The following is a 144,179-nucleotide window of genomic DNA, read 5'->3' on the forward strand; positions in this document are numbered from 1 at the left end:
GTTTTCGGAAATCATGCACATCGTGTCCTCTGGGTCAAAAAGGAAAAGGACTGTCCGGATTGTTATCAGTGCAAAGTTCAAAAGCCAGCATCTCTGATGGTGTGGGGCTGTGTTAGTGCCCATGGCATGGGTAACTTACACATCTGTGAAGGCACCATTAATGCTGAAAGGTACATACAGGTTTTGGTTCAACATATGCTGCCATCCAAGCAACGTCTTTTTCAGGGACGTCCTGCTTATTTCTGCAAGACAATGCCAAGTCACATTCTGCACGTGTTACGAAAGTGTGGCTTCGTAGTGCAGGTACTAGACTTCTTTGGAATGTGTTGCAGGCATCAAATTCAAAATTAGTGAATATTTGCAAAAAACAATAAAGTTTATCCGTTTGAACATTAAATATCTTGTCTTTGTACTTTGTAGTGTATTCAATTGAATATAAGTTGAAAAGGATTCGGAAATCATCGCATTCTGTTTTTATTTATGTTTTACACAACGTCCCAACTTCATAGGGATTGGGGTTGTGTATATATATATATATATATATATATATATATATATATATATATATAATATGTATGTATGTACTGTATGTATGTATGTATAGAGAGAGAGAGAGAAAGAGAGAGGTTGTCTGCATGTTTACCCACAAAATTACAACATTCAAGACATCAAAGAGAAAAATAGAAAAAAATATTCCTTACTGAGTCATTTTCCCCTTTACGTAATGATTTGTTGATAAGACTGTAATTTTGGGCTTGTTCCATTTTTTTGCACAGGAATATGTGTGTATATCATTGTGTGTGTAACACTAGTGCCATATTGACATATATATTTAAATATGACATGCATATTTAGTTATGTTGCATCATTTAAAATTTAGATGCTAAGACATGACATATATTGATATATATCATTAAGTTCAGTGACTTTAAACATGGCACTGCCATAGGTTGCCACCTTTGCCACATGTCACTGCTAGATCTGCCCCTGTCAACTGTAAGTGCTATTAACAGCTTAGCCATTGAAGTGGTAGACCACACAAACTCACATATAGTGGGGCTGCCAAGTGTTAAAGCCTGTCCTCTGTTCAATCACTCATTAAAGACTTCCAAATTGCCTCTGGAAGCAACATCAGCATAGAAACTGCCTTAGCAGCTTCACAAAATGGTTTTACATGACCAAACAGCTACACACAAACAAACCTAAGATCAAAACGTCAAAATGCCAAAAGTAAGTTGGAGTGGTGTAAAGCACACCACCACTGGAATCTGGAGCAGTAGAAACATATTTTGAGGAGCAATGAATCACGCTTCTGGAAGTCTGATGGATGAGTCTGCATTTGGTAAATGCAGGAAGAACGTTATCTGCCTGACTGCATTGTGCCAACTGAATAGTTTGGTGGATGGATATTGCTATGGGGTTGTTTTCCAGGGGTTGGCCTAGGCCCCTTAGTTCCAGTGAGGGGAAATCTTGATGTTTTAACATAGCAAGACATTTGGTATAATTGTATGTGTACAACCTTGTTCATCCCTTTAGGATGAACTAGAACAGAGATTGCAAGCCAGGTCCTCTTGTCTAACATCAGACATCACAAATGCTCTTCTGGATGAATGGGCAAAAATTCCCACAGACACTCTGCAAAATCTTGTAGAAAGCCTTCCAGAAGAGTCGAAGCTGTTATAGCTGTTAAAAAAGGGGACTGTGACTCCATATTAATGCAGATGGATTTATGATGCCATAAAAGCTCTTGTAGGTGTAATATGTAGGTGTCCCAAAACATTTGTCCATGTAATGTGTGCATGTGTAGGTTTCAGGTCAAGGATTCCAAAGGGCTTTGTTCCTGCAAGAGCTTGTAGACTAGCAAGGCTTCCTCCAGTAACTCCATTATATTAGAAGTCTTTTTGAGGAACTTTGAGTACCTTGTTGGTTATTTGAGGCACCTTTCATTTTTGCAGTGTAGGGCACAAATGTCCAATAGTTTTACCTTAGTAGGTAAAAAAAAGCGTTATGGGAATTTCTTGAAAGCCTGAACTAAGCATACCATCCGTGTGTTTGCAGAGACGCTCTAATTGCGCAGGGAAGGAAGAGGTGGATTACTCTTCCTGAGAGCCAACTGCTGAATATTTATCTTATGCCAAAGGCCATATGGCTCTGAGCCTCCTGTTTCAGGGCGGGATAGTAGCACCCCGTGTCCAAACTGTTATTCTTATCAGGTTTTAATGAAATATGAAGTGGGCACTAGACATTCATGAAAGCTATAGCGAATTGTCTATGCCTGCTGTTCTGGCTGCGCAGAACTGTGACTGAGGATTTGAGTTGCCTTCTGTGGAATATTCTTAAAAATAAAGATTCTTAAAAGGTTCTTGAAAAGCTTATATTGAACCTTTACATTATGAGGAGGTTCTTTAAATGGGAATCACATAGAGTTGAGCATAATTTAATTATAAATATGTGAACAAATGTATTTAGAGTGATTTGATGTGAAATGCAGTGTTCACGCTGGTGGTGATAGGAACTAGACGTCTAAAGCTACATCATGTTAAGTTATCATGTGAAAAGGTTTTGATTACATTGCCAGATGCCTGAGACATTGTTTTACAATAGTTTTGTGATAATGTTTTGGCCTAAAATGTATTTTGTGGTACATGCAGGGTGTTGCAAAGAAAAACAGTTTACAAAGAAACTATTTCCTTTATTTCTAAGGCTATTCTATTTATTTTATCAACAGTACATATAAACAAACCTCCTGTAGGTTCAATGGTTGTTTTTGATAGTAAATAATATGGCTATATTTGTGTTGTAGACATTGCGTCCCTTGGTTTTTATCACCACCACTGTAAAAAATCTGATATGGCAAGGTTTCTCTACCATGAGCCATTTCACATCAAACCATTGTGAATGACTGTTTACTTTTCAAGGACTGAATTATCCCGTTTTGAAAAATCCCGAGAATTCTTTTTAAACTTTAAAAATGTCACACTTGCTTATCTCTATTATAGAAGTTCAGGTTTGGGTAGGTGTAACTAATCTGAGATCAGGAGACAAAAGCAACTTTGACCCGAAGCCTTGATCATGAACTTAAGGTCAGTGCCTCAGATTTAATGGCCCAAGCTGGAGATACAGATGGCCTCACTGACCTTTTCCCTTTCTTCCTTTTCCATCTGGAACAGCTCCACTTAGAAGAAGTGTGCATTGTTCGTGCACTCTTTTGCCTGCCCCCGCAGCTCAGTGGAGTGTGTTGGAGCTAGCACCGCTTCCCTCGCTCTGAGGACACAACCCAGGAACTTCACTCAGACCCTGAACTCTCTTAGCAGCTGCGGCTGTTGATTCATGCATCTGCAAAACAAACCAGAGGAGAACCAGGATCCCACTCGTGTTTAACAAATGACGTACAGTAAATGCTTGGTGACTCTGTGGTCTTGTACTTTTATTACCGTGCTCTCGCCATTGAGTTACAATCAGCCATACTGTGTATTGACTTGGGATAAGTGGGAATTCCACAGATTTATATATATATATATATATATATATATATATATATATATATATATATATATATATACACACACACACACACACACACACACACACACACACACACACACACATACACACCCATATATACATCGCTGTTGTCAGAACACAACCTCCTATCTCCAAAATGATAACTTTACAGGAGAAAGAAGAAAAACATGCATTACTTTCAATGTAAGTTAATGCAACTAGCAATGTGTGTGTGTGTGTGTGTGTGTGTGTGTGTGTGTGTGTGTGTGTGTGTGTGTGTGTACATAATTCAATTGTAAGCAAAGTAATTCATCAAGTCAGTTAAGTCAAGGTTTATTTATATAGTGCTTTTTACAACAGCTGTTGTCAAAAAGCAGCTTCACAGGAAAAATCAGGGTCTAAGCCCCCACGAGCATCGCCAATGGCAACAGTGGCAAGGACAATCCCCTAAGGGCATGAGGAAGAAACCTTCAGAGGAACCAATAACAATATCATAACAATAACTTTTTGCAATAACAAAAGAGCCATATGAACAGAGAATAAGGTTTTAACATTAGTATATTAAAATAGACAAAAGGGGAAAAGTAGAGTGGTTTGATGAGAAATGGTTCATTGTAGAGAAACTTGCCTGCTCATTTCTTTGTGGGGTGGTGGTAGAAATCAGGGGTCAGAAGTTCTAAACATTTCTAGCTATTTTATTTACTATCCAAAACAACCAGAGAAATAAAGGTAGATCCGAAATAAAAATCCCGTTTTGCCTGCATGAACCTCTCTGACACGAATGAATTTTTTTTATTTATTTGAGGACTACTGTACTTTTCAAGACCCTACATGTATCTCTGTAGCATGAATAGACTTTTAATAAATGCTTTTAAAGCCAAAACCTTCTCTTAAACAGGCTTTTTGTGAGGTAGCTTTTAGACGCATTATTCTCATTGGACGTCTGGTTCTTACCTCCATCACTGTGAACAATGCTGACCCTGTAGGTTTCTCTAGAATGCAGAATTTCACATCAAACCACTCTGAATGACTTTGTTAACATCTTTACAATTGAATTACACAAAAATTTGGAAAAAGCGACATAATTTTTTACTGTTTTCCACCCAAAATGTCAATCAGCAGAGGCATTTTTACCTTACAAGCTTTGCCCTTTTAGTGTCACTCTGGAGCTGTGAGGCTAATGTAACTAGTAATGTCTGCGGAATCACCTACAGATCAATGCGGGGAAGACCAAAGAACTGGTGGTGGATTTCCGCAGGCGCACACATCCCCCTCCAGCAGTGAACATCCAGGGAACGGACATTGAAAGAGTGGACTCTTATAAGTACCTGGGTGTGCACCTTATCTGTAAACTGGACTGGTCAGACAACACAGCTGCATTTTACAGGAAGGGACAGAGCAGACTCTACCTGCTGAGGAGACTGAGGTCATTTGGAGTGCAGGGGCCACTCCTGAGGACCTTTTTCGACACAGAGGTGGTATCAGCCATCCTCTATGGAGTGGTCTGCTGGGGCGGCAGCATCTCTACTGCAGACAGGAAGAAACTGGACAAACTGATCCGGAGGGCCGGCTCGGTCCTAGGGACTCCTCTAGACCCAGTGCAGGTGGTGGGAGAAAGGAGGATGCTGAACAAGCTAGCATCCATACTGGAGAACGACTCCCACCCCATGCATGAGACTCTGGCAGCACTGGGCAGTTCCTTTAGTGACCGGCTCCTTCACCCCAAGTGTGTGAAGGAGCGCTATCGCAGGTCCTTCCTTCCTGCTGCTGTGAGACTGTACAACCAGCACTGCTCCCAGTAGACCACATACAATATACACTTACATTCAGAATGCAAACATTTTTCATTGTGCAATATGTTCCTATGTTCCTAAGTGCAATACAGATTTCTATGCAACTCTTATTTTATTTTATTATTATCCTTATTTTCGTGTAAATAGTCTATAGATTTAGCTTTAATTTTTATTATTTATAATGATGATAATGTTTATACTGTTTCCCATTTCTATTACTGTGTGCCTTACTCCTGTTACTCTGCTGCTGCTGTAATACTGTGAATTTCCCCGCTGTGGGACTAATAAAGGATTATCTTATCTTATCTTAGTAATGGGAGCTACTCCATCAGTTAGCAACAACTAGTATGCCTAGCATCAAACACCCAGAACCATGTTGAGCTTTTAAGAGTTTATAAGAATATTGCTTTTTAAGTTCCTAACACTGTGTGACATGCTAGATAAAAGTGAGGTAAATGCTTTTGTCCTCACAGCCCCTGTGCAAAGCTAATGAAGCAAACTTAGGACACCAAAGCTGTCTTGACAGAGGGACTACATTTGGGGTAAAATTGTGTGAATTAGATTTTTTTGCCACACTATTCCTTGACACAGTGGCTTCAAACACAAGCTAATGATTCTTCACTTTACAGCTTACATGTCAAATTTTCTCTTCATGTTTCTTATGGGCGAAAGATGAACAGTGTAGCAATTTGTGCCCTTGAAATTTCAGTAGATCACCTCTTGTCCAGGGACTTTACCTGTCTAGACCAGCCAGACAGTTGTGAAAATGTTCCATAGCCTGAGAAAGGCGCCAGCGACACCTAAGAATCCATGGCTGTGGAAGCTGCCAAGTGCTGTGGTGTCCCTACAGCTGCTGGCTGTCTGAGAGGATGGCTGACACCAACAGATTTGCTTACCTTCCCATCTGCAGCACATTAGCAGACTGATGAGCTGCCACTCACTTAAAGATATCATTATCAACTGGTTAATGGATTGAATTATTCCTGAATCACTTTGGCTTCATGAGCCGCCGTTATTAGATTAGCACCTCTGGAAAGACATTTTTGGTAGATTTCTGTGCCTTTCTGTAACAAACTCAGCGTAGGACAGTATATATCATTCTGTACTTGGCAGCATTGATAGAGTATGAGAAATATACAATTTACTGTAGGGCACTGTTCATAGGGCTACATAACAACTGCGTAAGCTTGTCAAACAATTGACTTAAACCTACAAAAACGTATAAAATCTCATTCCAATAGGAGTCATCCGTCATAAAGGCTTCCTTTTGATGTCATGCTGACAAAACATTAAAATGACATCACCAAAAATAGAAAGGCGTTAATGTAGGTCTGAAGTGTGGGAGTATCAGTCTGTATCAGAACAATAGAGGAGCAGCTAAAGTAGATCAGTTGCAGGTGTTACTCAGATGAGTGGGAGTACAGTGGAGGAGGAAGGTGATGATGATGGTGATAGTACTCAGGCTTTCACCATCTCCGGCACCAACAGGATGTGGTTTCTCAGGGTTCCACCACACCCCGCTCCAGGAACACTGCTGACTAATTGGGAAAAGTGGAGCCAGGGGGAAGAAAGCTGGGCTTGAGCAGCGAGAGCCGCACTATTTGTGTTTGGCTAAGCTAAATCAAGCCCATGTGGATGTAATCTCACCACACTGCATCAGCAATTTGAACAGAAGCGAGCGCTCTCTCATATCTCCGGCTATAGCGTGCGATTATTGTTATTATATCACAGCCAGTTCTCAGCAGAGCCGGTTGCTGAACTGGTCATTACTGATCTCATGCTGATTCAACAGCAAAGGCAGCAGAATGCTTGAATAAGTGACTGGGGCAAACCAAAGAGATTCGGCCTTGTATAGTCCAGTGAAACAGATATACATGATTATATCTACTCATGTCAAAACACCACAGTTAATAAAAACACTGCTGTTATTGTGCCTTTTAGAAATTTACAATACCAATATTTGTGTTTGATGGGAATGATTGGACAGTGTGCATTCTTAGTGTATTATCTTTGGAATATTATTTGTGAATTGGAAGATATTATGGTCATTACTTTTTACTAAGCCTTCACAAACATGGTCTTCTTTATAAACCTGCCTCATCCATTCGTAATGCATGCAGGGTCTGGCCTGCATTCAGATTTGCACTCTGAAAAAATGTTTTAACGTAAAAAATAAGTACCTGTAGTAACTGCATCAAATTTTCATGTTTATTGACCTTCAAATAGTAAGTTAACAGAACGTAAGACACAGATTCTTGCTTGTTAACTTACTACTTAAGGCAGCGTGCCTCTTTCTGCAGGCTCCCTAGAGAGTTGCCCTATAAAACCTGAAATAATAATCTCAAAGTCGGAGGCCAGGATTTCGTGGGAGTTTTTTTAACCTTGTTATACATCTTTATACATTAACATCACATACAGCCTCAAAAAGAAGGTCCAACTTGCTGTTTAGGTCTCAAATGCAAAGTCAACATTATATTCATGAGGATGACAATAGTAGATCATTCACTTACATCCTCAGAAGACACATCCTTTGCCTCTTGACTGAGTTACTCGACATGCTCACAGACTCATCCACTTTAGGAAAGGGCTCAAAGCACAACCAGCGTTAAAAATGTTCTTGTGCATGTTGCATTGAATTACACATCTCCATCAGAGAGGACTCAATCCCCAAATGTGATACTTAAATGAAACTGCTACATATGTAATGTACTGAAAAAAGTAGCTCTGGTTACTTTCCTTTTTCTTTAACGTTCTGGAGAACACAGGCAAGAGCCTGTGAAAACTCTAAACCACTGTAACTAATTTGTTGCGCAACTCCTCAGCCACCCTCTACCCCATTTATCATTGCTCGGTTTCTGACCACAAGACCACTGTTGACCAGATATTATGTGGTTGATGAGCATTGATAAAAGGGTATAGGATGAGAAACACCAACTTTGTATCAACAGATGGTCTTTTACTATGCATGAGTAAGCACTAAGAGGCAGGAGTGGTTGGGCAGTGTATATGTGTTGTACAAAAGCACATGTTTCAATGTTTATTGACTGAATGAGCAGCTGCCTGTTGGCTTCCTTTATAAATGTGGCATTAATCAGCAGATTTCGTTTTTTTTCTTTATTGAGAAACACATTGGAATTATTGTCTATGGTAATTGACCATACACTCAGAGACTGGTTTAAAAACATTGGAGTATTGCTTTAAAGTAAAAACAGCCCTTTGGATTTTGACCCAAGCCTTTCAAAATGAGCCATACAGGTTTGGACTCTGAGAAGAGCCAGCTTGGAAATGTGGTGTGGTATTTGAAAAACTCTGAGAGAGCCATTCATGAGTGCTTCTCTGTATGTGTGCTGTGGCCATGGGTGTCCACCAAAATAAAAACACTGCAGCATGACTTTAAAGGTTAGGAGCTGTGCTACAGGCAGGAGTGCATCACTTTGCAAATATCTCCTGGAAATAACATTACTACTGCACACTGGTGAGACTGGTGAGAATGTACAGTGTTTTTGTTTGTAAAATAAAAATGAAAGAATTAAGGAAGTTAATTGAAACCCTAGATGTAGCTCTGAATAATATGTTGCCTCATTGGTCTGTAAGTATATGCATGGAGCCATGCAGCTAATTGGGTTTGCCATGACTTTTTAAAGTGTGGTGTTTTTCCTATCATCAGTAGATTGCGGGTTTAATCCCAGGTGATGTCACAGCCATCTGCTGCCAAGACTCCATGAAAGCATAGTTGGCCTGGGTGGGTAGGATGGCCCTCCTTCTCCTCCCATCACTCAGTGAGACAGGGTTATCATTCTCCTCCAAGAGCATGGACCTTTGTAATGATGCATTAGCAGCAGTTCAAAAAGATGTGGTGGCACGATATGTGCTTGAGACTTTCTAGCATTAGCCAGAAAACAGTTGCTGTTTTCAGTATTCAAACATTAGGTCAGATACAATGGAACATTGTTTTTCTGTACAGATCAAAAGAGTTATCAAAGCCCTATAAGCATTATTAATGTAGGTTCATGAAAACTAGGATCATGAAAATATGACCTTTGTCTTAGCTGTTTTAGCTTTAGCTTTGGCTTTCATATTTATTTACTGGCTGCTATTTAGTGGTATCCATTATTCATTCTGCCATGCAATGTTTGCTGTGCTACTGGCTGCAGCACAGCCAGAAAGCATAATAAATCCATCTCCAAGTGTAACAGTTGGCAAGGTGTTCTTTTCATCAAATGCTGCTCCTTTTATTTGCCAAACATACTGTGGGTGACTGTAGCCAAAGAGTTTAATTTTGGTTCACCAGCCAACCTCGCTTGTTTCCATAATGTCTTTGGCTTATCTAGATCTTGCTTTGCAATGTTGTTTCACAGGTAAGGCTTCTTCCATGCAAATCATGTTTGTGGAAGCAAAGATAAACAGTAGAACAGGGTACAGCATTCAACAGCCGCCCACCTGCTGTTGCCCAATGCATCACGCAATAGCCTTTTCTCTTTAATGGAGTTGATTGAGCAACAGGTGTAGTGACATTCATCTCCAGTGAGATCTGTGCAAAACGTCACTCTTCACTCTGTAATGGAAAGCGGTGAGGTCTTTGTTACTGCGTGCCAGCTTTCGCAAACAATAGCCCCGTCCCTGCAATCCAGAAATAGTGTTGGCTGTTTTCTTTACCCAAGGTGATTATTAGACATGTGATGATGTGAAGTCTGCATGTACGTGCAATGTGTTGGCGCTGGCATGTTGCACAAATGAACATCAACACCAGAGCTGAATTACCGAGGACTGTTGTTGTGATTGACAGTGGAGGTTGGACAGGAAGCAAGCATTCAGGTTTGAGGTCAAATACTGGCAAACAAGGGCATATTATATTCAGCTTTGGTTGAACTATGATAACCTCTACGTACCCTGTAATGTTTATAGACAAGCTTCAGCTGATGATTTGGTGAAAAACATCAAAGTTATGTTAAATATTTCTTCCTTAGCCCAAGAATAATCAGCTGAGACATGTTCAGCATTGGAGTTATGAGGCCAACGTTGCTAACAAGTACAGGTGGCTAATAATCAACAATTAACAATGTGTAAACAAAACTGCATCAAGTTGTTTAGTGACCTCACATAGATGTGCTTATGTGGCTTCTGTGACAGTATGGTATACGAAGAACCTTGCATAGTTAAAACAGTAATAGCAGCCACCTTGGAGCATTCATTTCATTTTTTGTCTAATGTCTATAAATAAGTGCTAAAGTGAAGAAGTAAACTTCAAACACTAAACCTGTCTTGGCTGATCAGTTACATTTGGGCTAAGAGGGGAAAAGTGTACACTAAGTCTTTACCAAACTATACCACTTTGAAAAAACAGATACACATCAGTTTTACGTTCTACATGTAGACTTCCTATACTCACTATTGAACACAATGCTAGGCTACAGGGCTCCATATGTTTAGGTGTTTATGAGAAGTGAACATGTGTTAGGGTCCTATGAGCCTGCACTCACCACTTCAAATTCTGACTGGTCAAGTGGTTCGGTCTGATAGCCACACTTCTATAGCTCCACTTGGTGCCGCCCCCCTACCAACCTAGGGGGAGGCTTACGAGTGCACCCAGTGGGCCATAAAATGGGTTGGCGCCAGAGCCCTGGGCCTGCATTTTCCTGTTAACCCATCTGTCAGCGGGAAACCCAGGGCTGGATTAAGAGCACAGGAGGCCATGTCTTGCTTGTTTCCCTGTCATTACCCTCCCCACACACATACACACACACACACACACACACACACTCAGACAGTCAGCTGTTACTGTTTTCAAAAAGCCAAATCGCCAATCTAAGACACCACTAAGGACTTCTGCAGTGCCAGCTTTTCGGGCCAAGCCCCTCATGGTTAGAGCGACTTGATATTCCATACAAATATCCTTTTATATATACTTTATTTTAACTTTTTTTAAACTCCATTTCATTTATTAATACCAAATAAACGAATGTCTACATTCAGGAGGACAGTGAACAGTAGAAGATGTAAAGAAAGGTGATGATCAGCTCATAAAAGCTATTCAACAGGCAGGTGTCCCCCTCCGAAACAAAGAAGAATATGACTAGAATAGGACTATTCCTTGCCAGGCATAGCCTTTAAACTCCGTCTTATTTATAATTCAGTTCATGTCTGGTTGATGGTGCAGTTAAATGTATACTCAGAAAGTTACGATCAGCTGAACTTACAACTGTGCATAAGTTGTGTTGTCGGAACCAGCCCGTGGTTGAATCTTGACTGCAACAGCAGGCAACTGCCCTTACATATATTATATATCTACACATTACACCTACAGGAGCTTTTATAATGTCCTATTCTAAATCCATAGGCATTAATATTCTTCTGGGAAGTTTTCTACAATATTTAAAAGTGTGTCTGTGGGTTTGCTGAAGCATTAAGATTTCCCTTCACTGGAGGCCAACCCTCGAAAAACAACCTCATAGCATTATCCCTCCTCCACCAAACTTTACAGTTGGCACAATGCAGCCAGGCAGGTAAAGTTCTCTTGGCATTCACCAAACCCATATTTGTCCATCAGACTACCAGATAGAGAAGCGTGAGTCCTCACATCATACATTTCCACTGCTCCAGCGTCCAGTGTTGGTGTGCTTTACACCACTCCATCTGACACTTGGCATAGTGCTTGGTGATGTAAGGCTTGCGTGCCGCTGATCGGCCATGGAAACCCATGCCATGAAGCAACTGGCGCACAGTTTTCATGCTGCTGTTAATGCCAGAGGAGGTTTGGAACTCGCTTTAGAGCTTTGGCGACTACATGCCTGAGCACTTGGCGACCCCGCTCTGTAGCATTATTACTGTCCCATGCTCAAATCTTTAGAAAAAGAAAAAAAAATCTTTGTGAACATCCTTATTAAATGAACATAAACACCTTTAACACCAGGATATGACTTCCTTCTCCACTGCTAAATAAAAGCTAATCTAGCAAAGCTAATTTGGCTTTGCTTTGATTCCTGATAGGACATATGATTGACTAGATTTTGTCTTGCCAGTTATCTACAAAAACCTTTATTACAAAGAGTTGATCTGATAGGTGATTACATGCTCATGTGGCATTGTGTGCAGCAGTGTGCAACATTATCAGCAATGAATAAAAGCATTTTCATCAAAAAAATGGGACAGAAAAAATATTTTTGAAAGTCAGGGCACCTTAAAGAAAGCTGAAATACAGTACTGTCCTGGGAAGTACAGGACGTCCCAATATTCATCATGGCTTGTGGTTTTTGTGTGTGTGGGGGGGGAATTTTCTGTGGGAGGCTTTTCACAGACTTGTTGATGCAGTGTAGAGCACAGTATCTGCTATAGTTCAACTTTATAGTTCAAGGTAAATCAAACTGTGCCCTATACAACAATCAAGACAGTTGCTCATCTATTGCTGCACAGTTTGTGTTGCTCATCTAGTCCTTCATCAGTGGTCACAGGACACTGCGCATAAGTGCTGTTGGCTGGATGTTTTTGTGGTTGGTGGACTATTCTCAGTCCAGCAGTGACAATGAGGTGTATAAAAACTCCAGCAGCACTGCTGTGTCTGATCCACTCATATCAGTGCAACACACTAACATGCCACCACTATGTCAGAGTGACTGAACTGCTGAAAATGATGCACCATCCAAATAATACCTGCACTGTGGTGGTCCTGTGGAGGTTCTGACTATTGAAGAACAGGGTAAAAAGGGGTTAACAAAGTATGCAGAACTACAAAGTGAGCCTACAGTATATGGCGAGAAGACCTGATAAAATTTACAATGGGTGTAGAGGCTCTCTCTCTCTCTCTCTCTCTCTCTCTCTCTCTCTGTGTATATATATATATATATATATATATATATATATATATATATATATATATATATATATATATATATATATATAGGATGTATATATCCAAAGACATATATATGATATATATATATATATATATATATATATATCATATATATGTCTTTGGATATATACATCCTATATATATATATATATATATATATATATATCCTATTGTTAGGGAACAACATGGTAGATGTGTTTAATAGAGTGGACAGTGAGTGGACACAGTGTTTAAAGACTTCAATGGCACTGCTGTGTCTGATCCACTCAATAACACATGACCACGACATCAGTGCCAGTGCAGTGCTAATAATGATACACTGCCCAAATACATATCCAAACCTGCTCAAACCATATCCACACACACACACAGCTTCTCCCTCAGGGTCGCAGGGGGTGCTGGAGCCTATCCCAGCTGTCATTGGGTGGAAGGCAGGATACACCCTCGACAGGTAGTCAGTCCATTGCAGGACAGACAGACAGACATACACATTCACACCTAGGGGCAATGTAGCATGTCCAATTGGCCTGACTGAATGTCTTTGGATTATTGGAGGAACCTGGAGAACCCGTAGGAAACCCACGCAGACACAGTGAGAACATGCAAACTCCACAAAGAAAGGACCCTGATTGCCCAGCTGGGGAATCGAACCCAGGCCCTTCTTGCTGTGAGGCGACAGCACTTCCCACCGTGCCACTCTGCCGCCCAAACCATATCCAGGCCTTCATTAATTTTATAGGGGGCCAAGACACCAAAACAGAATGTATTGTAAGCCTACTGTTTTTGTTCTCTTTATATTCAGGAAGGCTGGCTCTTGTCTTCTGATACAAGCTCTGAGTTTCAGTCCATTGTGTAATATCATAATATGACTGGGGGTCCCCAGCAGATCCCATCAGAAATCCATCCTGTGGTGTGAGGGGAGTTTTGATTGCCCCTATCTTTGCCTGAGAGATAAGCTTGGATTCTAAAGCCAGCTTATGTGATTGTTGTCTCTCGCCAGGGGAAGTGAGATCTGGTGGTAGTCAGATGGAATGATTTGATAGAGGGACACACAAACAGACAGACAGACAGACAGACAGACACACACACACACACACACACACACACACACACACACTTTGCTGAGTAAGCTAAAGCAGACACAGCTAACCACAGCACGGCATTCCAGGAGACACATGGGTATTCTCAGCAATCTGTCTGGCCAGCTGGCTAATACAACCAAGAGACCTGTTATGGGGAGACAGAGAATGTGTTTGTGCATCTCACCAGATTCGCATATTTAATCAGACGTTTAGTTTAGACTGTTTGGAGGGGAAAATGACCCTGCGCAGGAGGGTGTTCCTTTAGCCGTATGATATTACAAGGAAACTGAAGAACCATGTTAGCTGAGTGGTTGTTAGTTTTTTTTAATCAATCTTAATTTGAGTGCACTCTGTTTTCATTGAAATTCATTGAAATTATAAAGTACAAACATATCCAATTTTTTAATAGAACTTGATATGGTCCTGTATTTGTTTGGTTTTACACTCAACTTAATCAAATTAAAGACATTTCTGGGAATTTTGGATGCAAAATTATACGTACTGATCTCCTTCATTAAGTTCCTCCTCTGAAAATAAACCAATTGTGTCAATAAGCATAACAAATAATGTCTACAGCTATTCATTTCATTTTGATATTGTTAGTAATTTTCCAATTAACTCCTTGAAATGTCAAGGACCTGTAAATGGACATTTCAATTCCTCATAACTCAAAAGTGTCTACCGTCTTTTAAAGCTTCTATTCTTTTCAGGAGTTGCTTTCAGTGTTTGAAAGAAATCTGCAACAATATTTTCCCTCCAAAATTCTGTCTGCTTCTCATGATCAAAGTAATCCCAAACACATTCACTGAGGTCTGCACTTTGGGCTGGTCAGTTCATTGTTCTGAGAACACAACAGCTTCTTTGTTTCATTTGTAAATTGTCCTTTTTTGTCTGTTTTCTTAGTGATGATTTTAAGTACTGTGCATCTGATGATGACAGGTTTTGTGCTGTAGCAGGTCTTGCACAGTTATTCTCTAATCATTTTTAGAACTGTGGTTCTCTGCCAAGGGTTTCAACGGCATTGCTAAGGCTCTCAGACTCCAGTGAACCACAGTGAGAGCCATTATGGAGAAAATGAAAAAACACATGGAGAAAACTTAGAACTGTGGTGAGCCTTCCCAGGAGTGGCTGGCCTACCAAAGCGCAAGAGCGCATTGACGACACAATCAGGAGGTTAAACATCTAAAGACCTGTAGACCTCACTTGCCTCAGTTAAGGTCAATGTACATGATTCCATAATAAAAACAAAAACACTGGGCAAAAATGGCATCAATGGGAGAGCTGCAAGAACGCAAAGGCTTGTCTCACATTTGCGAAAAAACATCTAGATGAGCCCTAACGCTTTTGGGATAATGCTCTGTGGGCTGATGAGTCAAAGATGGAACTTTTTGGAAGATATGGGTTCCATTAAATCTGGTGTAAAGCGAACACTGCATTCCACTTTAAGAACGTAACACCAACAGTCAAACATGGTGGTGGTAGTGTGATTGTCTGGTGCTGCTTTTCTGTACGACCTGGATGATTTGTCATATTTGAAGGAACCATGAATTTTGCTCTCTATCAGAAAATCCTGAAGGGGAATATCTGCCCCGTAGTTGGGTTATACAGCAGGAAAGTGATCTGAAGCACAAAAGTCCAGCTCTGAATGGCTCAAAAATGTAGTGGCCTGACTTGAATCATATTGAGATACTATGGCAAGATCTTAAACAGGCAGTTCATGCTCAAAAAACCTCCAATGTAGCCACATCAACGCAATTCTTCAAAAGGACTGGGCCATAATTCCAACACTGTAGTTTAAAAGACTCATCAAAAGTTATTGTTTGATTAAAATTACTGCGAAAAGTGTCACAGCCAGTTATTAGGTTTTGGGGGCAATTACTTTTTCACATGGATAATATAGACTTTGAATAAATCTTTATCTTCAGTAAATGGCATGATCACTTAAAAGCTGCATTTGTGTTTATTTGTGTTGTGTTTATCTTATATTAAAATTTGTTGATGATCTGATTAGCTAAAATACAAGAAATCAGATGAGGGGCAAAAAAACTTTTTCATAGAACTGTAGATTGAAGATAATCTAATCTCCTCAGAAATGTCTAATGAAAAATAAATAACTCTTACTTAATGGCTTTTGTTTTTCACTGTGAATTAAATAAATGAGGGTGTTTAAAATAAATGTGACTTTTGCACAGTAAATTAAATAAATTAAATAAATGTGACTTTTGCAGAGTACTGCAAATTTTTATGTACAAGTTATGTTAATTTTAATTTGCAGTAACAACTGTGCCAACTACTAAGTCAACTGACCAAATCGAAGCAGAAAATAAATTACTGAGTTGAAAATCAATTAGACATTTAAAAAATAGACACAGCATATTGACATAATAGAAATGCCGGTACATAGTCTCTTATCATTGTTACTGTTATTAGGGTTAACAATATTGATAATTGATGCTAATAATTAATACTAATAATCATGCTATAGGCCAGTATCTGAATTTTTCTCACTTCTTTAAATAAAAGAGATTCATGTAGTATGTTGTTATGTTTTAAATTCAAAACATGCCATTGACCTCCCAAACTACACAGTCCATATTTATATGGGAATTATGCTGCAAATCATTTACATATACACATACACATCAAGCTCATTTACATATACATATCTTAAAGGCACAGTGATAAAAACCAACCTGTTTAATTGTAACAGGTAAAGAAAGGTTGAATTATAAATGTTTTGAGCCCTTTTTATGCTTATTGAAAGTTCTTCATTCTGATGCATTTGAGTTTTGGTAAATGTATACTTGAAATGTTGTCCTATAGGATAGTATTAGCATCTCTCCTCTGACCATTAGATCTTCCTGCACTAAAGGCCTTCAGTCCATGGCCATGTTAGCTAGTTGCTTTTGCAACCCTAGTGGCTAGGGGGTGGGGGCTTGGGGGGAACACATGTGTCGCCTGCTGCCTGCTGACCTCATCCAGGCACAGGACAAGAGGAGCCCTTTGGAAGCGCTCCAGGTTTGAGAAATCTGAACCAGCCGAAAAACCCTTATTCACAGATTATATTTTCTTCTACGTCCAGTTCTGTGTCTCAACAAAAGCAATAGCTGCCAGAGGAGAAGCTTTGGCAGGCCTGCGAGGGGGACTAGACGTGCTCAAAAGCGTTTGGAAGGTGTAAGAGAGGGACGTGATTTTGCGTTTCTTGGCACGGCCCATAAGCCGGTCCTCTCAGCATGTGCAGTTGTCACTAAAAATGGAGTTCCCTGCTCGATCCTCTCTCTTCATACCACATGTTGCCAGACAGCTGCTGGACCGAAAAAAAATCCAATTCTAAGACATATTTATCAGAAGGGAGGACGCGGGAGTCCAAGGTCACTGCCGAAGTTCCATACTTCACTGCTTTTAACACTCTGCTTGAATTCTTCTGCCATTACGTCAATGCTTTAGACATCCGTCAATTGCTAAATCACATGGCAGGGATCTGAATGTATGCTGAATGTGCTGGAGAATGTACGTATGATTTCAGTTAACTTGGCTTTGCAAACATCTTGAATTATTGTTAATGTTGTTGACTACAGTTGTTCAACTCTGGAAATGTATGCAGTAATTGAAATAAAACTTTCATTGTTGTTTAGCAGTGGAGAGTAACAGTATTTTAATGCTAAATAATAAATAATGTCGGAAGTTTACTTCTTTAGTTTTGCACTAGAGCTACAAGGCTAATGTAGCTAAGAAATAATGAAAGCTAGGAGCACTCCATCAATCAAACTGCAAACCTGTATTAGCAAATACATTAACTCGGATGAAGTTTATCTTACCTTAGAGCCAGCCTAATTCTGTCTGGAATGAAATTAAAACAACATCCTTCAGACCATCAGTATATTGTGTATTTTAATGACGTGTTTCTCAGTAACACCCTTTTTTAGCCTAATAATTCTGACTAATTACTGCCACCGCCGTTCTCACTGCAGGTTTGTTCACCTCCGAGTTTTGTTGGAGGAAGTAGCATTCTAATTGGCTAAAAGGAATGTCAATCATTGTTTTGCAAATGATCAACTTATCACAGTTTTAATCCCTGTTGGCTTCATCAGCCTTCCTGTTGGCTTCAAGTAGCTCCAGCGCTAAAAACTAAAGTAGCAAACTTGGGGCTTCAAAGCTGTCTGGGCTGATGGACTACATTGGGGGAATAACGTGTAAATTTGATTTTTTTGCCAAACTATTTCTTTAAAGTAACAAAGTAGACCAGCATTACTCAAGAGCTCGAGAGAAAAGGCCAGAGAGCGGGTTCTTTTCTTGGCAGTCAGCCTGCATGGTGTTTTAATCCTCTCTTTGACAACACTTTACCAGACGCCCCCAGCGTGCGCGCACACACACACACACACACACGCTGCCGCCTCCCTCGCAAGCTCTTTCAGCCCAGCAAGAGAGGAGCATAGGCTTCCACTATTGTATAGCAAGCCACATAGTGAGTGTGTATGTATGAGAGGGCTTAAGTGTGTGTGTGTTGTCAGAAATAGGATTAAGTCACTCTGAGGGTCACATGGCATTCAGAGTAAAGCAGTGTTTTACAAGACAGGGATTATGCTTGGCCTTGGAAGCTCAGATAGAGGCCAGGCTGCCATGCCTTGTGAGCCTGCCACAAAGAGGTTGACTTCATCGCAATTTTGTGCTCACTCTGCACCATAGGTGTTACTATTCACTTGGCAGGCAAATGTTTGGGGCTATTAGGGCTTGACACGGACCACCATCACTGGTGTATCATTCAACCTTCTTTGCCTTTCTTTCATGATCAATGTTTTTGGAACCATGTCTAGAGTAGGGGTCAGTGTAGTAGCTTGACCAATGTGTTTCACTAATATGTTAGAAATGGAGAACAGCAGGAGCACTTTGCCAGTTCTTGTTACTGAAAGAGTCACTGTTACACTACTGCAAGCATGGTAGAATATATTGTCACTGTCGGAACAAAATCTTGTGTGTCCAAAATAGTAACTACACCAGAGAAGGGAAAAACATTCTTAACTTTGAATGGAAGTTAATGTAAGAAGATTTTTCCCAAATAGTTTTAGGGCATTTCTATAGCTCCATTCATCATGACATTTCAACATAGTGTAAACAGCTTTCTGTAAAAAGAAAAAAAATATATAATAAGGAATGGAAAAAAAATGGTGATAACATACTGTTTACATAATACGCATTCTCTCAAGCAGCTTCATTAGGATCCACCTGGGATGCTTCTTCAGCAGGACTGAAGAAGGTACACATATACTGAGAGCAGTGGCATAACTAGGATCTTAAGGGCCACAGTGCATTAAAGTATCCCCACATTTGAAAATTGCTTTCAAGGAATACAAAAGGACAATGATGCTCTCAAGGCACGCCACTCAACCTACTAGCATCTAATGTTCACCTAATTGTTTACATTAGACTACCTATGTAAGACGATGAGATGAGGATCAATAATAAATCATGTTGCAAATTAAGGATCTGTTTGAAAAGAGTTATCATGGATGTAATGTATCATGAATCAGAGGAGTTAGGTCTGGCTGGATATTTTAGGTGGAAGCTAACTGGTGATGTATGTTGCTAAGAAATTGGATCTTTCTGTGAGTCACTAGTGTAAAATTGTATCAGTGTCTGTAAGAGGCCCAATAAAAATTTTAGGGGCCCTGGTCGCCATAGGACCTTCCGTGCCATAGCTCCCAGTGCAATTGCCTCCCTGTCCCCCAGTAGTTACGCCAGTGGCTAAGAATTTGTTGCTTGCTGTGGTAGTATTTCATGAGAAATATTCTTTTCCATTTAAAATATTTGTGTTGGAAAAAATCTTACATACATTCAGTTGCCAGGTACATTTTGTCTGTTTTTTGGGCCACTTCGTCATGTACACCTACCATATAGGTGCATCTTGAAGGTTGCAGCCTATCTTTTACTGTATGAAATATAAGTCCCACCATCAATGGAAAGTGACCACCGTAGGACCCCTGCTGACCAGACGGTAATATCATCCAATGCTTCTTTTCAAATCAAGGATATTAACCGGGAGTAATATGGAGCAATAGGGAGTTCTGGGAAGGCTTTACAGTAGATGTTGGAACATTGCAAAAAATCAAAATTTGATTGCATTCAGCCACAGGATCACTAATTCAGGTACTAGTTTAGGTCAGGTGCTGATCTTGGATGATTAGTTCTGGATCACAAACACCTTCTCCAACTCATCCCAAAAGCAGTGGATGGAGCTTCATTTTTCCAGAGAACACACTTTCACTGCTCCACAGCCCCGCGCTGGTGGGCTTCATAGCCCTCTACAGTCATGGCCAAAAGTTTTGAGAATGATACAAATATTAATTTTTACAAAGTCTACTGCTTCAGTTTTTATAATGGCAATTTGCATATACTCCAGAATGTTATAAATAGTGATCAGCTTAACAGCAATTAATTGCAAAGTCAATATTTGCCTAGAAAATTAACTTTATCCCCCAAAACACATTTCAACTTCATTGCAGCCCTGCCTTAAAAGGACCAGGTAACATCGTTTCAGTGATTGCTCCATTAACACAGGTGTGGGTGTTGATGAGGACAGGGCTGGAGATCAATCTGTCATGATTAAGTAAGAATGACACCACTGGACACTTTAAAATGAGGCTGGTGCTTGGCATCATTGTTTCTCTTCTGTTAACCATGGTTATCTCTAAAGAAACACGTGCAGTCATCATTGCACTGCACAAAAATGGCCTAACAGGGAAGAGTATCGCAGCTAGAAAGATTGCACCTCAGTCAACAATCTATCGCATCATCAAGAACTTCAAGGAGAGAGGTTCCATTGTTGCCAAAAAGGCTCCAGGGCGCCCAAGAAAGACCAGCAAGCACCAGGACGGTCTCTTAAAAGTGTTTCAGCTACAGGATCGGGCTACCAGCAGTGCAGAGCTTGCTCAGGAATGGCAGCAGGCAGGTGTGAGTGCATCTGCATGCACTGTGAGGCGGAGACTCTTGGAGCAAGGCCTGGTCTCAAGGAGGGCAGCAAAGAAGCCACTTCTCTCCAGAAAAAACATCAGGGACAGACTGATATTCTGCAAAAGGTACAGGGAGTGGACTGCTGAGGACTGGGGTAAAGTCATTTTCTCTGATGAATCCCCTTTCCGATTGTTTGGGACATCTGGAAAACAGCTTGTTTGGAGAAGACGAGGTGAGCGCTACCACCAGTCTTGTCTCATGCCAACTGTAAAGCATCCTGAAACCATTCATGTGTGGGGTTGCTTCTCAGCCAAGGGAATCGGCTCTCTCGCAGTCTTGCCTAAAAACACAGCCATGACTAAAGAATGGTACCAGAATGTCCTCCGAGAGCAACTTCTCCCAACCGTCCAAGAGCAGTTTGGTGATCAACAATGCCTTTTCCAGCATGATGGAGCACCTTGCCATAAAGCAAAGGTGATAACTAAATGGCTCAAGGAACAAAACATAGAGATTTTGGGTCCATGGCCTGGAAACTCCCCAGATCCCAAGTTCTCAAGTCCCATTGAGAACTTGTGGTCAATCATCAAGAGACGGGTGGACAAACAAAAACCTACAAATTCTGACAAAATGCAAGCATTGATTGTGCAAGAATGGACTGCTATCAGTCAGGATTTGGTCCAGAAGTTGACTGAGAGCATGCCAGGGAGATTTGCAGAGGTCTTGAATAAGAAGGGTCAACACTGCAAATATTGACTTGCTGCATTAACTCATTCTAACTGTCAATAAAAGCTTTTGTTACTCATAATATGATTGCAATTATATTTCTGTATGTGATAAAACATCTGACAAACACACATAAAAACCAGACGGCAGCAGATCATGTGAAAATATAATATTTGTGTCATTCTCAAAACTTTTGGCCATGACTGTAGGTGTTGCTGGGCCTTGGACATGATGCTGACCATAGGCTTATGTGCAGCTGTTCCAAAGTCTCCCATTCTTTTGAGAGTGCTTTTCAACAGAGATTATGCAAGCCGTGTGTACATCTGTGTCAGCAATAGGTGCACCTTAAAGTAGTGGAATACATTATTTAGAAAGGGTGTCTGGATACTTTTGTCCTTTAAGTGTAAGCCTTGAGTTCAGAATTGTCTTTGTAATAATACAAACACACATTAAATAAGGATTGGCACTTTTTGTTAAATATTCACACACCGGAGACATGAAATTTGCAGTGCTGTGCTTAAGACCATGGATGAAAATGTGGTTCGATAGAACACAGTCTCTATTAGACGCACCTGATTACAGAGCTGTTAAGGCCAAAAACATTGTACTGACGCATTTGAACCCAACCTGAACCAGACTTAGCGTTAATCTAAACTATGTGGCCCAAGGCGGAGATTTGATCCACTTGTTTACCTTGCTGAACGGATCTCCGAGACCGAGCCGACGATGCTTATTTGCAAAAGCTGATTTGTCGAAGCAGGAATGCGTGCTGTGCAGACATCAATATTTGCTTTTTGATTATCCTTGTTTTTATTCAGGCCATGGGTTAAGGCAGCCTCCAAAGACAAGTGTGAAACGAACACTCCTCTGCAGCAGCAGAGGAAGCAACTGTAGGTGATGGAGCTCTGTGCTTTACAGGTAGGGTCTAGAAACCTATTCACAAGATGAACAAGGAATATTATGATAATAACTCACCAAACCTGTCATGGGTGTTTGACTGCCTCTGGGAGGAGTGGAAAATTGTGTAATTATTATTTTTCATTCCATTAAACACATAATAATTCTTCTCTATATTAAGCTAATAACACATTTATATATAATAACTCATTTCATATTCTGTGCATGTACTCTTTGAAAATGTATGGTGGAAAAAAACCCTAATTTATACAACTTAACTTACCCCAGATTTAGACGAGATAAAGTTTGGTGTCAAAATTTTGGCCTCGTTACTTTAGTGCTGGAGCTAAAATGTGAAGGTTGCTAACAAGCCCTAGAAGTCAATAGTCACCCAAATATTTTCTTTAAATACATCCCCAAAACTCCTCCTCTCAAGGTTGTGCAGACTTGGTGTGGATTAGAGCACAACATAACTTACTGTGTGCTATAAAAATGAACAAAACCTCACCATGTATCTGAAAGCTGTGGGCAGCCATTTAGACAACATGTTATGAAGGAGAGTCGGCTCAGAATCTGACTCCCCTTTATGTTCACGCACGTCACAGGAACTTATGGATGCTAGATTTCAGATGTGATCTTTAAAAAAGTATGGTGGGACAAAAAGGGTGCGTGATTGGTGGAATATCTCAGATGAAGTTGTGGGGACTGTGGGGACAAGGCAGCTGCTGTTGAGCTCACAGGGTCAATATCCAAGGCCTTGACCTTTCCTGCTTGGAAAACAAAGCACAGGTGGCCCTGCCTCATGAGAGGTCAGGCAAGTTATTTTCAGGTGGGCTTTTTCCCCACTGGACACACCATGGTTAAGTTCCGATTGTTACATTTATTGCGTTGCTGTCTAAAGCTTTTTGTTGCCTGTGCTGAGTAGGCCTGTCTATCCAGATTGCTTGCATAAAATCAACTTTTAAAACATAAAATGCTGAAATCTTTTAAATAAGATTGACACCTGCTGGTTATTATAAAGCTAATTGGAAACTCAATGCATAATAACAGAATGCAGACTTCTGATGTGGAATGACTATAGCACATAGTAATTGCACACAAATAGTTTTTTTTAGGAATTTTCTAAATATGCACTATTTAGAAGTCTTTAAGAGGTTTTTGGTCACAATTTACTGTACTGTGGAATGACAGGTTATAACAACTGACTTTGTAGCTTTGTAAATGTCACAGTGACATTATGCTAATGATGTGATATAGCTTAACTATTACAATGAAACTCATTCTGCACAAAAGACCACAGAAAATGATTAACATAATTACAGGCCTATGAATAAAAATGAATGAATGAATTAACATGCTTTTTGGTGCCTTTTTTCTTAAAAAAAAAACATGTCAATATCTTTCCCCAAAATATACATATCTTCTTATTATGAATCTACAGAGACATAAGTTTACTGTGAAATGTCTTTGTCTTGTCGTGTGGTCCCTAGAGAAGTGATCCGGAGTGTCTAGTTCAAATAGAACACAACGCTCTTCCACAGCTGTGAGATCTACTACCCCCTGCACAGCTGTTGCTGACCCCCCCAGACACTCTCCTTTTCTCTCTCTCACCACCCTAAACATACCAACACACACCAGTCAGCCACTAACACTGCCCGTGTAGGCCGAAAGTGACTGGAGGCGTCTATACAGTACAATTTTATAAAAGTATTCATTAAAAACTGATGTAGACTTTTGATTTTATTGAGTTTTATAGCTTTTTGGTCACTGAAGTACAATGGTGCTAGTTCTGAATTAGTGATTAGGTCCTAATCAAGCCAGACTAGTTTTATTAGGGATGTAGGTCATTAGTGGCATGGACAAGAGTTGGATATTGAAATTCAATACCTTCATGGTACTGACGGTATTAGTCCTACCTGGCTGTCTGAATGCAACTGACTAAATAATTCCACTTTCAGAATTTCCTTATGTGTGTCAATCAGAGTGTTTTGACGTGAAAGGCTTCATTACTGTCATTAAATATAATGACTGCAACTCACACTAATTTCTTACCAATTTTTCAATTCCCCATATTGTGCTTGCTGAAGGAAAGTGTTGGGACAACAACATGGATGGCACAGCAACATCTGGACTATCTTCCACCTAGCAGTGCGCCTGTACAGTCAAAGATTGCATGGTGAAATGATTCTTCAGGTGGAGAATGATGGATGGAGAATGTGCTGTACGGTTCTATTTGAAACCTTTTTGAAGATGGTTCTATATGGCGCCAAAAACGCGGCCAAGCTTTTAACAATAGAAGAGCCGTTTTTGATGTTAAATAGAACCATTTTCACAAAGGTTCTGTGTAGAACCATCTACACCACGTTCTCCATCAATCTGAGGAACCGTTTCACCACGCCAAGAAGCATGTAAATGGCGTGTCCATGGTTCTGCATAGAGCTAGATACTATCTTTACCTAAGAACCCTCTGTTTTCCTGATTGTATCCCGCCGCCAGGCTGCAGCCCGCGTGCGCGATGACGCTGTCGTTTAAAATTCAAAATTTAACGGAAAGTCAACGAATCAGCGCGAGCCGAACTAGCCGGTCTACAGAGTCACTAACAGTAACAGGTGAGCGAAATAGTCGAGTTTTTATATTGTTATTCTTAGAATTCATATTCTGGGGAATATTATTGTTATTAACAGACTTATAATGACATATTCCAATTGCTAACTAACGCTGCCCATCATGTTAATTATCGCGTTTTACTTCGCGTTACTTCAAATGGACCTTTCAGTCAGGTCAGTCAGGATAGCTAAGGCTAACCCGCTGTCTTGGCATTAATCTGTAGTGCAGTGAAATTGACGGTAAAAGCTATTGCTTTTTTAGGAGTTTGAGACGAGGCAGAGTTGAGAAAGCGCTCGGACATCAAATACTGCCTGGTAAGTTAGTTAATTAGCTAACTAGCTCAGTTCTTTATCTTTACTGGGTAACAGCTAATTTAACCTAGCTAAGTCAACTTAGCGTTAAGTTTGTATCCACAGTGCTGTAGCTAGGTTAGTTAAGTGCGATAGCAGCATGTAGCTACTAGGCTGGGTCACTTCTAGAAGATCTGGGACAGCTACAGTGATATCTTTTAATGTTTTACTGTGTAGTCGTTGCTGTCATTAGCTACAAAAAATATGAATATATGAATGCACTTTGTTAGTGTCTGGTTAATTTAAGCATGATTCATGTTATTCAAATGACAAGATTCTTATTTTCTGTAATCATAATGTAATGACCTTAACTATATTTTTGTTAAAACATCTCAATTTTATTGGTATTCATTTATTTATGGTATTAACCCTAAAAAGTAATGCACCAGAAAAATAATTAACCAATAATATCATTCTTTACCTACCCCTCTTGCCACCCTCACCTGTCATCAAGTGAAAATGCACATTGTGCACAGAGACCCTCCCTAATACTGATAATCAGACAGAACAGAGGACAGACAATTTTATTCTTTGCAGATATACTGATTATAAGTTTTGTCTTTCGATAGTTCTCAGGAAAATATTAATCTACCCACCTGTAATTTAAATGGAGATAAAGCAACAAATTACTCTCAGTTGAGAAGTGGACCCGATCTAATAAACACACTGGCACTCGACCTCTGCAACACTAGCCAGAGAAGTATCATTCTAGAACATTCCACCATTTCACAGACTTCAGAGCGAGGCGATCTGCAAGCCTGCAAAGCATTTTCACGTTCAAGGGCAAAAGTTCATGTCCTTTCTCTTACTCAAATCCTCTGGCAGAGCACTGCATGGCTGGCTGGATCAGTGTCATGCCATAACTGGCATTCTGTTGAGTGACCAGTGGAAATGGGAGCCTGGAGGTCAGCCAGCGAAGGCTCTCTAATGAAGATGCCTGATATGAGTGACAGGCCGGGACAGAAAGGGAGTGAGAGAAAGGAAGGTCGCATGCTGCTTGCACAGGTGGGTAACAACTAGTTTTATTTACTCAGTCACTTGCAATTCAATAAAATTTTGAAATACTTTTCTAAGAATTTCAGATGAGTTTTTTTTGCATAAATTCTTAGTTACACTTCGTTTCTTTTGTGAGGGGGGGTTAAATAAATTCTGTTCTGTTGGTGACTGCACTCGCTTTGAGTAACTGCTTTGCTGTTACTCAGACATCGCTCTTTGGTGCTGTAGCGCTTTATTTTAAAAGAAAAGGGAAGAATATTGCCTGAAACACTACCGTTCCTATGCTGATCGGTTGTGGGCGTTTGTATATGTTTTTCTGCAGTTCTATCGGGAACCCAGGACTTGAGTTTTTGACCTCATAGTTTTCATTATAGGTCCATCATTGAAATAAAATGTGCTTCTTGGCTTTTAATGAAATTTTAGGGTGTAAATGGAGAGCATAGCATTCTTCAGGCCCTAATCAAACCTAGATCTATTCTGGCTTTATTTAAGATGTGGTAGACCAGACAGAATGTTGGATTTGTTTAAGGAATTGTTAACCATACTTTACACATTTAGAATTATTTATTATTATATTAACCTTTATTTTCATTATTATTATCACATGAACTGAACTTAGAAATCACATGAATCCATGGGTGCCCTTGAACACAAGAGAGAGTCTCCAGTGAGCAACAGTGGCTGCATACGTCAATCAGTGAGTATACAATGCCTCTGTGGTTGTAGCCCCCTGGCTCTTGTTCTGGTACGTACGGCTTGTGGATTCTTGGTTCACTGGAACCCTATGAGGAGCCCTGGAGCTTTCCACTTTGCTATTGGTTTTGTTAGTTTGCTGCTTATTGATTTATCTATAGATACCACCATGGGGGTAGCTGAAAACCGCTTTTGTGAAAAGGGTGGTTCTATGGAACTTATTTATACAAATTATTTTGATTACACTAATAAAAATATGTGTGAAATTATTACATGGCCCTGTATGAATAGCAAACTGCTTTAATCACTGTATTAACTGTCCTGTCAATCAGTTACAATTGAATGTATTGAAAATGAATTTATAGAAAGTGTAAAACTTGTATTCACTATAATAAAAAAAAAATTCTGGACCTACTCAACAAACACAGGCTTTGAAGTGTCTATACCTTGCCTGAAAAATATATTGGGCAACACTGATATGTATTTTTAATGTGACCCTTCTTTAGTTGATAAAATAAATGCTGTAAGCAGAAGAAGATAATGGTGCATCAACCAGTGTTTTAGTGTAGAAGAGGTGCATATTCAATTTCTGAATGGTTAGTACAGTAATTAAAAATAAAATGTAAGCAGATAGTGTTGTGTGGGGCGTACGTCAGAACAGAGGGATAGTGAGACAGGTTTGCTAAGGCAGGTGTTAGATGGCAGAGTCTGTGTAGAAGGGTTATAAACTGCCTATCATCAGAATGCTGTTAGTCTTGTACAGGAGAGAACTGGCTTCTAATGTTTCATTATGTGTTACTGAACACCAGTGACACTTTAGCAAGCAAAGTTGATCTAGGATGTCATCTTGATATCCTTTTAATTAATTTGATACATGGCAGCACTAAACAGGGCACAAACAATGATGTGTATGGTACAGTAGATTTAGGGTCAGGTTCAGATTTATAATGTATAATATCTATATGGTTTCGTAACATTGAAAAAAGGCCTTAACCTCTCTGTCATCATTTAAAGGTACTGGATGCAACTGCCTGTTAAAAGACAATTTGTGGTATTATATTGCCAATGTAGTGTTGTTGGTAGAGGAGGCTTTCACATGTTCGTATCTGATTGCACATGGCTACTGGAAAATCTTGGGGAAAGTGAAAGTTATCCGAGTTGCTTTTTTAGTGTTTGAAAATGGGGCACATGTTTATAAGAACAGCTTTAATGATGCATTCTCTTATGTCTGTCTTATCATAAGACATGCATTGTCAAAGTCTCATGAGTGTTATTAAATCTGTTTTCATAGTCCCTTATTTGAAATGTTTATTCACAGAAGTTATTTGATTATAAGTGAATTTCAAGTTAACAGGTTTTCAGTCTATTTCTAAGCGCAAAGCAGTCCACTGAATTGCTGTCCGTGGTAATCAATAGCATGTGCCAGGAGTGTATTTAAAAAAGCAGGGAAATAAGAGAGCACTTTGTAGGGGAATGTATCAGTCATATAGTTTCTCTGCTGTGCTTCGTCTTAGTCTTACATAAGTCTCAGAAGATGCGTGGCTTTGCTTAAAAAGATTTCCTGTGAGATTACAGGTAGTGAGCAAAAGCCATCATGTTTGAACTCTTTGAATATCTTAAGAATGAGAAGTGATGTATTTTCCTTCCTAAACTGAGTATACATAACAACTTTTAAAATTTTTACAGATTTCACAGTCTTTTATAGAAAATACTTTTATTGTTCTTTTTTGTTAGTGCGCACACTAGATGATAAAGCAAAAAAGATGTTATCCCACACATAAGGAACTTCTGTTAAGGAAGGAATCTCAGATATTTCTGTTGTCACATGATACAAACAGAGCTGTTTCTGCTATGCACACACTAGTAGCACATCAAAAATGCAAACCGCAGAGTGAATGGGGGCACATCCAATCTAAAAAATTGTTTGAAGGAAGAAGGGCAAATTAGAGTTAAAATCACACGGTGTATGCCCATCTTTAACTGATGCTCATAGAATCTTTGATGCTTAAGGATGAGGATTTAGTCCAATTTACGTTCAGTGAAGAGTGGTATTATTCTTCTGCGTTTGCCAGCATAGTATGAAAATAATTTAATAGCCATATGTCAGTGTCATATGCTTAGGTAACCCAGGATGGCATACTTATGATTTTAGGGCAAACAGCGCTCTCTGCTGCCCATTGCACAATTTACAACTGATGCCTTGTTTCTGTATGTGTGTCTGTATCTTTTTTTAATTTTTTTATTTTTGTCTCTGCAAGTTATCAGACCAAATAAAACATACATACATTTCTCAGGCTGCCTTTATATTGTGAAACTGTAATGCAGCTAGTTGTATGTTGCGTGCTATAAGTTGCCCACAACCAAATTTCTGTGCAATTTGACAACTACATGGATTGGTTCATAAACTTACATGCAACATATTCAGTTACTCTGCTAGTTTACCAAATAAAACAACTTGTATTGTTTAATCTAATATTGTTCATTGTTAATAAAGGTCACTGCGAGTGACTGAGAGCGCGTCACTGTGAGCGACTGAGAGCGTGTCACTGCGAACGACTGAGAGCGCATCGTGGCAACGTTTTGTGCTATAAGCTCCTAAATCAACCAAAAGCGTTAAGTACCTGAAATATCATGGCTTCTGCTGGTTGTTTTGTCTGCTCAGAGTGTGGCATGTTTAGTTTAACCCCCTTTTCCACCTCTAGCGATAATGATAGTGGCTGTGTTTGTGCTAAGTACCAGCTAGTTAGCTCTCTGGTGGAGAAGGTGGACCAGCTAGAGGTGCGCATCCGGGGGTTATTAAGGACAGACAGCAAGATTCAGTGTTAGCAGCTGTGGGTGCCCTAGGGAGAGTTAGCACCCCCACGACTCCGGCGTTAGAGCCCTCACAGCAGGGTGAATAGGTGAAGACTCGGCAGTCTAGCCGGAAAGCTAAGGCTAATGCTAATGCTGAGGCCAAAGCTAGCCCACCAGAACACCACGGTCCTCTGATTCGCGTGTCAAACAGGTTTGCCCCGCTCAGTGAGGCACCCACTGTGGAGCCTGTTAAAAGTGCCCTGGTTATAGGAGGCTCGATTGTCCGACACGTGAAATTAGCTACTCCTTTAGGGGCGCCAGCAGTAACAGTTAGATGTTTATAGGGAGCAAGAGCACCGGACATTAGAGGCAACCTTAGACTGTTAGCTAATAAGAGATATTCGAGGATAGTCATTCATGTAGGGACCAATGATATCCATCTGGGATAACTAAGGGTAATATTAGAGAGGTGATTAAACAGGCCCAGACAATGTCCGATGCTGTAATTTGCTCTGGCCCCATTCAAGTGCGGTGCGGCGCTGAAACCTACAGCAGGCTTTCGGTGTTAAACTGCTGGTCCAAGTGGTGTTCCAAAAATCAAGTGGGCTTTATAGACAATTGGTTGCGTTTCGAGGGCAAACCTGGTCTTATAGGCAGGGATGGTGTCCACCCCACGCGGGAGGGTGCTGCATTACTTTCTCGCAGCATAGCTCAGTCTTTTAGTTAGTCGGCAGAGTAGTGTAAATAGCTGCTGACAGTGCAGAGCCGGGACCAGCCGCAGACAGACAGGCTAAACCGACCGTCTGCGAACCGCCTTGAGGCGTCACCCAGGTTCAACTTTATTGAGAGTATGTCTTTGCCCTGAATTAAAACTAAATTTAATCATAGAAAAACTCAATCAGCCTGTTTAAACAACCTAATCAATATATATCCTTATTCAGATGATAGCACTAACACCTTAGATCTAATAAAGTAGTAATTGTAGGAGATTTTAATATTCACTTTGAGAAGGTAGATGACCCACTAAAAAAGACATTTACTTAAATTCTAGACTCTGTTGGTATTACCCAAAATGTAACAGGGTCTACACACTACTGTAGTCACATGTTAGATTTCGTTTTGACACTAGGTCTTAACATAGACACGTTTAATATCCTACTGCAAAACTCAGCGATCTCCAAACATTACCTAATTTGTATGAGCTACGACTTAACCATAATATATGTATGTCCCCTCGCTATTCTACAAAGCACTCAATAAAACCTTTTACCGCCCTATAATTTATAGAAAATCTCCCAGAACTATCAACCCCAGTTTTCACTCCATCAGAAAATACCTACATTAGAAAATACCTTCCGATCTACTTTAGAAAATGTGGCGGCACTTAAAATAAAAAGAATAAGGCAGATAAAGCTCGCCCCATGGTACAATGATAAAACCCGTACATTAAAACAAAAAGTTCGGAAACTAGAGAGGAACTGGTGATAAACCAAGCTGGAAGTGTTCCACTCTGCCTGGAAGGACAGCCTTATAGAGTATAGAAATGCTCTCACTAAAGCTCACTCAGCATATCTGGCCTCCCTGATCGAAAATAATAAACATAATCCTAGAGTACTGTTTAGTTTGATTTCCCAAATCACAAAAAATCAGGCAGGTACTGAACCACAAATTCCGGCAACTCTCACCAGTGAAGTTTTTATGGACTTCTTTAATAATAAAATTGAAAATATTAGACAACAAATTCAACCCACAGTATTTAATCCAACTTGGCTGTCATCTGACTTGGCTGATATTAAACAAAACACAGTTGTAGGAAAAAGACTGGAAACTCTTTACCCACTTCCACAGCTAGAGCTAGAGAAGATTATCTCCTCTACAAATTGCACAACCTGCACACTCGATGCAATTCCCTCAAAATTACTCAAAGAAGTACTACCAGTTATTATAAACCCTCCTTTAACTATAGTAAACTCGTCCCTTAGTCTGGGCCATGTTCCCAAAGCTTTTAAACTAGCAGTTATCAAACCTCTGATCAAGAAACCAAATCTTGATGTTAGCGTATTGTCAAATTATAGGCCTATTTCTAACTTGCCATTTATATCTAAGATCTTAGAAAAGATAACTTAGTCCATATCTACATAAGAACCATATATATGAAAAATTCCAATCTGGATTCAGGCCACATCACAGCACTGACACAGCTCTAGTTAAGATAACTAATGATCTTCTTGCCTCTAATCAAGGCTACGTATCCCTGTTAGTGCTACTTGACCTTTCGCAGCTTTCAATACGATAGACCACAATATTCTCCTAGAAAGGTTAGAAAACATGGTTGGAATCACTGTGACAGCCCTATCATGGTTCAGATCTTACCTAACAGAACGTTATCAGTCAGTGTAAACAATTTATCTTCCAGTTATTCAAAAGTAAGATTTGGAATTCCACAAGGCTCTGTTTTAGGACCGTTATTATTTAAACTATACATGTTACCGTTAGGCACAGTTATAAGTAACCATGGCATTAACTTTCATTGTTATGCAGACGATACGCAACTGTACATATCAGCCAAGCCTGATGACAAATACAGATTAAAGAAAATAGAGGACTGTGTAAAAGACGTGAAGTGCTGGATGTTACGGAACTTCCTCCTACTAAACAGTAACAAAACAGAGGTTCTCCTTCTGGGTCCAAAATTGGCAAGAAATTAATTACCAGATTTAATTTTAAATCTTGCTGACTTTCCAGTTACACCTAGTTCAGCAGCAAAAAATCTCGGCGTCATATTTGATTCAGATTTATCATTCGATCAACACATAGGCAGCATCACTTGGACAGCTTTTTACATCTTCGCAACATTGCCAAGATAAGAAATACCCTTTCCCTGCGTGATGCAGAAACACTAGTACATGCCTTTATTACTTCTAGGCTAGACTACTGTAACGCACTACTGTCAGGATGTACGAGCAGGAGTCTAAGCAAACTTTAACTAGTCCAAAATGCTGCAGCCAGGGTCCTCACTAAAACTAGAAAATTTGATCATATCACTCCAGGGCTATCATCACTTCATTGGCTGCCTGTTAAATTCCATATTGATTATAAAATTATTCTATTGACGTATAAAGCCCTACACGGGCTCGCTCCTGAGTACCTGCAAGACCTTATTTCCTATTATGAGCCATCACGACTACTCAGATCGCAGAGTGCTGGCTTATTAATAGTTCCTAGAATTCATAAGGCTGCAGCTGGGGGAAGAGCTTTTTCTTATAAAGCCCCCAAACTCTGGAATGATCTTCCAGAAAATGTTCGGGACCCAGACACAGTCTCAGTCTTTAAAACTAGGCTGAAACCTCACTTGTTCAGTTTAGCTTTTGGTAGTTTTTGTCCACGGACACAGGGAATTATAGTAAACTAAGACGCTGGTGCTGTCATCCCGCAGCTCGCATGCGGTCACTCAGGTTTGTGGACGGTGGAGCGGAGGGATGCCAAACTTTCAGAGTGCTGCCGGGTCTGTGTGTCCTTCTGGTTCTCTCCTTTTAGTTAAGCTGTCATAGTCGGATCTGCCGGAGTCGTTAGCCACACTCTGTATATGTTTACATTCCCTGTTTAACGTACAAACAGACAGAATGAAACTAATTCCCTCTCCCTGCCTTTTTTCCGAGTATACAACCGCCCACACGTCCAGCCGGACACTGAAGGATGACTGATTGTTGAGCCCTCCTGCTACCCACTTGAGATCAGCTGCCCACCCTACACTGATGTTTTCATAGACTCCTAGCTATTATTACTACTACTACTACTGCTATTAAAATTAGTAGTATAAACACTTGTAGGTAGTTTGACCAGAGGAGGATGGGTCCCCCCCTGTTGAGCCTGGGTCCTCCCAAGTTGGTGGTTGGTATAGTGCAGGGAGTAACACCCCTCTTCACTCTAGACTGGTGTTTCATCACAAGCTGATCTTTTTTGGCCCAATGCAGAATCTTTTATGTATATCTGCAACTAGATTGTATTATATAACTAAAAACATTGTTCCAGGAGTTGTTTTTGCCAAAAATGTCTTAGGTTAGTCATCACCCACTTTTACTGGCCACTCCTATAGACAGTGTGTCTCTTCAGAGACATGTTCAGCTTGTGCAGTGTTGTAGTTCAGCTGTGCATGCTTGGAGGAAAGTACTCAACGCTTAGCTAAAGTATCAGTCAGTTAGAAAATGTATCAGTCTATTAAATGATTGATTTATTTCCATCATTCAAATCACAAATCACAATATTCTGGGCTTGATTCTTGGAACTGATTGACTTAAAAGGAATTTACATTTCACTCATGAATAAATCCCTGTTTACCAAAATAAGACAAATGTATACCACAGTGATTTCCTGCAGTTATCAATAACTAGATGATACTTATTTTCATTGTGCAAGGAAAGAGCAGACACAAACAAAATACAGCAACAAAAAATAACAAGTAGCAAAAAATGATTAAAAATTACCCTTAGATTTGATGGTCATATTTGGCAGAAATACAATCATGTTAGTAAGGGTAAGAATTAGCAGTTAAGGCAAAACATAAACTAACAAAAGAGAAATAGATTAATCTAAATCTGGCTGCTGCAGTTTTCAAACAAGCTTACAAAAAAGGCATTTGGCATTGGTGACTAATGTTAAATGGAAAATGAGTAGGTAATGCCTAAACAGCATTCTATATAATAGAATATTTCACTAACTTATTATGCTCAAGTGAAGGAGAAAAAGAGTGACTGGCCAAATCGAAGGGGGAAGTGTGGCTGTGTTCAGCTTTTAGCTAATGTTACCTGGGTATGTTTTTTTTAGTAATATATCACATCCATTGCTGAGCACTTGTCATATTTTCAGAATTTTATGGTGAAATGTTTTGTTTAAAACCATAATAAATAAACCACTAACTTGAAAATTGTCTAGAATCCACAAAAGTGTTGTGCCATTGAAAGGGTATTCAGATTTAGGCCAGCTGGTGCTCAACAGTGACAGCTCTGAGATCAGACTTCATCTCATCACATGTTATTGTTGATGCCATTTTTAATGCATAATTTAAATTAAAAAAATCATAGCTAACAGAGAAGTATAGGCCAGTAGACTTTTTTGATGTAACTGAGGCAGTAGATAATTAAAATTGTACAATGAAGTGAGACCCCAAAGCAACTATAAGAAAAAGACACTCTAAATAGTGAGATGTAGACATACAAAGCAGGACAATATCTGCTGACTGATAACATACTGAATTGAGCGCTAGTGGAGTTTCACAAAACCTTCTTTTTTGTAGACAGTTAATCACAGATCTGAGTGGATAACTTCTTCAGTTCTTCTGTCTCTTTGGAGACATCTGCAACATAAAAAATACATATTTCAAGTATAATTTAATAAGCAAATTCTAAAAATAGTAAGATGTATTATGCTGATTTTATGGTAAGAAATAAACCTGCACTTGAATATAATTTACCCATAAAGGACAAGGTGTTGGTATTAAGAAGCGAATACTCCATTGACGCCTTTAGTCCAGTTTTTATTTCCTCCACGGTGGAATGCTTTTAAAAGAAACATGTTAGAATGATGATGATAATTATCAATACATTTGCTTGTAAATTTAATTGTATATACAATTGCCCCATGAGGTATTTGGACATTTTGTTCCACACTTAAAAAGTTAATTGGGTTAGGAAACAAAGCCCAGTCAACCCAGAAGCATTTGTTTTGAGCAGACTATTCCAAGATTTTCTTTTCATTTTCTTTTTGTTAACACATCTTTTGTGTGCTTCTGTGCTTTACAGAATTCTTAGTGCAGTCTCCCCACAAAAAGTGTGTATCTTCATGTTTTTCTCTGAAATAAATATAATTTTTTCAGACATTGTATAAAGTAACCTAAATACAGTCATTGATGTTTACCAATGGTTAAATGATCAAAGTGTCCAAATACTGTTTGTGGCTACTGTAGGTACCAGTGGCAGGGGTGTGAAATCTTGAATCAAAAATTTAAAACTAGCATAAACTTTAAGATTTTAAAATAGGTAGTATAGATTAAGTACAAAATGGATGTGCAATAGGCTAGATTTCTGTGGGAAACACATTGTTTAATATTATTTACAGTGTGGATATGATTGCGTTTGTAGACAACGGCAGTAATTCTTCTTCTAGGAAATCAAAAATCAGGCCACGTTGTGACAGTGAAAGACAAATTGATTAATTCATTAGATTTCTAAATGATTATTTCTTTTCATCACGCAAATACAAACCATTGTCCTGTCCATCATTTCAATCATTTCTCTCTTTGCCTTCTGGAACATGTAACTCTTTGATGATTCTATGTATTCCAACAGCTCAGTCTGCTTCTTCTTCATAGAGCCGATTCCAGTAATAGCAGCAGCACCTAATATAATACAGTGTTGTTAATTTTTCTATGTTGGAATTAAATTTAAATTAATAAAATTAAGAAACATCATAAGGAGCAACTTACTCCTATAGCCTTGCAGCAATGTGCTTTTAATGGATTCAGGAAGAGATGCATAAAATGTTTTTTTTTGCTCGACAATTTTTTGTTTAAGCATTTTCTTCAGCTTCATTTCCTGTTTAAATTAGAGAAAGTTCATTAAAATACAATTCAAGTAGGACAGGTGACAAATAACATTACAAAATCTCCTTGGTAACTTTAGAACAAAAATGCTGTACTAGGAAATTAGATTATTTATGAGTTATATGCAATAAATAGGAAAATACCATCACAAAACAAGGGCTGTATATTACGATTCTGAGCAAGTAGCTTGGGTTCTAGAAAGTGTTGTTACAGAAATGGATATACTATAGTGCTGATATACAGTGACATAATATTTGTAAAAAGTATTAATCTCAATATGGTTAAAAGGAATGTTATAGGAGAATCTCACCGATTTTCAGAATGTCTGCATAATTTAATGAGCAAGATGTAAACAAAGTCATTTAGAGTGATTTCATGTGAAATGCTCCATTTTAGAGAAGCTTCCTATGTCAGAAATGTTCACAACAGTGGTAATGGGAACCAGATGGTTGAAGAGTATAATGCTTTCGAAATCTCCCTCACAGAAACGTATTTTATGAAATGGCTACAGATACACTGCCAAATGCCTGAGACATTGTTTTACGATAGGTTTGGCCTAAGATCTATATTAAAAAATGTATTCATGGCAGAGAGGTACGTAAAGGTAAATGGACGTTTTTCAGATTTGCTTCTATTTTACCATAAGCATTTGATACAAAAGCTTAGAAGATAAATGTAGATTCACTGGTAAATGTAGACTCAATGGCTATATCTGGCTAAATCATCACACCTCGTGGTTCCTATCACCACCATTGTAAAGAAATCAAAGTTGTTACGTTTTTTTTCAGCATGCTTCCATATCAATATCAACACTCTGAATGCTTTTGTTTATATCTCAATGACTGAATTATACAGAAATAAAAGGGAATCCCCTTTAATGTTCATTTTACAATTGTATAGATAATGCATTTTCTCTAGAACAATTCTAGTTTCCCACAAGAGTACATTATAATAACTCTTGTTGTTCTTGTTGTACCACTGAGAGGAAGGAAACCACACCAACAGGATGTCACAAACGCATGTATGTACTACAGTGTCAAATTTCAAAATGTGAAAATAAAATCAATTGTTGCCAGAAGGCAAGTCTCAGTATTACTTAAAATGTGATTTTTAGTTTAATCAGTTAATTCTAAAAAAGAATATAGGCTAAAGATAGCAAATGCAGTAGGCACAGAAGGGGGTAACCCCTCTGAATTCTGAATTCTTTGCATATGACTGTACAACCCTAAACTAAACAATCTTTGGCCATTTTGTACTTTTTCAAGACTCTGTGTTTACAAGTGCTTCTGTAGTGTTAGTTGTAGTCCATCAGGTACTTCCATCTTAAACAATAGAACTTAACCAGTGATGCAGAAATTAATATGTGAAGATGGCTTGGGCATTGAGCAAATGTTATTTGATATTGCACACACTATTAATACACAAGTATTAAGAATTATTCTTAAATAATTGACCATGTAAAATTCACAGTGTGTTTTCACTTATAGATTATTTTCAAATGAAGTGAACTGAGTTCTGTTAAAGTGAAGCTGAAAGGGAACCAACTGCAAATGACCTCAGTTTTTTTGTGTTCACAATATAAGTGAACTATGAAGAGGGCTCAGGTTTCTTTAGTTTTTAGCACTGATGAAATCTCACATCACTTGTTTAGACCACAACTCCATTAAAACTCAGACCCCTTTCACACCACTTACAGTGTGCACAGCACTTGTAAAGTAGGCAGCATTCTGTGATAAATCTAAAGTTTTAGGTGGTGAGAGGAACTACCAGACCAATTGGCTGACATGCATTGCGCAAAATTGGAAAAATGAGCCTGTGTGTCTGCTGCGGTGGGTTTTCCGGCTGTGCTCCTTACTGAGCTCCACCCGGTGAAAGTCCATGTCTGCAATTAAATTGTGTATTTGAAAAAGCAGCGGTGAATTTTTATTTATTCAGTGTTCAGTGTGAAAGCAGCTTAAAACTTGTGTTGCATGTGTGCCCAGCATCAGCCTTCAACACGGTAAAATCTCGCATCTTCTCGCTTTAACATGTCAGCACTGTTGTCTTATTGCAGATCGCCCACAGGCTTTATCCTGGGAAGAACATTTGAAATGATGTTTGGTGGCCTGTTTTTACCTGCTGAAGTGATGGAAGACTGTGGCTGTGTGTATGGCCTCCAGGTCTTCATAAAGCAAAGCAAAAGCGGACTGGGGCCGTTTCGATTTCCCAGTGCACAAATCAATTGAACCACAAAATGATCTACAAATGAATCAAACTTGAGGTGGTCTCAGTTTGGTTTGTTTTTGGGGCCTTGAGGGGTCTGAGTTTATTTGGCGTGTTCACATATGCACAGAAAACCATGACTAAGTGGTCCGAGTCCATTTTAGACACCGAAACGGCCCAAGTGTGAAAATGCCCCATCACTTTGAAGACTACTATGCCAAATAGTATAAAAATAATGCTATGGCTTTCTCTTTACAACACCCTCTGATGTGGCTAATTGGTGAAGTGATAGGAGATACAAACAACTGACCGATAATAAAAGAAGTCATATAGCTTTGATGCAGCACCCCACATTGATAGGCAGCAAGAATAAACCTTAATATGTAAGATGTTATTCACCTCAATTTTAAGGAATTTCATCATGTGACGGAGCACTGGTGAATTTTCATATTTTACCATCACCTCCTCATTGACAATGGTGAACTTAACCATTTTTGCTTGCAGTGATTTCTCAGTTGCTTTCCCCTGGACTCTGAAACAAAATGAAATTGAAAGTTAACTTTGGATAAAATACTTAATTCAGTAAATATGAGAGAAGTCTAACCCAGTACAATTAGTCTGTTTTTTTTTATATAGTCATTTTCATACAAACATCTTAAAAACAGCATTGTGACAAAGTAAATAATACACTGTATAGTGCTTTACAAGTCCTCCCTTTGACAAGATAACCCCACTCAGTGTTATTGGTTATGAGGGGGTGTTACATATACGTTTAATTTCAAAAACGCATGTTATTATACAGAAATTGTAACCAAAAAAATGTAACACATTTTTCAGTCTCTAATAATGGTGGAATATAATGCTCAGTCCCCAACAGCTTATTTCACCAAAAAAACATTGATGCAGTTTGATTCATTTTAAAACCAACCCCCTTCATATATACCTCTGTTTACTTGTGGACTACACTGCATGTCTTTGGATTAAATCCTGTATTTACTGTTTAGCTTCTTTAACTAGTGGTCAGTTGCTCGTACAGTGTGTGTGCATCAACTGGACTCACTTAATATTTTAATCCATAAATGTTTGGACTTGTCAACAGTGTTGGTTTTAATAGACAATTCTTTAACACTGATTTTTCAAAACTCGATTTGCAGAGAAGAAAACAATATAGTTGCAGCACTTTACCTAGTAATTTTTAACTGAGATCTAAGCATGCTTAAGCATGTTTGTACACTAAGGTCTCACCACTTTAGGGGCTTTTCACCAAAGTAGAGGAATGAACTTTGAAAGAACTTCAGTTTGTCTGTTCTGTGCTGCAGCCTGAATACTTACCTTTGTACATGCTCACGGTAACAGTAATTTCTGAATTATTCATTTAAAGGATCAACTTAAAATTGACAGTTCAGTTTCAAATGTTTACATGATGTCTACAAAATATAGGGTGTACAAAATATTATCTCTACAGAGTGTTTTGTATTTATGATGTATTTGAGAGAGGAATAAAGCTTTTTATTTTTGGTTATTATATTTCTGAAAGGTTCTCAAAATATAAAATGTAATTTGATCTTCGTCTAAGTCACATGTGTCAGGTTCCAGTCCTCACAGGCCAAAGCACTACAGATTTCAGCACACTACCTCGTTAAACAAGCCTGATTCAGCTCTTCAGTTAGTTAGCAAGGCCTGCATGAACTGAATTCAGAGCATTAGATGAGAGTAGACGCTAATCTCTGTAGCACTTTGGCCTGGAAGGTCCCCAGTCTGGCATGCTGGATTTAATTCAAAACAATAAAAGTTTTCTTTAATCAACAACTTACACTATCTTTATTAAACAAATGGCTTAAAGAAGTAAGATCATCAACAGTCTCCAGGAATGACAAATTTTTATTACAGTGGAGGGAAAAATTGCTCTCTAGTACAAAAACAAGTTTCCAGAAGTTTCTCAATAGCACTTTTGTAACACTAGTGAAACAACATTCCGTGGACAGATAGTTTTTAACTTTTTAGTAAATGTGCAAAGAATTGTTTTTGGAAAAACACCAAACCAACACCAAAACATATGTGATTTAAGTGATAATGCTGTGACATGATTGAAACTGGACTATTTAAGCAAAGTATACAAAATGTATTCAAGTATACAAAAACATGAACAGACATAGACAAAACAAAATAATACCTCCTGACCATAATACTGGTCAGGTACTACAGAAGCTTGCTTGAAGCTATTCCCAGTAAGTAGCCTCCAGCATTTACTGAAGATACAGGTTCCATATTTCACAAAGCAGGCTCTATTTTGTCTGTTGTGTGTCTGTCTGGAAAGAGAATCCACAAAAAAATTACACAATTTATATTAGTGTTTAATAGTTGTGTTATACAGAAATTGATGCATGGTTTCTACTTGTTGATGTAACTCACCTTTTTCTGAAGGCAGTATAATTGGCACTGAAATGGGCCTGTTGACTTGTGTCTCTGCCAATGTGAGCTGTTTAGACAGAATGTTAAGTTTAGCCTTCTTTAGCAGAACCAGCTCCAGATGATGCCTCTCCTGCTGCTGGAGCTCCTCTCGTTTCAGCTGAATCTGTTCTTTCTTTAGCTGAAGCCTTTCTTTTTCCAATGCTACAAGATGTTGATTGCACCCACAAACATTTGATCTTCTGTTCTTCTCTGTTGGAGCCTTTTGAATGGGCCCTACATGTGAAGGCTCAGGAGATAAAGCAGTACTGGAGAAAGACGCACGGGAAAGGCAGATTGTAGTAAGGTAGATTTTAGTTAAAGCACACATCTACCCTTCCAGGAATTCCTTATGTTAATGTTGGCGCTTTTTTGCCCAACCTCCACTTTTCCAGAGTGGGAGGCACTGCCAGTAATACCTAGTGGACACAAGTGAATCACTTGTGACTTGTTGTGTGCAGACTACAAGAGTGGTAACAGGCAAGACTGACATACTACATGATGTTTAACCTTGAGTGATGTGTGACAAAGCATGAGCAAAATCACACTCTTTCATGGAAATTAACTTCATTAATAAACAGTCTTTACAACGTGCCAAGCTGTAGTTTGAGAATCTTTTAGAAAAAATCTAAAAGAAAAAATCTATTTTTAATGGTGCTCTTTCCATTCCCTGGGGCTATACATCATGGAGGAGAAAACTGCTGTGAATATTCACTTGTAGGTTACTCTAACAGCTTACAGATCTAACAGCTTACAGACTGGGAACATCACATTGCTTCAAATGAAACAAGCGCACGCATGCAGCACTAACACTGAGCTAGGTGGTTTGCAGAGCCCAAAAATGTATCTGTAACTCAAAAATCGGTGCTAGAATCATGTAGCATGCAATCGGCTTAACTGCCCTCTGCCAGTATTGGAACTCTAAACCCCTTCTTCTTGTCAAAGTTGAAAAGTCAGTCCCCTTCTTACTTCTATGCTAGATCCTCTAAAAACTCTGCAAGTGGTACTGGGTGAAATGGGCAAAATTTTCATTTTGATTTGTTTTTCCAGAAATTTAGGCAATACACAATAGTTATAGACAATATACTTGCTCTTTTGTCAAAAAGCAATCATTCATTTTTTTTCAATCTGTGTCTTATAGTCTCCTTGTATTTATAGCTGTCACAATTGGCCCCTCCCAGTCCTGTCCATGTGCTAACGTTGTGTTTCAGTCTTCCATGTGCATCTGTTTACTTGTCCATGTGCTTCTTTCTTTGGGCTCCATCCTAGTCCAGCCCCCTTGTTTTCTGACTCCACCCCTGATCGTTCCCACCTGTTAACCTCCTGTGTCCTGTTATCCCTTGTTAGCCCTCTTGTATTTAAGCCTTGTGTTTTCCCTAGTCTAGTGCTGGTCTTTGTTGGATATGTGTGATGTTAGGTTTGATGTGTTGTATGTTGTTTGATCTGCTGGCCCTGTTGTTTGTTTAACCTGTTTATTTTCATTATGTCCATCCCATCTTATCTTTGTGTTGGCTCTCTGACCATGGACCGTCTAGACCCTGATTTTGGATTTGCCCGTAATAAATCTTGCTTTTCTCTGCACATGTGTCTGTCTCCTCATCGCTCCCCATTACAGTAACCTGTGTTTTTCTTCTGCTCTTTCCAGAAAAGTGGCAGAGTACTATATTTAGGCCTATTTCATGTTTTTGTAAAAGATTCTAGTACATTATCCTAGTTTCTGTGTATTCCTGTTCTTTGTTCTATGTTTTTGTTTATAAATCCTGGCTCTAATTCTAAATCTGTTTTCCTTGTCTGCATTAATTGTTTTGTTTTCCCTAGTCTGGTCTCATGCTGATTCCCTGCATATAGACACTGTCCCCCTCATGCCCAAAGACACCATTCAGCCCACAGGCAAAAAGTCATGCAGTCTGTTGTTCCTTGTATCACACAACCCACAGTGGAGCTAAGCTTCCCAAGCCAGAGTCCTCCTTCAAGCTCCACAAGCTTTAAACCCCCGTCAAGCTTGCCAAACCAGAGGGCTCTATTTAGCTTCCCAAGCAAGAGATCATTGACAAGGTCCCCTTGACACAGCTTCAGATGCTCCAAGTACATATGTGTACGGGGAGAGTAAAGGGGACAAGGAGGCATCTAGATGTTTTTAATTCGGATTTTGTTGGTTGTATTCTGATTGGCTTTCTGCATATCTATGTCTACTTACTTCTGTGTGCCTTTTTTTTCCATCGAGTAGGAAACATTTTTTGTTTATCAAGCTAAATGCTGGCTTGCACAAACAGCAGGCAGTTGCCTTTTCTTCAGGGTGACAATAATTAGCCATTCGAAGAAGTTTCTGAATTAAAAAAAAGTGTTGAATGCACTACATTGTTTTTAAAACCATACCACTTTGTGTTATTGTTTTTTTTATTTTAGCCCCACTTTTGAAAATCTCCTGCACCTGTATCTCACACAAAAAGAACAGCCATGTGCTTCTTTGTTTGGGTTTCTCCCTTGTTTTCTGACTCTGCCCCTGATTGTTCCCACCTGTTTTCCACCTGTGTCCTGTTATCCCTTGTTAGCCCTCTTGTATTTAAGCCAGAGCAAGCAGCAAGCAGTTGCCTTTTCTGATAGATTCTCTGCAAATAGTCAGAAGTCTGGCTTCTGAGAATAAGTTCCCCAGGCCTGAAACCTCTACTTTTGTTACACAGGAAACAGAAACAGAGACAGTTTTAGCTCCTGGTTCCAGCCTGGTCTCATCTCCTGCTCCTGACTTTGGATTTGATCCAGCTCCTTTCACCGACCTAGCTCTATTTATAACCCCTGTGCTACTGTCAGTCTAGCCTCTCAAATTAGTGCCGGTGCAAGCTCCTGTCCTCTTCTGACTACCCCAACCTTGTTTTTGCCCCTCCCCTCATCCCTGTCGTCACTCCACGTTATTTCGTCTCCCAGGTCCAGAGCTCAGTTTCGTTCACATGAGTAAGTCCACTTGCAAAGCACCAGGGTACTGTAGAAGAGTAGTGATTTGCATTATTGATACAACATGAGCAGAAGATTTACCTAAAAGTGGCCCAGGACATTTGTTGTTTTGCTGGTGCGGCCAGTCTCCATGGACATGGGGGTGATTTCATGAAACGTGGCCCACGACAGGCAACCTCAACACCATATAAGGGACCACTGACATTGGGGGCATGATTGTGGGTAGAGCCGTGGCCAGGAATCATTTTATATGCCCCCTCGGCTGATGGGGCATGGGAATACCAGCACCAAATAAAGAGCTTGAGGTCTCTTTTACCATCACAGCCAAAACTCACAACCAACACTCAGTATAAAACCCATCTTCTCCAGCATCAAGTGCCTCACAGTTGGATAATGTTTTAGTTATTGAGGAGTCCTTAGAAATACATGAAACATTTAGTAGTTTTAACTCACAATTTCCACCAGAGAAGTTAAAGATGTCTAAATGTATCAAAGTGCAAAGAGACCAAGCAAGAGAAACTGCTGAAAAGCTATAAGAAGTAGGAGGAAAACAGTGCAGCATGAAATTCAAAAACACAGCACTCATATTTTTAACAAAGCTGTTCGAATGGATTAAATTACAAATGAAAATGTGAACGATCCCATAGGGTTGTTCTCTACCATGGTTCTACTTTTAAATCCTACTCAAAATCATTGGGTCTTTGACGCATCTCCATCCAAAGATGACATTTTTAACTAATATTCAGTGAATTTTAGCACGAGTCAGACCTTCACAATGCATGGTGCTGAGAAATTGACTCATGCTTTTGTCATTCACACTTAGATTACTGCAATACACTGTTTATAGCATTAGCAACCACAGTAGACTGGCTTGTGCAGCGAATGCTGCAGGTAGAGTGCAACATGTAGGACTGAATATATCACACTTGCTTTAGCTTCATTGCACTGGCTGCCCATTTCTTCTAGAACTGGTTTTAATCAGTCACTGATTTTAAAAAATTTCTGATAAGATTAGGCACTGGCCTGCTAAATGTTACAAAAATGAAGTTCCAAAAAAAGCATAAAAACTTTGGTGATGCTTTTTGTCACTATGCACCAAAGCTCTGGAACACCTTACGTTAGACAAATACCATTAACCATTTTAAACAGCAAGTAAAGACATATTTATATTGACATTTTATTTGTAATGGCCACTTTTAGATATAATGACCCTTTTTCACAGAGTTGCATGAAAAAGAATGCAGATTTGACTGCCTTTAAAGATGTACAAATTACCCTGTGCCTGATTCATGAAACTTTTGTACATCATTTGAGCGCAAATGATGAATCAGCTTCAGTGTATGAAATCAAACACCAGGTATCAGTACCTAATTTACACATCAGTTACAAGAAACACACCACAATTCAAGTTCCAAGAGGAAGCCAGTGAAATGTCAGCATTTTTGCTCATTTTGCAACTGTATGCAATTAAAGGGTCGTTTTAGTTATTATAACTTAATGTTTTACTTTTTTTACTATTTCTTTTACTGTTTTAGTTTTAAGCTGTGAAGCACCTTGAGCTGCATTTTAAGGGTGATATCTAAAAAGATATCATGATTATCAGAACGATCAATAATGGCACAACCCAGCGCATTGGCAAAACAGCGCCTTACCATTTTGCTTCATTTTGCACTTCAGTTATAAAGCACTACAAAATTCAAATGGGTCTGAATTGAGTACTTACGGGAAAAATTCACTGAATGCTTCATTAATGTATTGTAACATGTGTGAAGCCAAGCGTGAATTCAGATCTGTTGTTCCCTTCTTAGACCTGTAGAATCCATCATTCTTGCACAGCGCTGTCAGTGTTCTGTGAAATCCTCGACCGTCCTTCTTCTGAGTAATGAATATTTATAGTATAATAATTATTTGAAACTTGTTATAAAGTGTACATTGGATAAAGAAAACTACTCACCGGTGCAATTACTTGATTAGCTGTTTCAACACATTTTTCTTCAGATTCTTTTGCTCCTTTTGACAGAAGTTCTTCCAGAGAGCTGCAGATTTGTCGACAGCATTCGTGCAAGTGTCCAAGTGCATTTTGAAGATTTATCTCCAAGTCTTGGTATAGACTGGACTTCTTTTCTACCTAAAATACAAAGGGTATTACAACAGTTTGAGGTTATCCACTTTGGTTTGATGTTTTTAGTGTATGGCTTTTTGTTAAAATGGGATATTAAGACTGAAATGAGTGAAAATTGAATGCCAAGACATTGTTTTTGTACTGCTGATTAATGTAAGCACCATCAAAAATATCATTAGGTAACTGTCAGAACGGTTCAATGAACCCAATACCATTTTTAAAATGTTTGAGTGTGAAGTCCTCAAATTTTTTTACTAAAATATCTTCATGTTGCATTTCACATCCAAAGTAGGCAACAAAAATAACATTACTTTCCAAATGTGTCTAGATTGCTCTATAAAACATGAAGCTTGGAAATGCCAGATGAGTGACTGATTAAAGGAGAAACCAGTATGAAGTGTAATGAAGAGGGGTTGGGGCCCCCACAAGCTGCCAGAATAACTTTGGTGCACCTTGGCATAGATTCTACAATTCTCAGAAACTACTGGAGAGAAAAGCTAGTGTTTAGAGGATGGCGGTGGAGAGCTCTAACGTTTCAGTGCAAAATTTCACATAGTTGTTAAATTGAGTTGAGATCTGGTGACCATAATATATGATTTTTATGCTCTGTGACCCCCTCGTGCCCTGTGAATGTGAGCATTGTCATCCTGGTAGAGACCACCCCTATCAGGATAGAAATGTTTCATCTTAGAATAAAGATGACCAGTTAAAATGTTAGGTGTAATATTTTGAAGTGACCCCATCCTCTGAAGCAGCAAGTGCACCCAAACCATGTCAGCAAAATGGTCCCCCAGCATAATGGGGGCACCAGATCCCCTGACTGTAGAGGTTTGTACTATTCTCTTGGGCTGCGTCTCATTTAGCATTAAATAGTTAAAAAAGTGTATATAAAATACACGGACAAAACATATTGTTACAGAGTACCAACAAGTGGAGTGAAAGCAGACAGCATGTATCACAATAACGCATTGCTGCCGAGGTCCAAGTTCTGGTGATATTTCGTAGAAAAGTGAGTTAACATTATAACAGTTGGGTGGCGGTAAAAAAAAAAGAAAAGAAAAGAAAAAAAAAAATCAAGGAAACAGGTGTGGACAAATCTTGCTTTTTTTTGTCCGAGTATGAATTTTAACAACATGCACTCATTTAAGCACATCTTAGTGTTTTATTAAAAAAATCTTTCAAACCATAACCACTAATGCTACTACTACTACTACTAAAAGGACTAATCCTACTAATAATACCTCTACAACTACTACTTAATATTAATAATAATAACAATAACTAAATTGAGCTACAAATGAAAATTTAAAAGGAATAAAGGCTAATATTGTAAAGAAGACTGTAAAAGCACTCTGAAACACCTCGAACCTCAGGCTCACAGCAGATCCTGGAGTATATGATGATGCTGTGGCTGCAAGTCCTTGACAGGCTGTATTATTTTCTGCTGGCTGCAGAGGTAGACTCCTCCGCAGACCGTGGCTACCAAGGACATGCTCTATTCAGCAGCAATCCTTTAACACATGCACTTGTCTGCTTGTGGAGAACATGGTGAAGCATGACTCATCTGACTACTGTTTTCATATCTTTGTAGATTAGTGCCCATGTATTTTTTTTACCAAACTGAACACTCAAATGTGCATTTTTCTTTGTAATAAATTGGTTTGTGGCATAACATCCCTCTATGTAGTTGTGGATGGAATGTTTTTGCTGGCACAATCAGATCACATCCTTCATTGACATTCTTGACCTGAGAAACAGTTGCTCTCTGTTGTTAATTGCTTAATTGTGTCATGCAGTACACCTGCCTGGAAGCATCTGCACTCATTCTGTTTATCAACTGACTTATTCAGATTTTTCTTTTCATTTATCACATGACTTCATGAGACTATTTATTCATATAAATATGCATTTGCTTTTATGGCTGTAGCAAATGGACTGTTGGTATCATTACCATTTCAGCATTGATCTCCTTGAACCCTTGAATTAAGGAGAGGATTCCAAGTGCTCCAGCGATGTATTGACTCGCCATTTCATTTGTGTGACTATTGTTGTACGTCCTTAAGAGGTCCTTCAGCTTAGGTATCTCTAGATATAGTCAGATCAGAGAATGTCATGCAGCCCAACTGGTATTACTGCAGGTATTTTATCAGTGTCAATTTATACGGTTAGCTTAGAATTGCTTATGCTTTACCTGTTTCCTCTTTTTTCAGTATTGGATCTTCTTTGGTGAATTCTTCAGAGCTCACCGTGAACACAGAAAAGAAGTCATCATCGCAGTCGAAATTTGTCTAGCGCGGAAATATAAAAAAGAGTTTTGGTATTCTAAAAAGTACGTACGTCTGATGAAGTTGGATATATTTAAACATACCTGCTTATATTGTTTTTTACTGAATAACACGGATAAAGGTAAAGGTTATGTAATCTTTAGTAATCTTTTAATTTAGAAGCAAAAAGTTAAAAATGCAGTTGTCTACTATGGTAAATACACTAGCCTTGTTTCAATATGTTGCTTGCAAATTGTTTCCATATACATGACTGTGATGTTTTTTTCAAGCAGTCAGAGTGATCATCAAACTGCTTGACTCAAAGAATTGACCATCCTTGATTTTTGTGCACTTGATCCTGAGTGAATATATTTCCTAAAATAATTATCACTTGAATATAGGTAGGAGAATATTTTTATAGTAGTGCCCTCAAAAGATTAGTTCTTAAACAGCTAGCGATGTTCCTTAAAAGATAAAGCCAAGTCAATTAGACTGACCCATGTAAAAATTGAACTTTAAGGAGACAAACTGTATTATACTTTTTTTTTCCCTCTCCCAAGGTTACTAGTTCAGGCTGAAAGACTTCTAATATGATGGGGCTACAGTGCTGTAGTTTGAGTAGAGAGATATATTTAAATGCTTAGGGTTTCGTGACATCACTGAAACAAGGGATGCAAAACACTCTAATTTTACTGCCTAGTTTGCCTGTATTTTATTAGTATTGGTGGTGACTGGAAATTGGTTTTGAAAATTTAGTATGTAATTTAAATGTACATACTACATCAAACTCCTTTACTGTAAAAGGTGGGGAAATTTTGTTTTCTGGTATGAGTTCTTTAATTAATTGATTTATTTAGAGTTTGCTTGCTTAAATAAGCAATATAAAGTACCATATTCCTGTACTACCGCTTAGTCATAAGTTCCTTTATAGTTAGAGAACGCATGCCTGCATGGAAATAGGTCCTCTATGAAAATGTGAACTTTTATATTTATACCATTAAATACCTTTATTTGGTCTTGCAGAAGGACATTCTTTTTCACTTTTTCTTTGGCTTTAGCATTCCTGTGCAGAATGCATGCAGTTTTTTTCTTGCTGGCATATTGAGAGTCCTGTAAAGACATGCACTGTTTAAGGACTTAAAGGACTTCTTTAAAAATGTTTTTAAATAATTCAAACTATATCATTATTACCACTGGTGTGATCTGAAAGTCTTCATCCTTGAGCTTTGAGGATCTAAATGTTTGAAAAAAAAAAAACCTTTAATTAGTAAAGAACGTTTACATTTTGTGGAGGTTCTTTAAATGATAAAATACATAAAATTAAAAATCACACTCATGCACAATTACAAAAATCTATTAAGAATCATTGATTTGAAAGGTGGCAGAATGAAACAACTTCTATAAAAGTACAGTTCATATCATTTCAGCAAACACGTCAGGCATGAGTCAGCTGTGAGGCTTAAACTGGAAATTGGTTTGTTACATGACACTATGGCATCATTCCTAGGAATGGCACCTTTTGGCAGTTACATATTTAGGAGTGCCATGTTTATATATTTTATATTTGTTATTTTATACGTTACTGACCTCATGTAATTCTGTGGGTTGATGTCATCAGTCTTGGTGCATATGAAGCAGATGCTGCTGCACTCTCCACCTTGTGCCATGTCTCCTACACTGTTAGAAATAAGTTCCCAGGCCTCCTTGTCAGACCCAGCACGGTTTATTTCACTTACGATCCACACTGTAGAACACTCTCTCAGTTTCTGTAAAACATCAAGACATATTACAGACAACTGAAAATGACGTCTGCCCAAGAACTGTTCATCGGGAGCTTCATGGATTGGGTTACCATGCACAATGCAGAAGATTGTTAGGAGTGGTATACAGCACACTTGCATTGGACTCTAGAGGAAGAAATAATGGTCTGGGGCTGTATTTCATGGTTTAGGCTGGTATGAGGTAGTGAAGGCAAATCAGTTGCATTTGTTATGACCTGGTCATGTTATGTGTCTAAAGCAAAAAACACGTTTTAGCTGATTTTATTCATTTGGGGTGAGAAAGTTGTGCAAATGTAATTTTGGTGATCTTCATGATATCCATCTTCGCAGTATCAAAGGGCTATGAGCCCTTAGATATAATCAAGATTTAACATTAATCTTGACCATTTGGCCTTATTCTATACAGCAGTATTTACCGATTTCCACATCTGATCTCTGCTCTTGTTGTAATCTCCAGTTCCAGGAAGATCCACTAACAAAATGTGTTCCAGAAATTCTTTACAGTAAGGAACATTTATGGTCACACTCTTCACTACTGGCCAGTAACATCCTCCAGGATTTGAGTCATCATGCTGAACGTAACACCCAATCTGGTCAGAGAGCTCTGAGGCCTGATGTTAAACACACAATGCACAGACAAAAACATATAAGAGGTGCCTTATTTATAAATGCAGCATATTGACTTTTATTTAACTACTTGCTGACTGACAGAAATTCCACATTGACTTACTTTCTCACATGTTAGCTTTTTGGTTTGAGATCTGAGAAACTCTGGAATTTCTGAGAAATTATCATCTTTCATGAGGTCATCTATGGTCATAAAAACACCTTCCTCTCCATACATCGCTGTAATCTTCTCATTTGCTGTACTGAAGATTGCATTGTCCTTCTCCTCGCCATCTTCTGATAAAACATTCAGAAGCATCTTCAGTTCATCTTCCCATTCCTGAAGAAAGTAATTTATATAAGTCAAGTCACCTTTTATTTCTATAGCACATTTAAAAGACACCAATGTTGGCCAAAGTGCGCCCACTAATTAAAACTATACAATACATTGATCAAGAAAAGGAATAGAAATAAAAATACATACAAATATAACACAGTCAGAGGCATCTTTTTCTAAGAGGGGTGGTGGTGATGAAAGAATTCTTAAAAAACAAAAAATAGAACTGCACAGAAGAATAGAGTACATTGGTTGAATGTTTGCCCTGAGCTTTAGGGATTATAGCTGCAGAAATCATAGTCTTGTGGGGCCACAAGTGATTGTTTCCTGGGTTCATAAACAACTTTAAGAATAAGAGGGTTGATATTGAATGAGTTTTGTGACTGTCATAAGGGCTTAGGAGTCTAATGTGAGATCAGCCCTCTAACTAAGGACTGATTTGTGAAAACCAGCCCTGGAGACAAGAGGCTTGGGCTAAAAGAGAGTCTAACAATTTGTCCTCAAACATGTGTTCCTGTGAAGAGATCATATTTGGCCCAGAAAGACTAGTAAAAATGCAGATTCAGATTTATTCTGAATAAAGTTATATATCTTGGATTCCCTTCATATACGTACAATGTTGATTCACCACTGTGTCTCACATTCTTTAAAGAAACATCTGTTAAATCTGTCATCATGTTAACACTCGAAGTACAAAATGTATAATCTTTATATTATCAAATACAATAAACTGAACAACCTCCTGTGGTGCGCCAGTAATGGCCTTATTTACAGAACAAAAGACGGTGATTATAGGATGTTAGCTAAAATCCTTCAGGTCACTCAACCCGTCTCTGGGTTCCAGAGGTAGAAATGTTAAATGACCCCTCTCTGGGACTTCTAGTGTTAAACATCACGTTTATCTTGACCACCATCAAGGTGAGGTGCAGGTGGTCTGTATATTTTACAGAATGAATCAAAATTCAATCGTTTTACATGCTGCTTCTGTTTATAAATGAATACTTAACGCATATTCCGTAAACAGACATGTAATGGTGTTCAACAGTTATCATGTAAAAAACTTTAAATATTTTAAAGAACTTTGTCAGTAAATGAATCCAAATTTTGCCTTTTGGTGGAGTGGAAAACTGTTGACATGCATGGACAGTGATGAAACATGTTATAAAAAACGTGTACCTTTTTTGAGATGAATTCAATCTCAGCTGTGTAGTTGAAGTCTGTTAAGTTGGCTCCAACCTGTATGATGACTGAAGTACAGGCACACAGGGTTCCTGAGGGTAACAGATCTGTTTCCCCCAGGATGGCGTTTATCAGAGAGCTCTTCCCAGCCCCTGTCTTCCCAAACACTCCAACAGTACTTTTCTTTTTTATGGTGGTGTCCAATTTTGTGATTATTTCCCTGTGCACAAAATGCATAAATATGAACAGGTACTAATTGGTAACACTTTACATTAAGAATGGAAACGCTTCCTCTTTACCTCGTTCAGTCTTTCCTACATGAAGCTTGTATCAGCATTTTTAATAATATTAATATTCTTAGTTTAGGTATTACAGTAATAATTTACAGCTCCTGCAGTAAAGCATGCATGAGAAATGGTTACCTTAGGTATGTTTATGAGGATTCCTGATGCATTATGTGTATGCGTTAATGATTCCTGGTGCACAAAATAATCCATTCTGTGTATCCGTAATATCAATTTTTACCCCAAAATTCTGTCCCTTCTTTAGTGTAGTGATTAGATGCTTAGAAATGGGCAATATGACAATATTTTATTGTTATTGTGATAAATGATACACTTTTGTGGCTGCATCATGGTTATTGCCAGTACTTAAAGAACACTGACCAATGTTTAATAAAGAATGCATAATATCCTGTTTAATTGGATTAAGTGTGGTATAGTATGTGCAGTGTAGAATAAAAAATCATTGTACCTAGAGTTTTTGTTGGCAGTTTTTAAATGCAGCGTATTACATATTGTGATATTGTCTTAAAGCATGGTAATACACTATATATGCCATATTGCCCACTCCAACATTGCTATTATTGAGGTTACTGTACCTGACATATTGAATGAGCTTGTTTGTGGGGGTGTCTTGAAGTTCGTATTTGCTGAGTTTATGTTTCACATGTCCCATAATCATTTGGCCATTTCTGATTACTAAAAAACACAAACACATGTTTTGAAATGGAAAAGATGACAAGAGCAAGTAGTGCAAGTTGTGCTTTTTCTTTACTAAGAAAACCCTTGAAGAACCATCTTTTTAAGAGTGTAGAGTGAGCATTGCATTATACATGATACACTGCGTCAGTCCAGAATAATCATGTAATGCGTATGTGTGTGTATGTGATTCATAGCACCAGAGAGTTGCTACATATCCGTCTGTTTCTTTTTAACTAACTCTACTTTTAACTAATAGTTTTCTCGACTGTTGCTGGGTTCCCACCATGGCGGGCCATCACTGTCAAAAGAGGCTTCTAGAAGCAACCTTTCTGTTGGAGCCTTGACTAAAAGGACTGTAAAACTGTGTATGTAATTAATCACACAGGAGAGCTTCTTGATATCTAAATTGCTGTTGACTCTTGACACGTGTGGTGATCTGCAAAAGTGAACTGTTTTGCTTTTCTAAAGAAAAGCCAAAAATGGGGCAGAAAACCAAAATACATTTTCTGTAGTTTCTGGGACATATGTTAAAATTGTGAGTTTAGTGTGTGTGTGTGTGTGTGTGTGTGTGTGTGTGTGTGTGTGTGTGTATTTTACTTTTGAAGACGTAGATAAGGCAGATAAAGCAAAGTGCCTTTTTGAAGGTGAGCTTGTGAGCATTTATAACACATATGTATTGTAAATGTATTATTACTGAGGTTACTGTTCATTGACATATTGAAAGAGCTTATTTGAGGGTGACAGACTCTTCTTCTCGCTTCTCTCATCTACCAAGCATGAACATTGAGAATGAACTCGCGTAACTAATGAGAGTGATTACATCAGTTATTGTTGTGAAGTTGATATTTTTTCCTCTGGTATAAGAGTCAAAATGGAAGACTCAACCAAGTTTCAGGAGATAGGGCACTGCCTCTGAAGAGGATGTGGTTTAGTTTGTGGTTGTAGTGAGGATTTTTTTTTTTTTTAAGCCCTGTTTTGATGAACGCTTAGCTGTTAGTGCTTTGAACAGGTGTGTGTAGAGCTGCTTGTTGTAGTGCTGTTAAATATGGTGCGGGTACATGTTGTGCATGTAGTAGTGTTTATTCTTGGTAGTCCTTCAGACATTCAGTCACACTAATTTGTGGGCTGTAGCAATTTTGCTGAAGTAACACTTTCCCTGCTTCAAATGAATTAAATTAAAAATGAAAATTAAAAATTAAAAAATGAATGATTGACATTATTGTTCCTATTTAATGTTGAAATGGTGATAAAATTATTTTAATTGTGCTGATTTATAGCAGTGTCTGGGGCGAGTTAAAACTAAGTTATCTTTATTTCTGTGGTTAAACAAACACACCCATTCATCATATGCACATAATTTCCATCCAAAGAAAAAACCTATGTCTCCAAAATGGTAACTTTACAGAAGAGGGCAAAACAATGTAAGTTAATGTAAATTTTATTTGAAGCAGTACTTGAGCATTTGTAGTTTTATTATGCCATTTTCACATCGTGAAAAGGACTGCTGCTGAACTCAAATTACGCAGAAAATGAAAAATCCCCAAAAATTGAGATTCTTGTTTCTTTTGGACAGTGCTTTCTGGCCTGAGACAATGTAGAATTTTCAAAGTCAGATTTTACAAAGGACTATAGATTCAATCAATGGTGATCTGAAAGCTTTAAGGAAACCCAAAAGAATTCCCTCTTGACTGTTTTTTCCTGGAATAGTTTCAGCATTTAACAGCAGCAAAATGTAAAGCTTACCAGCATCTGTCCTGTCAGGGCTGGAGCACCTTTTTTGTTTTCTAGGCTTCCCATGTGGAATAGAAATGTTGTCAGTTCCAAGTGTCCTTTTATCTCCTGGTAAGGAAATAAAACATGAATACATTTGAAGTGCTAAAATTCAAAGGGTTATTTCTCATTCTAGATCTTTAGAGATTGTTAACAAATACCTCTGTAATTCATTTGGAGAGTATCACCCTAAGAAAGAAAGAAAAACAGAAGAAATATGTATGTAAAAATCCAATATAATAAATATCCAAAATAATACATATTTTGCAAGTGTTTGCAAATTTATATTGATATATTGTCAACTAAATAAGTTTTGAAAATTGCTGGTTTAAGAAAGAAACAGTGGTCCAGTGGCTTGAGATTTTTGGGCTTATGGAGATGCATTTAAAGACATCAGACACACAGCATTTAATTACATTATAAAAAAGCACACTCATTAGTTTTAGTAGACATAATGTAAAATGCAAAACATTCATTCCCAGTATTTATTCCATAGAATATTTCATTAATAGATACCTATGGTACATTTATAGAACACATCTACATATGGCTAAAAATATTCCAGGTTATCAGTTATGGTCTGCACTCAACAATTTACAGTCATTTAACCTCTGACCTGAGCAACTTTTATACATAATTTAAGTAAGGTACTAAATATAAATACAGTGTTATTATAAATATACTGCTTTTTAGATTTTACTATCTTTAAGTCATGGATCTGGTGCAGATAATACACATAGTATAATGCATTAATCTGGATAATTACTTTGATTCCGTTTTACAGCAAAGTGCAAAAATCACAGGCCGCTCTTCATTTCATTTCGTTCCCATTCAAAATGGCCACTGAGTGTGAGTTATGAGTGTCTGGGGGGATTAGAGATGACCCACTTCCATAAGAAAGAGAAAAGTCAAACATTAAAATGACAAGAGTTTCCAAAACTGGAAAAAACTGGGTTACTCTAAGGATAGTTTTCACCCTGTAAAAATGTACATTAAAAAGTGTGTCAGACATAATCGAGAGTCCTTTATCGACACATACTGCCACCGATTATCTCAGGTTCTTCACATTGATCAGATTTCAAAGAACAGTCATGTGAGCTCAAAAACCCAAAGTTAATTTGTCTTGTGAACAGTAGCACACTTAGTTTTTAGTGGACTGTGAATGTAAACACTTTTGAACTTTTTTTTTTTTTTTAACTTTTTTTGGTAACATTTTCAAAAAGTGTGACAGTATGGAGTTGTGCTGTTTTGTAGCATGTATGTAGCATGTGGGCTTTACCACCAGTTTAATTTATTTTGTGTTAGTTAAGCTTAAAATAAAACCACAAGTTGAAGGACCATATTAAAAGCTGACGAAAAGTGTAAATGAACCACTAAACACTACACTGTGTCCCTATGATAATCGGCTTGCACAACCCATAACAAATTAACCAACCTGGACCTCAGTATGGACAATAAAACACGCAAAGAGTTGGTATATTATAAATAGTATACTTACATTTCACCATAAGGATGAAGAGGGTTTCCCGGAAATCATACAAGGCGATAAGATATGATTTGAGATTTAAAAACCTTCAGCCAGGAAGTAGGCAATGACTCAGAGTGTGTGTGTGTGTGTGTGTGTGTGTGTTCTTGTTCTTCTATTCTGGTGGGGACTTTGACCTGAATACACATGGACCTATGGGAACTCGTGTCACGATGGGGACAAAAATTTAGGTCCCCACGGGCAATAGGTTCAAAACAGTATTTGCCACACCCCCTGCAATTTTCTAGGAAGTTTCCAAGACAAAAATCTGTGTGGAGCTGTGCTAGAGGTCACACACCGTATTGCAGTCCCCACAAGGTTTTGTATTCCGGAAGTGTGCGTTGCTTTTTGTACACTCTACCGCCCTCCCTGGACACAAGTAATATTAAAGTTTGGAAATATATTTTAGACTTTGTGTGTTTGTGACCACAGATAGACATGAATTTACTAATAAATGTATGTGAAAAATAACAATCATCATATTTTATTTCATATTTGTAAATTTACACATATAAAGTGTTGCCTTTAAAGTCTTTTTAAACCTTTCATCTCAACCTCTCAAAGTTACCTCAGATTTCTTTTTGTTAAGTATCATTTAGTTAAATAAAACATACATGCAATAAATAGATACAAACAAATTAATTAATAAATAATAATAATATTATTTACCATATGGCAGGCTTGAATCCTATTGGAGAAGTGGCCCTGAACAAACTCCTATTTCTTGAAAACAATTGGTTTTATAACAATTAGAGACCTCTGTGATGAACTTCAACATCTTATCCATAAACTAGCAAATTATGACTCCACCTGCTAAAATCTAAAATGAAAGAATGGTTTTGTGAGACAAGTGACCGTTGGAAGTGTTGCCACTGGCAGAACCTATTTACAGCAGCTCTACACTCTGTCAAGTAGTATTTCACATACGCAAAAATTGTAGTTTAATAAACAAACATTATACTGAATTAAGTGTCAGTTCTTCGGTTTGATTCTGACATCAGCTAACCTAAGCTAGCTAGCTGTAAATCTGGCTGTACAGGTGAATGTAGCTGCTGCACCATTTAAGGTGGAACAGGAAATGTAAGTAGGAAGCCATAGTCTAGTTAGCTATAAAATATATTCTTAGTGTTGTTCTATGCATCTGTGGCAGTCCCCAGAGAAAATGGACATGAACAGTGATGCATCAGACACTGAAGTTGAGGAAGACATGATTGTGAAGGAGCTGTGCCTCCTTCATCTTCACAATCGTCAGGGCAACTATTGAGAGGGAATAATAGTAAAACTAGAAAAAGGCTAGTATTCTGAAGAACATTTTTTGTGTGCTTATTGATTTTTGGGAGTTCCAGGTATTGGTATGTTTCCGGGTGGATATGCTGTGATCACTATGGTGTTGCGGTTGATAACTTGGGAGGTTTTATGTGGTTTCAAAAGTGTTACTAAGCAGTTGCAAGTGATTCCTAGGGTGTTTGTAGGCAGTGGTGGTGTAGGCAGGTGTGGTGTAGAAGGTTGCTAGGGGGTTGGTGGACGGTTGTTATGGTGCTGGTGTTAACATAAGGGCATTATCTTAAAAACACACACCAATGAAAGGCTCACATAAAATTTCATTAAAATGATAACTTTTCCATAAGTACTATAAGAGCCCGTGTGTAAAGCTGCATTTAAAAAAGTAGTAACAGTCCATTTGGCCTTAAAATTGATAATGCAGTAGGAATCAAAGTGTTCTTATGAGTTCTCTTGTTGGCCAGAGGTGCTCTGAAACGAGCTGAAAGGAGTGGTGAAGTGGGAGTGTGGGGTCCTTATTGATGCCTGCCTTTCTTCATTTCATGACTATGAACGTCTGAGTGTTGGGCTTTAGTGGTGCTGTGAATTTAGTTGCGCTCTTGATGATTCTTGTGAGTTTTTCCTTGCTTTTCTCTGTGAAGAAGTTGAACCAGGATACAGTGTTGAATGTGGGACTCGATGAGTCGACCAATATATTGCTATTAAAATGGACCATCTGACAGTAAAAGTTTCAGCCTTCACTGGGGAAATTTTTAGGCTTTTTGTAGACCCGCTTGCACGCTGTGCGAAGGACAGGTAATAATCGATCTCTGTGTCCCGGGGATCTTGACCTGTCCCTCCATTTGCCCCTCCAGCCTGAGTGGTCCAAAAAGAGGGTGTGGGATATCACTGCAACACGACTCTTCTAAGGAGTAGACCTGGAATCAGAGGATGTGGTGTGGACAGGGATGCTTTTGAGCACAGTGTTTTAGCTCTCTGGTGACCCAGGGCTTGTTATTGAATGACACAGGATGGATGGAGTCATTGAGTATGGAGTATGCCCCAGTCATTGAGCTCAAAACATCTCAGCGAGTCATTTTCCAAACCTGCATGGTTGTGTTTTTGACTTTTGTCTGTATTTTATCAGCAGTAATATTACATTATGGTCTGAGAAACCAATAGGTGTGGAGGACTTTGAGACTTAGGTGCTGGGTGAAGCTAGCAAAGTCCTCAGAAGAAGTGTCCAGTGTTTCATATCTGAGCATGTAATTGATCAACTGCACAAACTGATTGCAAGCATAAAGAAAAACAAATAACAAATAGCAATATAATAAAACAGGATGAGCCTCAAGCCACAAGCCACAAGTCGCTCAAACAGAGGACTCCTCCCTTCCTTCAGAAACTATATTAATAATAATATAATAATATATATAATAAGATGATATATGCAAGACAACTGTTTTATGGGTCGCAGACCTTATAGAGGAGCCCAGCTGCTGATGGAAAAATTATTCTTATGGTGTGGTTTTGATCCTGATGGACCGCAACCTCCTGCCGGATGGGAGTGTCTCAAAACCCTTGTAGAAGTGCAGTATCATTGACTTTGGGAGGTTTGACTTCTTGAATGACTTCTTTTGTGTTTACTGGGGAGAAAAAGAAATCCCAAATAAAAATATTTTAACAGGGAGGTCAGTTGTGTGCAGTTGGTTAGAGAGGTCTCTGGTGAATCACACACAACAAAAGGTAAGCTGTTTAAAGTTCTAGTGGCTTAAGTTGGAGGCTTGAGACATGGCAAAAGACGTAGTAGTTGCCAGCAGCTAAGTTGTCTGTAGGAGGGTAAGACAGTTTAAACAAACTTGGACAGTGTAAACAAATAGCCAACTCACTAACAGTAAACTAGAGGAGTGAGTGGGTGAGCGAGTGAGGGAGGGAGGAGGTGGTGGTGTGTCTGCTGTGCATGCGGGCACACATGTACAGCACATGTATAGCTGCAGTCCTGATAGCAGTTAGTTCTGGTAGAGGTTCTGCTGGAAGTTCCGGAAGAAGCCTTTCTAACAGAAATCCAACCCCCTTTTTCTCTCACAAACTGTATCTGGTAGAAAGTCCAGAAGGTGAACCTCTCCCAGAATACGATACGATACACATTTTGTGATAAAAAATAAATTATGCAGTTCTTTGAGCAAATCAGTGTTCCTGAATTTTGGGTAGCCACATTTTGCTGACTATAGTGACATGAATGCATTGCAGTTTATTTCAAAGAGCAGGTAAATTAGTTTTTCCATTCAAGTGCATCTTTAATATTGATACTTGTCTAGATGATTGGGAAACTCTTTTCTCATATTTCATATTTCTGCTACCATTTCTGATTTTACTAACATTGATGCTCCAAATACTTCTGCTAGTGCTACGACAGGCTGCTCTGATAGTACTTTCAGTATTGTGTGCACAGCAGCTATGATCATGATTATAGCCTCATTATGAGCTGGTGATGTCACATAGCGCATAACCTTTTCCCTTTTATTCCTTGTTTTGAAGAATATTACATTACTGTTTCATTGTATTCAGGGTCCTCAAAAACCAAATGAAAGAAGTGGACGGAAGAAGAAGTCCAGGCTGTGGAGAAAACACTCATGGACTACATCAGTGCTAGAAAAGTTCCTGGAAAAGCCTAGTGTCACAAGTCTATTGAGACTTCACCGGTATCACTTAAAGGGAGGAGTTGGGAGGGGTTGAAATTTTATGTAAAAAAAAACGTATTGATGCTTCAAAGTGAGACATTTTTGCTGGGGTTATAAATGTTGTCTCTTCTCTGTAAATTATGTTTGCCATTTATGGTTTGTTTTATAGTTGAATGGGTTTTTTTTGCATAAGAGCAATAGAGATGTTATATTACTTTAGAATATGCAGTCAGGGCTGTAAGTATTCGAACTCCTTAGTGCATTCGAAATGAAGCAGTCAGTGCATGATTGAAGTGTAGACTTTCAGCTTTAGTTCAAGGAGTTTAGTTAAAATATTGCATTAACCATTTAGGAACTATAGCCATTGTTCCCTCTAGTCCATAGAGTCCCTCTTTTTTTATAGGCTCAAAGTAAAAAAAATGATAAAAATGCTGGATTACAAAACAGTTAATGCAATATTTTTGTCAAACCCCTTGAATTAAAGCTGAATGTCTGCACTTCAATCACATCTTCACGCTTCATCTTCATGCTTCATTTTAAATTCATTGAGGTTTTGTACAGACTCAGAATTACAAAAAAGTGTCACAGTCCAAATACTTATGGGACTGACTGTATACACTAACTGGCCACCATATTAGATGCACTGGTATAGTCTGTTGCAGTTCAGGACAGCAGCTCTTAGCCTATGAATTTCTAGTTTTTGCTGACAATTTTACTGTTTACTGTTATCTAGTATATATTTTTTTTCATTTTACTTTATTCACATTATTGATTAGAATAATCATTATTCAAATTATTATCAAGGTCACTTTGTGTGATGGTGTTGAACTGGACCTATTATAATGAAAGTTGTGAGGTCAGACACTGATGTTGGACGAGAAGGCCAGGCTCACAGTCTCCGCTCTAATTCATCCCAAAGGTGTTCTATCGGGTTGAAGTCAGGACTCTGTGCAGGCCAGTCAAGTTCTTCTGCACTAAACTTACTCATCCATGTCTTTGTGGACCTTGCTTTGTGCACTGGTGTGCAGTCAAGTTGGAACAGGAAGGGGGGATCCCCAAATTGTTCCCACACAGTTGGGAGCATGAAATTGTGTAAAATCTCTTGATCTGCTGAAGCATTAAGAGTTCCTTTCACCGGAACTCGGGGGCCGAGCTCAACTCCTGAAAAACAACCCCACACCATAATCCCACCTCCACCAAACTTTACACTTGGCACAATGCAGTCAGAAAAGTACTGTTCCCCTGGCAAGTGTGATTCGTCTGCAACACTTGCACATATAGTAAGCTAATATTAAGCAGATCATAAAACAGCATGTACAGCGAAAGGATCTTTGATCCTGGTTACAGAGGGTGTCATCCCACAGTAAAACTTGTGCTACATTCCTCTTCATTATCAATTCTGTTTATATATATATATATATATATATATATATATATATATTATATATCCCCTGTGGATAAAACTTTAAAAGTGCTTTCTTGATTGTAAGATGAGCATTAAGAACAATATGCTATTTAGGTTTCCTACAAATGCAGTTCAGTAGAAAGTGCAGAATAAGTTGAGGTTGTCTGAGGTTACTTCATGAAGGATGGAAAACTGTTCAGCATTCCAAAACACCACTTTCAGCTCCTCCCTCTCAAATGTTCCACACAAATTGCAAACAGGCCTTGGTGAAACGCATGCTGTGTATGATTCAAAATGAAGAAATCAGCTTTGCCAGTTGAGACCATTTCCACTTTTTTCAATAAAAAAGTGAAGTTTGAGGCATTTTGTTTGGATATAAGCTGCTTTTATTCTTTATACAAAGGATGTAATGTTTCTGACTCTGAATCTCCTGTTTATTGCTCAAAATATCTATTTCTGTATTTGGAGTTTTTTGTGCAAAGTTGATGAATATGTTACCATATATACAGCACAAATCTGTGAACAGCAGCTTTTTTGGATATTTACAGTGAGACAAGGAAATGTTATCCTTAAATTATACTGTAGTCAATAAATCTAAGTGAGTAGTTTACTCAAGATAAACTGGCAACCTAGTTATGCTTGTTCATGTAAATATGACGTTATTGGTTCGTTTGGTCAAACAACAGTAAAGTAAATGTATTAAAAAGATCATGTTACCAATTAAATCAAATTAACTTTATTGTTGTTATGTTATGTTAACTTACCAGACCTTTCTAGTGCATGTTACAACCAGACCCTCAAACTGTTACAATTAACCCCACCTATGAGGTGACATTTCTGTTCACTTTACTTTTTGTTGTAAAGTTCATAAACAGTAGGCCTTCAGAACAAAGTTTGTCTCCTTTTGTAAAACATTCATGAATGAAAATGAAAATGATTTACTGAACAGCAAAGTGTGTTCAGTTGTGACCTGCTGTCCACTACAAAACAACACAATTCTGACAAAATTGTGTCACTGTTCAGTTATTTATGGACTTATTATAGTCAGTAATCACATTCTCTCAGTACAATAAGCCACTCTCCAATTATTGTAGTTTCTTTGATTCTATAATCTGTTTTGTTACACCTCTGCCAAGTCTCACACATTCTTTTCACTTTGTGTTAACCTGTGCCTGCCTGTTTCTGTTTGTGAATGAATATGTTCTTAACCTACTTCCACTTGTACACACTGTTCTTTACTTAATGCCACTGAATGGTGAGTTATAAGGAAAGGAATGAAGAATGACATCATAAGACATGCAATCACAAATCAAAGTGGTGGTTTGGAAACATGTCAAAGAAGCTCTGTGGCAGCATACTGTGTAGTCTTGTGGGGCCAGACATAGGTTTGTAATGAAAATATATGTTGTTTGTATGTGTTGTATGTCTGGTCCAGCAAGACTATGTAAGCCTATAGCCCATATGAACTTGCCTACATACTATCAAAGAACTCAAAGCCTCACTGAGTTTCCATTGACATTCGTCAGCTTCAACAACTATACATCAGGTGGGGGCTCCAGAGTGGTGGAGCTCTCTAAGCATTGGCAATAAAGACATTTGAAAAAAAAAGAGAAGCTTGCTTGTAATGATGAATCTAAGTGAGATTTATTGTCTGATGGAATATTATCTCTTTTCTTTGTAGCTACTGCATGTTCTAGCACGTTATCTTTTCACAAACATTACTGTGGGCGTTGTCAGAGTAATTGCACCAGAAAATGTTTTCTTTAAGATCACTCCAAACAAATTAATTATCTCTTGCCTGGAAGACTGCTATTCTGTTGTTAACCCTTTCTGTTGTTGTTACGCCTTTAATATCTCATTACTGACAGATGTTGTTATAATTACTCTATTAAGTCTAATGACTATTAAAAGGTGTTATGGCATAGGGCAAGAAATGGTCATAATACAGTAAATATATATTTAGACTTAGACTTAGACTTAGACAGACTTTATTGTAATTCAAATTAACACCGTACAGTGCGAACAAGAATGAAATTTCATTGTCTTGGCTCAGAGTAGATCGGTAGTACAAGTATTACAATGTCGTGCAAGATACAATGTAATGCAAAATACAATGTAGTGCAAAGTGTAGTGCATATGTAAACATATGTATGTTGACAGATAAATCATTTTTAATAGGTAGATGTACAAAAGTATATTACACTGGAGGTCCCATGTACGAGGTAACCAAAAAAAGAAAGAATTGGAGCAGCATGTTATTTAGAGTTCAGCATTCCAGCATGTGGGAAGAAGCTGTTTTTGAACCTGGCTGTTCTGCTTTGAAGGCTTTGGAACCTCCTTCCAGAGGCCATCAGCGAGAACAGTCCATGGTGTGGGTGGGAGGGGTCTCTGTTTATGTCTTAACTCTGGTCAGACAGCGAATTTATCCTGTATTGGAGGAAGTGGAGTCCCAGTAATTTTCTCTGCTGTCCTGACCACCCTCTGCAGGGACTTCCAGTCAGAAGTGCTGCAGGCTCCTGCCCAGACAGAGATGCAGCTGGTCAGTATGCTCTCTACAGTGCCAGGTGGTGAGAATCAGAGCAGGGAGGTATGCTCTTTTCATCTGTCTCAGGAAGTGCATGCGCTGCTCAAAGTGTCCGTCATCTGTACCCCCAGGAACTTTGTTTTGCTAACTGTGTCTACTGCTCTGTCCTTAATGAAGAGTGGCATGTGGGTGGGTTGGCTCCTCCTGAAGTCGACAATGATCTCTTTGGTTTTCTCGATGTTCAGGACCAGGTTGTTGGTTTCACACCAGTCAACCAGATGGTTCACCTCCTCTTTGTAATGCAGGTCATTGTCATCCTGGATTAGGCCCACTACTGCACGCTGCAGTCGTGGGTCATCAGGGTGAAAAGCAGCAGGCTCAGGAAGCAGCCCTGAGGGGAGCTGGTGCTCAGAGAGATGACACTGGAGATGTTGTTGCCCACAGACTGAGGTCTATTTGTTAGAAAGTCCAGCAGCCATTTACACAGGTGGGTGCTGAAGCCAAGGTGGACCAGTTTGCTCATCAGATGTTGTGGGATGGTTGTGCTAAACGCTGAGCTGAAGTCCAGAAACAGCATGCGCACATCTGTATTCTTTCCTTCCAGGTGTTCTAAGCTCAGGTGAAGTGCAGAGGAGATGGCATCCTCTGTGGAGCGATTAGGGCGGTAAGCGAACTGGTATGGGTTGAATGTGCACTTTATCATGATGTGGGTGAGTGCTACAGGGCGGTAATCATTGAGGGAGGAGATTGTGGGTTTTTTGAACACGGGTATGATTGTGGCAGTCTTTAGGCATGTTGGTACGACAGCCTGTTTCAGTGAGGTGTTGAAGATGTCCGTGACAACCCTGGCCAGCTGATCGGCACATTCCTTAAGCACCTGACCGGGTATGTTGTCATGGCCTGTCGCTTTCCAGGTGTTTACTCTCCCCAGGGTTCTTTGGACATCTGCCATATCCAGGCAGAGAATCTGCTCATCAGAGTGAGGAGTAGATTTCACCACAGGGGTGTATGTAATAGCCTGAATGTAATAGCCAGAAATATGTTCTGGTAAGAGGTAACTGAAGGGTCTGCTTGATTAGTGGAGTTAGCTGCTAGGCTAGCCACCATTGTTAAATACCGATTCACCTAAAAACTTGTTTTTGGCCAAAACTTATTGCATATCCATTACAAACAGTCTGTTTTAACTTGCATTGACAGCACAATATCAATGGAAGCATATCAGTAGCAAAAAACAGACCAGAGAGTAACGAGATGAAAGTGCGTGCTCTGAAGCACTGAAGCAGTCTCCCTCACACAGGGGTTTTATACCCCAAACTGGGTGTTGGCTAGGTACCAAATAAGGAAAGGATTTGGCAACTGCTGTTATCAGTCTTTAGCAGATTTCCGTTACTATAGCCATACAAGGTTGTGAGTACATGAGGGCATGTTCAGGTACCAGAGATGCTCCGACTAGAATACCTAATGAAAGTGAAGTACTGTCAGGTGCAGGATGGCTGACAGAGGTTAATCGCTATATGAGGATACTTCCTATTGTCATATTTAGGCAGCAAAGCACTTTTATTAGTCAGAGGACAAGGTATTTTGTCCATGAACTTTCGCCTGTACATAATCTTACACTCTACAAGCACTAAAGGAAATACATTGAATTAATACAATTTCCATAACATTTGGCCCCTTTAATCATGTAAATGATACCAAAATAGCAAATTAATTCAAGATAGCTAGACTACTGTTCTAAGGCTGTATAGCATTTAACATCATTGACTGGTTTTCCATTTATATTTTTGTTCAGTGTACAAACCTCCATTTGTCGGGTTGAGGAGGTTTTTGGACCCTTTTATTTTATTTTTTTTTCTGTGAAAATTGGTGGTCGAATCAGGTCAGGGAACTATTACCCCTGCTTTTAATAAGGAGTCAAACACAGGTCTGATCCCTTCCACAGCTTCTGGTTTCTGTGCGTATTGTGCTTGTCTAGGCCTGTAGACTGATTTGTGTTTGTTCACATCTGGTTAAGCACCCTTGATTACACCCACATCATGTTTATTTTTGCCCATAATTCAGGAGGTACACTACTGTGCGAAAGTTTTAGGCATTGAAGCAAATTTTTAAACAATTTACCTCAGCAGTGAGTTTATCACAGTGTACAATAGGATACAGTCATATTCATAATTCAAATAAACATAAAAATAATAAAAAGTAATAAGAACTTCTTGGGTCCATATTTTTCCTTGGCGCCTTCACAGCTGCCACAGAGACTTGTTAATATCATCATTTACATCATGAGCACAATTTACTGAGCACTGATTGGTCAAACCAGGAGCTGCTTTTTAACTTCATATAATACTGGGCTTCCTCAAGGAGAGGCTTGGAAATGGTTAAACAAACACACTAACATCCACAAAATCAATATGTGTGTGTGTGTGTATATATATATATATATATATATATATACATTATATATATAATTATTATCAATTAATATATCAATTTTGTTTATTCAAATTTTGATGCTTATCTCAGCAAATAAACACATACTACAAAAATAAATAGATTTTGAAAATGTGTCGTGGATGCCTAAGACTTTCGCACAGTACTGTACCTCCACCAATTTAGGGGGAAATTTTTCTGTGGGTATTTCTGGAACCTTTTTGTATACATCACTAGCCATGTCATTTGGTGCAAGTTCAATTTCCCTTTTACTGTGTGTCAACAATGGCATTTTCTATCTGTCTATATTTTGCTTGCAGCCTAGCACTAAACCAAATACCTGGGGTTTCTGTGAGTGTCCAGTCGGACTCCCTAGGATCAGAGCATCTCTGCATCCATGGGCCTATCGCCTTCCATTTAACTGCTGCTGGTTTAGGAAGATGTGTGTAGCTGAGTGTTCCACACAAAATATTTGCTTCTGATTACACTCACAATTAAGCTCATCTGATCCAGTGAGTTCGACTAGGCATGCACAGAAATCTTTGTCCCAGTAGAGTTCTGTTATTTGCAGTCTTTTATTCAGGCACTTGAAATGGTTCCCTCAACCATTCTTTTCATATTTTTACAAGTACATTTACAGCATTTAGCAGACGCTCTTATCCAGAGCGACTTAGAAGAACTGCTTTGTCTATCTAGAGAGAGTATCTTTGCTATGTGATCTGTATGCAGCATCAGTCTAAACAGATCAGCTGAAGCAACCTGCATGCGCAAAAGAACAGTGCGTTCTGTGGCTTGTCCAGAGGTAAACAGTCATGTGAACACTAGTCACGCCCGGTTTCAGCTTCGCCAGCATCACAGGAACGATTATGATGTTCTAGTGGTTGACAGCTTGACTCATCACCCACAGTGTGTTTGAGTTCACTGTAAAAAACGGCACATTATTTGGCCACTTCTTTGGTTCATGTCCTCGGATTGTTTAAACTGTTCTCTTAAGCTTCAGCCTCGGGCTCCTCAAGCTGCGCTTGGCTGTTTCGTTCGAAACCTCTTCAAACATGGAACCTGTGCTGATCTATTTTTTGGTACAGAAACATCAGCCTAAATGTTTGTGAGTCTCAGCAGTGCGAAGTGATGACGAATGTCGAGTTGTACTGACGTAAAAGTCGCATGAATTCTGATCTGGCTGTTCAGACTGAGTCGCATTGCCACAGATCGGATACAGGTTGGATTTCAGTACCACATATGAAAGCACATATGAAACTGTCAGATTCAATGCATTTTTTGCTGTTCACACTGACACACACATGACAAATCTGTGTCACATAAGATAGGATTTGGGCAGTTTTACCTGCTGTGTAAACATAGCCAAAAAGTCACTGTTTATACCCAGAGAAAAAGGAACAGAGCTGAACACGGAGCAGTGCAATACAATACAATACAATACAATATGTCAATCAAATGTCTTGTCCCTGCACATTAGCTGTACAGTGGAGGTTGGGAGGGGGCATATACTCAATATTTTGTTCCTCACTCAGTTTCTCCCTTACCTTTTCCATCAAATATACTGTGATTTTTGTGGTTGGGTCAGGACACAACTTCCACTTGTATAGGTAGAGAGGACTTGCTGGTCCTACTTTGACAAAATTCAGGCTGTTTTCTATGACAGTGACACCTTGTGGTGCCAACTATAGGCAGAGGCTCAATGCACACATCAAATCCCTTCTCAACAGGTTTATGGGACATGTGCTTGAGATAAGAAATAAATGTTTTATTTTGCGCACCTCCTCAGTCTCACACCCCAATGGTTGACTGAAATGTTACACTACTGAGTGCCCAGTAACCCCCACAGTGCAAACACTGCGGTTGCTGAGTTTTGGATTCTCATGAAATTCAGCCATTTATATTACTGAGTGGGTTGCTCCAGAGTCAAGGAATTGTATTTTCCTTCCCTCAACTGACAGAGGTGTACATGGCAGTTGGGTGAAAGGAAAAGCTGTGCATTGTAAAAATGACAAATTTGTGTTATGTGTGTGTTCTTGGTCTACATTATCCCTCCCATTCTCAGTCGCCTCACCATCCTTGTCCTCCCCCCGTAAGTCAGTCTGGGTTTTCTCTTCCTCTTTCCATTCTGTGTTGCAGTCTTTGGCAAAGTGCCCTTTTTCCATGCAGTTCCCCCAGATCACATGCGTAAGATTCAGTCTGTGTTGGCCTCCCCTTTGTTCATTAAGGAAATGAAAGTGATACAGACCAGACAGTAAAGAGATGAGAGCGTGCAATGATTTGACAGCTGCTGTTATCAGTCTTTAGCCTCCTTCAGGCTGAACACCACTAAGCTTGTTATCAGTGCACAGTTCAAAAGCCAGTATTCATGATAGCTGAGGGGGGCATTAGTGGACATGGCATGGGTGACATGCACATCTCTGAAGATACTATCAATGCTGAATGATATATACATGTTTTGGGACCACATGCTCACATCTAGATGATGTCTTTTTCAGAGAAGCTCTGTATTAAGAGTCTGGGAGCTAAACTGACCTGTGTGCAGTCCAGACCTGTCACCACTGAAAATATCTGGTGCATTACATAATGAACAAAATGGCAAAGGAGACTCCAAACTGTTGAGGAGCCTTACCTTAGAGTACCTTATTTGTTCACTACAGATTCTTGTAGTGAATGCTGTTAATGGAATAATGAATCCAGTTTTTTTTTCCTAGCTATATTATGCACTGTTAGGGTGCACTACGTAGGCAGCAGGGAGACATTTGAGATCTAGCCCTCGCATGGGAACTGTTGAATTGGTGTTATAAAAGACTCACAGTGATGACCAAAAAGTACTTTTAAAAAGAAGGATTTTGCATTAAACAGTGGTATGTTATGAAATGACCACAATATACAGTGATATTCAACCAAAACTTATCCCCATCCCAGTCCATTTTTCTTTGGGAAAGATGTCATAGTCTAAAGAAGTTACATTTCTTGGCAGAATATTTACTTAGTTAGATTCTTATTAATAATAACAGTTTCTGAAAACTCACCAGTTGAGGGCATGCACTATTGCCCATGATAAAATTGCAGTAATGCCTGTGCCTCTTGTAACTAATTGCTTTAGTTTACTTTCATCATTCATAGACTGAGAATAACACATAAAAAAGCTACATGATGCAGCTTAAGTGAAAAAAAGATCAACATGTTGCAAATGAACATAAGCATATTATATAGAAAAGACATAGATGAAATATACAAACTAAGGACATGTTTTTATATACAGAGATCGTACTGACCTGCATAAACCTTAAACAGAAAAAAAAACATTTGGTGTTAATATACATGTGAGTTCTGGAATGCTGTGCTCTATGCTGAGGACATTGAGGTGAGTGGGATGGTAGTGTTGATTAGATCTCTCTCTGTCCTCCTGCCTTGTCTTTAAGCCTTAATGTAATGGGGAGCGAGGAGGCGGACGCATATGCGGAGATAAGCAGCGTTTACTATGGGCAAATCCAGGGTCATAGTTGAAACGGTCCAGGGTCATAGAGCCAACACGGATTGATCGGGGGCAGACATGACTGACAAACTAGAATCAAACATACAAACAGTACATCCAGGACAACAACGTAAACAGTTCAGACAACAATACATAAGACCAGTACATCCAACAAAGACCAACGAAAACAAAGGGCAAACAGTGGGCTTATAAAACACAGGGATAACGAGGGACAGGTGGAAAACAGGTGGTGACAATCAGGGGTGTAGTCACTAAACAAGGGGGCTCAAAAACGCACATGGAAGATCAAAACAAAAAGCGCATGGATCAAAAATGCACATGGAAGATCAAAACAAAAAGCACATGGATCAAAAATGCACATGGAAGATCAAAACAAAAAGCACATGGATCAAAAATGCACATGGAAGATCAAAACAAAAAGCACATGCATCAAAAACGCACATGGAAGATCAAAACAAAAAGCACATGGATCAAAAACGCACATGGAAGATCAAAACAAAAAGCACATGGATCAAAAACGCAAATGGAAGATCAAAACAAAAAGCACATGGAGTGGGAGGAGCCAACTGTGACAATCAGATACTTTAAATGAAAATGGCAGAAATGATGCAGTGGTTTGAGTTAGTAGAGTGCACTTGTCACGCATCCCTCCAGCTCTGATGTTCTCAAAGACCTGTCCTGTATTGTGCCTCATACAGACAGGAATCCAGCCTGAAGTAACTTCAGCATGAATGGACAGGACTAAACTGCTGTCAAGAAATAAACTTCAGTTCTCTAGACATACGGCTAGCTCCGTGGTTTTGAGACAGGTTTGTATTCTTCATGTGGTGGACTTCTCATCTCTTTGATGTAGGTGAGTGGCCCATTTTGAAGCCCTAAAAATGGCGGTAGAGTGTGTTTAAGCCTGTATTGTGGTGTGTTGTCTATAAGCCCATGGCTGAAGAAAACTGTACTACAGAAAGGGGTGGTAGAGAGGCACCTGATTGGTGTGATGATGTATTTATAAAGTAGGCCTGTGGAAGTATAAACATTTATGTGTATAAAGGTTTTTAGTGTTGTCTTGTGTTATAATGGTGGTGTTAGGTGTCATCATTCAAGCTGTCATAGTCCTTTTTTTATGACTGAATTGGTCCAAATCTCCCACAGATTGTGGCTTACCAAAGGTTGAACCTCAAGCCTATCATGGAGGATTTAGTTAGTCAAGGTGTGTTGGTTCCATCCCAAAGTCCCAGCAGCATACCTGTGTGGCCGGTTCTGAAAGGGAATTCATTTCATCTGGTTGTAGATATTTGTGAAGCCTTACAGGTGCATTACAAAAATTGCACCTGTGGTAACTGATCGATCAACAATATTAAATGGATTGTGTTGCCTGAACATTGTGTTTTCTTTGTAATCGATTTGGCAAATAGATTTTGGTCAGTGCCTTTGCATTAAGACAGTCAATCATGGCTATATCAGTACCAATGGGGCAGATTACCTGACTGTTGTGTCGCAGTATGTGTTATTTCACAACCTGTTACATTTGCACAGCTGCAGTCTTTTCTGAGATTGTGCAGTTACTGCCGACCGAAACGTAAAACAGGAAATCTGAAAAGTGAGTTTCAGCTAAGTGATGATCAGTTACAAGTTTTCCAAACTCTTAAGGATGCATTTTGCAGTGCACTGGCTCTAGACCTCCTAGTGAACATGGACCTTTCTGTCTGTTTCATCTGTAGCTCCTATCATTATAGATCAGGTTCTCACTGTGAAATGTCTACACTCAGTTTGCTCTTGACTCTTAAATAGCAGGATTGTTTCAGTGACAGCACACAGATGGGGTAACTGGTTTGCGGTTTTAACTGCCCCTAATATAGTGATCAAAAGGTCACTCTGTAAATTGGAATACAATCCAGTTGACCATGACTGTGAAACGCTGGTTTTTAGTTTTGTGCAATGTATGTATGCTGAAGCACCTTTGCCAAATGCTGATGTTGTGTTATTGGTTCTTCCCATGTCCTTGATGACAGAGAACGCACAAGGTAGGCTGTCACAATGTAGTATAAAGAAATAGCTACTGGAAGATCCTTATTCTGCACCACAGCCAGAGCTAGTAGCACTGACTATGCTTGTGTGCTTTCTAAAGATTTAAAAGTTAATGTGTTGTCATAGCAACGCCAAAACGGCTTTTGAAAGCGCTTCCAAGTCCAAACCAGGCAACATTATGAAGGGGTTCCTTGTGTGGATGCCTTACCTGCGGTACTTTGAGCTTTGACTAACAGAAATACCCAGCTGTCACTACATGATATTATTGTGGGTAATCCCATCTCACTCTCTAGGATTATTGATTTGAAAGCTGCAGATATAAATGTATGCTTGCTACTCTGGCAGTACTGCCAGACTTCATTTGAAGCCATTGCAGTCACTTGGAAACAGGTGTTGGATGCATGGAAAGATCCTACTAAGGGGGATCCCTGTTGCCATATTGTCTCAGGACAGTGTGTGATGATTAAGGTGCATAACAAATCCTTCTTACCACGTCCTGTGCTGTGAAATGTCAAGGAAAACCAAAATGGATACATTTGAGCCATACCAAGGTACACTTAGGTAAGGAAAGAAGGTATCCATGACAATGGCTAAACCAAAAGTTTGCATAAGGGCATACAACACTGTGTAATAAGAATATGATGCTAACGCTTGTGTGTCTGTGTTTTTTCTAAGATCTAAGATGGTGACAAATGAACAGGACATCAGATTGGTTCCTGATTAGTGGATGAAGAACTAACATCAAATCTAACATCTCTCTAGCTCCTTGGACACTGCTCTGTAAGCTGTTTGGACATATCAACCCTTCTTTTGGATAAGAAGCGTTGCCTCTATGGAAAAACGAAACAAGAAGAGAAGATGGCTACCACTGCGACAAGTTCCATAATAAAGAACTTTTCATAAGCAAGAGCGAATGTTATTTACTTTTGCCCCAGTTTACTCTGGTGCTTCATATCTAAACTACACTGGCACAGATGTTCTTTAGAAACATGGAAACACTTAATTTCCCAAATTGCCTTATGTTTTCAAGATGTGTAGAAAGAGGGAAATACATCTATGCGTCCATGCAGTAAGCGAGTAAAGTTTTAAAAAAATTGTTTTAGATATTTCTGAGTTTGTAAAGGCAATGCTTTCCTCAGATGGATATTTAGAATAAACAGGCTCAACTTTGTGTTATCAGGCACATAGTTTATTATCATAGGTGATTGTCTATATCTGAGCTTACTGCATTTTTGATCTTTTAAAAGGGTAGTCATTTCTGTATTATTATTTTTACATCCTGTATTAGATTTCATAGATATTATATTGTTTCTAAATTACTTTCATGTGATTTGTCTCATGACAAGCATGTGACTATGGAACCATTATGTTGTGCTGAATGTTCATGCATGGAAGGTGGTCTTGTGTGTACTAAACATTTGCATTGTATTTCTGCATTATTGTTCTCTGTTAAAGATCTCTAATAAACCATTTCTAAGTTTTTGTGTGGTCTACACACCAACCAACAGGATTTCTACAACCTTGACTCTTCTTTTGACTTTTGGGTCTGATCAGATAAATTAAATTTTCAGTCTCATCAGATTAAATGCTTTATTTCATTTACAAACCAATCCCAGTTAAATAAGACAAGCGTTTACTAAATCTGTATGTATATAAAAAGAAAATCATTGAAATCACTTCAGTGTATGCAGTCTAGTAATCACTGACGTGAACAATCAAAATTAGGAAAAGTAAGTGACAGCAGGTAGGAGATACAGAACAATGCCAATATGATGAAGTACTTTGTTGCAAAATGTCAAAATTTGTAGCCAGTGACTCTCAGAACAGCTGCCATATCAACAGCAAAAGTATGTTTATCAATGAGCTGAATGTATACTTACAGCCAACCAATTGTTAGAATAAGATAATGACAAATAACCCTCAACCATTGTTATACATGACTAATATTAAAAGACAAAGCGATAAATGCAGGTCTGGCTACTGATTGTTTTCAAACTGTCCTATAAAATTATGCTGCAACAGTTACATTTTTTCAATCAAGATTATGTAGAAAGAAATTCTAAGAAATTTATAAGAAAAATGTTTTATAGTCTTTGGATAAAGTCGTAATAGACAGTTTGAACAGTATTTTAATATGAGAGACCTCAAAGTAAAAGATACTAATGTAATATTTGAAATATCAAAACATTTGGCCTACAGGGCAGATTAAATGTCGTGTGACTGATAACATACTGAACTCTGATACATAACATCATCAAATTAGCCAGCAGCAGTGGAGTGAGATTTCCACCAAACATCCTTGGACTTCTTTTTTGGATAAATGAGCTCAGTCTTGAGTGAACCTTTTCAATTCTTCCATTTTCTCTATTTCCTTGGAAACATCTAAAACGCCAAAGAAATGATATTCATTATATTCCTTTTGATCATTTTTAATAATCCCTATGGCTATATGGTCATACCAGTACAAGAGAACCTGTGCCTGGCTTTGAGAATAACTTACCCATGTAAGGCAAGGTGCTTGCACTGCAAAGTGAGTATTCCATTGATTCCGTTAATGTTTTTCTTATCTTCTTCATGGTGTAATTCTTTTAAAGAGAATGTGAATATAAAAATTCTAACAAATGATACATTTGCATAAAAATTACATTTTATTTACATGTTGATAACCATAAATTTGCTTCAATGGGAGAAATACAAACCAGTGTTTCATACAGCTCATCAAGCATCTCAGTCTTTGCCTTCTGGAACATTTCACTCTTTGATGATTCTATGTGGTTCAACAGAATTTCCTGCTTCTTCCTCATAGAGCCCTTCCCACTATGAGCAGCAGCGTCTAATACAAAGCAGTGTTCACTTTTCTATGTTAGGATTAAATTAAAATGTATCATCAAATTAAATAACAGTAACTTACTCTGATAGCATGGCTGCATTGTGGTCGAGATAGATTTGAGAAGAGTTTCATATATTTCCTTTTTTCGCTCAACAATTTCCAATTTAAGCTCTGTCTTGAGTTTCTCTTCCTGTTCACAGATAAAAGCAGATGAAATAAGTTACAACTAGTACACATTGTATGAAAATGAAACTCATAAAGAATTTTCTAACAGTCAATTGCACAATAGTGCAATAATATTCTTCATAACATACTCAAAAACCTCATTAGTAGATTGGCATTATCTCACGTTATATGTGAGATAACTATGTAAATGCTACGATAAAACTGTGTATATATTTTGCCACAAAATGTACAACAGCCAGGAAAAGGAGGCTGAAGTTCTGCTAAAACCTTCTCTTTTTAAACATCTAGAGACCACATAAAATTATCATATGGTTATAGTAGCAAGGGGCATTGTCTGGAACTGTAAATGTCCAGGGCTTGGCCCAGTTCACTATAAACGTTTTTTTGAGATATCACCCTTTTTGAATTAACCTATAAAATGTGCTTATTTAAGACTTATTTAAGAAATTACACTCTAATTGCTTTCTTTCTCCGCCGCATTCTTGCTCGCTCTCTTTCTGTCTTGCTCACATAGTCTTTCTCTCTATCCACTCACTCTCTTGAAATGTTAAAGTTATAAGGTTTGGGGCTGGCTAAAAAATATTAGCAGCTAAAGCCCCAGAAATCCAGGCCAGGTGACACCCCTGATTGTAGCTATCATGTGGATTGTATATAGACAGGTGTTAATTGCGAGTAATATCCCATTCACCTCAGTTTGAAGGAATTTCAGCATGTGACTCAGCACTGGTGATTTGCTATATTCTGTGATCAGGTTCTTTGGGATGATAGTGAACATATCAATGTTTGCATGCAGAGATCTCTCAGTTACATTCCTTTGGACTCTGGAAAAAAAATTGGCAAAATGTTGATAGTAATAATATGAGAAAAATCTAATTTCCATCTATAGATTAAAAAAGACACAAAGCTTACAATTACTGGTACCCCTTTTTTCTTTCTTTGTAATTTGAGTTAACAGCCAACACTATACTGAGTCCCTGATTTATGCACTAGCAGTTTGCTAAGTTAGTGATTTGGTTGGTGATTTACAGCAGTTATTTACACCATAAAGACATGCAAGAAGGTGGAGAAAACCAAGCTGTGTGCTTTAAGTAGTGATCTTTCCAATGTACTCCTGTGTTACCAGTGGGGTCTCCTATACCTGCGTGCACAGCATGCAGAGTCTTGTCCGAACTGCTTTTGGCTGATGGCTACAAGCTACTAGCAGATAGAAACATACAAAACACTCTTGTTTGATGTTCGATCCTCTCAATTAGTTGTTTGCTGGTAAGACACCAGTGTTTGTTACACCAAGAGTAATAGTGATGAGAGCTAATCTAGTTATCTGAAATGACAACATGGATCAGAACAAATAAAAAAAAACAACTAAATATTGTGATGCTAATTTGTTAGAACCTAACTGTTGCAATTATTTTAGTGTTCCTTTGTTCCGCAGAATCAGTAAGTAATAGCACTGAAAGAACAGTGTATTGAGTAACAGTGTACTGAAAGCTTAAAGATTTATTTGGTGGGTCTTGGCCCTGCTGAAGAATATTTTGGTCCAGTGTATTTTCTTGCATTGTGAACCTATAGGTGAAGCAGTGCGCAGTAGTATGTGACCCTACCCAGAGATGGCAAGTAACAAATCAAATTTACTTTTGTTACTGTACTTGAATACACCTCACATAATGTCCATCAGAGGATGTTTGTAGGTTGTAGGTAACTTCACAACTTGACAGACAGCTAATACAGCTGGACACAACTGGACCAATAGCATCTGGTGTTCAGTGTTTTACTTTTTCAAAGCATCCAACCACATGTGAAAGTGACATATCACACTTTGTGATTGGACCAACTGAGACTGTTTCAATTTATAGTCGTGTATAGGACCTGCAGCTTATCTAAGAGAGGAGATTCAAGCATTGCTTGAATTCAGTTGCATGAATAGCTTTTACTGTATGCCAGATTGACCAAACAACTGTTTTCCGATTCATTTTAAATGAAAAAAATCAGACCAAACAGGGCAGTTTGCTCTAGTAAAGCACCCCCCCCCCCCCCCCCCCCCCCCCGCCAATTTTCTTGTCTCCAATTCCACCTGCTCATTAGGACTCCCCCAATCACACAATACCACAAGTGCTAGGAGGGAGAGGGCTAACACAGGCAACCTCCGAGACCTGTGAGGCCACCTGCCACATCTTTTTGAACTGACGCTCATGCAACATCATTGGACAGCTGAATGTGCTCGGAGGAAAGTGCCAACCGCCAGATCTGTTACATCAGCTAACAGATGCATGTGCTGACTAACATTACACCAATTGTGCTCTCTCAGACTCCCAGCTACGGATGGTTGTAGCATCACCAGAGATCGAACTCACGATCTCCTAATGACAGGGCCAAAGCTTAGACGGTTGCCCCACTTGGATATTTTGGGGCCTGTAGTGCATATTTATGTATGTATGAAATTTAGGTAGAAAAAAGCAAATTAAGTCATGTTTCCATCCTACAATATTGCAATGAAACTTCAAGGGGGTCTTTTTAATGATTTACAGGTAAAGGCCATTTGTTAAGCAGTTGTGTCCTTGTGATCTTTTGTGTGTGTAAACTTGGGAGTTTCTACAGCATATGGGTACAATACTAATAGTGGCATGCAAATGTTTGGGCACCCCTGTTCAAAATTTCTATTACTGTAAATAGTAAAGTGAGGAGATAATGAACTGAACTCCAAACGGCATGAAGATGAAACATTCTTTTCAACATTCATTTTAAGCAAAATTTGTGTATATTTTTACTATTTTAGAGTGGATAAAAGGAAATGGGCTACATGCAGACGTTTGAGCACCCTAAGAGATTTGAGTCCTCAGATAATTTTTTTTCAAGGTCTCAGATCTTAATTAACTTCTTGGGGCTATGTATTTTTTTTTACAAACATCATTAGGAAAGGGCAGGTGATGCAAATTTTAAAGTTGTTTAAATACAGGGAGATTTACTCGAAAAAGGCCCCGAACTCCTGCACAAATATGACCTTCACGAAGAGTCATCAGAAGAAAACCTTTCCTGTGTCCTCACCACATATTTCAGCATTAAAAGTTCGCTAAGGCATGTCTTAATAAGCCTGATGCATTTTGGAAACAAGTCCTGTGGACTAAAGTTAAAATAGATTTTTTGGCCACAATGGGCAAAGGTATATTTGAGGAGATTGAAAAGAAACACCTCTCCAACTGTAGGATTGGGGTAGATTGAATAAGCTTTGGGCTTGTGCTGTGGCCAGTGGTGCGGGTAACATTTCACTGGTAGAGGGAAGAGTTGATTTGATTAAATACCAGCAAATTCTGGAAACAAACATTACACCATGTGTACAAAAGATAAAGATGAAAAGAAGATAATGATCCTAAACACTCCTCAAAATCCACAATGGACTACTGCATTTTGTCAATAAATGTGGTGTCAATAAATGAGTTTTTAGAATACACAGAAATCAGCTACTTATGAAGAAACTAGATTTGACTTTCTTTTTCTCATTTCAAGGCTATATAGGCCATCTTTTAATATTACTTATTTATTTATTTTATTTAAGTAGTGGTGGTACATTTGTCTAGTAGGTTTTATTGTCAACATTCCAGTTGAACCATTTGAACCATCTGTAGTAATGCACGCTGAAGCCCAGCTGCTTGTTTGCTTTTATGATAAAATCCATGATTGTAGTCCTCTCCTTCAAATGCAGCTTTATATGTCTTTTACAGCAAGATTTCAAGACATATTTTATGCAGTTGCCTAATCAGTGTAATACATTGCTTTTACCTTTTTGGTCTTTGAAAGCAGATCTTAAGGTCTGTTATTAAGCTCTATACAAAGAAACTGAATTAATTTTTACTTACGGGAAGAAGTCATTGAATGTTTCATCAATGTGGTCCAACATGGGTTTGATCAAGCTCATGTTAAGATTTCGTGTTTCTCCATTCTTAGACATGCAGACTCCGTCATTCTCACACAATGCTGTCAGAGTTCGATGAAATCCTCGACCATCTGTATGATTCTACAAAAATACAGTAATAAAAAGGACTTGAATACAATGTTTAAAAATGATTCAAAATGATATCATTTATAAGGGGTAAAAATACCATGATTATTTCTTTTGTTGTTGCAGCACATTTTTCTTCAGACACTCTTGCTCCTTTTGAAAGATGCTCACCCAAAGAACTGCGAATTTGGCGACAGTTTTCACGCAGATTTTCAAGTTGGTTGTCAAGATTTTTCTTCAATTCCTCGTATAGTGTGGTCTTCTCAGTCATCTAGAACATACATGTTATTACAAAACCTGTTTAAGTACTTGTTTGCTTGTTGGTTTCAGTATACAATCCTTTTGTTAAAATGTAATACCAAGTATAATCATAATATCATAAAATCATAATCATAATATTCCAAGAAAAAAGTCATAATATTTTGATAATAAAGACATAAAGTTAAAAGAATAAACTTGCAATGTTTCAATGATAAAGTAGGCTAATTGTAGGTGGGGCTGCCATAATATGTTGGGGCCTCGGTTACTGTACTGGCAAAGACCAAGACGGCAAGGATCAATCATTTGGATTACCATTCTCATTGTCTGTGAAATTACATGCTCAGTTATGTAACCTCCGATAGCTGTGTAGACGACCAGTGCCTGCGAGTTTTTCTTCAACAAAACAGACAATTTCCTCCAAGTCTGTCTGGGTCTCTATCTGGTTTCTTGCACAGCCATTTGAGCAGTTTCTTATACTAATAACAGTCTGGCACCATTTTTACCAGTTCTGAGAGCCACACAGTTTGTTTTACATTCAAGGCTATCATTTAGGAATTATGTTTAAGAGAACTATAGAAACCATCCCTGGTATTCTACGTTTAACAGCATGAAATCTAACTGTATTGAATTTACAGCATGTATCATCTCACAACCTCTGTGTTGAAAAAAGAAAAGAATTTTAACATACTTATTGTGACACTCCTAATTAAAGCTATTTTATTGTGCTCTCATGTATGTTTACGTATTGAAAAATTGTTTTGTTTTTGAATCATAATATGTTTTGTGGAGGGTCAATCTATTGCTGCCATTTCTGTGCATTTTTAAAATCTGATTTCTTTGTTTTGATTCAATTTCTTTGTTTTTATATGATATGATATGTGTTTTTTTGATAATGAATGATACATTACAAACATCAGCAGGCACATGCCATCAGGAGATCTGTTCCTTCAACCCATATTTGGAAATGTTGGGTCAGTATGTGAAATGCAAATTTATTAAGGCACAATATTTGTTTTGCATAAAAAATGCCTTTGGCTGTATGATGGACTGTTTGTGTCATTAAAGCCATACATTCAGTGGTGTGACATACCATTTCAGTGTCACTCTTCTTGGAACCTTGAATTAAGGAAAGAATTCCATGTGCTCCAGAGATGTATTGACTTGCTCTTTCGTTTGTGTAATTATTGTTGTACGTCCTTAAGAGGTCCTTCAACTTGGGTATCTCTACATATGTTCAGATAAAAAAAAAGTTCTTATCTTTGTGATATTTTCACTAAACTTATTTTGCAGTTTTAGGCTTAAATTAATATTTGCTTATGGATTTAGGAAATTGGGCTTTACCTGTTTGTTCTTCTGTCAGGATTCCATCTTTGTTGAAGAATTCTTTAGAACTCACCGTGAACACAGGGAGGTTATCATCACATTTTAAGTGTCTCTAGTGGAATAAAGAGGAAAATCACTAAATTAGTTTTTTTTTTCCCATATTAAGGGGAAAAAATCCAGTCACATGGATGAAGGCTAGGACAGCTGATGCCAAAAAATTACATACACCTAGGCTAAAGATAGTCACATTTCATATTGCTGTATATTTCTTTGGGTACATCAGTTAGGGTGTCCACTTTCTTTACATCAGAAATTTAAAAAGGGGTTAAAAACTAGAAATTTAAAGCAATCCCTTAGATACTTTCATTTCAGCTATATTTCATTATAGAGAGATTTCCAGTGGGTGAATTTTTTTACACATCTGTTTAAACATTCTTGAAGATTCTAGAAATTGATGTTAACACTTTCTCTTGTTTCAGTTGTTTCTGTTAACAACTATTGGCTGGCGTTTTCTCATAATAAGGAGTTAATTGGGAGTGTACTATTAGAACCTTCATAGCAAGGAAAAATCCATGAACAGTTACAGAGCGGGATGCAGAGTGTTGAGGTGCATAATGCATAAAAATCACTGCTCTGGTAACTCAATAATAACAGAGGTCCAAACCTCTGGCCTCCAAGGCTGAGCAGCATTTAAGCTTTGTATCACTAAGCACAAAGCCAAGCACTGGCTGGAGTTGTGTAAAGCGTGCCACCCCTGGATTCTGTAGCAGCGGAAATGTATTCTGTGGAGTGATGAATCATGCTTCTCTTAACCGGCAGTTTGATGGATGAGTTTGGGTTTGGTGAATGCCAGGAGAACATTATCTGCCTGACTGCATTGTGATAGCTGTGCAGTTTGGTGGAGGAAGGATAATGCTATGGAGTTGTTTTTCAGGGGTTGGACTAAATGAAGAGAAATCTTAATGCTTCAGCAAAGCAAGACATTTTGGACAATTGTATGCTTTCAACTTTGTGGGAACAGTTTGAGGAAGAACATTCTCTGTTCCAGCGTGACTGAACCCAAATGCACAAAGCAAGGTCCATTAAGGTATAACTAGATGAGTTTGATGTGGAAGAACTTGACTGGACTGCACAGAGCCCTGACCTCAACCCCATCTAACACATTTGGGATAAACTAGAATGGAGATTGCAAACCAGGACCGTTTGTCCAACAACAGTGTCTAACCTTAGAAATGCTTTTCTGGATGAATGGAGAAAAATTCCCACAGACACACTCCAAATTCCTGTAGAAATCTCCCCAGAAGAGTGGAAGCTGTTAGAGCCAACTCCATATTAATGCCTACGGATTTAGAATGAGATGTCATAAAACATCTCTTTCTCATTCTCTTGTCATAAAACATGTCTTCTGAGGATAACGTAGCTCCATTAAAAATAATAAAATTAAAACACATTTTTAATAAAAAATTCAAAATGCACAGTTAATTATTATTAATTTGCTCCCTACAAAGCTAATTCAGATCTTGGGTACCATGTAACTACAGCCGTATTCACTCACCCATCCAAATCATTGAATTTAGGAGTTCCAATCACTTCTATGGCCACAGGTGTATAAAACCAAGCACCTAGGCCTGCAGACTGCTTCTACAAACATTAGTGAAAGAATGATTCGCTCTCAGGAGCTCAGTGAATTCCAGCATGGTACCATGATAGGATGCAACCTGTGCAACAAGTCCAGTTGTGAAATTTCCTCGATACTAAATATTCCACAGTCGACTGTCAGTGGTATTATAACAAAGTGGAAGTGATTAAGAATGACAGCAACTCAGCTACAAAGTGGTAGGCCACATAAAACGACAGAGTGGGGTCAGTGGAAGCTGAGGCACATAGTACACAGAGGTTGTCAACTTTCAGAGTCAATCACTAAAGACCTCCAAACTGCATGTGGCCTTCAGATTAGCTCAAGAGAGAGCTTCATGGAATGAGTTTCCATGGCTGAGCAGCTGCATCCAAGCCGTACATCACCAAGCACAATGAAAAGCATTGAATGCAGTGGTGTAAAGCTCCGCCACTGGACTTTAGAGCAGTGGAGACGAGTTCTCTGGAGTGATGAATCACACTTCTCTGTCTGGCAATATGATGGACGAGTCTGGGTTTGGCGGTTGCCAGGAGAACGGTAATTGTCTGACTGCATTGTGCCAAGTGTAAAGTGTGGTGGAGGAGGGATTAAGGCGTGGGGTTATTTTCAGGAGTTGGGCTCTGACCCTTAGTTCCAGTGAAAGGAACTCTTAATGCTTCAGCAGATCAAGAGATTTTAGACAATTTCATGCTCCCAACTTTGTGGGAACAGTTTGGGGATGGCCCCTTCCTGTTCTAACATGACTGCGCACCAGTGCACAAAGCAAGGTCCATAAAGACATAGATGAGCGAGTTTGGTGTGGAAAAATTTGACTGGTCTGCACAGAGTCCTGACCTCAACCCGATAGAACACCTTTGGGATGAATTAAAGTGGAGACTGTGAGCCAGGCCTTCTTGTCCAACATCAGTGTCTGACCTCACAAATGCGCTTCTGGAAGAACGGTCAAAAATTCCCATAAATACACGCCTAACCCTTGTGGAAAGCCTTCCCAAAAGAGTTGAAGCTGTTATAGCTGCAAAGGTTGGGCCAACATCATATTAAACCATAAGGATTAAGAATGGGATGTCATTGAAGAAGTTCATATGCTTGTGAAGGCAAAAGAGCGAATACTTTTGGCAATATAATGTAGTTTAATTTTTTATTAGTCAAAATTTATTTGCAATAAATCCAATTCCTACATGTTTACTCAAAGAAATTTTGCCAGAAATAACCAAGCCTCTTCTGTCAATAATAAACTCCTCTCTTACTCTTGGCTATATACCAAAATCTCTTATAATAGCAGTAATTAGACCTCTGATTAAGAAACCTGATCATGATCCCTGTGATTTATCAAATTATATACCTCAAATCTCAAATCTTCCCTTTATATCAAAGATTTTTGAAAAAGCTGTGGCACAACAAGTTCTTGAAAAATTTCAGCTTGGTTTTATGCCTTATCATAGTAGAGACAGCACGAGTGAAAACTGTAAACAATCTCTTATTATTCTCTGTCCAAGGAAATGTATCTTTGCTCGTTCTACTTGATCTTAGTGTAGCATTTGATATGAAAGACAATTACACTCACTGGCCACTTTATTAGGTTCAATTGCTTGTTAACACAAATAGCTAATCAGCCAATCACATGGCCGCAACTCAATGCATTTAGGCATGTAGAGGTGGTCAAGACAACTTGCTGAAGTGCAAACCGAGCATCAGGATGGGGAAGAAAGGTGATTTAAGTGACTTTGAACGTGGCATGGTTGTCGGTGCCAGACGGGCGGGTCTGAGTATTTCAGAAACAGAAATTTTCACACACAACCATCTCTAGGGTTTACAGAGAACGGTCCGAAAAAGAGAAAATATCCAGTGAGCGGTCAGTTGTGTGGATGAAGATGCCTTGTTGATGTGAGAGGTCAGAGGAGAATGGGCAGACTGGTTCGAGATGATAGAAAGGTAACAGGAACTCAAACAGCCAACCAAAATCTCTGAGGAATGTTTCCAACACCTTGTTGAAAGGTTCTGAAGGCAAAAGGGGGTCCAACCTTTTACTAGGTAAGGTGTACCTAATAAAGTTGCCAGTGTATGTATATCTTACTAGATAGACCTTGAGTAACAAGAATAGTTCTTTCTTGGTATGTGACAGATTACATTAGTTTACAGATTACAGATCAGTCTGTAAACGCAAATCATCTGTTTATACAAAAGCAAAGTATGGTATTTCACAAGGCTCTGTTTTAGGACCTCTATTATTCACATTATATATCGTTGCTGTCAGAAGAAAACCTTGTATCTCCACTTTTGGCATTTTTCAGTTTTTGACATAATTTGAAAGTATCTGTTACTCTTTACATTTTTTGTAAATTTTATGATGAATGGCCTAAAAGAAATGACCCAAAATTACATGGGAAAAATTCTGGTTCCATTGACTTACTTTGAAGTAAAGTTAAAGTAAAAGTTTTTTCCTTCTCCTGTAAAGTTACCATTTTGGAAATACAAGGTTTTCTTCCGACAGCAGCGATATGCTACCACTGGTTGCCATTATCAGTAAACACGGCCTCAGTGATGTTGATGTCGCTAATGCCACACAATTGTATATATTGACCAAAGAAAATGATAAACTTCAATTTAAGATTAAGGACTGCCTAAGAGTCATAAAAGATGTCGAGTAACTTCTTCCTACTCAACTCCGACAAACTGTTTAACTTAATGCTTAAACTTAATAGTTTCAGTTGCATCAGTACAAAACTTTGGTGTCACGATCGATCTTGATCTGTCCTTTGACGCACATATAATCAAAATTACTAGAATAGCTTTCCTCCATCTTTGAAATACTTCCAAATAAAAAGATGCACTCACTGTACATGACACAGAAAACCAAGTTTTGCATTTATTACCTCAAGGCTGGATTACTGTATGCCCTGCTGTCTGTATGTTACAGCAAAAGCCTGAACAAGCTTCAGTCCAGAATGGTGCAGCCAGAGTCCTCACATTTTAGTGAAGTTTTGTCAAACCTATACTGGCAGCCAGTTAAATTCTGCATTGAGTATACAATTATTTTACTGACATATAAAACTCTAAAGTTATTACCTGAGTGAATGTATTTCTTATTATGAACCATCACATCAGGTGCTGGCTTACTATTAGTACCTAGAATTAATAAAGCTACGTTTGGGGTAGAGCCTTTTCATACTTAACCCCCCCAGCTTTGGAATGATCTTCCAGTCAGTGTTCAGAACTCAGACACAGCCTCAGTCTTTAAGTTTAGGCTAAAAACCTGCTTGTTTGATCAAGGCTTTGGGAATTAGTTTTTTCTCATTAGATAAAGGGTGCAGAGTATTATGGTAAACTGGGAGTGTTGGTGTCATCGCCCCACAGCTCTCACACGTTCACTCAGGTTCGCTGATGGTGGAGCAGAGGGGTGCTGACATCTCAGGGAGCCTCATATCTCTGTTATCTTTCTGGCTCCCCCTTTTTAGTAAGGCTGTAATAACTCGACCTGCTGCAGTCTTTGTTAACACTGTACACTGTTCTCAGTCACTCCTAAAAGAATTAACTGTGTTTGCTGTCTGCAGTCTGGTGCTGTTGCTTCATCTGTCTTGATCAGGTGCCCCTACTCACAAGCCTTCTCGACCAGTTTCACCACCATGGAGCTTCCTGCTGTACAACAATGTGCATGATCCTTTTGGAGATATCTTGGGTGGTATGCATGAGCATAGAAAAGAATGGAGCACCATTAATTTCACCTTGAATAACCTGTTTCATCCCTGACTGGGCGAACAGGGTCCTTTCTATGTGGAGTTTGCATGTTCTCTCCATGTCTGTGTGGGTTTCCTTTGGGTACTCCAGTTTCCTCCCACTGTTCGAAGACATGTGGTCAGGCCAATTGGACACGCTAAATTGCCCCTAGGTTTGAGTGAGCGTGTGAATGTATATGTCTGTCTGTCTGCCCTGCGATGGACTGGAGACCTGTCCAGGGTGTATCCTGCCTTCCACCCAATGACCGCTGGGATAGGACAAAATGTGACGAAATGGCTTAAAGACTATAAACCTTTATGCCACCACAAAGCCATATGCTAAACTCCATAGACAATTTGTGGACTGAATTGAAAAAACGTGTCCTAACAAGGAGGCCCACAAACAACTTCTGTCAGGAGAAATAGACAACACTTATAGCAAGGTATTGTGAGAAGCTTGTGGAAAACTACCCTGAGTGTTTGCTCAAGTTAAGCAATTAAAAGCCAGTGCCACCACATACTAATGAAATGTATGTAAACTACTGCCCCACTGAAAATCTGACATAATAAATAAAACTTAATAGTGATTAGTTATTATTTTGGGAAATTAAGTGCATATCATAACTTAAAACTAATATGTGGCAACAAGAAATGTGCACTGTGAAAAATTTAATTTGAATGTCTTGAGCGTAAACGTTTTGGCTTCAACTGTAAGTCACAAAAATTCTGAAGAATGTACTTGGACATTGTAGCACTAGGAAGGACTATAATTATGATAAGAGATCCACTTTTCCTGATGACATGTTTTGAGACTAGGAAACTTGTATATAAAAAAAAAAAATTACAAAACACAAGTACTTTTATGTTATGTTGTTCTTTAAAACTCCTCTTCACATCTTCCTTGGCTACGCCATTCCTATGCAAAATGCATGCAGTTTTTCTCTTGTCCTTGTATTGTGAAACCTATAAAGAAAATGAATGTGTTAATGCCGCTATCTATTGATATAAATGACAAACATTTTAAGTAAACCCATATTACCTGTGGGGTGATCCGAAAGTCTTCATCCTTAAGCTTTTTGAGTCTACAAATCAAATACGTGTTTGTCAGAAGTGCTTATGAAAAACGACATTAATGACAAAATAGACAAAGGGGAAATCCACCAGACTTGAGGAAAAAAAAATTGTAGAATTAAATGGTTAATAAATACAAAGTAATTCAGAGTCGTTTAAGGTGAAATACTATGTTATAGAGAAACTTAATTCTGGATTCTATTGCAGTGCAAATAATAACATTCAGAGCAAATTTTATGGGTCACAATACAGGAGCATCAATATCCTATCAGACTCATGATTTCCATGATGTACAAGACTCAAAATCCTCTACTCACTCAAACATTAGAGTGAACAAGGCAAATATTAAAATGGACAGGACTGCTACACTACTCTCTAATCAAAAAAATGTAGCTTGGGATTAAACATTAAACATGACTTTGCTAACCAGAATGAAATGACACCCATCTGTTTGCCTATGTTAATTTTAAATTTTAAATGTTTTATTGAGAATATCTAAAATGTCCAACAGCTGTTTCACAGTATCACTCTGAACAAAGCAATGCATCTACTTCATTTGCTGAATAAAGGCAATAAGCAGAAAAAAAAAAAAAAGAGTAACTGATTTATTTATTTTTTGACAAATTACCACCCCAAATATTGATGTTTTGTCGTGTGGACAGTAATTGTGCAATGCTGATAGAAATAAAAGATAGTGAGGTTTACCCATAATGGTCATCCACAGATACATTGTTAGCACCATAGAATGGAAAAGTTTGACAAGAAAATTGTATAGACATGTTTTTTCTGAGCCTCTGGATGCCTCCCTAGGGAGGTGTTCCAGACATGTCCGATGGGGAGGAGACCTCAGGGAAGACCCTGGACATGTTGGAGGGATTATATCTCTCGACTGTCTTGGGAACGTCTCAGTATCCCTCCGGAAGAGCTGGAGGAGGTGGCAGGGGAAAGGGAGACCTGGGCCTCTTTGTTTAGGCTGCTGATGGATGGATGGAGATTATTTATTTTTATATACACTGCTCAAAAAAATAAAGGGAACACTTAAACAACACAATATAGCTCCAAGTAAATTTAACTTCTGTGAAATCAAACTGTCCACTTAGGAAGCAACACTGATTGACAATCAATTTCACAGCTGTTGTGCAAATGGAACAGACAACAGGTGGAAATTATTGGTGATTAGCAAGACACACTCAATAAAGGAATGGTTCTGCAGGTGGGAACCACAGATCACTTGTCAGTACCTTTCTGCTTTCTGGCTGATGTTTTGGTCACTTTTGAATGTTGGTGGTGCTTTCACACTTGTGGTAGCATGAGATGGACTCTACGACTCACACAAGTGGCTCAGGTAGTGCAGCTCATGCAGGATGGCACATCAATGCGAGCTGTAGCAAGAAGGTTTGCTGTGTCTGTCAGCGTAGTGACCAGAGGCTGGAGGCGCTACCAGGAGACAGGCCAGTACACCAGGAGACGTGGAGGAGGCCGTAAGAGGGCAACAACCCAGCAGCAGGACCGCTACCTCCGCCTTTGTGCAAGGAGGAACAGGAGGAGCACTGCCAGAGCCCTGCAAAATGACCTCCAGCAGGCCACAAATGTGCATGTGTCTGCACAAACGGTTAGAAACCGACTACATGAGGATGGTATGAGGGCCCGACGTCCACAGATGGGGGTTGTGCTCATTGCCCAACACCGTGCAGGATGCTTGGCATTTGCCAGAGAACACCAGGATTGGCAAATTCACCACTGGCGCCCTGTGCTCTTCACAGATGAAAGCAGGTTCACACTGAGCACATGTGACAGACGTGACAGAGTCTGGAGACGCCGTGGAGAGCAATCTGCTGCCTGCAACATCCTTCAGCATGACCGCTTTGGCAGTGGGTCAGTAATGGTGTGGGGTGGCATTTCTTTGGAGGGCCGCACAGCCCTCCATGTGCTTGCCAGAGGTAGCCTGACTGCCATTAGGTACCGAGATGAGATCCTCAGACCCCGTGTGAGACCACATGCTGGTGCAGTTGGCCCTGGGTTCCTCCTAATGCAGGACAATGCTAGACCTCATGTGGCTGGAGTGTGTCAACAGTTCCTGCAAGATGAAGGCACTGAAGCTATGGACTGGCCCGCCTGTTCCCCAGACCTGAATCCGATTGAGCACATCTGGGACATCATGTCTTGCTCCATCCACCAACGTCACGTTGCACCACAGACCGTCCAGGAGTTGGCGGATGCTTTAGTCCAGGTCTGGGAGGAGATCCCTCAGGAGACCATCCGCCACCTCATCAGGAGCATGCCCAGGCGTTGTAGGGAGGTCATACAGGCACGTGGAGGCCACACACAATACTGAGCCTCATTTTGACTTGCTTTAAGGACATCACATCGAAGTTGGATCAGCCTGTTGTGTGTTTTTCCACTTTAATTTTGTGTGTGACTCCAAATCCAGGCCTCCATTGGTTAATAAATTTGATTTCCATTGATGATTTTTGTGTGATTTTGTTGTTGGCACATTCAACTTTGTAGAGAACAAAGTATTCAATGAGAATATTTCATTCATTCAGATCTAGGATGTGTTATTTGAGTGTTCCCTTTATTTTTTTGAGCAGTGTAGTATAGTATAGGATAAAGTTCAGTGTTAGAAGTTGGTTGCATTGTCATGATCCAAGCTATCCCAAACACATTCAGTGATATTGAGGTCAGAGCTCTGCAAACAGGTCTTAGATTTTTTTTTTATCCGGTCCTCATGAAACTTTATCAAATTATCCATGAGAGCCTTTACCCCTTAAATACCCAAGATTATTACATACTAAGGCGTATTATTCAGTGACTACAATACAAACTGAACTATTTTTAGGGTATAGAAGTGTGTAATGAAACTGGGCCCACCAGCAGGCCCTGGACATGCAAGGGGTTAACCTTAATAAATCACATGTGTGCAAGATGGACATGATATATATAACTTAATGATTAATTAGATAAATTTCAGCTGACCTCATGTACTCCTCTGGGTCGATGTCATCAGTCTTGGTACATATAAAAGTGATGCTCCTGCACTCTCCACCTTGCGCCATGTCTCTTATGCTGCGAGAAACAATCTCCCAGGCATTACGGTCAGAAACGGCACGATCTGATGTACTTACAATCCACACTGTGGAACAATCTTTCAATTTCTATAAAACACAACGATACAGTTAAACATTACAAGGAAACATGACCATGTAAGCAGGGAATGTAGTGAGCAGTCATGATCTTTTGAACACCTGTTCTCTTCATAACTATTCTGGCATATTCTACACACACACACACATGTTTATTTTATCTAAAAAAGACCACTCAAAATAAAGTGTCACTATTATTGTTTTATTTTGTAGCTTAATAATAATAATAATAATAATAAATAATAATATTATGTACTTGTTTTGCATTTAAATTAGTAACTTCTCACAGAATTGCAAGCAAAATTTAAATAAAAAAGCACTTTGTGAATAACAGCTTAGTCAGGTTAGTCATTCCTTAATGAGCACGTTTATGTAGTTCTTCAAGAAGTGTTTTGGGAAATGTCTGCTAAATAATGAACATTAAGATACTTTCCAAAATGAAAGAAAACTCCTACATGAAAGGAGTTACACGATTTAATTAGAATTATTAGATTAGTTACATTCAACCGAGGACTCACCCATGGGTGACGTCTGGTATTCTGTTTTTGGTATAATCAGAGGAATAGTGTATTCTAAAAGCTGGTCTGTCATTTCTGGCATTGTAAAGTTCCCATTTTGCCTTTCAGGAATTATCACTGTGTGTCTGTCTATCATTATTCATGCAGCATTATTATATTCTATTACGCTTTTTACAATAACTTTTGTATATATCACGCAGATTGTTAATGCTAGTCCCATTTTAGTTTTTCTGTACCTCCTACCTGTAGTCAGGTCAGCATAGGATTACAACTTGTAATTTAATTTCAATTAATTGTAAATTAATTAATTCTTGTCTTAATATGTTTAATGAAAAGATTGCTTATCTGTCATTAAATCCTGTTTGTTTTTCTGTTTGCTTCAGTTCATTGCAGTACACACAACCCCTGAGCAGGCTGTGGCCTGTCTTATGAAAAGGTAAATACACCAACATAAAAGCTATATACTCATGTATTTGAGTATCTGTATCCTCAAAAAAAAAAATTTGGGGGGTAAGCTGCAGGTACAGTATGTGTGTATAAGTAGAACAGCATTTTAAGCTTAAAGGAAACATTTGAATAGCCTACAGTGAAATCCTGTAAGTAAATGTGGGCATTTTTGATGAAACGTTAACAGAACACTTACATGAAGAAAACATTGTGAATCACATTCATCTAACATTCACATTTATATGGGGTATATATTATGATATGTTTATATTTCTTAAAACAAATGCCTTTGATGAATGAACTTCCTTCCTCACTCATTTAGGTGCCAGTATCGCTTTTAATTCTGTTCTCTCTTCACCGATTGCGATTTTTAAGAGCTTTTATTCTCCGCCCAGTGACCGCTGAGATAGGCTCCTACTAAAGTGGTATAGACAAAAGTATGGACAAATTACCAGCTTTAAGGCAGATACTACTACTCTTTTAGCTACATGATATACTTTTGTCCATTTTTACAGACAACAGGACATTGAACATTGTGAGAAACTACATAAAATGTCTACTAGATATTACTTTAGCTTTGTAATTCCAATGCAAAACTAAAGAAGGAAACTTCAGATCTCACATGTCTTGTTTGATCAAATGTATTTGGAGTAACAGGAAAATCCTAGAAATTTAATTTTTATCTAAACCATTGCTGTAAAATTGTCTTGAACTGAACAGACAATTTCAAAACTTGTACTGATGAATTTGCAATCAGACCCACATTTAACAAATTATTAAATTATCAACAATAATCACCGATCTCCACATCTGATCTCTGCTCTTGTTGTAATCTCCAGTTCCAGGAAGATCCACTAGCACAATGTTTTTCAGAAAATCTTCACAGTTTGGAACCTTGATGGTCACACTCTTTACTACCGGCCAGTAACATCTTCCAGGACTTGAATCATCATGCTGAACGTAACACCTTATCTCATCTGAGAAATCTGTGGCCTGGTGTTGAACAACATAATGCATAGACATAAGCACAAAAGAAGTGCATTCAGATTGATAAAACATTCTCAGCAAATAAACCTATATTCACTTACTTTCTCACATGTTATCATTTTGGGTTTAGATTTGAGAAACTCAGGAATTCCTGTGAAATGATCATCTTTCATGAGGTTTTCTAAGTTCTTAGAAACAGTTTCCTTTCCATACAGTGCTGCAATCTTCTGCTTTGCTGTACGGTACACTGCACTGTCCCTCTCCTCACTGTCATCTGTTAGGTCTTTATGAAGCCTCTTAAGTTCATCTTTCCATTCCTGAAGGTTAAGATACTACTTTAGTTATGAACAATACAATAAGAAGTTAAAAAAAAAAAAAGAAAAAAAAAAAGCTAAAACATGAAACACATCTCAAGGGTGTTTGGTTTTTGTGTAGAATTCTCATTATTATAAGTGATGGATTAGAGTTAGGATCAACTCCAAGAGTTTCCTTTTATAAGGTGAAGCATATGCTTAGTGTGGCAAAAAAAATAAATAAAATAAAATAATATCAGTGCGTGATATAACCAGTGGACTTTGTGTGTGTGTATTATATATATATATCCATCCATCCATCCATCCATTTTCCAAGCCGCTTCTCCGTCAGGGTCGCGGGGGGGTGCTGGAGCCTATCCCAGCAGTCTTCGGGCGAAAGGCACGATACACCCTGGACAGGTCGCCAGTCCATCACAGGGCAGACACACAGACACAGACAGTCACTCACACACTCACACTTAGGGGCAATTTAGCACACCCAATTGGCCTGACTGCATGTCTTTGGACTGTGGGAGGAAACCGGAGAACCCGGAGGAAACCCACGCAGACACGGGGAGAACATGCAAACTCCACACAGAGAGGAACCTGGTCACCCGGCCGGGGAATCGAACCCAGGCCCTCCTCGCTGTGAGGCGACAGCGCTACCCACCACGCCACCGTATATATATATATATACAGAACCATTTTTATAACAGTTTCTAGAACCATATGCAACACGTTTTCCACCTAAAGAATCATGTCATTATGTAAACCAATGCAAAACTACTTAAAACAAATGCAAAACTAAAAATATAGGCATGCAATGGTTCATGTTGAACCATTCTAAATAATCAAAAACCATGCTTCATTATAAAAAAAAATTAACAAACAGACCAACAGTTGTAACTGTTGTAATATTAGCAGCCATTGTGATGCCTGAATTTTGTCTGAACTTTTGTATATTTTTGTTCATGCAATTTGCAGGATGCTAACAGGTGGCAACAGTGCAAATAAGATTATTTATATATATACTAAAACCATATATGTCAAAATATAGCAGATTAACTATACTTTGGTTGAGGGAACAATTTTGGGTAAAACCAACCCTTAAATATCAACTACATTTTAATCAATTAGGCAAATTATAATAAACTACGAGTTTCAGTTTGTGTAGTAATACAAATGTGTGTATAAATTATGTACCTCTTTTGAGATGAACTCAATCTCAGCTTTGTAGTTGAAGTCTGATATGTTGGCTTCAACTTGTATGATGACTGAAGTACAGGCACACAGGGTTCCTGATGGTAACAGATGTTTTTCCCCGAGGATGGCGTTTATCAGAGAGCTCTTCCCAGCCCCCGTCTTCCCAAACACTCCAACAGTAGTTTTCTTTTTTATACCTCTTTTCTCCAACTTTGAGATGTTGTCTCTGGACATGAAAATACATATGAAAAATAAATACTGTTCAGAGTTTATACAGCCTTATCATTGTGCCATTAGTATATTAATAAGTTCCTATTATTAAGAATACTGTACCTGACATAGTCCATGAGTTTCATTAGGTTTGCGTGTTGATCAGTCAGTTGATTATTAACTTTTGTCATCATTTTTTTGGCTATGCCAATGTATATCACTACAAAAAGATAAGATTAAAATGTAAATTAATGTACATATAAATCTTCAAATGATCTTACACAATGCTGTGTTTTTCACTCTCTTTTACTACCATTTATATTTAAGCTTAACAACATTATGCTTATGCAAAAATTCTTAAGAGGGTCTGAGAGTCAGCTATAATGCAGTGTCCTTTATCAGTAATGGGCATTATGCAGTGGGACAACAGAAATCTACAAGGATTTCATGGAAACATGAACAGAACAGAAACAGGGGTGCACATTACCACATTAGTTCATCATTTATTGCAGCACATGTGTGGGGATACATATTGTACAAGGTATACTAATTCATTCAATTTTAACAGTCTGAATGTAAAATGTATTTTTGAGCCACAGAAAAAAAGAGATTGGTTTTCCAGTCAGAAATAGGAAGATTTCTATTCATCATAGATGCATGTTCCACTGCACATTTTGATTTGAAAAGTATGGTAGACTACCTTGTGGTTTTAAAAGCACTCACTTTTTAAAACTGTGATAAAGCTCAGTGACTTTAAATATGGCACTGTCATAGGATGCTACCTTTGCCAAAAGTAGGTTTGTGAAGTTTCTGCCCTGCTAGATCTGCCCCTGACAACTAAGTGCTGTTATTGTGAAGCATCTAGGAGCAACAACGTTACACCACATGAACACACAGAGTGGGGCTGCAGAGTGTTAGAGCATTAAAAAAAACAAAAACTTTCCTCTGCTGCATCACAGCAAAGTGCCCTGATCTGAACCCCACTGGACACCTATGGGATGAACTGAAACAGAAATGATGAACTAGGCCTTCTCACCCAGCATTGCTTTCCAACCTCATAGATACTTTTTTGACTGAATGGGCACAAATTCCCATATTCATTCTCCATAATCTTGTGCAAAACTTGCCCAGAAGAGTGGAGGCTGTTATAGCTGCAAAGGGAGGGAGCTGTTCCATATTAATGCCCATGGTTTTGGAATGAGATGTCCAACAAACTCATAGGTTTGACGGACAGGAGTTTAACATACTATTGGCCATATATTTTCACTTTGAAAAAAAATAAATAAATAAAAAAAATCAATAAAAGGTGATTGGACCTGGGGCACCCAAACTTTTGCATGCAACTGTACTTTTTGCTAACTCCTTCCAGTCTCTGGGTTGTGTCATCTGTGCTAGACAAAACAGCTTGCCAATGTTTGTGCACCTGCTCATCACTAGTGGGCAATGTTAGTCCATGTTTCTTACTATCTAGTCTATAGGTAATTTTTTTTGGACTTTGAGTAGATAGTGGACTTTAAATTGATTTGTTGTCAACATCAAATCTGTACAAAATAATCTAATTTCTCTTTGCTGAAGCCTTTGACAATAGCAACAAAATATAAAGCTTACTAGCATCTGCCTTTCCTGGAACAGGACAGTACCTTTTACTTCCTGTGAGGGGGGAGAAAAAAAAATTATTATACACTGTTTACCCATGCAAAATATCTGCTATATCTCTAAGCATATGGTTCATAAGTATGACCAAACAGTTTTTAAAAATATAACCTTTCTGACTCAGTTAACTGCAAACTGTAATAACCACACTGAAAGTACTTAAATGTAAATAGTTAATTTCCCCAACTTGTTCTGAATAAAATCTGTTTTCTTTAGAAACATTTTAAATGATTTTCAGCATTTTAAAAACAGCAGCAAATTATAAAGCTTACCAGCTCCTGTGCTCTCTGGGCTAAAATAATGCCTTTTTTCTCCTAGAAAAAAAACATTTATGAATAAAACAATACATTTGTACATATATAATATGTAATGGTGCAGCGGGTCATATATAACTATGTATGGGTGTGAAGTATGACAATGCAGATTTTTAGAGCCTTAAAACAAATAAACAAGTACCTTTTTTATTCATGTTATTCATCAAGTGTCAACCTGAGGAAGAAGGAAAAAAATAATGATGAACAGCACTGATATTCTAATGCTCTCGACTACTTGATCAATTAATAAACGCACTGTTATGATCCTTTCAATGTCAGTTGATACATCAGGTTTTGGATTATGTGGATACATAATAAAAAGGTACATGATTTTTTTTTTTTTTTTTTTTTAAAAGACTTATTTCCACATCAATGCATTTCTCGCCAGTGACCACTGAACAAATTTGGGACCAGGCTTGCTTATTCACATTCATGCTGCAATTCTGAGCGTTTGATTTACCTAGTTTACTTCTGATCTTTGACATGCTTTTTGTTATTGTGGTTTTGGCCTCTGTTTTTTGGTTATTATATTTTCATGGTCTTCTGGCTTTTGCCAGAAGAATTTACATCTGTCCACTTAGCTCTAGATAACATTTTGATCTGGCATTTGCTATACACTGACAACTGCTGTTTTGCCAGAACAGTATTAATTGCAAGAAATTGTGTCCATTACAAAAAAGTTTTTGTAAGTATGTAAAATGTAAACCTGTAGTATTATTATTGCCACTTCAGAATATCTACAAAGTATCTTAACAGCATCTTTACAGTACCTGTGCTAATGGAAATTGTATTTTTTTAGCTCTTAAAACAGCTAGTCATCTGCTTTCTAATGGCATTTAAGTGCTTGTGTGTTGCTACTTGTATGCTAAGGGCTGGGTCCCATGTTTGCTTAAACTGGACTCTCGAAAACAGAATGGCAATAGCTTGAGGTTCCTTTTTGAATAGTATGACTGTGCTTACAATACAAAAACATGGCTGTACAAGAATGTCCCAGTGAGTCATGCTTGAAGGTACAATAAAGGTGTATTTATTATAGGCTTTCAAAATTTAGAAGCCTATGATTTCAAAATGAGCACTGCAGCTTGAGCTATAATCACCTGTAAGGATCACTTATCAGTAGCTTAACATAACATAACATAAAAAAAAGAATAATGGGATAATGGGACTATTCTTGTTCACCAGGTATAGTCAACAAAGGTTTAAGTGATGGAATGAAGTAGGCTTTCTTTTTAGTACCCAGTGTAGTGACTTAGTTAACAGCTCTGCTTAATGTAAAAAATGTACACTAGAATAAAACTTAACAGTTGAGAACATCTTAATGGAATTAAGATACTTTCTCCTAAATCTTAAATAAGACATTAATGTTTACAATACATTAAGTTTCAAGTTAATGAAAATAAATGCAAATAATAAATAAAAATGTATTTGTTTGTGATATGCTCTGATATGTTCTTCCCTCTGAAATATCTGCTTGTTTCTTTCGGCTCCTCACACTATGGTACCATTGTTGTACATACTGTAATGATTTCTACACTTCTTTTAATGAAATATGCAACTTGCTGTAGAATCTATAAATTTAGTAAAACTATTTTCTCAGGCTTTCTCATACAGATTAATAAATCAAAAACAGTCATATATTTACTTTAATCATAAATGTATCATTTTTAACAAAAATTATTAAATGAAATAGCAGCATGTGAAAAAATATGAGAAATCATTATTGGTCATACATGGTCATGAAATCACCATGAAGGGACTACATGCAGTTGGAATTAGCAAAAGAAATAAAGAACCCTGAATAATAAATAATAAATCAAATGGAAAGTAATTCCCTGATGGAACATAATGAAACTCTGAAGGAGTATAAACATGAGGGTACATGAGTAAATGTTGCTCAGAATGGAATAACAGTTGTGAACTGTTGCAACACTCATATTAAAGTTTGAACTCAAACAGATCCTGAAAAGGGTGTGGTGTGCATTGGAAATTAATCTGGTAATCACACCATTTCTGAGAAAATGAAAGTTGTGAGGGTGTGTCAAAATGGTTGGGGAACTGCAAACCGACCTACACTAGATTTACTGTACTATGAAAGTCATAAATGTTATTTAACTCTCCTCTTTTGAACTGAAATATACCAGAATGAGTGTAAGCCAAGCTAAAGTGCAGACTCCAGAATTAGTTTTAACACGGTGTTACAACTGAGCATTCCAAAGTTAACAATGGGACATTTGTAGTAGAGGTGTGCATGTTTGCGTAAAATGTGTATTAATCTCACTGAAATGTTTTAGAAATAATTTAGCAAAAATACAGATGTACACTGCTCTGCACCATTGACACAAACATTAATAAATAAACGTGTCGCTGTCCAGTTAATTATGGAATAGTAGAGTGTGTAGTAATTAACTACATTCTTTTAGTGCAGTATAAGCCATTTCATCTTATTATAGTAGTTAAATAATATATAATACAGTAAGTTAGTCGGCCCAGGTCTACAAACTTGTAGAGTCTCGCAGATCCTGCCATATAGGGAAAGCAGGGGGCAGGGCCTACCTGGTGTGACCGGGCCATCACTGGCATTAAGTGCAATATCTGTACAATAAAAGCACCCAAAATTGTACTTATATAAACACCTAAAGTAGATAGAGCTTCGACTACACCACCCCTATATTATGGGGAGGGAGACCCCCTCCACAGGCCACTCAACTAAGAGTGTTGGAGCCAGCCAAGAATACACATGCATCAATCAGAATATGAAGTTGCAGTACATATTTTATTTCAAATAGTTATAAAAAGCAATAAGAACAGGGAATCTTTAAAATTATAGTTACTATTAATAACTGTGGGATTCAGGCTAATTACAGGAACTAATTAGCATAGCACAGTGTTAATGAGAGGGAGGCAGGTGGAAAGGTGAAGATGCAAGGAGTAGAGGTCGTAAAGGTGGATGACTTCAAATATCTTGGGTCAACCATCCAGAGCAATGGACAGTGTAGAAAAGACGTGAGGAAGAGGGTGCAGGCAGGATGGAGTGGGTGGAGACGGATGTCAGGGCTGATGTGTGACAGAAGGTTTACAAGACAGTAGTGCGTCCTGCTATGATGTATGGTTTGGAGACTGTGGCTCTGTCTAAAAGACAGGAGGCTGAGCTGGAGGTGGCGGAGATGAAGATGCTGAGATTTTCGTTGGGAGTGACAAGGATGGACAAGATTAGGAATGAGCAGATCAGAGGGACAGTGAAGGTGGAGCAGTTTGGAGATAAAGCCAGAGAGGCCAGGTTGAGATGGTTTGGACATGTGTTGAGGAGGAACAGTGGATATATTGGGCAAAGAATGTTGGAGATGGAGCTGCCGGGTAGAAGGAGAAGAGGTAGACCTCAGAGAAGGTTTATGGATGTAGTGATGGTGGACATGGAGATGGTTGGTGTGAAAGTAGAGGAGACAGTAGATAGGGCAAGATGGAGGCAGATGATCCGCTGTGGCGACCCCTAAAGGGAGCAGCCGAAAGAAGAAGAAGAAGAAGAAGAAGAAGAAGCATAGCACAGGCCCAAATAAAACTAATGTGGCCAAGAAGGTGCCCAAGCCCACGATGCCCTTCCACATCAAATTACCACTAACCACACAAAACCATCCTTATCAGTTAAAAGATCACCCATGGCAAGATTACACAACCGAAAAAAACACCCACAAATGGTACAGAGCACCAGGGCAGCCCACCCCTTGACCACAAAACAAAGAAAAGAATAGAAATAAACACCTTCCAGGGTGCAACCACGCATAAACCACCTGTGATATGCTATTACAAGTTTTCATAAGTAACAACGTAATACCTAAAACCTCAATCCCAACATTGCATCAAAAAAAAAAAACTGGAATTCATAAAAATAGCTATAGATGGCTCCTATACCAATTACAATGGCACACAACACAATAAAGAAAGGAAAACACGGTGGAGGGAAAATCAGTGGCCCACAAGCGATCCCACTCCAGGTAACAGGCACTGCTGACGTCAACACAATTGCTTGCTCAGCATACTTGCTCCATAGCTAATAAATATGTAGACAGCGTTGGACCAGCACCAATTTGTTCACGGTTGACACCAAAGCACGCCAGCTATTGAGTTTGCTACGTGCACTTCTCTGGTTCTCGCCTGGTTGGCCACCCCCGCTGACACACACACTAAAAACAATCAAAAGTAATCTTAAAATACCCTCTGCAGACTTCAGGCTGTCACTACCAGCTTCCTGCTAACAATTAGCGACCATATGCAAACGTACCAGACAGAGGTCTTCCAACGACGACAGCAACACCAACAATTCCCACCGTCCCTTTGTTCAACCAAATTGGAAGTAAACTCAACTGGCTGTGCTCCCCTTTTGTCTTTCCACGGAAAAAGTACGCCGCCTACCTGCGCGTGGGTGTGTCTCTTATTACTGGTTTCTTTCACCATCAATGGGGGGTGGGGGGGTGGGGGGGGGGGTGGGGTTGGGGGGGGGTGTTGCTGGAGCCTATCCCAGCGGTCATCGGCCAGAAGGCAGGACACACCCTGGACAGGTCGCCAGTTCATCACATCACTTTATCATGTTTGAAAATTTTATAAAGCAGAATTTCACAAACTAATGACTTAAAATAAGATCCCTTACAGAGCTCCCTTGATTCTTGTGAGCTATCAAATTATAGACTTATTTCAAATGTTCATATTAAAGATATTGGAGAAAACTGTGGCTCAGCAACTAAATTCCTATTTGCATATCAATCACAGACATAAAAAAATCAGTCTGGATTTAGCCCTCATCATAGCACAGAGACAGCACTAGTGAAAATGATGTACTTAGTGAAAAGTGGATGTACTTATTTCACATGCATATTGATGTAAACAAATATTCCATGCTCCATTTCCAAGACATATTGCATTGTGCTTTTGTTTTATACTGACTCTGCCAACAAAATAAATAATACAAAACACAGCTAGTACAGAAGCATCTCATACACTGCAACAGTACAATGTCAAAATATGTTATTTTAGGAAAATAATCACACCACACAATTACATCATTCTACCATGTTAAAAAATACATTTTACAATAATCATTGTTTATTTCAAATGCTATGCTTTCTGGTCATTATAATTTTACATTATTAAGTGTGGTCAGTGGTAGAGGGGGGCAGTACACTTACTTTCATCTGCATTAAATGGCATCTAATTAACACAAGCACTAAATACAGTTATGAACGAAACAAATGGTCAGAGGTAATTTTTGAGGACGATTTCTTGATGTACTTGATGAATAGGGACTTAAAATAGTTTTCTATCTGATATACATGTAAATATTTTTGCATTATAGCTGGCATTTTGTAAGTATATATAAAGAACATGACTTTAATATTAGGTATTTTAGCAGTGAAGTGCAGTGAAGTGTAGGAAAGATCTGAAAGTCTTTCTAAGTGAATGTGTTTAGATTTTTAGCCAGGTTTATAAATATATTTAAATAGCTGGGATGGCTTATGATTTGGGTCTGGAAACCTTATATTTTGCGAACACTCCTGGTATCCACCCATTCTAGGTGTAGTCTTGGTGAGGAGCAAACCAGGTCAGGAGAAAGAACGAATATTTACCTGTCTGTAAACTGATTAATGATGTTAATGGTATTTGCTTTTTCGGTGTAGTCTACTTCCATATGTGTATATTCGTGTTCCACTAAACTAATAGTTTTTATAACGTAATCAATCAAAGCAGTGGAAAAGGCTTGTGGAGTTATATATAAAATGATTAAGAAATTGTTTAGTAATGATCAAATGCTACTTAATCATTACCTATGTTCTATGAGTCTCTTTGAGCCTTACCATGTCTAAGTGAATAGTGAGCTACTATGATGCTTTATGTGGATGTTACACACTTGGGGTGGGATTAGAGCATGCCTCATGAATACATGAATTCTAAAATAAGTCTAATGCTGATTGTGAGTGATTAGTTTTAAAATCTGTAACATTTTCAGAATAAGTTTCATAAAATGCACTTTGGTGCCCACTTAGTTTATAAAAAAATGATAAATACCTAAAAAAAAAAAAAAAAAACTTTGCACTTGGCTTCCAGTGTTTTGCTTTACTTGAATGTAAACTAGATCTCTCTGCTGTTCATTATGTGCTTCACTAGCAGCCTAATTAACCTTTATATCTGTAAACTCTTGAATCTTTGGTTCTCCATCTCAGCAAATGAAATACATTCTCCATCTCATTACATTAAATGCACTTTATTTCATTCACTGGTAAAGCACAGTTTAATAAGTGTTTACTAAAGCTGTATAAAAAGGAAATGCATTCATTCAAATCACTGACGCATTCAGTGCATGCAGTTTGGCAATAATTGATATTAGAAAAGTAAGTGATAGCAGGCAAAAGAAAAAAACAAAAAACTTTGTTGTAAAATGTCAGGATTGGTAGCTATTCAATCACTATTATCCAGTGCTTCACAAAGCAACAGCATTTCAACAACAAATGTTTATCAATTACCTGCTATAACCTATGCTATGACATTGTCAATAACAATTGATCAATAACCTGAATGTATACTTACACTAGAACAGAATATGGTAAGGACAAATATCCAACAATCAAGGATATAGATGATTAGAGTAATATTAAAAGCGATAAATGCAGGTCTGGCTACTGATTGTTTTCAAACTGTCCTATAAAATTATGCTGCAACAGTTACATTTTTTCAATCAAGATTATGTAGAAAGAAATGTTCATTTCTAAGAAAAATGTTTTACAGTCTTTGGATAAAGTCGTAATAGACAGTTTGAACGGTATTTTAATATGAGAGACCTCAAAGTAAAAGATACTAATGTAATATTTGAAATATCAAAACATTTGGCCTACAGGGCAGATTAAATGTCGTGTGACTGATAACATACTGAACTCTGATACATAACATCATCAAATTAGCCAGCAGCAGTGGAGTGAGATTTCCACCAAACATCCTTGGACTTCTTTTTTGGATAAATGAGCTCAGTCTTGAGTGAACCTTTTCAATTCTTCCATGTCCTTGGAAACATCTAAAATGCAAAAGAAATTTGATTCAATATCTAATATCAATATCTAATATCAATATCTCTTACATGTAAATACATAATTTAAATAATATAGTCATTCAAAGAATCAATAGAGATAAAAAAGCAGACATTAAAAAAACAAACATTATACAAATACTATATAATAAACACTATATATATATATTTATACACTAAGTACTATGTTTAAAAAAACATACAATACATACAACAAAATTATGATTATGATTTTTCATTTGACAAATACTAACCAGTGTTTTACACAGCTCATCAAACATCTCTGTCTTTGCCTTCTGGTGTCAATTACCCATGCATCTATGATTCACTCCTCAGCCAGTCTTCCATTTAAGTATAGAAGTTATGGGAATAATAGGCTGTAATACGCCTGGGAGCTAAAAACATACCAACTTAATAGAACTTGTGTAAGAATATTGTGAAGAAACAACTTTGTAATTTAGGTAACGCACAACAGAGAATATTACATTCAAAATTTTTATACCTTCATAGAGTGATTTAGCAGATTAGCATAATCATATTAAATTTGTATAATAACTGTGAAAAGATTATCATCCACACCTGCAAAATGTACCATGTAGCAAAAGATCGAGAACAATAAATATAATCCTAGAGTACTGTTTAGTTTGATTTCCCAAATCACAAAAAATCAGGCAGGTACTGAACCACAAATTCTGGGCAAATCTCACCAGTGAAGTTTTTATGGGCTTCTTTAATAATAAAATTTAAAATATTAGACAACAAATTCAACCCACAGTATTAAATCTAACTTGGCTGTCATCTGACTTGGCTGATATTAAACAAAACACAGTTGTAGAAAAAAGACTGGAAACTCTTTACCCACTTCCACAGCTAGAGCTAGAGAAGATTATCTCCTCTACAAATTGCACAACCTGCACACTCGATGCAATTCCCTCAAAATTACTCAAAGAAGTACTACCAGTTATTATAAACCCTCCTTTAACTATAGTAAACTCGTCCCTTAGTCTGGGCCATGTTCCCAAAGCTTTTAAACTAGCAGTTATCAAACCTCTGATCAAGAAACCAAATCTTGATGTTAGCGTATTGTCAAATTATAGGCCTATTTCTAACTTGCCATTTATATCTAAGATCTTAGAAAAAGCTGTGGCCCAACAACTTAGTTCATATCTACACAAGAACCATATATATGAAAAATTCCAATCTGGAATCAGGCCACATCATAGCACTGAGAAATCTACTTAATTATGTGTTGCATACCAGACCATGCAGCTATTTCATTCGTCAACTGTCTGCATGAAGGGGCAAGGGGCCAATCTGGTCTTAGTGGCAGTTTGAAAAGATTCATTGGCCGATTTCACATGTCCAGGAGGAAACATGCACTAGCCCTGCATTCACCCTCCCAGCTCGGTAGTATCATGTGTTTAGATAGAATCGCTAGAGGCTAAACTAGATTTGGGATGCAAAAAGAAAGTGGTTGTTTGTCATGGTTTGTCAAGTCTACTGAAATCTACTGTAATACCCTGTGAACAATGCTGATTCATGAGTCAACTAGTTAATAGTGGTGAATTGTAACAATAGAAAGAACATTAATCCTCTGTATTTCAAATAAAAAAACACATGTCTACGTCATTAAATTGCTGGTGTGATGTTTAGCAATGTCATAAAGCATTTTTCCGGGTATGGCAGCATGCTAATGGAATTAATATCAAGCATGATATGCATTCAAAGCAATGGTGTATGTCTACAGCTACAGACATGGCAGATTCTCAAGACAACAAGATTTAATTCTATTTCAAATGAGTCAAAATGCATTTTACTCAAATATATTGACCAGTTGCTGTAAGAAGGAAATGCTGAGCATTGTACTGACAAAAAAAGATACATGCCTTGATAAGATCTTCAATGCTGGATAACATCTACAAGATTAGAACTGATCACACATTTACAAGTTCACAAGTTTAACCTACAACTGAATGAACAAATTAAGATAAATTCATAGGGACCAAAACTTTAAAGGGAAGAAAAAAAATACTGTACATCTAAAAAAGTAAATTTCATACTTCTAAATCATCTCATTTGTAAGATTTGTATAAACAATGATAGCAAATAGAAATTTTTGGTTTATTTTTTGGTTTCACAAGTACCTTGTCTCTTCTTGATCAGTAATACTGGTCTTTTTTTGGTTATAGTGTTGTGTCTCCATAATTTCAACTAGCATTCAGTGAAATCAGAAAACAGCAGATGTTATTTCATAGTTTATTTTCATCATTTAACACATAAAAACGAAGCATCAACATTATGAAAAAAAAAAAAAAACATAATGCAGCTGAAGTATAAACATTCGAAATATAAAATACATACCAAATCTACATTTAAAAACCTGTTCTCACTTTTACACAAACTACATATATACACAGATAAGTACTGCATCTTAGTGAGCTGCATAAACCCTTAACAGGAAAGATCCATTTGGTATTAATACACCTGAGCTGAGGAATGCTGTGCTCTATGCTGAGGACTCTGAGGTGAGTGGGACGGCAGTGTTGATTAGATCTCTGGGTAGACTCTCTCTGGCCTCCTGCATTCGCTTACGAGCCCTCTGAAATGCCTCTGCACATGCAAACACACACAAACACCAGTTAATTCAGAGCAGTATTTGATGAGCTCAGTACTGCAGTGTATTAAAGGGCCATTTCTCTTCTATTTTATTTGCCCAACTTATACTTTTAGCGTGGTTTTAAAACACCTCCCCGTTTTCTAAGCCACTTCTTCTTCTGGGTCGCAGGGGTTTCAGAACAGTTGTATTTAATTTTTATGACAATAATCCCCAAACTCAATCTCATGTAGCGTATTCACTGTTTGAAGTGCACTGCAGGTTTTAGAATTTAACAAGCTGTTTTTATCACTGTGACTAATACACTGATCAGACATAACATTGTTTTGAAACATGTTATTGAACCCTCCCTGTTTCAATGCTCATTGTCCATTTTATCAGCTCTACTTACTATATAGGAGCACTTTGTAGTTCTACAGTTACAGACTGTAGTCCATCTGATAACCTGCATACTTTGTTAGTCCCATTGTACCCTGTTCTTCAGTGGTCAGGACCCTCATGGGCCCTCACAGAGCAGGTACTATTTGAGTGTTGGATCATTATCAGCACTGTAGTAACATTGATGTGGTGGTGGTGTGCTACTGTGTGTTGCGCTGGTACAAGTTGATCAGACACAGCAGTGCTGCTGGAGTTTTTAAACACTGTCCACTCACTGTCCACTCTATTAGACACTCCTACCTTGTCGGTCCACCTTGTAGATGTAAAGTCAGAGGCGACAGCTCATCTGCTGCTGCACAGTTTGTGTTGGCCATCCTCTAGTCCTTCCTCAGTGGTCACAGGACGCTGCCCACAGGACGCCACTGGCTGGATATTTTTGGTTGACTATTCTCAGTCCAGCAGTGACACTGAGGTGTTTAAAAACTAAAGCAGCACTGCTGCGTCTGATTAACTCGTACCAGCACAACACACACTAACACACCACCACCCCCCAAATAGTACCTGCTCTGTGAGGGTCTGTGGGGTCCTGACCACTGAAAGGGGCTAACAAAGTATGCAGAGAAACAGATGGACTACAAGGAGATGGTCTTAATGTTATGCCTGATCGGTGTATATGTGAATGGCCTTTATTCTGATTGGGTGTCCTGTACTGGGTGTCTCACTGAAAAAGTCTGGATTGAAATATACTAAACAAATAGTTACAAACTGAGACAGAAAGATGTCAGAGGAAATAAACTTCAGCCATTGTGGATCCTTTGTAAGGCTGCAGATTTAAACACATGACATCACAACAAGGATAAATTCAGTATCCACTGTTTTTGCAGCTTAGTTTCTGTTTATGAACTAGTGAGTAAATGTTACATTAACATCAACTATCAAATTCTTTTAGTTAAAAAAGAAAAAAGGGTGGTTTTCTATGAGATGGGCAATTTTATGGTATTTTAATCTCAGCTTTACCTAGCACATTATAGACAGATCCCTGCTGACTGTGACCACCCAGCTGGTCTAAAACAGTCTGCCGCCTCTTCCTCAGAGTGTTGGCGTCCACAAATGCCCTGTGATAAGACAGCAACATACTTATTACAAATCAGAATAACACTGGAATCATAAAAGTAAAAACAGTATTGCTGAGTGTTTCCTTTAGCTAACCGGGCATGCTGGATGCAGTTGAGGTTAAAAGTGACACTTCCTGTTGTTTGTGTTCGAAATCCAAACCGGCTCAGTCGGTCACCCTTGGAAAAATGAATGAAATCAAAATTACAAAATGTAAACGAAAAAAATTCCTCTGTTCTCCAGTCTTATAATAGCCCTCTTAGATGAATTGTATCTGTTTCACCAGTGGACATTACTGGTATGACTGACCTTGAATGTACCCGATATCCTCACATCACTGATGTCCTCCAGTTCAGGAGCTCCACCGATAAAGAAGCGTCTGAGTTCTGCCACCGTGCCTGTCTGCAAGGGCCTCCACGTGTGGCATGTCACTCTGTGGTATCCTGACAGCATGCACAAACATACATTATACATACACTTTGTGTTGGAGTCCTCTTCTCCTTTCAAATTGATATAGTAATTTTATTTTTTAGGTCCTACCAGGTGTTGAGGGTATGACTAGGTAACCATAACCCTCGGTTCTGTAGCGCTGCCAGAAATCCAGGGACAGAACCTTGAAGTACAGCACTGGCCATTGCGGTAGTGAGTCTACCTCGAAAAAACAAAGCAAATAAACAAAAAAAACAAAAATCAAGATCAATACCAACTCCTTCTTTTTTCTAGTATTTTATATTCTTTCTGTCTCATATATGGAAATGAGATCTGTTCTGATTGGCTGTCCTGTATTGTGCTTATGTACTACAACAAATTATTATTTCATAAGGATGTGGGCCCTTTAAAGGAGTAGTCTGGCAAACAATCAAATTTACAGTTATCCCTTTTCTTTAAATGCAGTCGATCAGCCAGGGCATGTTTGACATTTGAAGTTTGCTTCTTTAGTTTTGCACTGGAGCTACAAAGTTAATGCAGCTAACCTTACAGCACACCAATCGACATCATACAAACTGCTTACCTAAATTATCACACACTTGTCTTAAACCATGTTGAGTTGTTGAGTAATCTCAAATAGACTTGGTTTCTGACACTGTATCACATTCTGTTCTGTCTTTTATAGGAAATAGTACAGCAAAACCTTGCCGATCAGATGAATGACTACATTAGGGAAAGGGGAAAACTATGTAATCAGATTTACTATACAATTCCAAAGCCATTGGCTCAAAACATGATTTTAAAAAGCTGAAAATCTCACCCTCTGACTCATCCTCTTTCCTGAAGAAGGACTCAAAGCTGAAGGGGTAGGAGAAAAAAGCCACATCGTCCTGGACACAGAGTACATGATTGGGTCAGGCTTCCCTCACTCATTATGTGAATCGGCAACCTATATAGTAAATTCACCCAGTCTTTGATCTGATTCTCACCTTCCCTAACGCACGCGTCCGGCACGTCTGGGTCACACCAGAGAGACTTTGGAACGGCACGCTGGACCAACCTGAGGAGCACACAAAAATTCTTATGACGTCGCACCACCAAACCTGGGGTCTAATTTCAATAACACGAAAAGCTTGTCGTAGTTGCATACAATATCTTTAAAAATTCTGACGTGATGCTGATCCTGTGGAAATCTCACAGGCTGTTGTAGGAAGGCTTAAACATTTAAGAACATGGCGATGTCTAGAGTGATGAACACAGCTGTAGATGATTCCTTAAAATGAAATTTCTATTTTTCAACATTTCCACAAAATGAAATCTCTAAGTAAACAAAGTCATTTGGTAAGGTCTGAGGTGAAATTGTGCATTGTAAAGAAACTTGTAAAGAATTGGTCACAGTGGTGACGTCTGAAGTCTGAAGATGTCCGAAGCATTTAATGCCTCTAAATGCTACATCACATTCAGCAGCGATCACCAACCCTGGTCCTGGATATTTACATTTAGGTGGAATCTAGTTCCAGCCACACCTGCTACAGCTAATTGCCTAATTCAGGAGTCCTTGAATGGCTGGATCAGATGCATTAGTCTTAGGTAAGTGGGAGGCAACATACAGTACAAGATGCTGGTTGGAACAAAACTCTGCAGGAAAGTAGCTCTCCAGAAAGAGAGCTGGTGACCACTGACATAAAATGGTTAGTAATACATTGTCTCAGACACTGTTTTGCAATAAATGTTTGGCCTAAAACATATTTTTAAAATGCATTCAGGGTGGGGAAGTACATGCCGGTGCCAAAATGTCCCCAAATGAAAATAAATCACCTCCAAAAGAAAGTCATCAAAATAGCATGTAAAAAGAAGGCATGTAGGCTCAGTGGATGTATTGGGTAGAAGATAAAATGACTACATTTGTGTTGTAAACACCTTCCTTTCACCACAGTGGAGAAATCTGAGTTGGTATGTTTCTCTAAAACGCACCATTTCACTTCAAAACCATCTCTGATTCCAAAATTTGGAACACTAGTGTATTCTAATGTGAGGTGTAGCTCACTCACTGTTGGGCAGCTCTAGAAAGAAGTGAACATACAGGTTGTCGTACTCGTAGCCCTGAGCAGAAACTGTGAAACAAAAAACATGATTTATCAGTCTTTTATACATCCATGCAGAAATACACTGGCCTGATGTCTGTTCTGATAATTCTCACCTATCTCACCATTAACCAGCAGACGGAGAATTCCCGGGGGTGGCTGCAATTGAACATCATTTGAAATTGACAAATCATAAGACATACATGTTACATTTACATTAATATACATCAAGTGAACTCATGATTACCAAATGTGGTTGATGAAATGGAGGCAGATGTGTGTATAAAATGAGTGAATAGTTTATTTCAGTAATCAAAATTAAACCATTGCAACTTTTAGATGAAGAACAGTGATATACATATGGGTTCCTACCATTTCAAAGTCCTGCCCAACTAGGCTGTTGAGGTAATCTTTATGGCGACTGTAAAGCTGAAGAGAGAAGTTGGTTTATGAAGAGATTATTAACATAGACATTGAAAGTCTGAAGTTTAAAAATACTGATATCATAATGTCTACTTATGCATGGTCACTGGCGTTTCCCATGTGATGATCATGCACCAGGACTCAGATGGCTGTTTTTTTTGTGGTTAACAGTATAAAGTTTAATTACATATGCATTTCATTCAGTTTTACTTTATCACAAGATAAGATAAGATAAGATAATCCTTTATTAGTCCCACAGCGGGGAAATTCACAATTCACAATCATCATTACTGTCTTTACTTGCTCCTGATGCTGAGATTTTCGTTGGGAGTGACAAGGCTGGACAAGATTAGAAATGAGCAGATCAGAGGGACAGTGATTAGAAATGAGCAGATCAGAGGGACAGTGAAGGTGGAGCAGTTTGGAGATAAAGCCAGAGAGGCCAGGTTGAGATGGTTTGGACATGTGTTGAGGAGGAATAGTGGATCTATTGGGCAAAGAATGTTGGAGATGGAGCTGCTGGGTAGAAGGAGAAGAGGTAGACCTCAGAGAAGGTTTATGGATGTAGTGAAGGTGGACATGGAGATGGTTGGTGTAAAAGTAGAGGAGACAGTGGATAGGGCAAGATGGAGGCAGATGATCCGCTGTGGCGACCCCGAAAGGGAGCAGCCGAAAGAAGAAGAAGACTGTCTTTACTTGCTCATTACTATGAACTAGGCCTCGACCAATATATATATATCGGTTGGGTGATATTGATATCCCACAATTTAATCAGAATCTGCAAAAATATTGTTGATAATTAGTGACTTTTTGTTGTATTGAAGGGATTCTAACCACAATCTTTCAGCTACAGGGTTAAACCACAAACAAATGAGCTACTGCTGGAGTAACCAACATAAGGCACACCCTGTTTAACTATGTGAGCAATACAGACTGAACAGGTGAATCTAAAAAAAAACAACAGCATCCAAAAAATAAAAACAGGTGAAATATAAAACTTTTACTATCAGTAATGGTATTACACAAAAACCTTTTTCAGGAAGAGAACTAATAAGATTAACTTACAGAAACCTACACCTTCCACCACTAGTGCTACGATATATGTCATTTAAGACTGTGGGGTTTGTGCTGCGTTTGACCATCATATCACTCAGTAAACCACTGCTTAACTAACACTATTGGAGAATAAAATCTAAAATACGAAAATCTTAATATTATAATTACCTGAATGTTTAGCCCTCTTAAATCGGCTCCCTATTTCAGGCTATAAAACTGACTATAATGTTTGTCTCGTGTGTTTTCAGACATGTGGCAGATGCCTATATAGTCTAAAGTACAGGCTAAATGTTATTCACTTAACAGATGATGTTGTTTGTTTTCTTAATGCTCACATCTTTGTACATGCGCTGCTCTCGCTGTTTCTCCTCTGCAGGAATGGGAGCGGACATATTCTCCAGATAAAGACGCCACACCTCTCTCTTTTCTCCCTCCGTCTCCAGCCTAGTGTTGAGCAAAAGCACAAACATCTGTACATTTTGCCTGAGCAGCAGCAGTATCAGCATTTCTCCGTCTGACACATCAACAGCATGCAGTCTATTAACATGGGTAGTAATTTTGATGTGTCCCTATAAAATCCCACTGACTTATAACAGAAGCCATATGGCAGTCGCTAAATTTCTTCAGTAAACATTTATTTCAGGTATTTTTTGCAGAACGCTTTCAAGAATTCATTCGTCCACAGTGTTTGGAAATTAGGTTGTAAATCAATGATTCTTCTTTATGGGATTTTTTTCTTTGTTCTTTCCAGGATTTAAGAATTTTGGTAGTACGTCTAAAGTGTAGTGGTGTGAGGGCTGTTTTCATAAGTTCCTGACTGACTGCTAAACCAATGTATCCAAGAAAACCCAAGGGAAAGGGAAAGTGACCGATTTTTTACTGCGTTCGTCCATCCTTCAAAACTGAATAGAACTTCAAAAGAAGAGCATTTTTTCATCCATCTCATCCTAATGCCCGCTAACAACTATAACATTTGATTTATACAGTCGTATGTTTATTTTAAAAAATTCAGCACCTGCTCAATGGCCTTGTTAAATAGTGTTCGAGCGTTTGAATGGACAGCGGAAAAAAAAGGCTGACTTGCCTGTAGGGTCCTCTGTTGTTGTTAAAATCAGGTTTCAGTGTAATTACTCCATTGCTGTCTGCTCTTACGGTGCACAAGACATATTCATTCTCCTTCAACCCCAGTCTGTAAAACCAACGGGAACACAAACAGTGACCAAAACCTCAGTACCTGCAAATGAACTGGACTACTGATAGACACACTGCAGTCTATAAAAGCAAATCAAATAAGTTAAACAGAATGTGCTGTGCTGTTTCACTCACTTTCCAACTGGACCCAGGTCTCCCATGATGTGCATGGTCTGCATTGGTGTGTTGACAATGTGGCTGTTCTTCATAAATTCTTTGGACGGTTCCCATACTACCAAACGTGTCTTGGGAACATTGGTGTCTCTAAAAAAACAAAAACATAAAGGGATTAAGAATCAAAATGTTTATTTTTCTGAAACGAGCTCAATTTACATTGGTCTCCAATTTATACTGTAAACCATTTGGACCTCTCTACCCAATAGGACAGCAAACATATTTTATTCTATATATATATGGCTTATTAATTGTATTTCTGAAGTATTTAAGTAACAAAGTAGCATGTGTATGTTAAAAATTAACTCTGAATGAAGCCCACCTAATTTTTTGGCCCTCGGCCCACCGCAAACATTGTACTTTGGCTTTCAAGACAAAATTTGGGCACTTTGCTCTAGAATTTAAAGAACTTTAGGGTGATGATTATGAGAGAACTCTACTTACACTGGGCGTCTCTCTTGGCGTCTGTGTCTTATGTTTGCCATGCGGTCTGCTAGGAAGGTGGGCCTGGTCTGGGCTGGAGTCATCAGACTCTGAGCCTGCTGCTCACATAATTAACACATATTATGAATTGTATGCAGTTTCTATACAGTGTCAACATTTAACACATTTAACCCGTACACTTTACATACACTGGACTGCTTTATTTAGTACCTCGTACCCACCCTCACTGGTCATTTTAGCAGAAACACCTACTATATAGGTGTACTTTGTAGGTTTATAATAATAATAATAATATAAACCTAACAACTATCATGTATAATATCTGGATAGCACTGGTCCTGTGAAGGTTCCTTTTCAATTATAGACTAGGTAGAAGGTGGCTGATAAAATTTGCAGCAAGAGGTGGGCTACAGTCATTAAGCGAATCTACGTGGTAGGTATACTACATTTAATTTCATGAAAATCTTTGTACTATGAAACCATTCTTTCCACGGAGAAGGCAACACTCACCTCCTCCCAGTTGGTATAGCGATCAAAGTCTGTGTAAGTAAAAATACGCTGATTCCTTCTTTTCTTCGATTTTTCCATTGCCACGATTTCTGCATGATACTGTTTCTCCAGGGGAGTCTGGCACACGGACTCTGTCTGGTACAGGTCCACTTCATACTACATATAGGTGACAATAAAAATCTATAGAGCATCAGTGGATAAAATTCTCAAAACACTGTGTTTCATGAACTCATACCTGACTGAAGAACTTCTCCTGCCAGCCCACCACCAGCTCTTCTTCATCGCCAGCTAAACGAGAAGGAAAGTGATAAAGCACAGGTGTTTTAGCAGCCAGTGACAAACCTCCGACTGCTCTCTCCTTTTCATCACATACTTGCACTTGACCGTGACTGAGAGACAAAGGTGTTGAGCTCGATGACACCTCGCTCCTGCTGGCTCAACACTTGCTGCTGCAGATGGTGTGAGAGGGCTGTGGTTGAGGTCACTCGCTGGATTCTGACTCTACACAAACACAAAATTTCCTCCATAATCAACATTTTTGCAGCTTACTGTACACAATAGGACACTAAATGACCCCAAATTAACTCATTAACAATGCAATACATCCATCCGAATCAGCTTAAATAAATACCAATGATGAACACAATGAATGTGCTAATCCACCGAAAAAAGACTCCCACATTATACAACCATTAACCACCAAGTCTAATAAATAAATAATTATAAAATAGCAATAAATAATAATAATAATAATAATAATAATAATAATAAAAAAATAGCAAAAGCTCTGAATCTATACCCTGTTTAATTTGTTGAATGTTCTGCTGTTTGAGGCACATGCAGTGTTTTAAGAAAAAATAGCACCTGAAGAAAACATTCTTTTTTCTTATTAAAACAAGACATATGTGGGTTCAATGATGACTTGCATGGTAAATAAAACAGCTGTTACTGCGTTGTAGACATCGAGACCCTTGGTTTCTATCACCACCACTGTGAAGAAATCAGTCCTTAAGTTTCTCTGCCGTAAAACTTTTCAAACTAAAGCCCAAAGACTTTGTTTTCACATCAACGATGTGATTACACAGACATTTTAAATACTGTGGGTATTCCTCTTTAAAATGACTCTCAGTGCTTGTCCTTTCCAAGAAATCAAATGCCTTTTTCAGTGCTTTTTAAACTTTCCTTTGCATGCTCAGTTTTCTTGCTATTTGTGAGCATCATTAACTTGCACCACTGCAAGAGAAAAACACTTTGGAAGCGTTAGGGAGAGCAAATGAGAGCAAGTCTAGGTACCTTTTAATGACACTTTCATATTTTTCAATCCCACACTGAACAATAAGAGATGTAACCAACTGGAACCTAAATGTGAGGTATGTGTTTATACTGTTACACCACATACGTAATCATTATTTTATTGAATACATCTATTCTCTCTCCAAAATGCAGTCCCTATATTAAAGCCCCCACAGTCCAATCAGAGAGCTGCACTGATATCTTTTCCAGGAGGACACTTTTCCAGTGCTCACCTAGAAAGAGACATACAATCGATTACACACCAAAACCCATAATAATAATGGGAAAGGTCTAAAGTATCTCTGATGACTCTTTATCACAGACCAAACTTAGGCATCGTTTCTCCCCTGCGCTTTGGACTGTTCATTTTCAGTGACCGTTTATTAAAAACACAGTGAAATATTAGCTAGGGTTAATATTTTAGCATGAAATACGTTAAAAGGCTTCGATACATAGCAGTACCCTAAATTTGTGACCATGGTAATTTAAACATTTCAAAAAAATATTGGGTTTTATAGAAGTTAGCCCCATACAGTTTCCGACGAGGCTCAAATCAGATTCGGGTTCGACTTTTCCCGTTCCACCTTAAATAGTGCAGCAGTTACAGTCTCGCGGTGTGGCGTTATAATAATAACTACTGCACCTCTTAAGGTGGAACGGGAAAATTCGAACAAGAAGCTGGTGAATAGAAAGCTGAATTCAGCTTTGTCAGTTTCCGAAACATTTTCTGAGCTTCCATTCGCCTCCAAATCTCAAAATAAGCGCTTTTAGAGCTAATAAGGCACTTTTTGCAGAACTGCGCAAGATAAGCTCACTGTCACAACCAGCTAGCTAGCTAGCAATGCTGTCTGTCTGGGTAGCTAGTTAGCCTTGAGCTAACGCTACACAATGCTTGTAGCTGCACTGAAAGGAATCGTTAACATACCTTATCCTGAAGTTTTTCACCGCGTCGCGGGAGCGGTAGACGGCTTCCCCGGTGTCAGTACACCACACCTCAGCCATACCAACTACTTCTAATCGCTGGATTAACGGCAGGCTACGCAGCTAACGTTAGCTACCGCGTAGGGAGAGAAACAGCGAAGAGAGGAGAATAACTCAGCATCACTGCTGAAAGCTGTACGGGTGCGGAATGTAACTTTGTCCACAGCCACCGGCACGGATCCCCATAATGTGATCAAACATATAAGAGTTCACAGGCGCTTTTCTGCTGAAAGGATAATAACAATCCGCCAAACTTACGGGTTAACGTTAAGAACAGCGTCCTGTTGCTTGGTAACGTGAAGTACATGTGGCTCGTGCGCATGCTCGACTCAAAGACGAGGCGTAAACACTGGGAATGGGCGCGTCTCAAATCGACCCGTTTAGGGAACGCGCACTTCGAACGAGAGTTACCTGATTAAGCCATGAAGGACAATTAAAAAAAACTTTTTTTGCTGTCAGCCACTTTGTCTAGAACGTCGTAAACTTCACATAAAATGGGTAAAATTAAGGTCATTGGTAATCTACAGGCTACAAAACACACATTTTTCACAGTTTTACACATTGCACATATTTGACCTCACTGTAATTCACTTTGCCTCGCTTTTAAGCACTGTTAGATAAATAATCTAGAAAAATATATTCCAATTTAAAATAATATAATAAATGCCTAATATATTTTTCTTTAAAAATGTTTGTGGTTATTCATTTAAAACGCATGTCTTTCTTACAATTTTTGATTAACTTAAAACTGCAATAAAAAAACTTGCAAAAATGAAATAAAATAATGTCTGCACTGTCATGTGACGCTTAAAACTATGAAATGTCATAGTGGATTGTCAAAACCTGCATCCACTAAAGTACTAACTGGTGTAAAAGCCTTTGAAAGCGCTGGCTTATTGTGAGTGTTAATTTTTTCGAAGGGGTATTTGAGGAGGGAGGCGGAAAGTTCCGACTGCCCAGTCGCCATAAACGCACCGCTAGTTCACTACATAGTGGACAAGAGTCGATTTGAGACGCGCCCAGTAACTACAACTGATCTAGGAACGGCGCCCCGGAACATCTCTCCCACATGTGTGCTAGTCAGGTCTGAATAACAAGAGAGTTTTGGTCTTTAGCAAGCGGGTTAGTGAGTTTATTGGACAGAAATATGTACATTTTTATGTAAAATATCTGTTTTTGACGACTGCTGGAATGTGTCTGTATGTCCGTCCTTAAACGTTACTGATAGTGAGGGGCTAATTGCAAGCTAGCTAACAGCTAACCACATTGGCGCTTACAGAGATAGGTTAGGTTAGCTAGCCAGAGAAACCTACATAAGTTTAAACGTTTGGAAAATTTACAGACTGTTTAACCTTCCTTCAAGTTTGTAAAGTGGACAGCTAACACATTTTATTACTGTCACTCATTCATAGCATTTCCCAGCTGAAAATGTGGAGAGCAGCCTGTAGGTGTTCCTGTGTGATCAGGAATAACAGGTATTCTCCAGTGGAGTTGTTAGGAGTTCTTTACTGTGGTGAAACACAATATGCTTCTTATCATTCCACCAAACCTCTTCTTCTTCCAAAAGACACTGGTTTGAAACTTGTGGAAAGGCTGAGATGTAATCTTTTTACATCTTCTGGTAAACTGTCCAGGACTGCTGGTTTTCCTTCTACAAAAAGGCCACAAAGCAAAGAGCCCCCAGCATCTTATCCTGGGAGGAAAGTGTCCTCTGAACTGCAGAAGCTCAGTTTGGAGGACTTCACAGAAGCTGAAGCTCAAAAACTTAACAAGGGCACCCAGAAGGTCAGGACTGCTCAGGTCAAAGTCAGAGGAGCCAAAGAACATGACATGGTGTTTGGGGTGGCCCCGTGTTTACTGGCCTTAACTCAGGCCAGGAGGACGCCCAGTCGTCTCTTCGTGAAGAGCAGTGAAGGACATCCGAGAGAAGCCGTTCAGAGGGTTTGTGAGGAGGCCCTTAGACATGGAGTTCCAATCCAGCGAGTCAGTAAGAGGGAACTGGACACGATGACTGGTGGAATGGTCCACCAGGGGGTGTGCCTTCAGGCAAGTCCTCTAGGCTTTCTCACAAAAGAGAAATCCACAAGACCTCAGCATGGTGGACACCCTCACCCACTGTGGCTTGTCCTGGACGGAGTGCAGGATCCGATGAACCTTGGTTCCATTCTACGCACTGCCTATTTTCTTGGAGTGGACAGAGTAGCTAGTAGCATTCGGAACAGGTAAGTTAGTATTTTTTCATTTGGTGGATTTTTATTGTTACAAGCATTTTTAAATTTCATATGTACAGTGTTGTGAGAAAGTATTTCCCCTCTTCCCGCTTTCTTCTAGTTTTTGCATATTTGTCACAGTTAAATGTTTCAGATCATCAAACTACTTTTAATATTCGACAAAATAATCCAATTAAACACAAAATGCTGTTTTTAAATAATGATTTCATTTATTGAAGGAAAAATGCTGTGCAGCCAAAAAAGTCAACCACTAAATCAACCAGTTGACCTAATTCACTTGATTACTGAGTTCAATTTCATTATCCACACCCAGGCATGATTACTGTCAGACCTGTTGAATCTACAAATTACTTAAATAGAACATGTGAAGCAGACTAAAAGCTCTCAAAAAAGCATGCATCGACAACTAAGATGAACATCAAAAGAACTGCAGGCCTCACTTGCCTCAGTTGAGGTCACTACACAATTCCACAATAACAAAAACACTGGGCATCCATGGGAGAGCCACAAGGTACAAACCACTGCTGACCAAAAAGAGCACAAAGGCTCGTCTCTCATTTGCCAGAAAACATCTAGATGACCCCCAAGAGCTTTGGGATAATATTCTGTGGACTGCTGAGTCAAAGGTGGAACTTTTTGGAAGCCGTGGGTTCCATTACATCTGGTGTGAAGCTAACACTGCATTCCATCATAAGAACATCATACCAGCACTCATACGTGCTGCTTTGCTTCTGCAGAACCTGGACGGTTTGTCATAACTGATGGAATCATGAATTTTGCTTTTTATCAGAAAATCCAACCGTCAGTTCTAAAGCTCAAGCACAGTTGGGTTATTCCGGAGGACGATGATCCAGAACACACAAGCAAGTCCATCTCTTGTAGTGGCTGAGTTGAATCCCATTGTGATGCTGTGACAGGGCCTTAAGCCTTCTGAGGTTTTATGTGTGAGTTTTAATACTGAACAAAAAAGGCAAATCAGAAAGAAAGTTTTGTTTGGATACTATTTTGCTTAAAAAAAAAAAACGTACCTCTCTGCCATGAACAGATAAAAAAAAAAACACATTTTAGATCCAAAGCTTGTCTTAAATCTATCATATAACAGAGACTTAGGCATCAGCCAACATAGCACTGCTATTGGAACAAAACCTTGTATCTGTATTTTTGTCATTGTTCAGTTTTAGACGTAATTTGATGCCTGTAGCTCTATATTGTGTGTAAATTTGACGGACAGTGGACCAACATAAATGGCCTAATTTCGGAGATACAAGGTTTTGTTCCAACAACAGTGATATTCATAGAGGTGTTAAACTCTTGGGACATGTAGTTCCTATCACTACAAACAGTTTTAACTCTATTTATCTACAATAGAGCGTTTCACGTCAAACAGCTCTGAAAGACTTTTACACCTAAAAATGGGTGGAATCTTCCTTTTAAAACTAATACAAAATGTGTTGAATGCTTCCAGTAGCGTATGGTCACTAAACTGCTAATATGAGGCTGCATGCGCAATTTGACTGGCCTACAAGCTCAATACAACATCAAGGAGGTGCTTATTTAAATAAAGAATTGAAGAATCGAATGTTCAGAGCAGTGAATTGTTCACCATATTATAGTATTGAAAAACTAGATAGATACATTTAATGCTTTTGATACATTGCTGACACTGTTAATGAAGTCGCACTGCACTGGGCTCATCTCTTCAAGGGGCATTCTCATCTAAAAATAGAATTGAATGCAATTTGTCTTGTTGTGTGATGCTCTGTAGTCCAGCATTGCATCACTCAGCCTCATCAGTTTGACAGAATTTACAATTTTTAAAATCTTTTGTGTTTCCGGCCATTTCTGTCTTCTCTCACTAAAGTACCTAGTGTGATTTCTGTAAATGCCGCACAGAACTTGGTTGTAATTTTTCCTGATGCATCATTTTAAAACACCTTTAAACCAGACAGTTTCACTCTTGAGACTGTTGAGGCTCAGGTGTAGGAGGTGGCTAGGCATGTTTACAACAGATTGTTATACAGCAATGGTTAAATGTTCTTTTTGGCTGTAATGCCCCTTTAACTGTTTCTGATGCAACTCTGAGTTTGTTTAATTATTAATCAGAATGCATTTAAACATGTTCCCTCTGTTTTTGCAGCTGTCCATTAACCCCAGTGGTGAGCAAAGCCAGTTCAGGGGTTATGGAGCTCATGGATGTGTATGGCTACAGTAACTTGGCTGACGTAGTAAAGGTGAAGTAGTTTTACCCTTTACAGCATGTTCTAAAGAGCTCTTCTGTTTCCTGCCTCTAGAGGGCAGACACAAACCAGAAATCTGCACACAACCTACATCTACACCTGGCCATTATTCATGCATGGTCTCATACATCATCCAGATTATACGTTCCATCTGCATCAACTAGATTGTACCATTAGGGGATGTTGTCATACTCCTTTTAACAAGCTGCTGCTTTACTAAGTTGTCTGATCTGGCAGATGAAACTGGAACAGGGATGGCAGGTAGTCGGCACCGTTGGGTCTGAAGAGGCCGTTTCTGGAGCTTCGGTTGTGTCATGTTCCGAATACAGGATGTCCAAACCTACATTGCTGCTGATGGGTATGTGCTGAACAGACGCATGTCATACATGAGAATAGGAGAGCAGGGTCGGTTGGCACATCTTGACCTACACTCCTCTGTTTTGACACCTGAAGGTCCAGTGTGTCCCAGATATTTCCATTTTTCTGTGTCAAAACACAAAAAAGCGCTCTAAAAATATTAGAGACTTTGACAAAATGCAGTCTTATGCAGATCTTTGACATGTTTTGTTGACACATCCTCTACAGAGAACACACATCTGTATGTTTTAGTTCACAAATACTCGTCATTTGCTGAATTTAGCATATTAGGGGAAAATACAATTATAATAATATGATTAAATTTTTTAAAATTTGTTTTCTTTGCCCATATGTTAAAACCAGCAAATAAATACAAACAACACACTAAACAATGCCGAATTTCAATGAGTTCTTTGTAGAGGATGTGTTTACTGTTTTCACTTATACCAACCAAATATGTATTTTATGTGTAAACTTTGTGCAAACTTCGCTTATGACTGTATTCATTTTAGTTAGTAGATAGGAATCAGACATATTTTAATATAATATTTCCAAAGCCTGTGATGAACAGTGCTAACTAGATAGCAGTAAGTTGTATTGTATTTCAATGTGGGTGGAGTGTTGGTTTGCATACAGTGGAGTTAAAAAAAAAAGGTTTAGAATCACACAAATTAATAATCTTTATTTTATTCAGTAATAAATTACAGTGTAGATTGAAGTACCAGACGCTAGAATGTATTTTAAGGTGTATTATTCAAGATTTGAAGGTTCATGGGAATGCCAAAAAAACCAAAACAAAAGAAATAATAAAATACTGTAATTACTTATAATAACTTCTTGCCTAATAGGTGTTAAATGCTTCCTCATGTTTGTTACAGAAATGTTATTTTGCTAATATTGGACAAATGTCGCCTTAATTTAAAGTTGTAATAATTTCTGTGTATTGGTGTTTATTTTTTATTATGTTAAACCGTCTGAACTTTGTGCCAACCATCCCCATAATGCATGCCAAACAACAACTTTGTAAATGCTTTATGACAAAGTTTATCTGTAAGCTTTCATTTGCTGGTTCTGTTGTTCTCTGATGCGTTTGTGTGTATGTTTGCTGTTAGGTGGTGAAGGTTTCGGTCTGTCTCCTGAACTGCGTCAGCTGTGTGATATTCTGCTCACTGTCCCTCCCAGAAGAGACCTGCACCCTGCTGTGGACTCGCTCAACGTTTCTGTAGCCACAGGTGCCCTTGGATCAGTGTTGGCTTTTCTCATTGCTCCAGTGTTGCTTGTTTTTAATTACCTGAACAATTGGCCTGCCAGCTGAATGAGACATGCCCATTTATAATAGACAACATCTGTAAGAAAAGAGATTAAATTGGAATCAGAATCGTCTTATTTACCAAATATTTGAAGTTTGTTTCAGTGAAATTGGCTTATGTAATTGAACAATATAGATTACTAGGGCTGCAAATGTTTATTATGGTGAAATTGGCACGTGCCACACTGAACCCACAGAACGCTGCAAGATGCAAATGAGCTCTCCAAACAATCACAATGTCTTTTTACTGTGTGCTCTGAGCATCCTGACCAATCCCAGATCTAGATTAGTGTTTGTGTGGGTGTTTTGATAAATCAAGGTGTTCATGTAATCCAACAAAATTCAAGTATTTAATATGCGGACCAATAATGCAGGCAAGTCTTCAACCATGTCACATTATTCATTCACCAATACAGTTTTGACATGTTGTAAAGTAGATGTGGATAATATGCTAATATTTTATTGCTATCATGATAAATTTTATCATCATCATAAAGAACAGTGCCTTGATAGAATAATGACCATACTGTGGAGATCATCAGTGCTTAAAGAACACAGATCAACTATGTTTCATTACTAAGAGAACATAATTAGTCCAGTTAAATTAGATTTGGTGCAGCACAGTATGTGAAATGTTGAGTGAAAATGATTCACTGTGGGGGAAAAAAAATGTTGTAGACTTTAAAAAAAAAGTAAACTTGCTGCAATAGTTCAGTGAACTTGTAATAGTAAGTAGTTCAGTGAACTCAAATGTAGAACGATCTGTTTGCTTATTATTTAAAGTTCAACTTGTTCAACTTCACTGCAGTACAGTTGCTTACTTTAAGACACTGTTTATTTATAAAATTTTTTTTTACAGTGTTGCATCTAAAGTGTGATTATGGTTTTTCACTGTGGCATTGCATCTGTCAGTATTGCAAAGTGTACTGTCCCGCAAAAGTGTCATGATATTTTTGCTGTACTGGCCTTGCTGCAAAGTATATTGCAGTTGCAATGGATAGTAATTAAGGATGGAAGTGATTAACAGATTAATTAGCAAATAAACAATTGTTTGACAAATGCTGTTGGCCAAAAAATGATTACATTTCCAATAAACAACAGTTCCTATTTGAATAGGCGATTTTATCATTCGTGTCCATTGAGGAACATTTTTGGATTAAACGTACAATAGACTATTCATTATCATAGATATCATAGATAGACATCTACAAAACAATGAAGCACGCTGATATAAATAGTGGTGTTTAGGACCACCTTTCTAGAGGACGATAACACTACAACAATGTATGTACCCTATCAAAATCAAACATCTGCAGACAGACAGCTGTTTTGTCCAAGTTCTCTAAGGGAAAGTGTGATGCCTGAAGAAATCGCGTATGGATGTGCAAAGAAAGATGTGGTGGATGTTGACAGTTTGCGGGGGCTACACTAAGCCAAAGCTGCCCCAATCATGGAATTTGTTTGTTTTAATTTGGGCCAATAATGAGTGGGAAATAGAACATTAGAACTTCAGAATATAGAACTTTCATTTTAGTATAACTTTTAGTATTTGATCATATATTCATGAACATACAAGAGTAGACAGACACTCGGTATAAACAAAACCAGGTTCTTATGGAGCTTATGTTTAATAATTTAATTATTTCAGGTCGTTCACTTCATATACACACGTATGCCTGGCCCCGTTGATTGGTATTAGGTTTCACAGTCCATGCAGGAAACACTTAACCGTTAATAGAGATTTTAGTTGATGTGTGCGTATGTCACGTAATTTGAATGGCTTCAAGCGTGGCTCAAACAATAAGACTTTAAACCTGAAACAGTCTGTTCACATCCTTAGTTTTAGGGTTGCTATTTAATATTAATTACTGGTGACTGACGCTCGGTTACCTGTTAAAATAGTTTGCCAAAATGTGCGTCCCATATAGTAATATATTCATTATAATTATTATACTAGTATTTTGTCCATATTTGTGATGCCCTGAAATAGTGAATAAGTAAAACAAATAAATAGTTTATAGCCCCAAAGCAATACGTAAACCTCATGTACAGAGTGGCTTTTTAAAATGATCAAAGTATTGTTATCACATCAGCTTTTTTTGTCCCTTTGACCCTAATTCACTCTCTCTTTCTCCTTCTCTCGTCAGGCATTCTGTTGCACTCTATCCTCTCGTCATGCAGAGCTGGTTGATGTTAATGATGATAATGAGGCCGAGGATGATGATGCTGGTTTATTTACTTGGACCTCTTCCCATTTGCTCCCTACAGTGCTTAATGACTGGATTATTTCATCAATTAGCTATCAGCGGGCCTGAGAGAACCCATTGATCGTAAGGCAAAGACTGGTGATTGCTCTTTTGGCCTGTTGTTTGACTGCATCCATTAAGGAAAAAGTTGAATGGAAAATTATAGGACTTAAACACCAACATGCAGCACACTGTTTTCAAAATACTGTTATAGATTATATATGTTGGTTTTTTTTTGAAGGTATAGCATTGAAGATTAAAATAAATGTGTAACGATAAAACTAAGAACACATGGTCATCACTCAACGTGTGCAAGTATTTGTGGGCTATAATAATCAAAAAATCTAATTTTCATGTTTTATTTAACTGTATAAAAAATGAGCTGTAAACAGATAAAAAAAACATGTTTTTATTCTAAAGATGACCGTCCCAATGATGACCTTTCGTCTGCAGTACACTAGTTACTTCAGCAGGGGGCACTGTATGTCAGTGCTCATCTGCAGAGTGAACTGGTCCACATGATCTTTCTTGTTTTTCCTTCATTACTTTTTAGTTTTACCTTCACATTTTTCTAGATTTCAGTTTTAAACGATTCTTGTGGGTTTTTTTTTTCTTTTAAAGCTACAGAGTGATCTCCCATAGGCTTCCATAGGGCATAGAACAGTACAGCATCATTGCTTATAAAAACTAATGTACTGCAATGAGGCGGTAAGACCTGATGAGGAATAGAACACATGTCTTTTTATATCTTTCCATTTTTATATCTATATTTTATTGTTTCGTATTTTTAAATCTTCTGGATAGTGATGTGTTTCTTTACGTCATTGTTTTCCACTTTACTCGCTCTTAGACATAGGAACGTTTACAACCAGGCAAACAAAATGACTATTTTTACATATTAGCCAAAAACATTTAGCATAATTTTGTTCATTTTTGTGAGCATAATTGTTGATACTCAGCCCATAGCAGCTTCAGTTAAGCTGCTTTTCCACCGCGTGGTATGGCTCAACTCTACTCGACTCTACTGAAGTCTTCTCGCTTTTGGTACCAGCTACATCATTTGCCTCTACAGGCAGAACCCTGTTGTGTCATCTTTAATGCAACATTAGCTGGAATGGTGGCGGTTCTCCTTGGCCAATCTGTAGTCTTGAATGTCTTTATGTCAGCTTTTGGTCCGGCTCAGCTTGCTTGGAAACTTGATGGAGGTGAGACTAAAAATAGTACCAGGTTTGCTTAAAGGAAAACCACAAAAGCTGAGTGGAGTCAAGTCAAGTTGAACCAGTCCCATGCAGTTGAAAAGCAGTTTAACTGAAGCTGTTATGGGCAGAATATCAACAATTATGCTAAAATATAACAAAATTATCCTAAATCTTTTTTAGTTAATATGTAAAAATAGTCATTTCTTGTTTGCCCAGTAAATCAAAGATGCTAGACCATTGAAGCATTCTCTTATTTGAGAAACATTAGAAGCATGGATGTTGTCTTTGCCTGATGGGAGGTCATTTTGGTGGCATATTTTACACTAGTAGTATATATTTCAGTCTGAAGTCTGAAAATAAGAAAAAAAGTTATTTTTGAAAACTGTGGACTGTTCCTTTAAAGGTTAGGACCAGCGCAAAAGGGCAACATCAAGCTGAGGCTTAGCGGAGACCTGCTCCTTCCCTTCATGCTTCACGGCCTGGCAGGGAGGGGGGGGTTATGGAACAGGACGGTTCACAATTAAACTAAAACGGGCTCCGCCTGTGGAGAGCGGGACGGGACGATTAACTCGCTAATACTAAAGACCATTAGACCTCTGTGTCTATCTCTCTCTCTCTTTTAGCCTCAGGGCAGCGAGGGAGAATGGGACGTCAGAGAAGACAGTTTAATGTAATGACCCGTTCTGTGATTTTTACAAGGGAGAGTGATTTGCAGTGCGGCATGAGGGCCGCGACAGCTCCTCTCAGATTTGAAAGAGTGGGTATATGAAAGGGGTCCATCTTTTGTGTATGGGACTATCCTGTTGCCTATTTGAGGTATTAACAATAAAAAGATTGCTGAAAGGGCTCCTATCATGGAAAATTTAAAATAAGAGTTTGATGTACTATGTGGGAGCTGTTGCAAGGTTCAAGTACCTGGTACATAGAGTACTATTCGAAAGTTGGAGAGCAGAAATCTAAGGAACATTTTTTCATACCCTCAAAGTTCAGTCTGTGGTTGCATCTTCAGCTTCTATAGATTTTTCAGATCAAAAGCAAAAGTGGAGCTTCATTTTCTCGCTCTCAGAGATGGAATCTTTAAGTACTGTTTATCTGATGGGAACAGTTTTGGTGGTCTACATGGTTGCTAGGAGTCCCATTTTTTTTCAGTATCTATTAATACTTTTTAAACTCCAGTTTTGGAAAATTCCTGTTTTTTTCCCCTTCCTGATGCAGTTTTTATTATATCTAATCAGGAACATCTTATCAGAAATACTGAATAGCTTGTACTCCACAGCATTTTGAGTGAAAACGACATAAATGAGGGTCGTCTCTGACTTCTGAGTACATCTGTGACATGTACAATTAAATGTTGTGCTGTTTGTGGCTGCCAGGAAGAAAATGTATCACTACAGCCTTCCGAAGGATCCACACAACCAAAATGAGTGGCTGAATTCCCCCCCCCCAACATCCCTGATGATGTCCATCAGAACTTAACAGTTTGATCTGTACATTTCAACTTGGAGGGGTGGCATGGTGGCGCGTTCGATTCCTCGGCCGGATGACTGGGGTCCTCTCTGTGTGGAATTTGCATGTTCTCCCCGTGTCTGCGTGGGTTTCCTGTGTTCTCCGGTTTCCTCCCACAGTCCAAAGGCATGCAGTTAGGCCAATTGGACATGCTACACTGGCCCTAGGTGTGAGTGTGTGTGATTGTGTGTGTGTCTGTCTGCCCTGCGATGGACTGGCGACCTGTCCAGGGTGTGTCTTGCCTTCCGCCCGATGACTGCTGGGATAGGCTCCAGCACCTCCTGTGACCCTGAGGGAGAAGCAGCTTAGAAAGAAAATATGTGTGTATTTCAACTCAGAGTCCTTTTAGAACCAGGTACAATACAGGGCAGCCTGGTGCAGGTGTAGGCTGCAAATCCACTACAAACCCACTAGGATTTATGCTGTGGACAAATCCATTTTTGCTGTTTGTACAGAATTCTAACATGCCAGCTGCCCTTGTGTGTTAAAAATATGATGAATGTAACAAAATGGTCTTATTTTATCTTCTGGACAAATGAGAGGAAGATCAGCTTGTACCTGAATGATGGAAAGAAACAAGTATTGAGAGAGGAGAGAGGAAAGCATACCTCTTCATCTGTTAAGCATGGTGGAGGTAGTGTTATTGTGTGGGTGTTTTTGCTTGCCAATGAATCTGATCTAGCTCCTTTGTACTTGATGATGATGTGAATTGTGAAGTCTGGAGGGCTATATTATCTGCTCAGATTCAGCCCAATGCTTTAAAACTCATTGGGTGGCTGGCATCGCTAGGGAAGAAACCTTGCATTTGGTGAGGTGTATAGGCTCCAGACTTCAGGTGGTCATCTCCATTCATTTGAAGTGACATTGCAAACACATAAAACATGTCTTGAGCTATAATTGCTGCTAAGTAAGCAAAAATCCAGTCTGACATAAAATGAAAGCACATCTGTGTCACAGCATCTTTGCTATATCCGTTGTATAAAGGGATATATAAATGAACAATTTGCTACAAAGTGTTATGATAACTGGGATATTTTGAGTACAAATGATCAAATATGCTTCAAATAATGGTTATGAAACAAATTTTGCTGTTTCATAGGTGGTATTAAGAACCACTATTTAAGTACTTGTTTGGAAACATCGAGTATTCAAGGCCTGCATAGATTATTTATAAATAAAAAAATATAAGCATATTACATCAAAACACTGTGAAATGCCTGTGACCATCTTAGCAATTTAATTATGAGGAAATGTTGAAAATCCCCTTTAACGTTGTCAACCTATCATCAGAATAGGTTTCTGATTTTGTACCAGTGCTCATTGTACCCCAGCACTGTTTCTGCTGCGTGTCTTCTGAATGTAGTTGTGTGGGAGCTGCAATCCGGGGAAGCCATTTGGCACAAAACAAAGAAACCGTTGGCTGTCATCCCCCCTCCTCTCTCTCTCACCCTCTGTTTTCTGTGCCCGTAGGAGGTGAAGGCTTCCCTAATGTGCCAAATTACTGAAACACTTGTAAACAAATACTGTCTGGATTGCTGCCATGCCGAGGGGTTTGGCCCTAAAACTGCGGTCTACAGCTGTCATGGTGCTTTCTCACCATACAGGCCAGTGCTGAAGATTAGTTAATGTTTCAGCACATCATCATTTTTTCCATGATTAATGAATCCTATTGATATAAATGTGTGTTAAAGTGATAATTGGGCACTTGAAATGTACACGATATTCCCCTTACCCCAAATGTAGTAAATCAGCCAAGGCATGTGTGGTATCTGAAGTTTGCTTCGTTAGCAAAATGGACAAAAAACAGGTACAAAATCCAGGCTGCTGTGTTTTGTACACTGTCATTGTACAAGATGTCGTCCACTGCATGAAAGTAAGTCTACTTATTAAATTTCAACACTGTTCTTTACCATCAGAGGCTACTCAAACTGTAGGCTACTACTGCCAAAGCAACTTATTTGATAACACTTGCTGGTTTGCACTGGAGTACTTTGCTAAGCTTCCTCCTTTCCAACCTCAAAATTCAGAATATCTGGCAACTTTCAAGGCAAATATGTCTGTATTAGTTTTTGTTTACCAGCAGCAATTTTTGAAAATACCATGGCTGTGATATCAAGTACAAAATGACAACCCAACTTCAACTGACAGAGGTCAGTTACTTAACATGGCAACATGTTTAAGGCCAGCGTTTATTCAACTGGGCATAAGATTCCATTACTTGTTAATAGGTGTGAAGCGTGACTTAGTTAGGCCGTCAGTTTGGGCCACTTCTATAAGAATGCAATTTCTACTAGCACCCCTATGGTGTTCTAATAGTATGTTAGTCTAAGCTGCTGGCTATTCACATTGAACTTTTTTCTTGTTCTAGATTAAACATGGACAGCTTGTTTAATGTTTTATTTGTTTGTAACCGATCTTAACATAATTTACCTTGCAGCAGATTTAAAGTGAATCTTTCAATAAAGAGCCCTAGTATAGAGCTGCTGCTGTTTACCATTTCTAGCAACCGATTAAAACTTTTTAATTATTTTACCGCACATACACACAGTCATTGAGTGCATTTACGTGCGCTTCATAATTCGATAAAAATCAGATTTTGTCAGTAATCTGATCAGTACGTTTACATGCTCTTGAGTGATCAGATAATGGGAAACTCTGGGTCTAAACGAGTCAGGCAGTAATCAGATTTCTACTTTGCAACCAGCCAATAGACTCACAGAAGAAGACGTGACGTAACCGTAACTTAAACCTCAAACTTCTTGTTGTTTTTGTAAAACGTCGCACCACTTTACCTGAAAATATGAGCATGCATCATTAGAAGATGAAGAATATTTAAATCCTTTATTTTGTGTTTGGTTTCAGTGCCACTCCAGGTTTTTGCTGCCGTCTCATGATATCCACTGTCTTTTCTCGCGCGTGCGCAGACTGAGAAATCCGAGAGATGTTGTAGTTTACATGCACTGGGAAATCTGATTACTGAGCTAAAATCCAGCTCTCTTTATCAGATTTCTTAATCAGATTTCTGGATCGGAGCAGGGTGTTTACATGACCATTTGAATAATCTGGTAACTGCAGAAATCTGATTATGATGTATCCTAAAATGACACTTTTTTCCCCTCAATATTGGCTCCATATATTAAAATTCCAAACATGATTGGTTAGATTCACTGTCCCTTCCTAGTTACGTCAGTGGTTAATCTGACCCATTAGACCTTTAGACCCTTTGTCTAGTCTTCTGAAGGCCTGACCAATGGGAGAGTTTGCCTGGCTGTATCTGCCTAAATACCAAAGGGAAGAATCCTGATTGGCCAATTTACTGTTGGTGCATTTTAAGAATATGACACTTAGGTTTCCAACCAAACTTAACAACAAAATAAGTTTTACTACAATGCATGCAGAGTTCAAATACATGCATGACAATTATATTAAATGAAAATTGACTAAAACGTACATGAATTTCCCAGAAACCGTTAGTGCTTCTATGAAAGCATAGAAGGCTCTCATGGCTTGCGACCTACATTAACCTCGTAGCTCCAGTTCAAAAGAAGCAAACCTCACATAAAACATATGTTGCTTGAACAACTACATTTGAGATGGGGGGACTTGTATAAATTATTTTTGCTGAATTTTTGTGTCAAACATTACTGGATGAGTTAGAGCAGACTAGAGTACAGAGCATACCTATGCTCCCTAAGGATATTAGACATCTTTCATTTCTGAGTCGTAATAAGACTAATGGCTTCTCTGAAATTCAGGCTCTGCCCTATTCAAAGTTTTTTGAGCATGGAAGACTCACAGAGAGCACTGAACAATCCGAGTATGTGTGTGTGTACGTAAAAGAAAGAGAGAGAGAGAGAGAGAGAGAGCGAGAAATGGTTAGATGGTAATGCAGCATGACACCTCTGAAATGAGACTGTGGTTGCCATGGCAAAGAGCCAGAAGGGGACAGCCCCTCCGGAGGCTGAGCGGCGTGTGCTGTAAATGATGTTTGATTAGTATTTAGATCATGCGTGTGCTCAGGGTCCACCTCTGTCTAACAATTTCAGTCTAGTGTCTTTAGAGTCTGCAGTCTTTAAAGTACATTGTGTGGCGATTCTCTGTTCAGAAGCATCTGTCACAGAAAAAGGAGCAAAGCCTGTGGTCAGAATAGGAGCGCATGGGACTGCAGGGGCAGTGTGACCAGGAGTGTTTGACAAATCGATGACAGACATCATCAATAGTCATAACAGAGACTCGGAGAGACTCACATGATTGGCTCGCACTTCAGCACAGCAGAGCTGCAGCCGGTGACACCAGCGACCGCTCGTACAAAAACAAGGTTCAATATTTATTGCAAGTTAAATACTTAAGGCACATATTTACCCATTAGAGGTCTACTTAAGCACCATATGCTTTTGACAACTGTCCAAAACTTCAGTGATAAAACTCAATTTTTTCCCCTTTCCATTGATGTATTTTCCAGAATTATTTTCATGCAGCTCCCTTAACTTAAAGGGAAATCTAAGTTAAGATGTTACCTAAGATGCTTTATTTGCAAGCAGTCACAGGACTACAAAGAATAACTGCTTCTGCTTTTGATAACATAATAATTACAATAAGTTGACAAAGAATCAATATACTGTAAGATTCCATTGGAACTGAGATGTCATTTATTGTGGTAACAATGTCAGTGCAAACACTAGTAGATGCTTCAGGATTAAAATCAATTACTTGATTTAAAAAATGATGGAAATGAATGTTCTTGGTGAATAACTGGTCCACAATGTGAATGATAAACAGTGTACACGTTGGCCATGACAAAGACATGTTAAGCAAACTGAATATTCTCCACAAGGGGAGCTATACATCATTTTGGTTTCACCAAAGAGGAAACCCACACCAGCAGGAACCCATAAATGCTTATATATACAGTACATAAAGTAACTTTAAAGGTTTTCTGTTATAAATTATATTTATGAAGCAAAAGGGTTTTGATTAGGTCCGATATGAACAGCTTGGTAGACAACTAAAACTAATAGGACTTTAAGTTAGACTCTATTGGAAGATTCCAATAAAGTAAAACTGCGTTGTAAAACTGCAACATACAAATGAACGAATATTCCACTGAATGTCTGTTAAAAGCTTAAATATTTCAAGTGTTTAATTTCAGAGTGGGAAATGAATGCCTACCACTGTTGCATAATATTGGAGTTCCTATAGGAGCTCTGCTCTGCCACTGTTGTGTATGTTGACCCTTGTATCTTGACTTTTCTTACTTCTTTGTATAATTTGAAAACTCCAGTTATCGTTTGCATTTTATTAAAATGTTTTGATGAAAGGACCAAATAGAAATCATCCAAAAATCTTGTTATATATGCAATTTAAAAATGTTTTTCCTTCTCCTGTCAGGTCACTATTTTAGATGTACATGGTTTTCCAACAGTTATGTATACCATTATACCAGTGTACCACTGTTATCTTGATGCCAACACAACATTCCCATAGAAGCTCTGTTCTGCGTAGCATGTTGTAATTCAGTTAGAGTGTGATGTCTTAATAGAGACAGAACAACTAAAATCAGATAGAAAGTGTCAACCTACCCATCTTGACTTTCCGAAGCTTTTCAGCTTCAGAATAGCTTTTTTTTATACTGCAGAAAATATTATTTTCTTGGTTCTTGAGTGAGTTTCAGATGATATATAAATAAGAACTCTATAAGACACATTATTGATAATATTTAGAGAGATATGGTCACTGCAAAAGGCTGGTGCACTTGCCCTTTGTCCATCACTCACTGTCACCTTTCTCTGGCTCAGACTGCCACTCCATCATCCAGTGGTATATATCATGATTCCTCCATAATAGCTCTTCTGTTCGCTGTACAGGGAAATGTGTGACAATTATCGATCTCACCCCCCCACACCCACCCCATCAGTGCTCTCCCCCCATTCTCGTCCACCTCCAGAGCAAAATCATTATCCTGATCTCAGATTCATCCCATGCTAAATACAGTTTATTTTTGCCTGCCTGAATATTGGTTTATGAAAAGCGATAGGGTTAGCATGATAGCTAATGATTGCAAGATCGCTGTGTGTGGGGGTCTGTTGCACACATTGATTAGACTATGGAGCATGCATTGTGGGAAGCAGTAGAGGCGTTGATAGACAGACTAAACATGGAAGGACACAAAGGAAAAGTAGAAAACAGATAAGGAAAAGGAAAAAAATGCACTGTAGAATTAAACAGTACACTAATAACACAAAACATCAGGCCTGAGCAACACTGGTAACCTGAAAAAAGAGAGGAACTTATGAGAATAGAAAGCCTGGATAATATATTACAGTATCATTCATTACATTATTATTACACTGTAAGCAAAGCCCACTGAAAGACTAGGTTTTCAAAATAGTCAAGTACCAAATAATCAAGTACCAACAAACATTCGAGCTTGCACTTGTTGTTCTAGACACCAATAACTGCACTTCTGTTTTCTGGATTACTCATTATTCATTATTTCATGAAAAAATACTGTAAGACTTAAAAAAGATCACTACCGACAGGCATCTATCCTTGTGCTTCTGTTTTTCTAGTATATTCCAGACACTGTGATGAAAACTCTAGCTTTTTTTTATTTGATTGAACTTTTGAGGTTAATTCAAAAGACAATTAAACAATGAATAAACAGACCATACCAAAAACATACCAGCACAAAATGTGATTGAACACAGACTGTAAAACAAACAATAAGAGAAATAAGGGAACAGAGTAAGAAAATCAATACATAAATAAAATAAAATAAGTTTTACATTAAAGGCTAAAGTACTACCATTACGCATTTCACTACAACTGTGTATGTATGAAAGAGTGATCAACTAGCCCATCAAGGAGGTTCTAGAGAGGACAAATTTTCTACATATTCAAAACAAAAAAAAACCCTCACTGTTTGACTGAATATTTTGGATCAATCTGTGCAATTTTTTGTATTCATCAATTAGTACCGACAAACATCCATCCTTGTGCTTGTTTTTCTAGAATACTCTTCTCAACAGCTGTAACAGAAACCCATTTTTAACTAGAATTTCTACATCAGTATCAACAAACGTATCCATATCTTTGGTTTTCTAGAATATTAATCTCAGATATTGCAATAAAATGTGAGTTAGACTGTATTTGTACATCTGAACATCAGTCCTTGTGCTTCTTTTTCAAACTATCCACCTAATAAAATACTAACATGAATATTAATACCACATAACAGGCATTTTGCACTTGTTTTTTTGTCCACAGTAGTGGAGTAGCCCAGTAGCCCATTGTTAGCTAGCTTTTTTATTAGCGCCACTGAAGACACATTCTTGCATAGAGCCAACACGGATGGAATGGGGAACAGATACGACAATAGAAACACAGGATAAACAAACGACGGAGGTCAGAATAAACAAACACCAAACACTTCAAATGATACCAACAGCATAAACATAGACCAGCAACCTAACATGGGAAATACAACAGGGATGACGAGGGACAACAAGACACAGGTGGCAAACACAGGTGGTTACAATCAAGGGTGGAGACTAGAAACAAGGAGGCAGGACAGGGAAGAATCAAAACAAAAAGCACATGGACAAGTAAACAAAAGCACATGTCATGATTGGCCCCTCCCAGTTGTCCAAGTGCCAATCTGTTGTACGTCTGTATTTCTAAAATACGACATGAAGCAGAGTGCCTTAAACTCTCTTCCCCATGATAAAATTGCTGTATTTCCTTATAGTGTAGTTCCTTTAGAGTACACTATCGTTGCTAAGCAACCATTGACCATTGAATGAGGAAAAGAATGTTTGGTCGCCCGTCGCTGTAAACTGCAGCCATTTCATGGTTTGTTAACACAGTGAACAGATGATAACACCGCACTGTTCAATACAAAACTTTCGGTTTCTAAGTACTTTTTGGTCACCAAATTACCACCGTGAGTCTTCTGCCAGTCTGACGATGCCACTTTTCTCATACTGGGGCTGTATCTCAAACGGCTCCCTGCTCCCTACATAGTGCACTACATAGGAATTTAAATACTGGCTCCAGCAGTCCAACAACGCAAAATAGTGCCAAAATGATGATTTGGGATTCATCCACATTCATACTTGTCAAGCAGTGCAGTGTTTGACAGTAGAAGCTAGAATGTCTAAACTTAATATTGCAGAGGACACTATTTAGGGAGCACCGAGCCGTTTGGGATTCAGCCTGGGTTTGATGCTGCTTCTGACTGACCCACGGACATTACATAGCGTGTAAGCTATTCAGGTGACATTCCAACAGTTTTCAGTCACTCAGTTTAAACAATAACGGGTGCCTACTTCATCAGTGCACTCGGTGCTCCGTGTGATTAGCATTAGAGTTAAAGATGAATCCATTAACAGCAGAAGGGTTTTTGTGCCTTGCAGTAATACAGTGCTCAGTTGCTGTGAGGCGGTCATAACTGTGGTATATCGTGGATTTTACAACGGCTTTGAACGGCTCAGGCAATCAGATTTTAGGACTGGAACTATCCGTTCTTAGTTTTATATACTTAGTCCGTTCATAGTTACAGTGGGGCAACAAAGTATTTAGTCAGCCACTGATTGTGCAAGTTCTACTTAGAAAGATGAGAGAGATCTTTAATTTTCATCATAGGTACACTTCAACTATGAGAGACAAAATGAGAAAAAAAAAACAAGAAATCACCTTGTAGGATTTTTTGAGAATTTATTTGTAAATTATGGTGGAAAATAAGTATTTGGTCACCCACAAACAAGAAAGATTTCTGGCTCTCTCAGGTCTATAACTTCTTCTTTAAGAAGCTCTTCTGTCTTCCACTCGTTACCTGTATTAATGGCACCTGTTTGACCTCGTTGTCTGTATAAAAGACACCTGTGTCCACAGCCTCAAACAGACTCCAAACTCAACCGTGGCCAAGACCAAAGAGCTGTTGAAGGGCACCAGGAAGAAAATTGTAGACCTGCACCAGGCTGGGAAGAGTGACTCTACAATAGGCAAGCAGGTTGGTGTGAATAAATCACCTGTGGGAGCAATTGTAAGAAAATGGAAGACATACAAGACCATTGATAATCTCCCTCAATCTGGGGCCCCATGCAAGATCTCATCCCGTGGGGTCAACATGATCATGAGAACAATGAACAAAAATCCCAGAACTACACATTGGGACCTGAATGACCTGTAGAGAGCTGGGACCAAAGTAACAAAGTCTAGGGACTCAAATCCTGCAGTGCCAGGCGTGTCCAAGCCCGTCTGAAGTTTGCCAGAGAGCATATGGATGATCCAGAAGAGGATTGGGAGAATATCAGGTGGTCAGATGAAATCAAAATAGAACTTTTTGGTAAAAACTCAACTCGTCGTGTTTGGAGGAAGAAGAATGCTGAGTTGCATCCCAAGAACACCACACCTACTGTGAAGCATGGGGGTGGAAACATCAGGCTTTGGGGCTGTTTTTCTGCAAAGGGGACAGGACGACTGATCCGAGTTAAGGGAATAATGAATGGGGCCATGTATCGTGAGATTTTAAGCCAAAACCTACTTCCATCAGTGGAACGTGGCTGGGTCTTCCAGCAGGACAATGATCCCAAGCACACTGCTCAGGCAACAAAGGAGTGGCTCCATAAAAAGCATTTCAAGATCCTGGAGTGGCCTAGCCAGTGTCCAGTCCTCAACCCCATAGAAAATTTGTGGAGGGAGTTGAAAGTCCGTGTTGCCCAGTGACAGCCCCAAAACATCACTGCTCTAGAGGAGATCTGCAGGAGGAATGGACCAAAATACCAGCTACAGTGTGTGCAAACCTCTGTCATTGCCAACAAAGGTTATGTCACAAAGTATTGAGTTGAACTTTTGTTATTGACCAAATACTTATTTTCCACCATAATTTACAAATAAATTCTAAATTCTTTTTAAATTCTAAAAAAAATCAGGTTTTCAAGATTACACCCACTGCCATCATTGCATTTCTGTTTTTCTAGACAGTTCATCTCAGGAACTAGTGTGAAACATTTGAAATGTGTGAAATATTTTTGCAAGATCAGCACCCTGAACATCCATCCTTGTGCTTGAGTTTACAATATTCATACATTTTGTGCAGAAATGTCATTTATTTTGTAAAACATTCTAGAATTTTCATAAAAAAAAAACTAAATTAAATTAAATTTGCGGCAACAAACATCTCACCTTGACTTCTGTTTTTCCAGAATCTCAACAATTGTAATATCTGTCAGACTAGATTTGTTAAAGATTTGTACCGCTGAGTGTCCATCCTTGCACTCCGTGCCAGTTCTTTCACCTCAACTTTAAAAGGGATTACAGTGACCATGACGAGAGAGAGAGAGAGAGAGAGAGAGAGAGAGAGAGAGAGAGACAGATTAATGTAAAGAGAGGAACTCAGGGGTGCTCGCATCCAATTACCATGCGCCCTGCCATCAGAGCCCCCGCTGCACAAAGTGGCAGAGGTGTGGGGGATTAATGGCTGTAGCTGCTGCCCGCTCTCCTGGCCCAATTTCAGCCTGCACTGGCCCCTAGTGTGACTACAGTCACTGCAGCGCGAGTGGCTGGTGTGAAATGGGTAATGCCACTAATGGTCCAGGAGGTCAGACAGGGGGAGAGGAGGTCACCTGCCGGGTTTAATTCAGTGCTCCATCCTTTATGACTCTCTGTCTGTATGCTACAGTATTACAATGTTATTATTTATTTTTTGCATGTACAGTGTTTTAAATGTAGCTTTTTAAAATGGTGTGTGAATTAGCATTATGCTTTAACTTGTTTAATGAGCTAATTGGATGTGCTTTGCTGTATTTCTCTGGATTTCCCCCAAGGCTGATTCAATTTCTGTGCAAGTGAAAACATGAAGTGACTTATTATATTGTATTGTTTTAATAAGACAACAGTAACATTATTTGCTAAGCAAGCCGGTGATGGAGGACAGAGATGAATGATACATTTCATGCATTCATATAAGGCTAATTAGATATGAATATTAGATGCTTTTGCCAGCAGGCAATATGAAGAAAGACTTTTTAAAACTTTAATAACTGACAACAGGTTAATTTGTATTTTAGTGTTTTGCTCTTTTGAATAACTTTTATTTTGTATGTGTGTGAAAGCTCATAATGTTAGAATAGACTGGGTAGAGTTTTTTTTGTTTTTTGAGGTTTCAGGGATAAACAGTATATTTCCATATCGTGTTTATCCGTATTATACTAAAAAGATTATGGCTTGTTTTCCTGGACACAAATGTAAAAGGGAATTCCACTGTTACGGTAGTCAATAAAACAAGAGTAAAATAAAATATGCACTCACCCACACACACAAACGCACACACACACACACACACACACACACAAACACACACACACACACACACACACACACACACACACACACACACACACACACACACAAACACACACACACACACACACACACACACACACACACACAACCACACAACCTTGCATTGTGCAAAATATATATCTTATATTAAAGTGTTAAGGGAAGCAACAGTTAAAGGATGCAAAGTGGCAAAAAGCTGAGCTTTTTGTGATGTTTTTCTTCAGAGTTTTGTTTGGTTGTTTGTTTTTAAGTGATAACATTGGAGGGAATATTGTCCATACTTCCAGACAGATGTGGTGTTCTTAGCTGGTTCAGTGCAAAAGAAAGTTTGGTTGACTTTTTAGTTTTTTTGAGAGAGAAAAGTTACAGGAAAGTGTTTTTGTACATGATTTAGAAATAGAGGAGCTGTTAACAGTTCATGCTGAGAACCTCTCCTCCTGTTTACCAGGATTTTGTCTGCTGCAAAGCCTGAATATTACCAGAAAAAGTAACCCAATAATGTTTTGAGCATGAAAGGGGCAACACTTTTATCCGAACTATCATTTTCACGCTTACCTATAGCCACAAATGGTCAAATGGCACTGCTGCCTCAGCTGACAGAGCTCAGGAACATATGGAGTGTCTCTGTATGCTGTAATGATGCTAGGTTTTGCTGTTGATTTACTTCAGCCATTGCCTCTCTGCCTCTGCCTTTATTTATGAGAGAGAAGCACATACCTGTTATTTTAAAGTTACTTATTCAGTCCAGTCCAGTTCTCTTTATGGTCTTTTCAGCATTTAATGTTGGTGAAGATTTTTCTTTCAACATATTCAGGCTTCTCCAATTCTACATTTTGTACAGTACTAGTACTTCCAAAGACAGTCGTTTTTTAAATGTTCTAAGCTACACCTGTGGTTACTTTCCCTGATCATGAAGATCCCCTGCTACCACATGCATTATGGTCTTTGCATGCTCAGGAAGGACTCCATAATTAGCTAATTAGTTTGCTATCCAGGCCTTAATGTCTGAAACTAAAGCCTTTTTGTCCTGCTACTTTAAACAGGTCCTGTAGAATAAGGGCCTGCAAGTGGTGAGGTGAGGTAATGGAGAATAACTAAAAGAGTAAATCTGGTTAGTGGCCTCCCCCAGAGAAGCACTGTTCATAGGCCTCCAACCTTAATGGCCTGAGACAGTGGGGTGTGGGATGGCCCCATCAGGAGGCATCGCTCTAAATCTCTGCAGCTCATTATCACTCCTCAATCAGTCAGCCAGCTAAGGTAGAGGGACCCTGCAGTGCAGCGGAAAAAGATGTACACTCCAAGAGGTTTCCAGGATGTAGATTAACACAGACTGATGCTGACATGAATTCCATTCAACCTAAAGTGACTCATGCACACAATTTAGTTTTGGTTAAAACCTACATTCAGAGTGTGTTTTAAATTCAAATGACCTTTGTATATGTGTGAAAGGCCAGACTGTTAGGGTTGATCAGGAGCAGTTTTTGTTGTTTTGAGATAAACATCTGACTGATATGCATCTTTAAGCTGGAAGATAGTTCGGTTAATGCTGTAGCCTAATGTTGTAGCTACTTTATCATGGCTGAGGATTTACAAACATTTTTTATCTTATATGTGCCATAAATATCAACATTACAATAGAAACAGGAAGCATCACAATAGGACAATTCAGCGTTTTATCACACCAATAAAGAACTTACTTCAAGACAGATAACAAAGGTAGCGCTGCACTGGTACAACAGGATTTGTACTAATCCTATTTATCTATTTTTTACACCTAAGATGTTGGAAGAACAGAAAACTTTTGAAACTCATCTTGTCAAGTCAATAACGGAAAAAAGTCCATTAAAAACCATCTAGATTAAGATCTAATGAGAGTTGGCCTAATGATTTCCAAAGGAGACCACTAGTTTCCTGTTGAACGCCTTGAGAACCTATTAAGAAACAATTAATTGCACTTACAATCAGCCACTGGTCACCTTAAACCTTAAGGATCCTTCACTTTGTGATATCAACCAATTAAAAAAAGGCAAAACAATACCAAAGCATCAGGAACCAACAGAAACACTTCATGGGTTCTATGGGTTTTGTAGGCAGGGATGAACTTACACCAGAGATACATTTCGTTGCAGGGTTTAATAAAGAGGTTTTTGCTTTATAAAAGGTGTTTTTCCCAAATTCGTATAAAAACCTGACCCAAACATGAGACAGTTTAGTGGCTTTGGCCTCTAGCATGAATGCTTGTAACGGCTTATTTTAGCTTTAGTCAATTATCAAGCAAACCTCCAGTTTTTCTCTGTTGAGTGTGAAAATACCAGTATAAATCTTAATAATGTTATATTAGGTTTAGTCACTTTACCAAACAAACCTCCAGTTTTTCTCTGTTGAGTGTGAAAATACCAGTATAAATCTTAATAATGTTATATTAGGTTTAGTCACTTTACCAAACAAACCTCCAGTTTTTCTCTGTTGAGTGTGAAAATACCAGTATAAATCTTAATAATGATATATTAGCTTTAGTCACTTTACCAAACAAACCTCCAGTTTTTCTCTGTTGAGTGTGAAAATACCAGTATAAATCTTAATAATGATATATTAGCTTTAGTCACTTTACCAAACAAAGCTCCAATTTTTCTCTGTCAAATGTGAAAGTATGAGCAGAAACACTCTGTGGCCATTAACAGAAATGCCAATAACATTAGCTTCTTGTAGCTTATGTTGGCTCATATCTAATTCTGTACAAAGGAATAATTCTGAAAACACTGAAAAAATCAACACATCAACCCACTGTTCTCTTGCTCTTATTTGTGTGTGATGGTGCTTGGCAACTTCATCTGGAAGAGTAAAGGATTTGATAAACTGTTAAGCTTAAGCTGTAAGTGTTCCCTGATTGAAAAACAAGCTTAGACCAGCATATCGCTATTGTCGGAAGAAAAACTTGTATCTCCAAAATTGGAACTTTACACGAGAAAGAAAAAACATGCTGTAGTTTTAATGCAAGTCAATGGAACCAGATATCTTTCCAAGTCATTTTGGGCCGTTTCTTTTGCTCCATTCATCACGAAATTTACCCACAATGTAAAGGGCAACATGTCCTCTGAAATTATGTCAAAAACTGAAAAATGGTTTTCTTCTGACAGCAGCGATACGTTATGTTCTGGAGGCTGGAATGCTGCTCATCAGCAATAGAAATTAATGCGCTGGTCACCACCAAAAGCAGCATATGCTCTGTTTTATGTGCTTGTATGCTGGTCAACCAACATGGCCATGTGGGGTGGCTGGCCAGCACCAGATCAGCTTAAACCAGCATGAAGTATATTTTTTCAACAGGGTTAAATAAGGCAGAGTATCCCTCATTGGGATTAATACTTATAGCAACTCTATCTGCTTTTGAAAGCTGGAAAACGTAAGTAAAATACATTACATACTTCAATACATCTGACATGACAACCTTAAACACAACAAGGCTTTACTGTTACTGTCAAAGATATGCTTGAATGTATTGTGAATAAATTAAGCTAAGTTTAAATTAAGCTGCTTTAATGCTGACTGAAGTTATCCACTCGGACGTAGAGCCAGCTGTTATGTTTACAAACATTCTGATCTGTGTTGCTTCAAGCCATATTGATAAAACCAAGCTACTTACTGACAGTGATGGAGAGACATGGACATCTCTAGACTGTTGGCTGTGCTTCTGTACACTTTAAATTAAGAATGGTACAACCTAAGGTCTTTGCTTGTTGGTTTCAGGAGCCAAATAATTTGCACTGAAAAAGGAAAGCTGACTTTGACTGAGAATTCCAACCAGGAAAAGACACATACATGCATGAGAACAAAGCTAGACAAAAACAAAAGAAAACAAAAACCTGGCTGGCCTAAGATGACTTATGCAGGTTTGTGCAGCTTTATGACCAGCATACCAACCATGCTGGTCTAGGTCGGATTGTCGAGCAGGGTTGTCATGCATGCACATTCTAAGTTAAGCTCTTATTAAGTCGAAGAGGAATGTTGCCAAAATTTGGTAAGTGTGTTCAACCTCACAACGGTAGCTAACGTAGCATAGATATGTCAACTGTGATGTTGTGTTTATCAATTCAACAGAATATCCAAGTCATGGATATTCAGTGTTTAATTCATTAGTTCTGTAAGTGGTGATGAGACATGCCAATCAGATGATATTATGCCTGGCTTGATAGGAATCCAAATGTTTGTTTGACTGCATTTGCCTTTGTAGACTCTTTGATTAGTGATTAATTAACCATTAGCTATGGCTAATGCCAAAGGGCTGTTTTTAGTCCTATTGTGTGCAGTATGCCACAAAACACTGCCAGTTTATGTATATTCTTAGCGGTTTAATCAACGTGAAATCCATGATTGGCTCCCTTGGCCGCTGCTGGCATAGTTGGTTAGCATCAGCTAGATGAGTAATTCTTCCTCCTGGCAAACAATGAGGAGAAATTCCCCATAACCTGTGCTGGCATAGCTTTCGTCCTTTCCCTTGCAGTAGGCCTAAACATGCTTACAAGTGATTTACAACAATCACACCCTGTTTTGCTTCATACATGCACAGGATTTTTGGGTTGTGAAGCCTAGACTGAAAGTAGTGTGTCTACTGTGACTGGCTGACTCACGCTTAGCCAGACTAGCCTTGGTTTCAATGTAAGTACAGCTGACTTTTTTCTCCATGATTGTCCTGGAGCACAGCAATATTTTACTATGTGGTACATGCCTCAGTAATTTTGGTCTAGTGCTGTCCCTGCTTACCTAGCTAGCAACATTAAAACACAATGATGCATAATAGATATTATATTATATTTTATTGGATTGCACTGTGTATTGTAGTTTACTTTATTGTTGAATGCACTGTGTATTGTAGTTTACTTTATTGTTGAATGCACTGTGTATTGTAGTTTACTTTATTGTTGAATGCACTGTGTATTGTAGTTTACTTTATTGTTGAATGCACTGTGTATTGTAGTTTACTTTATTGTTGAATGCACTGTGGATTGTAGTTTTCTGGTATTGTATTGCATTGTACGGCACAGAGTTCTGTGGTAGAAATTCCTGTTGAAAAGACTCTAAGCTGGTTTACGCTGGCCTAATGCTGGTTTAACTGGCCACCCAGCATGGTCATGCTGGTTGACCAACATACCAGCATCCAAAACACAACATATGCTAGTTTTACTGCTGACCAGTTATGCTACTATGCTGTTTTTTCCTGCATGGTCAGGATCTGTGAGGGACAATGTCAGCATGCATATGCAGCTGTCTCAGATTTTGGCTGTGACAGTTGACTGTTAGATTTTCCTCCAAGCATGTAGAGTTGCCCAATGATGTATTAGCTACAAAGGCTGGCTAACATGCTTGCCTTCATCCTACACTTGTAGCATTGTGGGAGACTT

At 38.5% G+C, this 144,179-nt stretch overlaps 4 protein-coding genes and 2 long non-coding RNA genes across 6 annotated transcripts; 1 reads left to right on the plus strand and 5 right to left on the minus strand.

The window, feature by feature from the left end:
• Positions 1-34,443: 34,443 nt before the first annotated feature.
• On the minus strand, positions 34,444-53,720 carry LOC108428771 (nuclear GTPase SLIP-GC-like). The gene is made up of 16 exons (XM_017700046.2): positions 53,602-53,720; positions 52,719-52,941; positions 51,330-51,545; positions 51,016-51,210; positions 50,406-50,584; positions 50,010-50,052; positions 49,824-49,928; positions 48,746-48,842; positions 48,506-48,639; positions 46,387-46,560; positions 46,156-46,307; positions 39,435-39,567; positions 36,717-36,825; positions 36,496-36,629; positions 35,706-35,790; positions 34,444-35,588 (listed from the first exon to the last, which is right to left on the minus strand). Exons 1-16 carry the CDS (start codon positions 53,718-53,720, stop codon positions 35,533-35,535), a joined length of 2,154 nt encoding a protein of 717 aa, XP_017555535.2. The 3' UTR covers positions 34,444-35,532.
• On the minus strand, positions 40,899-42,925 carry LOC108428778. Its single transcript, XR_001857952.2, has 2 exons — positions 41,448-42,925; positions 40,899-41,344 (listed from the first exon to the last, which is right to left on the minus strand). It is a non-coding gene; the product is annotated as an uncharacterized LOC108428778 (long non-coding RNA).
• A 1,727-nt stretch (positions 53,721-55,447) lies between the features above and the next one.
• Positions 55,448-57,090, minus strand: LOC119262272. The gene is made up of 3 exons (XR_005129518.1): positions 56,973-57,090; positions 55,636-55,663; positions 55,448-55,543 (listed from the first exon to the last, which is right to left on the minus strand). It is a non-coding gene; the product is annotated as an uncharacterized LOC119262272 (long non-coding RNA).
• Positions 57,091-74,390: 17,300 nt separating this feature from the next.
• On the minus strand, positions 74,391-94,775 carry LOC108427044 (nuclear GTPase SLIP-GC-like). The gene is made up of 16 exons (XM_037533699.1): positions 94,753-94,775; positions 94,420-94,645; positions 93,025-93,240; positions 92,735-92,929; positions 90,805-90,983; positions 87,797-87,839; positions 87,616-87,720; positions 81,427-81,520; positions 81,176-81,309; positions 79,925-80,095; positions 79,682-79,839; positions 76,519-76,651; positions 75,726-75,834; positions 75,514-75,647; positions 75,315-75,399; positions 74,391-75,196 (listed from the first exon to the last, which is right to left on the minus strand). The coding sequence occupies exons 1-16, from the start codon at positions 94,773-94,775 to the stop codon at positions 75,141-75,143; spliced, it is 2,061 nt and encodes a 686-aa protein (XP_037389596.1). The 3' UTR covers positions 74,391-75,140.
• Positions 94,776-105,988: 11,213 nt separating this feature from the next.
• On the minus strand, positions 105,989-116,654 carry mks1 (MKS transition zone complex subunit 1). The gene is made up of 18 exons (XM_017700106.2): positions 116,297-116,654; positions 114,452-114,579; positions 114,314-114,366; positions 114,079-114,234; positions 113,569-113,666; positions 113,086-113,214; positions 112,844-112,948; positions 112,095-112,203; positions 110,653-110,709; positions 110,397-110,439; positions 110,248-110,310; positions 109,186-109,256; positions 109,017-109,086; positions 108,308-108,415; positions 108,077-108,210; positions 107,864-107,946; positions 107,672-107,769; positions 105,989-106,272 (listed from the first exon to the last, which is right to left on the minus strand). The coding sequence occupies exons 1-18, from the start codon at positions 116,371-116,373 to the stop codon at positions 106,169-106,171; spliced, it is 1,686 nt and encodes a 561-aa protein (XP_017555595.1). The 5' UTR covers positions 116,374-116,654; the 3' UTR covers positions 105,989-106,168.
• Positions 116,655-117,704: 1,050 nt separating this feature from the next.
• Positions 117,705-125,096, plus strand: mrm1 (mitochondrial rRNA methyltransferase 1 homolog (S. cerevisiae)). Its single transcript, XM_017697608.2, has 5 exons — positions 117,705-118,574; positions 120,721-120,814; positions 121,058-121,178; positions 122,290-122,409; positions 124,634-125,096. The coding sequence occupies exons 1-5, from the start codon at positions 117,781-117,783 to the stop codon at positions 124,675-124,677; spliced, it is 1,173 nt and encodes a 390-aa protein (XP_017553097.2). The 5' UTR covers positions 117,705-117,780; the 3' UTR covers positions 124,678-125,096.
• The last annotated feature ends 19,083 nt before the right edge of the window (positions 125,097-144,179 follow it).

Source organism: Pygocentrus nattereri, chromosome 23, assembly GCF_015220715.1.
Source record: "Pygocentrus nattereri isolate fPygNat1 chromosome 23, fPygNat1.pri, whole genome shotgun sequence".
NCBI lineage: Eukaryota > Metazoa > Chordata > Actinopteri > Characiformes > Serrasalmidae > Pygocentrus > Pygocentrus nattereri.

What these genes read in the sequence shown, in the direction of transcription:
- LOC108427044 (XM_037533699.1), bottom strand. Translation starts at nt 94,775, where the DNA reads ATGAAACTCATGGACTATGTCAG. An exon ending in ACATTCAATGACTTCTTCCC is followed by an intron (nt 76,652 to 79,681) that starts GTAAGTAAAAAT and finishes TTTTTTTTCCAG; the next exon opens with AGTCCAAAGGAATGTAACTG. An exon ending in ATGAGCTGTATGAAACACTG is followed by an intron (nt 75,400 to 75,513) that starts GTTTGTATTTCT and finishes TCTCTTTAAAAG; the next exon opens with AATTACACCATGAAGAAGAT.
- mks1 (XM_017700106.2), bottom strand. Translation starts at nt 116,373, where the DNA reads ATGGCTGAGGTGTGGTGTACTGACACCGGGGAAGCCGTCTACCGCTCC. An exon ending in CTTTCTAGAGCTGCCCAACA is followed by an intron (nt 109,257 to 110,247) that starts GTGAGTGAGCTA and finishes TGTGCTCCTCAG; the next exon opens with GTTGGTCCAGCGTGCCGTTC. An exon ending in ATCTGTCTATAATGTGCTAG is followed by an intron (nt 106,273 to 107,671) that starts GTAAAGCTGAGA and finishes TTGCATGTGCAG; the next exon opens with AGGCATTTCAGAGGGCTCGT.
- mrm1 (XM_017697608.2), top strand. Translation starts at nt 117,781, where the DNA reads ATGTGGAGAGCAGCCTGTAGGTGTTCCTGTGTGATCAGGAATAACAGG. An exon ending in GCTAGTAGCATTCGGAACAG is followed by an intron (nt 118,575 to 120,720) that starts GTAAGTTAGTAT and finishes CTGTTTTTGCAG; the next exon opens with CTGTCCATTAACCCCAGTGG. An exon ending in ACTTGGCTGACGTAGTAAAG is followed by an intron (nt 120,815 to 121,057) that starts GTGAAGTAGTTT and finishes CTGATCTGGCAG; the next exon opens with ATGAAACTGGAACAGGGATG.
- LOC108428771 (XM_017700046.2), bottom strand. Translation starts at nt 53,720, where the DNA reads ATGTGTTTGTGTTTTTTAGTAATCAGAAATGGCCAAATGATTATGGGA. An exon ending in ATTGCTGCAAGGCTATAGGA is followed by an intron (nt 36,630 to 36,716) that starts GTAAGTTGCTCC and finishes GTATTATATTAG; the next exon opens with GTGCTGCTGCTATTACTGGA. An exon ending in AAATGATGGACAGGACAATG is followed by an intron (nt 35,791 to 36,495) that starts GTTTGTATTTGC and finishes TTCTTTTAAAAG; the next exon opens with CATTCCACCGTGGAGGAAAT.